At 43.7% G+C, this 144,179-nt stretch overlaps 1 protein-coding gene across 2 annotated transcripts; it reads right to left on the reverse strand.

The window, feature by feature from the left end:
- Positions 1 to 21,948: 21,948 nt before the first annotated feature.
- Positions 21,949 to 74,602, reverse strand: B3GALT5 (beta-1,3-galactosyltransferase 5). Of its 2 annotated transcripts, XM_061167562.1 has the most exons (4): positions 74,454 to 74,515; positions 68,481 to 68,625; positions 35,862 to 36,007; positions 21,949 to 34,944 (listed from the first exon to the last, which is right to left on the reverse strand). In XM_061167562.1, the coding sequence occupies exon 4, from the start codon at positions 34,942 to 34,944 to the stop codon at positions 34,009 to 34,011; it is 936 nt and encodes a 311-aa protein (XP_061023545.1). In that variant the 5' UTR covers positions 35,862 to 36,007; positions 68,481 to 68,625; positions 74,454 to 74,515; the 3' UTR covers positions 21,949 to 34,008. The 2 variants fall into 2 exon arrangements, with proteins under 2 accessions (XP_061023545.1, XP_061023544.1); XM_061167561.1 differs by lacking the exon at positions 68,481 to 68,625 and having other exon boundaries at positions 74,454 to 74,602.
- Between the last annotated feature and the right edge of the window lie 69,577 nt (positions 74,603 to 144,179).

Raw genomic sequence — 144,179 nt, forward strand, 5'->3', positions numbered from 1 at the left:
ATGAGCGGTTTCTAGAAGATGAAAGGCAGGAAAAGAGACCCTCTCCTGCAGTTTCCAAGGAGGCATGTGGGTCTGCCCCTCAGGCATCACGGTCTCATCCCAGGCAGGCCCCCGTTGAACTTCTGAGTCTACTGGATTGTAGGAATAAATTTAAGTTGTTTTAAATCGCTGCACTTGTGGTTACTTCTTACCACATTCATAGAAAACTAATACATATATGAAAGTAGAGAGAATAGTAAAAAAAAAAAAAAAAAAAAATGCACCTATTAGCCAGACTTCAATAATCATCCACTCATCTTGCTTCACTGACACACTCACCCACTTCCTCCCAATCACATCAAATAATTTTGAAGCAAATCCCAGACATTTTGTCTCTCGATGCTTAAAAATTTCAGCACGTGTCTGTAAAAGGGAAAAACTTCTCTTTCTTTAACTTTTTATTTTACATTGGAGTATAGTTGGTTAACAATGCTGTAACAGTTCCAGGCAGACAGCAAAGGGACTCAGCCGTACATACACATGTATCCATTCTCCCCCAAACTTCCCTCCGGTCAAGGCTGCCACATAACATTGAGCAGAGTTCCCCGTGCTGAACACAGTAGGACCTTGTTGGTAGACCTCTTCTTTTAAACATAACCGTGATACAACCATCACAACTCAAAATTAATGATAATCCCATGATATTGTCAAACATTCAGCATGAGTTCCTACTTCTTCGTTTTCTCGGCAATGTTTTTCTAGAGTCTCTGTGTTTGAATCAGAAGATGGAAACAGCCATAAATTACAACTGGTCAAAATGCTCCTTTGTTCTCTTTTACTCCATTACACCCTCCCCTTGCCACCATCTTTATTTCTAACAATGTACTTCTATGGAAGAGAGTGGACTGTGTGTCCCAAAGAGCTAGTTTCCACCACACGGGACTTTACTGTGTGCTGTGTCATCGGGCAGGTTCTTCTGTCCCCTGTGTTTCCTGCCCACTGGTAGTTAGATAAAAAGGTTTAATCCCATTAGAGTTGTTTTGTTTTGTTTTGTTTTGTTTTTGCAAGAACACTTCATGGCTGGTTTTGTTCCATTCTATCAGAAAGCCATAACATCTAGCGGTCTCTCTTTTCTCTGAAATAAATGTGCATACATGCATGTACACGTAGTCACTAAGTTGTGTCCGACTCTTTTGCAACTCCATGGTCTGTAGCTTGCCAGGCTCCTCTGTCCATGGGATTTCCCAGGCAAGAATACTGGAACAGATTGCCATTTTCTTCTCTGAAATAAGTAGTCATTTATAATTACTGCTTTGTTCCATCCTTTGTAAACCAAGAGTTGCTAAATGGCGGCACTCTCAGCTTAGGGCTCCTTTACTTCCCATCCATTTCCTTCCCCAGGGGATCTTCCCAACCCAGGGATCAAACCTGAGTCTCCTGCATTGACAGGCACATTCTTTACCACTGAGCCAGCAGGGAAGCCCCAGGCTCTGGGTAGAGATGGTGAAGTTGGAATTTGACAAAGTTTGGAAGGATACAATGGAGCAGCACTATTACACTCTGCAGGCCCTCAGGGTCAGAAGCAGTGACAGACAGACAGATATCCTGGAGCATCCCAGCTTGTCCCACCCCTCCTGAGCCTCTCATCCAGCTCCTCCCTGCTGACCGTTCGCTCCAAGGCACACGGTCAAGCATCCATCTTCCCGACCAGCCCCCCTCAGAGAAAAAAATTTGCTACAAATGGTCTTTGTGATTTTTCAAGGTTTGGGGTTGAAACAGCCTATGTTCCGAACCCTACCTGAGCCACCCACCACCTGGGTGCCCTCTGACAATGGTAAATTCCTCCATTCTCAACATGAAGGGACACTATTTAGAGCCTAGTGGCAAGTTGCCAGGGCACATGGTAACAGATGGATGTGGTTCTGGCCACACTCCCTGGTCAGCCCTCAATCTGTTTTCAGAAGAAGTAATGGCAAGGGACAGGAAGTACTTTGGTCAACTCTTCCCACAGTGCACAGAGGCCTTGGTGGGTAGTACTGTGGTTATACCTTCAGTGGACGACAAACTCATTTATCCAGGTGCAGACAAGATTTTTGCAAAGCACTGGCATTGAGTTGCATTTTAAATATGTCCAAATAATTCCCAGCAGCTGACCATTCCAAATATATAATAAATAGACAATAGATAGGAAGATAGATCAATCAATAGACAAAGATATAGGGGTAGATAGATAAATTTAGATATAAATGATAGCTATATAAACAAGGGACAGAACGATATAAATGATCGATAGACAGACATGATAGATGGATAGATAGAAATAATACAGATATAGATAAACAGATAGAAATAATATAAGATATTATATAGATATATAAGTAGAAAGAGAGAAATAATAGAGATATAGATAGATATAAATAATAGACAGATACAGATATAAATGGGGCTTCCCAGGTGGCATTAGTGGTAAAGAGCCCTCCTGCTAATGCAGGAGACATTAGAGACTCAGGTTCAATCCCTGGGTCAGGAAGATCCCCTCAAGTAGGGCGTGGCAACCCATTCCAGTATTCTTGCCTGGAGAATCCCGCGGACTGAGGAGCCTGGTAAGGTACATCCATAACATCACAAAGAGTTGGACACAACCGAAGCAACTTAACACGCACACACAAAACTAGATAAATGGTAGGTAGAGAGATAGAGCCAGACATCCAAGTGTACAAAGTCAAGTGGGCCTTAGGAAGTATCACTATGAACAATGCTAGTGGAAGTGATGGAATTATAGCCGAGTTATTTCAAATCCTAAAAGATGATGTTGTGAAAGTGCTGCATTCATTATGCCAGCAAATTTTAAAACTCAGCAGTGTTTACAGGACTGGAAAAGATCAGTTTTCATTCCAATCCCAAAGAAGGTCTATGCCAAAGAATGTTCAAAATACTGCACAATTGCACTCATTTCACATGAAAGCAAAGTAATGCTAAAAAAAAAAAAAAAAAAAAAAAAATGTCTCCAAGCTAGGCTTCAAAAGTACTTGAACTGAGAACTTCAAGATATTCAAGCTGGGGGGGGAGGAGCCAAGATGGCGGAGGAGTAGGACGGGGAGACCACTTTCTCTCCTACAAATTCATCAAAAGAATAACTGAACGCAGAGCAAACTTCACAAAACAACTTCTGATCGCTAGCTGAGGTCATCAGGCGCCCAGAAAAGCAGCCCATTGTCTTCGAAAGGAGACTTTTACGATTTTTTTAATTAGGGGGAAAAAAAAAAATTTTTTTTTCTTTCTTTTTTTTTTTTTTCTTTTTCTTTCTTTTTTTTTCTTTCCTTTTTCTCTTCTATTTTCTATTTTTCTTTTTCTCTTATTTCTTTTAAAGTCCTCTAGTACTCCTTTACTACTCCTTAATTTTCATTTTCAACACACTATAACCTTACAAAAAAAAAAAAAGAAGAAGAGAAGCCCTATTTTTAAACCGAAGATTATTCTCTCCCAATCTTGACTCTCTGTTTTCTACCTCAGAACACCTCTATTTCCTCCTTTCCCCTTCTCTTCCCATTCCAATTCTGTGAATCTTTGTAGGTGACTGGGCTACAGAGAACACTCTGGGAACAGACAGCTGCGTAGATCTGTCTCTCTCCTCTTGAGTCCCCCTTTTTCTCCTCCTGTTCATCTCTATCTCCCTCCTCCCTCTCCTCTTCTTCATGTGACTCTGTGAACCTCTCTGGGTGTCCCTAACGGGGGAGAATCTTTTAGCCATTAACCTACAAGTTTTCTTATCAGGGCTGTATAGTTGGAGAAGTCCTGAGACTACAGGAAGAATAAAACTGAAATCCAGAGGCAGGAGACTTAAGCCCAAAACCTGAGAACACCAGAAAACTCCTGACTACAAGGAACTTTAAGTAATAAGTGACTGTCCAAAAGCCTCCATACCTACACTGAAACCAACCACCACACAAGAGTCAATAAGTTTTAGAGCAAGACATACCACGCAAATTCTCTAGCAACGCAGGAACATAGCCCTGAACATCAACATACAGGCTGCCCAAGGTCACACCTAACACATAGACCCATCTCAAAACTCATTACTGGGCACTCCATTGCTCTCCAAAGAGAAGAAATCAAGTTCCACGCACCAGAACACTGACACAAGCTTCCCTAACCAGGAAATCTCGACAAGCCAATCGTCTAACCCCACCCACTGGGTTAATCCTCCACAACAAAAAGGAACCACAGACCTCCAGAATACAGAAAGCCCACTCCAGATACAGCAATCTAAACAAGATGAAAAGGCAAAGAAATACCCAACAGGTAAAGGAACATGAAAAATGCCCACCAAGTCAAACAAAAGAGGAGGATAGGGAATCTACCTGAAAAAGAATTTAGAATAATGATAATAAAAATGATCCAAAATCTTGAAAACAAAATGGAGTTACAGATAAATAGCCTGGAAACAAAGATTCAAAAGATTCAAGAACTGTTTAATAAAGACCTAGAAGAAATAAAAAAGAGTCAATTACAAATGAATAATGCAATGAATGAGATCAAAAACACTTTGGAGGGAACCAAGAGTAGAATAACGGAGGCAGAAGATAGGATAAGTGAGGTAGAAGATAAAATGGTGGAAATAAATGAAGCAGAGAGGAAAAAAGAAAAAAGGATCAAAAGAAATGAGGACAACCTCAGGGACCTTTGGGACACTGTGAAACGCCCCAACATTCGAATCATAGGAGTTCCAGAAGAAGAAGACAAAAAGAAAGGCCATGAGAAAATACTCGAGGAGATAATAGCTGAAAACTTCCCTAAAATGGGGAAGGAAATAGCCACCCAAATCCAAGAAACCCAGAGAGTCCCAAACAGGATAAACCCAAGGCGAAACACCCCAAGACACATATTAATCAAATTAACAAAGATCAAACACAAAGAACAAATATTAAAAGCAGCAAGGGAAAAACAACAAATAACACACAAAGGGATTCCCATAAGGATAACAGCTGATCTATCAATAGAAACCCTCCAGGCCAGAAGGGAATGGCAGGACATACTGAAAGTAATGAAAGAGAATAACCTACAACCTAGATTACTGTATCCAGCAACGATCTCATTCAGATATGAAGGAGAATTCAAAAGCTTTACAGATAAGCAAAAGCTGAGAGAATTCAGCACCACCAAACCAGCTCTTCAACAAATGCTAAAGGATCTTCTCTAGACAGGAAATGCAGAAAGGTTGTATAAACGTGAACCCAAAACAACAAAGTAAATGGCAACGGGACCACACCTATCAATAATTACCCTAAATGTAAATGGGTTGAATGCCCCAACCAAAAGACAAAGATTGGCTGAATGGATACAAAAACAAGACCCCTATATATGCTGTCTACAAGAGACCCACCTCAAAACAAGAGACACATACAGACTAAAAGTGAAGGGCTGGAAAAAAATATTTCATGCAAACGGAGACCAAAAGAAAGCAGGAGTCGCAATACTCATATCAGATAAAATAGACTTTCAAATAAAGGAAGTGAAAAGAGACAAAGAAGGACACTACATAATGATCAAAGGATCAATCCGAGAAGAAGATACAACAATTATAAATATATATGCACCCAACATAGGAGCACCACAATATGTACGGCAAACACTAACGAGTATGAAAGAGGAAATTAATAGTAACACAATAATAGTGGGAGACTTTAATACCCCACTCACAACTATGGATAGATCAACCAAACAGAAAATTAACAAGGAAACACAAACCTTAAATGACACAATGGACCAGCTAGACCTAATTGATATCTATAGGACATTTCACCCCAAAACTATCAACTTCACCTTTTTCTCAAGTGCACACGGAACATTCTCCAGAATAGATCACATCCTGGGCCATAAATCTGGTCTTGGAAAATTCAAAAAAATTGAAATCATTCCAGTCATCTTTTCTGATCACAGTGCAGTAAGATTAGATCTCAATTACAGGGAAAAAATTGTTAAAACTTCAAACATATGGAGGCTAAATAACACGCTTCTGAATAACCAACAAATCATAGAAGAAATCAAAAAAGAAATCAAAATATGTATAGAAATGAATGAAAATGAAAACACAACAACCCAAAACCTATGGGACACTGTAAAAGCAGTGCTAAGGGGAAGGTTCATAGCATTACAGGCTTACATCAAGAAACAGGAAAAAAACCAATTAAATAACCTAACTCTACACCTAAAGCAATTAGAGAAGGAAGAAATGAAGAACCCCAGAGTTAGCAGAAGGAAAGAAATCTTAAAAATCAGGGCAGAAATAAATGCAAAAGAAACTAAAGAGACCATAGCAAAAATCAACAAAGCTAAAAGCTGGTTTTTTGAAAAAATAAACAAAATTGACAAACCATTAGCAAGACTCATTAAGAAACAAAGAGAGAAGAACCAAATTAACAAAATTAGAAATGAAAATGGAGAGATCACAACAGACAACACTGAAATACAAAGGATCATAAGAGACTACTACCAGCAGCTCTATGCCAATAAAATGGACAACTTGGATGAAATGGACAAATTCTTAGAAAAGTATAACTTTCCAAAACTGAACCAGGAAGAAATAGAAGATCTTAACAGACCCATCACAAGCAAGGAAATCGAAACTGTCATCAAAAATCTTCCAGCAAACAAAAGCCCAGGACCAGATGGCTTCACAGCTGAATTCTACCAAAAATTTAGAGAAGAGCTAACACCTATCTTACTCAAACTCTTCCAGAAAATTGCAGAAGAAGGTAAGCTTCCAAACTCATTCTATGAGGCCACCATCACCCTAATTCCAAAACCAGACAAAGATGCCACCAAAAAAGAAAACTACAGGCCAATATCACTGATGAACATAGATGCAAAAATCCTTAACAAAATTCTAGCAAACAGAATCCAACAACATATTAAAAAAATCATACACCATGACCAAGTGGGCTTTATCCCAGGAATGCAAGGATTCTTTAATATCCGCAAATCAATCAATGTAATACACCACATTAACAAATTGAAAGATAAAAACCATATGATTATCTCAATAGATGCAGAGAAAGCCTTTGACAAAATTCAACATTCATTTATGATTAAAACTCTCCAAAAAGCAGGAATAGAAGGAACATACCTCAACATAATAAAAGCTATATATGACAAACCCACAGCAAGCATCACCCTCAATGGTGAAAAATTGAAGGCATTTCCCCTGAAATCAGGAACAAGACAAGGGTGCCCACTCTCACCACTACTATTCAACATAGTGTTGGAAGTTCTGGCCACAGCAATCAGAGCAGAAAAAGAAGTAAAAGGAATCCAGATAGGAAAAGAAGAAGTAAAACTCTCACTGTTTGCAGATGACATGATCCTCTACATAGAAAACCCTAAAGACTCTACCAGAAAATTACTAGAGCTAATCAATGAATATAGTAAAGTTGCAGGATATAAAATTAACACACAGAAATCCCTTGCATTCCTATATACTAACAATGAAAAAACAGACAGAGAAATTAAGGAAACAATACCATTCACCATTGCAACAAAAAGAATAAAATACTTAGGAGTGTATCTACCTAAAGAAACAAAAGACCTATACATAGAAAACTATAAAACACTGATGAAAGAAATCAAAGAGGACACAAACAGATGGAGAAACATACCGTGTTCATGGATTGGAAGAATTAATATTGTCAAAATGGCTATTCTACCCAAAGCAGTCTATAGATTCAATGCAATCCCTATCAAGCTACCAACGGTATTTTTCACAGAACTAGACCAAAGAATTTCACAATTTGTATGGAAATACAAAAAACCTCGAATAGCCAAAGTAATCTTGAGAAAGAAGAATGGAGCTGGAGGAATCAACCTGCCTGACTTCAGACTCTACTACAAAGCCACAGTCATCAAGACAGTATGGTACTGGCACAAAGACAGAAATATAGATCAATGGAACAGAATAGAAAGCCCAGAGATAAATCCACGAACCTATGGACACCTTATCTTTGACAAAGGAGGCAAGGATATACAATGGAAAAAAGACAACCTCTTTAACAAGTGGTGCTGGGAAAACTGGTCAACCACTTGTAAAAGAATGAAACTAGAACACTTTCTAACACCATACACAAAAATAAACTCAAAATGGATTAAAGATCTAAATGTAAGACCAGAAACTATAAAACTCCTAGAGGAGAACATAGGCAAAACACTCTCCGACATAAATCACAGCAAGATCCTCTATGACCCACCTCCCAGAATATTGGAAATAAAAGCAAAACTAAACAAATGGGACCTAATGAAACTTAAAAGCTTTTGCACTACAAAGGAAACTATAAGTAAGGTGAAAAGACAGCCCTCAGATTGGGAGAAAATAATAGCAAATGAAGAAACAGACAAAGGATTAATCTCAAAAATATACAAGCAACTCCTGCAGCTCAATTCCAGAAAAATAAATGACCCAATCAAAAAATGGGCCAAAGAACTAAACAGACATTTCTCCAAAGAAGACATACAGATGGCTAACAAACACATGAAAAGATGCTCAACATCACTCATTATTAGAGAAATGCAAATCAAAACCACAATGAGGTACCATTACACGCCAGTCAGGATGGCTGCTATCCAAAAGTCCACAAGCAATAAATGCTGGAGAGGGTGTGGAGAAAAGGGAACCCTCTTACACTGTTGGTGGGAATGCAAACTAGTACAGCCGCTATGGAAAACAGTGTGGAGATTCCTTAAAAAACTGGAAATAGAACTGCCATATGACCCAGCAATCCCACTTCTGGGCATACACACTGAGGAAACCAGATCTGAAAGAGACACGTGCACCCCAATGTTCATCGCAGCACTGTTTATAATAGCCAGGACATGGAAGCAACCTAGATGCCCATCAGCAGATGAATGGATAAGGAAGCTGTGGTACATATACACCATGGAATATTACTCAGCCATTAAAAAGAATTCATTTGAACCAGTCCTAATGAGATGGATGAAGCTGGAGCCCCTTATACAGAGTGAAGTAAGCCAGAAAGATAAAGAACATTACAGCATACTGACACATGTATATGGAATTTAGAAAGGTGATAACGATAACCCTATATGCAGAACAGAAAAAGAGACACAGAAATACAGAACAGACTTTTGAACTTTGTGGGAGAATGTGAGGGTGGGATATTTCAAAAGAACAGCATGTATACTATCTATGGTGAAACAGATCACCAGCCCAGGTGGGATGCACGAGACAAGTGCTCCGGCCTGGTGCACTGGGAAGACCCAGAGGAATCGGGTGGAGAGGGAGGTGGGAGGGGGGATCGGGATTGGGAATACATGTAAATCCATGGCTGATTCATATCAATGTATGACAAAACCCACTGGAAAAAAAAAATAATAATAATTAAAAAAAAAGAAAAAAGAAATAAATAAAAACTAAAAAAAAAAAAAAAATATTCAAGCTGGATTTAGAAAAGGCTGAGAAACCATAGATCAAATTGCCAACATCCGTTGGATCGTTGAAAAAGCAAGAGAATTCCAGAAAAACACCTACTTCTACTTCATTGATTAGCCTAAAGCCTTCACCTGTGTGGATCACAACAAACTGTGGAAAATTCTGAAAGAGATGGGAATAACAGACCACCTTACCTGTCTCCTGAGAAATCTGTGTGCAGGTCAAGAAGCAACAGTTGGAAACGGACATGACAGTGTACTGACTCCAAATTGGGCAAGGAGTACATCAAGGCTGTATATTGTCACCCTGCTTATTTAACTTATATGCAGAGGACATCATGAAAAATGCTGGACTGGATGAAGCACAGGCTGGAATCACGGTTGCCAGAAGTATCAATAAATATATAGATGACACCATCCTTACGGTAGAAAGCGAAGAGGAACTAAAGAACATCTTGATGAAGGTGAAAGAGGAAAGTGAAAGGGCTGGTTTAAAACTCAACATTCAAAAAGCAAAGATCACAGCATCCTATCCAATCACTTCATGGCACTGAGCCATGGGGAAACAATGGAAACAGTGACAGAATTTGTTTTCTTGGGCTCTAAAATCACTACAGATGGTGACTGCAGCCATGAAATTAAAAGATGCTTGCTTCTTGGAAGAAAAACTATGACAAACCTAGACAGGATATTAAGAAGCAGAAACATTACTTTGCTGACAAAGATCCATATAGTCAAAGCTGTGGTTTTTCCAGTAGTCATGTATAGATGTGAGTTGGACCATAAAGAAGGCTGAGCCCTGAAGAATTGATGCTTTCCAACTGTGGTGCTGAAGAAGACTCTTGAGAGTCCCCTGGACTGGAAGGATATCAAACCAGTCAGTCTTAAAGGAAATCAGCCCAGAATATTCATTGGAAGGACTGATGCCGAAGTGGAAACTCCAATACCTTGGTCACCTGACTCATTGGAAAAGACCCTGATTCTGGGGAAGATTGAAGGCAGGAGGAGAAGGGGATGACAGAGGATGAGATGGTTGGATGGCATCACCAACTCAATGGACATGAGTTTGAGCAAGCTCTGGGTGATGTTTAAGGACAGGGAGACCTGGCCTGCTGCCATCCATGAAGTCACAAAGAGTTGGACACAACTGAGCAGTTGAACAATAACAATGCACAAAATATATGCTGTGGATATTATATTCCAATAAAATTGCTGATAAAAAAGAAAAAGAAAGAATCACAGATTGAAGGGAAGCCAAGGTCAGAGTGAGTGGGAACATGGAATTATTTCTGTCAGAATGGGACAGGTTTGCCCACACTGTACCACATGATGTCAAGTGGACTGTGTGCATATTGGGGGCAGTGGGGTGGGGGTGGAAGAGAAGTGGAACTGTATGTTGAAGAACCACTGGATTAAACAAAATTAAACAGGCTTCTTTACTGCAGGATTTTTGGGAACCTACAAAGTCCATGGGCAGAGTGAACCTCAAGAGAAGATTCACAGGCATGGTTACCAAAATTTCTCTGATCTTTGAACACACCGCCACAGACTAATGAAAAGAATCTAACAGATAAAGAACAGACTGACCAAGTGGTATTACTACCTGGACGGCGTGGGTCAGTAGGACATCAAAGGCCATCAGTTCCTTCTGAGTAACCAATCACATGCAAAATGCCTTTCTGACCTCAGAATTTTTTTCTAACCAATTCAAGTCTCCCACATGATGGCTGGAAGATCAGGTTTTCATTAGCCTGAAAAAACTCCTCTGTTTTACTTAATGGAAAAACAAGTAGAGACTACAGATGATCCAAGAAGGAGCTTCAATTAGGTAAGCATGAAGAGCATGTCAGATGTCAGCAGAATGAGAACCTGGAAGAGTGAGTGTAAGATATTGGATGTTAGTGCCACAACCTAAGTCTAAAATGGGACATGTAGATCTGTAAAAGAGCAGCTCAAGGAAAACTTCACAAACTAAGCATGCAACTTAGTTTATATATATATATATGATGTTCCTCCATGGGAATCAGTTGGTAAACTGACTCTCAGAGTAGAAGCAAAAGCAAGATTTACAAGAGAATGAGGGTAGGGAGAAAAAACTTCAGTCTTGGGGTAATAAATCTTACACTTTATGGGAGTGGGGGGTAAACTGACTAGTTAATAACTAGCAGGGTGGGAATTTGGGCATTTCGTCCTTGAGGAATACAAATAAGTGTATGCAAAAAATCCAATTTCAGTTACTTATGGGTTCTCTAGAAAACTTTGAGAGCTGACTATGCAGCAAGAGCAATTGTGACAGATTGTGTTAATGGAATGTTGACCACCATTGTCCCATTTACACCCACACCTTAGTAAGGCCACACAACTAGACTGACAGAAATTTCACATGAATATAATGGAGTGTTATCTTCAAAATGTTAGAAGGAAATAATTGCTAATCTAGAATTTTATATCCAGTTGAGCTAACATGCAAATGTAAAGCTATAATGAAGACATTTTCAAACACACGAGTAATAATAAAGTTTACCACCTGTGTAGCATCACTAAAACAATCAGGAAGATGTACTAGCCCATATCTACATCATGGGATATGTTGTTCAGTCACTAAGTCATGTCTGACTCTTTCTGACCCTGTGGACTGCAGCACACCAGGCTTCCCTGTCCTTCCCTATCTCCAGAAGTTTGCTCAAGCCCACGTCCATTGAGTCAGTGATGCCATCCAACCATTTCATCCTCTGTGGTCCCCTTCTCCTGCCCTCAATCTTTCCCAGCATCAGGGTCTTTTCCAATGAGTCAGCTGTTTGCATTTATTGGCCAATGTATTGGAGCTTCAGCTTCAGTCCTTCCTGAAAGGTTGTTGCTGAACGATAAGACGCCAGGATTCTTGGCCTCCAGAGGAGACGATTCAATCCGGGGCCAGAGACAAGGCTGGATCACTCAGAGCTTTTGTGTAATAAAGTTTTATTAAAGTATAAAGGAAAAAAAAAATTAAAAAAAAAATAAAGTATAAAGGAGATAGAGAAAGCTTCTGACATAGGCATCAGAAGGGGGCAGAAAGAGTACCCCCTGCTAGTCTTCAGCTGGATGTTATATAGTCACTAGCAGTCTATTAATGAAAAGAAAGGAATGTCTTAAAACTCAGAATGGCACCAGATAATTCATCCCAGGCTATAAAACAATTGACTTGAATCTTGTAGAAGGGCACATTACCATACAAATAGTTTCATTTACATAGATTAGGGGAACAATACCTGAGTAAGTATAACATACTGGTTTGTCAGGTAGGTTCTGAGCCACTTGGCAGAACCGACTTAAAGATAGAGTCTGGGGTAAATGTATAGCACATTAACACAGCTTAAGACAAACATTTCCATAAGAAAAATGTATTGGTTAGCTCAAGGTTTGACAATAGTTAGCTTCAGGTGAAACCATGTGTCATGGCAACACAGTATTTTAAGAGAAACCTCCTTTTAAATTTGTATAGAGAAGGAAAAAAATACCACTAGTTTGTTTCCTCCTGCCGCTTAAGAGAGAGAAAAACATCTGGCACTTGCCGCCTATTTCCTCCATTTGGAGACCCCTGGCCTTCCTACCTGTTACCTTCTCACTTCCAATGAATATTCAGGACTGATTTCCTTTAGGACTGACTGATTTGATCTCCTTGCTGTCCAAGGGACTCTCAAGAGTCTTGTCCAACACCACAGTTCAAAAACATCAATTCTTTGGTGCTCAGCCTCCTTTATGGTCCAACTCTCACATCCATACGTGACCACTGGAAAAACCATAGCTTTGACTGTACAGACTTTTGTGGGCAAAGTAATGTCTCTGCTTTTTAATATGCTATCTAGGTTTGTCATAGCTTTTCTTCCAAGGAGTATTTTTGGAGCCCAAGAAAATAAAGTCTGTCACTGTTTCCATTATTTCCCCATCTATTTGCCATGAAGTGATGGGACCAGATGCCATGATCTTTGTTTTTTCAGTTCTGAGTTTTAAGCTGCTTTTACATTTATCCTTATTGCTTCTAATATACGCTTAATTCCTAGATATAGGTCTCCAGCTCAGATGTTTCTCCTGGGCTCTCAGACCTGTGCAATCTATTACCTCCCAGACAGCACTACTCAAACAGCTCCATCCATTGCAAACTCTCTCTGTGCAAGTCGATAAAATAAAGTGCATATGCTAGGGCAAAACAAGAAAAAAATAACATATAATTCTGTCTGTGTGTCTGTTTGGGCCTCCTCCCTTCCTAATGAGTACTGGGTGTTGGCATTTCACATTAACCAGAGCTGCCAAAGACCAGTGTGACTGCTTGACTGTAAAGATCAATTTCTTTCTTTCTTCTGACTCTAACAGTGTAACTTCTTAAACAATAGCATTCCTTTCCAGCTCTGCAGGAAGGCAAGGTGACTTGCTGCTCCCTCTGTCTGTTCTTATCTGGGTCATGCATGCTTTATGAACTTTATATAAAATATCACTATGTCATTTTGATGTACGATCCTTCATCTCACTTTTTCCATTACAGTCCTTATATCTGTTTTTCATTTGCTTTGTTTTCTAAATTCTTTAGTATAACATTAAATAGAAACAGCAAATTAAGCTTCCTGTCTTGTTTCTTCCTTTAAAGCAGGGTTTCTTCCCTTTGCTGAACTAAGTATCCAAAAAAATTTTAAGGCCTTTGAGGCAATGTAATTCAATGCAAAGGAAGGGCATGATCTGGGTAGATTAACATGAGTGGGTCTTATTTTCCTCATGCATTAATTTGTCAGTTAATTGAGTAATCAATTAGTTAATACTCATTTATTCCACTTTGCTAAACATAAAGTTTTAGAGATGCTAAGCACCCTTTTTTGAAAGTATTTTTTATTGAGGCACTGGTTTATAATATTATATGTTTTCATGAATACAACATTATTTTTTTACTTCAGTGCAAGCTATATAGCATGTTTGCTGCCAAATGTTTAGTTTTAGTGGTCACCCTATAGTTGACCTCCGTTACCCATTTTGCCCTTCCTCCACCTCACTTCCCCTCTGGCTACGACTACTCTGTTCTCTGTATCTTATTTGTTTTGGTTTGGTTTGCTCATTTATTTGATTTATTATTTTTATTATATTTCATATGTGTGCATGCCAATTTGCTTCAGTTCTGTCTGACTGTTTGCAGCTCTATGAACTTCCAGGCAAGAACACTGGAGTGGATTGCCATGCCCTCCTCCAGGGTATCTCCCTGACTCAAAGATCAAACCCACGTCTCTTATGACTCCTGCTTTGGCAGGCAGGTTTTTTACCATTAGCACAACCTGGGCTGCCCTATATTTCATACATGAGTGCAAAAAGAAAAAGAAAGCAGGCAGGGTTTCTCAGGCTCAGCATTATTGACTCTATAGGAGGTATATCAGCATTCCTGGCCTCCATCCACTGGATGGAATAGCCCAGAGCCCGCACCCCAAACACACCCTCTGCCCCTGCAGGTCTTGACAACCAAGAACATCTCCAGACATTACCAGATGTCCCCTGAGGGGCAATATTGCCTCTGTCCCAGTCCAGAAACACCGCTTAATGGTTTGAATTTTGCTCTGAGCTTTCTGTATACACCAATTAGGGTTTAGGGTTACAGACCATAGAAACTGTTTCAGGCTAAACCAATCACAAAAGTCACAACAAAAGAGAGATATCCGGCTTCTAACAAAATCAGTGAGAAGGCTGAGAAAAGCAGGCTTAGAGAATAGGCACGAAACAAGGAGTGATGTGGGAAGCCAGGGCCCAGGAAAATTTCCAAGAACAACCTGGTGAGGGTACTGGCTACAAGCTCCTTCCCTTGCCCACCAGAGACAGCCCCACACCAGGCCCGCTCCTTTGTGAAAACTGTTCCTGATCAAGGTCACTGGTAGAGCATCGTATCCACGAGGCTCAAGTCACAAAGCAGCTAGAGTGGGCAGGGGGTGGGATTTGGACTTTGGGACTTTCTAGAGTGGTAAATGGGACCAGGGTCTCACTGACATTCACAGTTAAGTGGATTTTCCAGATGTAGGAAGGAGATTCAGATGCTGGGCAGCCTAAAAATACGTGCAAATGTTGTTGTTCGGTCACTAAATTGTGTCCAACTCTTTGGGACACCATGGACTGCAGCATGCCAGGCTTCCCCATCCCTCACCATCTCCCAGAGTTTGCTCAAATTCATATCTATTGAATCAGTGATACTATCTAAACTTCTTATCCCCTGCCGTCCCCTTCTCCTTTTGCATGAACATTGAGATGTAAAAGATAATCAGTATGCCTTTATCAGGTTAAGGAAATAGTTTCAAAGCCAATTTTTTATGGGGGGGGCATGAGGGCTAGTTTATGATTTTTACATCTATTTTCTTTTTAACTTGACTTGAATGTGAGTTTTCTATTGCTGTGTAGCAAATTGCCTTGTACCATTTATTCTCTCACAGCTCTGCAGGTGGCAAGTCTGGGTGTGCTGGAGAGGGTTCCGCTAAGGACCTCTCAATGTGCAAGGTGTCAGTCAAGCTGGATCTTTATCTGGAAGCTTGGGGGAAGAATTCACTTCCAGGCTCATCCAGGCTTTTGGCACATTCATTTCCTCGCAGCTGTAAGACTGAAGTCCAGCTTCTGTGTTGGCTGTCAGCTGAAGACGCCCACATTCCCTGACAATGGCTGCCCCTCCCCTAACCCAGCAATAGCATGCTGTTTCCTCAATCTTGGCATCACTGTGACTTTTCCTTCTGCCACCAGCAGGAAAAACTCTGTGTTTTTTTTCCTCTTAATTTTATTTTTGGCTGCACTACAAGACTTATGGGATATTAGTTCCCTGACCAGGGATCAAACTCATGTCCCCTGCATTGGAAGCTTGGAGTCCTAACCACTCGACTGCCAGTCTCCTGGAGAATTCCATGAACAGAGGAGCCTGGCGGGCTACAGTCCAGGGGTTTTCAAAGAGTTGGACACAACTGAACACACACACCCACACACCCACCACCCATATAATAGCTCTTTTCATTAACTCAGAGTCAACTGATTAGTAACCTTAATTACATCTGCAAAATCCCTTAATCCATGTGATACAACATAATCAAGGCTGTGGTGTTTCATCATATTCACAGTTCTGGAAGTTAGGGTGGGAGATCTTGGAGGACCATTTTAGAATTTGGTCCCACCATATCTTATGAAGTTGTTCATTATCTGACTCCAAATTATCTAGTCTTGTCCTTTTCAGCTCAGGCTGCCATAATAAATACAATAAACAGGGCGGTTTAAAGGATAGACGTTTATTTCTTACCATTCTGCAGGCTCGGAGTCCAAGATCAAGGCCCCAGCAGGCTCAGTTCCTATGTGAAAGACATTCTCTCTCTCACATCGCTTCTTATATGGGCATTGATCCCATCACAAGGACTCCATCCTCACAATCTAACCACCTTCACAAGGTCCCACCTCCAAATACCATCACACTGGGGGTAAGAGCTGCAATATATGAATTTGAAGGGGGCAAAGACATTGAGTCCAGAGCAAGTCATCACTTAGTCCTTCCCTTTGGACCGTGACAATATTCCCCCCACCAACTCACCATGCTCCTACTGACATCCAGCCCTTCCACACACACAACTTTTTGTCCCTGAAGCCTTCCACCTCCTCCCACAAGACTGAGTCTCACACAGGTCTCAGGTTAGAGTTCACTTTTTCTGGAGAGCTCTCCTGGTCCTTCAAGAACACATCAGTACCTCTCTATGGGCACACCTCTCTATGCACCCTGCATGTAACTTACCAAAGCCCTTATCACACTGCACTGTGAACACCTGTCTGCAAGTCATTTCCTTTTTATAGAGCGCAAGAACCCTGGCCCACAACAATAAATGTTCAACAAAAATTTGATGAATGAATGCATAGCAGTTGGCAGTCAGTACACTTGGAAATCTAAGCATCTAATTGCCTTAGTATATATGCCTCTGGAGTGAAGTTAAGTCAGAAAGAGAAAAATAAATATCATATACTAATGTATATGTGTATTGAATTTAGAAAAATAGTACTGATGACCCTATTATAGGGAAGACACAGATGTAGAGAACAGACTTGTGGACACAGCAGGGGAAGGAGATGGTAGGAAGAATTGAGATAGTAGCACTGACATATATACACCATCATGTGTAAAATAGATACCTAGTGGGAAAGTGAAAGTGTTAGTCATTCAGTCGTGTCCAGTGCTTTGCAACCCCTTGGACTGTAGCTCACCAGGCTTCTCTGTCCATGGAATTCTCCAGGCAAGAATACTAGAGTAGGTAGCCATTCCTTTCTCCAGGAGATTTTCCCAACCAAGGGATCAAACCCAGGTCTCCAGCATTGCAGGAGGATTCTTTAGCCCAGTTAGACCTAAACATTGATGATATTGACTCCTATTTACCTCACCACCAACCCATCAGAAGAATGTCCATGAGCTGATCATGCCTGCTTTTACTATAAAACTTGTCACTGTCTTCCCCAAGTTGGGACAGTTGGTTTTGAGGGCATTAGCCCACTGTAGTCCCCTTTGCCTGGCAAAGCGATAAATTTCTCCTTTTCTACTTCACCTAAAACTCTGTCTCTGAGACTTGGTTCAACAATGGTGTTCAAAGAAGCTGAGCTTTGGGTATCATGGGTAGCATTGTTTCCTTTGGATAAAGCCTTTGTCTTAATTCATGTGATTCCGATGAGGCTATATCAGTCACCATCTATGATCCTCAAGGCTGCAGGGCCATAAGAATGAACCACAATTCAGATGAGGCCCATCAGAACTCCCTCCCCCTCCACCACCCCTAACCTCTGCAACATGCGCATGGGCCTGTGTCACAAGTAGACCAGTCAGAGGACTTTGAATGAAGGTACAGAAGCTCAAAAGATGCTTTCTCCTTCTGCAGGTATAACTCCCAGGGTCCATGGCTTCTGTCCACTGGCAGAGAACTTGATTCAATAGAAGAAAATAAGGTTATCTAGTCTTTACTTGTAAGGTCTTTAAGGTAAAATAAAGTTGTTAGGGTGGGCTCTGACCCAATATAACTGGGTGTCCTTATAAGACATCAGGATAGAGGGGGGACCACCTGAGGACACAGGGAGAAGGTAGTTGTCTACACAGAGGTTCCCAACCTACAAAATCTGATGTCTAATGATCTGACGTGAAGCTGATGTAATAATAATAGGAATAAAGTGCATGACAATGTGCTTGAATCATCCCAAAGTCATCCCCCTCCCCTGCTCCCTCTTGCCTCTGCCCACCCACCTGCCCCCACCCAACCCCGGGACCAAGTCCCTGGAAAAACTGTCTTCCATGAAACCAGTCCCTGGTGCAAAAATGGTCAGGGACAGCAGGAAGCCAAGAGGCTTCAGAGGGAACCAGCACTGCCAACAATACCTTGATCTAGGACTTTTCACCTCCAGGGCTGACAGCAAATAAATGTCTGTAGTTTAAGTCTCCTGCTCTATGGTATTTTGTTACAGCAGCAGGAACAGACTAGCACATGTGAAAAGAGGTATTTTGATCTTGGGTGGCCTCAGCCTGCAACAACCTGGAGTAGGGCTTGGGTTCCCAGCCCAAGACTGAGGCTGGATCTCATTGGATCCTAGCCACAAGACCAGTGGTCAGTGGCAGGGGCCCTAGCCTTCAGCTCCTACAAAGATGGAAAGTAGTGAAGCAAGTAAAGTATTTGCTAAGAGGAAAAAAGTTCAGTACATGTGAATAGACACACATGTGGGCTCAGAGGCAAAGTCCCTGAGTCTCACCCTCATGGCATTTAAATTACTTTTATGAGCTATTTTTTCTGGGTTTCATTTGGCCAGTCATTCTGATTTGTTCTGGCTCACAGGCCATATTTGGTATATCTCAGGAACCTCCCATGTGTGTGCACACATCTCTTAGCCAAGATGAATCCTACTGAAAAGGCCTGTGGGTAGAACATCCTTGACATGACTCTCCTTTGGCCTCCAGGGGACCTTTTCTGCACATGTGTGGTCAGGGAGGTCTCCTGACTTGGGGAATGAGAAGTATGTGGTCTGTGCAGGGTCCAGCCTCCTCCCTTAATTGCCCTGCTATTCTTGTCTTGGAGTTTCTGTCATCTCCAATTGCTTTACCCTGGGGAGGTGGGGGGCGGGGGGCGGTGGGCAGTGAGGGGGGGGTGGCATCTGCTTCCTGCCTCGATTTGACTCAGAGGGAGTGTCAATGACAGGGAAGAGAAGAGGTCTGCGATCTCATCCTGGAGTCCTCCAACACTGGCTGGCCAGCCTGGGGAGCACACGTGGAACCAGCAGAGGAGACCAGGGAGGAAGAGGCCAAGGCGGAGGAGATGCAGCAGAGCATGTGGTCTCGGACTCGGGGGAGGGGAGCCTGAGGGAGCAGGCTGGGCTCAGCAGGATTACAGGGCGCCGAGGGTTCCAGCAAGACATAGGTGCTGGGCGGGTGGGTCGTGGGTGCCTCCACCAGGATGGACAGAACAGTGGCCAGGTGAGGGAGAACAGGAGCTGAGGAGGGGTGGTGGGAAGGCTGCTCTTTGGAGAGGTGATAATATTAAGGGAAAATAGAGGAAGGGACCGTACTGAGAAAGGAGGGAAGTCTTTGAGTGGCGAGTGAGAGCACCTTTGTGTATCATGGGAATGTTCTAGAAGGGAGGCGTGACTGGCACTGCAGATGGGGGAAGTCACAGTAGTGGGAGTGGAGTCTGTGACGGGAGCATCAGGAGGGGCAGGCCAGGCCTTTCAGGGGACCAAGGACAGCCCCATCTCATCACTGGAGGGAGCGAAATTCTTGGCTGGGTGGTCACCCATCCTTCTGAAACCAAGCAGGACCCTGTGAGGCTCCGGGGCACAGAAGCCTTCCTGGGCCACCCAGTCCTTATTTGTGGAACCGACCTCAGCCTTTATGACCTTCTTTGTGTCCCAAAAGTGAAAGTAAAAGTCAGTCACTCAGTCATGTCTGACTCTTTGGGGCCCCATGAACTGTAGCTGCCAGGCTCCTCTGTCCATGGAATTCTCCAGGCAGGAATACTGGAGTGGGTTGCCATGCCCTTCTCCAGAGGATCCTCCCTGCTGTGGGATCAAACACAGGTCTCCCGCATTCCAGGCAGGTTCTCTACCATTTGAGAAAGCCTCACCAAGTGGAGGCGACCACTTGGGGCCAGGTTAAAGGAGTCCAGGCCCTGCATACACCCTGATCCCATCACCCCCACCCTTGAATCATTACTATAAACTCCTCACCAAATCCTCCCAGGTGAGACACACAGTTTTGAGGACATGAGCCCTCTGTGTCCCCCTTTTCCTGGCAAAGCAATAAAGCTCCTCTTTTCTACTTCACCCCAAATTCTTGTCTCTGTGATTTGATTCAGCACCGGGGCGGGCTTCCCTGGTAACTCAGTTGGTTAAGAATCCACCTGCAATGCAGGTTCAATTCCTGGGTCAAGAAGATCCCCTGGAGAAGGGACAGGCTACCCACTCCAGTATTCTTGACTTCCCCAGTGGCTCAGATGATAAAGAATCCACCTGCAATTCGGGAAACCTGGGTTTGATCCCTGGGTTGGGAAGATCCCCTGGAGGGAGGAATGGTAACCCACTCCAGTATCCCTGCCTGGAGAATCACCACAAACAGAGGAGCCTGGCGGGCTACAGTCCATGGGGTTGCAGAGTCCAACATGGCTGAGATACGAAGCACAGCACAGAGGCATCACTTTGAAGCTGTCCCATTCTCTGCCTGTCTCTAGGCTTCCACACCCCCGACACACACAGCCTGCACCCCCTGCCTGATTCCCCCAACTTCTTTTTTTTTGCCCTTATTTGCATTTATTTTTGCAGTATTTATTCCCAGGCCATAAGTTTTCATACCTTCAGTTTCTTCTGGGCTATCTTTTTCTTCTGTGCCACCTCCTCTTCTGGGTTAGGAGCAATCTGTTCTTTTTCAGTAAGGATCATCTCACCGTGGCAGGGAGAGCCCATGTATGGGTTGATCTGACCATGAGCTCTGTAAGTCCTGCACCGCATCTGGGGGCTTTGTTCACCTGGACGTGCTCAATGACCAGAGAATCTACATCTAAGCCCTTAAGTTCAGCACTACTCTCTGCATTTCTGAGCATGCGTAGTAAAAATTCAGCACTCTTTGGGCCACCAACCCTGGATCCAGCCCCACTACTTGGCCTGTGCACACCTACCAACTCCGCCACTGTAATAATGGAATGGCCCATGTTGCTTCTCAAAGGTGACATCCTTCAGATACATGGTGGCTTTTTGGATATGCATACCCTTAATGGCCTGGGCAGTTTCACAAGTGTTCCCAAAGTAAACACAAAGGTCTGATCCTCTTGATTTGCATGACTTTGTGGGGTTTTCTGGGTCAAGCACACCATCTTTAGAAGTCATGTTTAGAAGTCACAGGTTGCTTACCGGAAAAACTCCCTCCAACTTCTAGCTCGAGTCTGAGATGGGCTGAGGTTGCTGTCTGCAGGAAGCACGTGTGGGTGGTGACCTGCAGGTCTGCGGTACCACAGGTAGTGTGGAAAATACACACTCAAGTCAAAGAAAAATACATCTGTTTTGATCATTTTATTTCCATGTAAATGACACTTTGAAAGGTCAAGGATTTAAGCTCTAGCTCAGAGATGAGTCACCATGAAAATTCTAAAGGTACAGTTGTATCAGTTCACAAGGCTTGAGTTCTTAAACTTAAATGGTAGTTTTAAAAAATAGAAATATACCTGAGAGAAAGAAAATCACAAAGGGTGCCTGCCCCTAAAGCCCCAGGCTTATGAGTCCCGACCGGAGGCCTCATCTCTTGCCTCTCGCCAAACACTGTACCCTCAGGACCCCACGAAAGTTACAGCCCCATGTCTTTGCTTCCAAACCTCAAGGTAAACAAGGAGTCCCCATGTAGTTCAATGATAAGCATGTCAAGGTTGTTCAGCTTATTTTTCTAAACATATAAAATCAAAGTTGAATTTTTAAAGTATTTTTCCCCCAAAAAATATAGAAAACATCAGTGTGGGGGGGGGAGCAGATTGTCCAGTTTAAATCTTACACTGTTGACTTTCTAGAACACAAGTTTATCACATCATCAACAACTGAGAACAAACCAAGTTAAGTGAACTCTGCTATCATAATAGCTTAATTTTATTAAAGATAAATATCATTAATATATAATAAATAAATACATACACCTACTTCCAAAATATGATGACATAAGAGTCTAGTAAATTCTCCTAAAATACAGGGAGACAACATTTTCAGGTTATCAGTCAGTAGTATAGAGTTTTATTTTTACTTCTTGTCTTTTAGGTCCCCAGCCTCCAAGATCTAATGTTTGATCTGAGGTGGAGCTGATGTAGTAGTAATAGAAATAAAGTTCATGATAAATGTAATGTGCTTGAATCATCCCCAAACCATCCCTCCCACCCACAGGTCTATGGAAAAATTGTCTTCCAGGAAACCAGCCCTTGGTGCCAAAGAAGTTGGGGACCTCTGAAACAGGCAAATTTTGTCCACGAACACATCATGTGTTCTCAATAGGCATTAAATAATTTCCAGGCATGCTGGATTTTTCTTGATGTCTTATTTGACCAGGTGGAAAACAGATCAATCCCCACTCCCCACCCTCTGCCATCCGACATTTTCCAGAGCATAATTTAACTAAGGGTATCACTACTTCTTTGGTTCCTCTCTCTCTCTTTTTAATATTTATCTATTTGGCTGTACTGGGTCTTAGTTGCAGCAAGAGAGATCTAATCACCTAATGGGGATCAAACCCCAGCCCCCTACACTGGGAGCACAGTCTTAGCCACTGAACTACAAGGGAATTCCCAGTTTGTCTCTTTGTTTGGGGACTCAAGACCTTGCACGGCCTCCCCCACAGCACGTGTGGCAGGAACTCTGGGCCAGGCTGGGTAAAGGCCACCCCAGCCACCCAAACTGTGTACTCAACCAGAGTACACAGGCAGTGGGACAAACAGATAAGGCAAAACAGCATGCCTCCAAAAACTACACTTGGCTAGGGAATTCATTTTTCTACTTATGCTTAAAGCTGACTGTGTCTGATAAGAGAAGAATTAGGTTTTTAAATTAATTAAAAGCTAATTTTTTTGTCTGTCTCTACTCCAATCGGCAGGCACTGGGACATAGCCTGCTTCCTTGTCCCCTCGGCTTATCCAGCCTTCACAGTTCTTTAACCCATGTTGGGGGAAGGTGGCTTCACTGATCAATTTTTGATCTGAGAGCAACGAGTTCTTCCCTCATAGTCATACTGAAAGAGCAGCAAAATAAAGGAACTCAGGTTCCTAACTTCCCACAAGCTACAAATCCTCCCATCAAATTCAAAACAGAGAATGTCAGTACAATTCACCTCCCAGACACACCATTGGGAGTTTATTTCTAACACACCTCAGCCCAGGCTCACATACAGACTTCCGGATCATATAGAACCAAACAAATAAAAATATGTGTCAATGACAATCTAGAAAAGAGGCTTTAAGAATAATGTTTGAAGGGACCTGCAGTTCACTTCATCTTTTTCTCCAGTCCACCATTCTGCCCAAACATCTAACCCAAAAACTAACCGACAAAGTATCTCCTCCCTACCAGGCAGGGGGCTGAACAGAGAGAAGGTGTCCCTTCTCGGAAACCTGCAAGGAGTTGACCACACCTGGGAAACTGCTAAAATGTCAGTCTCGATATGACAAATACTGAAAAAAATTCTTAAAAAAGAGAGAGAGAGAGAAGAAAATACTCCCCAGTGGGAGATGTGAAGGCGGGGTAAGCATCTCATCTATTTTTAAAATCAGGAGGAACAGCAGCTGCTGTATGAAAGCAGGCTTGTTAATTACTTAATCTCTGGTAAAGCCACAGACTTCTCCCTGGAGAGCCCCAACCTGGTCTCTCCCCTTTAGCCCGTGTATCGGGGCTCAGAGGCACAGACCACTCTAAATAGTAGTGTGTGCACACTACTTCTTGCTTCTGGAGGAATACATGCAAATTCAAGATGCTGTTTGATCTCTTTCACTTTCTTTCACTTTTTCTAAAGATCCTGCTTGAAAAGTGGAGTCCGGAAAATCTCTGAACAAGGCGACTCTAGACCATTCCTGCAGCCTCGATTCCCACCACACCCAGGGCAGCATGAACCTGCTCTGTCATAGAGGACAAAGGGACCTCTCAGACTCTCACTGACGCCCCCAGAGCTGAGAACACTGGGGGCTCCTGCTCTTTACACCCCGCGTGAGCAAACTTCACCTCGCTCCTCTTACTGCCCTTCACAGACTCGAGGAGGTCAAGTAACACACAGATAGTGGCCACCACTGAGCACCTGAGCTTACAGCCTCAGATCACCCCCACAGGCACACACACACACACATGCACATACGCTGATAGACGCTAATGCCTGTAGTGTGGAATCCACACTATTTTGAGGGATAGCTTCTTTGGCAAGGTCTTCGGGTAAACAGAGGTGGAAAGTGGGCTGGGCTGGCCTGGAGGGGTTCATGTTCTGAAGCCAAACACTTGTTCAAACCATCAGATGGAGAGCTGAGTGAGCTCAGGACAGGGCTGGCCAGGACAGGACAGGTCGGAGGACCCAGCTAAAGAGGAGGTTCCTGGGACACCACTGGTGACAAAGGGCCGAATCCCAGAAGGTCACACAGGACAGGGAAGGAGCAGAGATGTTGTCGACACTTGGGAAAGAAATGGTGGTAAGGGGAACAAAGACAAGATGGCAGACCCCTTGGATATCTGGGCCGGGGGCAGAGCTGAGCCTCCTGACAGAATCAGGAGGTTTACCAGTCCCTAAGCACCATGCGAGGGCTCACCTACCATGCGCTGGTGAAAGGGGAGGCACTGAAGGCCAGGGGGTGAGGGAGGGGTGGTCTCCTCACATCTCAGCCTCCCTGTCAAGTCAACGGGTCACTCTGAACCTCAACTCAAAACCAGGGGGTTGTTTATAATGAGAATGGCTGCTGCGAGGAATCGAGACAGCAGGTGTGGAAAAGGTTTATGGCGTCTATCGACAGAGATGGCACTGAACAAACACTGCTTCTTTTGGTTGCCAAGGGAACAGACGCCCCCTCTATCCTCTTGACATCGTGTGTTTGTCCAGCTCTCACTCTGTTTGCAGAACCCATGGCCGTGAACCTCAGCTTGACCCTCATTCCTGGTGTCTTGTAAAAAGCACTGACCATATTTGCCTGAAGAGTGAATAAACAGATGAATGAATGGCTGACATGAGCTTTCTGATGCTGGTTTCTGCTTCTGGAGATGCTGGTAATTGAAGGACTTGGCAAAGTCACTCCACTTTCCTGAGTCTTGGTTTTCTTATCTGGAAAAAGGAGGCTATTTTTTAGACTACAGATAACCTCGAAGGCACCTCCACTCCATTTGTTTATCACCTGCTCAGGCTGTGACCCCTTCTGAATGAACTGAGTCAGGAACACTGTGCTCTGCAATGCTGAAGGACACAACGGATAGAAGAACTTCTTCAGGAGTGCCAGGGAACATCAGAAGGAAAGAAAGGAGCCAGGGCTGAACAAAGTCTTAAAGACTCACCCCAGAGATCTCTTGGTTGGCCTGCAGATCACTATAAAATGCACCAAAATCCAAGTCCAGACACTGACCTTCAGCAGAACCACTCAAGTCATCGATCAATTCACACGCATCATCTTGACTAACACAATAACCCTGCGAGGTGAGAACAACTATTGTCCCATTTTTCAGATGGAAAAAAAAAATAAAACAAACTAAAGTCAAGATAAGTGATTTACTTGTTGAGTGAGAGAGGGAGGTAAATTCAAACCCAAGCAGCCCCATGCCCAGAGTAGCCACATTCAAGAGGATCCAAGAACTCCCATGAAAATTAATTTGTTTTGTTTAAAAAGTGCATATTAGCACTTTATGCCAGCCTTCAGGGGTCAGTGGAACATTGCTAGAGTGCCCGGTAGGAGTTGGGGTCACCAGTCTGATCTCTGAAGCAGCCGGCAGCTCATGGACGGGAGGACAGAATTCCCTGGGGGAAATTGTTCAGCTTCCCTGAGTCTTTGAGTTTCCTAATCAGATCATCTTTTCAAAAAAAAAAAAAAAAAAATTTACTCTGTGTACAGCAAAATGGATGGATCTAGAGAATATTACACCAAGTGAAGTTAAGTCAGAGAAAGAAAATATCACATGATATCACTTATATGTGGAATCTAAAAAAAAAAAAATGATACAAATGAACCTATTTACGAAACAAATAAACTCACAGACTTAGAGAACAAATTCATGGTTACCAAAGGGGAATGTGGGGAGTTAGGGGGGCGGGTAAATTAGGAGTTTGGGATTAGCAGACACACACCACCATAAATAAAATAAACAACAAAGACATACTGTACAGTACAGAGAACTATAGTCAACATTAACCTACGATGGAAAAGAATCTGAAAAAGAAAAAAAAAAAAAAATATATATATATATATATATATATAACTTTGCTATACACCTGAAACTAACACACATAGTAAATCAGTTATACTCCAATAGAGTTTTTTAAATTACTCTGGATGTAAAGTGGAGGAAAGGTTGGAGGGCACCGTGATTAGATCTATGAGATCAGCTAGAAACACGCTGTGTGAGGCCAGCTGTCCCAAGATGGTGGCCTGCACTGAGGCTGCAACGATGGACGTGGAGAAATGGTGTCAAAACCACAGGGATCGGCAACCAACAGGCACAGCAGGGCAGCAGAGAGGCAGAGGGAAGTCACAGAACTGAAAGAGCAGATGGTCGGTGACAACATTCCCTACAACTGGAAACTCTGGGGCAAGACAGGGCTCGGGGGCAGGAGACTGAAGAATGTGTTTTCGATGTGCCTTTTAGATGCACCTGCCGAGTGTCTGGGAGCAGGTGCTACTGGGGAACTCCAGGAGAGGAGGTCTGGTGCGTTTTGTTGGTTTGGAGTTTTCCTTCCTCCCTTTTCTTATAGAGTGCTCTGTTGCTACAATGGTGTGCTTTAAGACAACAGGAATTAAGTACCTAAGAAGGAAAAAAATCAGTACACAACTGTAGGTGTAGCATCAGACTGAGGGTCAGCACCCCTCTGAATGCTGACTTGAAGCTCTAATTCTACAAATCTTGATATTCACACATAAACTAAAGGGATGAGCTCTAAAACCTCTTGAAGTCTGGAAGCACAGTAACTCTACCTTCATCTGAAACTGCCTTTGTACCTTCTGTTCCGGCTGTCACCATTTTTAGAAATGAGGTCTATTTCCTGACAACTTCGTATATTGTTGTCATTCTCCTAGGAGAAAAGTCGGATACAGCTGAGAAAAATAAGTAAATTTCTACAATCAGGAAAACAGAAGGACCTGCCTGGTGGTTCAATAGGTAAAGAATCTGCCTACAACACAGGAAACCCGGTTTCAATCCCTAGATCAGGAAGATCCCCTGGAGAAAAGAATGGTTACCCACTCCAGTATTCTTGCCTGGAAAATCCCATGGACAGAGGAGCCTAGTGGGCTACAGTCCATGGGGTCGCAAGAGTCAGACACGACTAAGCGACTAAACCACCACCAGCAACAGAAGGAGGTTGTAGATGAGATAAGATGGGGTTGGGAGGATGTGGGCAGGCACACAAAGTACATTATAGAATTCTATTTACTTCTCAATGTGAGAGATTTCCTATTCCTTAAAAGGAGAGGCATGAAGTCACGAAGCACTACTATATAGCATTTCTAGGTTTTCAGGTCCTAGTTTTCAGTAAAAATAGGATCTCAGCATCCCATTTACTGAATGATACTGGAACTACATGTTGGATCCATAGTGTTGGTTACATTTCAGAACCCCTTCACCTTTTAGTTGAGGCTCCCTGCTTCCCCTTTAAGATCACCTTAAAATGGCCACACAGGTCATCACATGTCCACTCAGCAAATATTTACTGAGTATAGACTATGTACCAGGAACTGTGCTAAGAATGTAAGGTACATCAGTGGAGAAAACAAAGAACCATTCCTGCACAAAGCTTTTGTTCAACTGGAGCAAGCTATAAACAATAACCAAAATAGATACATGATAATAAATAGATATGCTATCAGTTCAGTTCAGTTCAGTCGCTCAGTCATGTCTGGCTCTTTGCGACCCCATGAATCGCAGCATGCCAGGCCTCCCTGTCGATCACCAACTCCCGGAGCTTACTCAAACTCATGCCCATCGAGTTGGTGATGCCATCCCGCCATCTCATCCTCTGCCGTCCCCTTCTCCTCCTGCCCCCAATCCCTCCCAGCATCAGAGTCTTTTCCAATGAGTCAACTCTTCGCATGAAGTGGCCAAAGTATTGGAGTTTCAGCTTCAGCATCAGTCCTTCCAATGAACACCCAGGACTGATCTCGAACTCTGTTAGAAATTATCAGTGCAATGAAACAATATAACAAGGCCAGGGGGCACCAGGTGGGATGAGTTGCAATTTCATAGAAAGTGACCAGGATGAGGTTCTTAAAGAAGGGATGATGTATGGCCAAAGACATTAAAGAAGCAAAGAAATGGGCCGTGAGACTGTCCGAGGAAAGGGTGACCCTGGCAGAGGCCCTGAGGCCGTTAGCGTGTGCCTGGGACATTTCAGGAAGAGCAAGAAGGCCAGTGCAGCTGGAATAGTACTCCCTTTCAGGGAGGCCAGAAGGGAGGACAGGAAGGGATGAGGTTAGAAAATAACATAGGCAGACAATGATTTAAAAGATGGGACATCATTGGAGGGCTTCCTCAGAGATGGGTTTGGAGCAGAGAAGTGAGATGCTCTGGTCCATATTTTCAAAGGAGCAGTCTGGATGCTGCTTAGGAAACAGATGAAGCGGATGTGATGATGGAGGCCAAAAGCCCAGGTAGGAGCAACTGCAGGGACACAAGTCCCAGATGATGGGGGTGTGGAGTGGGGGCAGGTGGCTGCAGCGATTGGCTTCTGGATATAAAACAAAGGCAGGGCCGATGCATCTCTCTTAAGAGAGGAGTCACAGATGCCTTCAAAGTGTCTGACTTGAGTCTTTTGATGAAGGTGAAAGAGGAGAGTGAAAAAGCTGGCTTAAAACTCAACATTCAAAAAATGAAGATCATGGCATCCGGTCCCATCACTTCATGGTGAATAGATGGGTAAACAATGGAAACAGTGACAGACTTTATTTTCTTGGGCTCCAGAATCACTGCGGATGGTGACTGCAGCCATGAAATTAAAAGACACTTGCTCCTTGGAAGAAAAACTATGACAAACCTAGACAACATATTAAAAAGCAGAGACAACACTTTGCCAATAAAGGTCCATCTAGTCAAAGGTATGCTTTTTCCAGTAGTCATGTATGGATGTGAGAAATGGACCACAATGAAGGCTGAGCACTGAAGCATTGATGCTTTCCAATTGTGGCACTGGAGAAGAGTCTTGAGAGTACCCTGGACTGCAAGGAGATCAAACCAGTCAATCCTAAAAGAAATCAGTCCTGAATATTCACTGGAAGGACTGATGCTGAAGCTGAAGTTCCCATACTTTGGCCACCTGATGGGTAGAGCCAACTCACTGGAAAAGACTCTGATGCTGGGAAAGATTGAGGGCAGGAGGAGAATCAGGGCAGGGATGAGATGATTAGATGGCATCACTGACTCAATGGACACAAGTTCAAGCAAACTCCAGGAGATAGTGAAGGCGAGGGAAGCCTGGAATGCTGCAGTCCAAGGGGTCGCAAGGAGTTGGGCATAACAGTGACTGAACAACAACAATGACTGAAGGATGGAAGGGCCATTACCTGAGGAAGTGAAGGCTGCAGGTGATGTGGATGAGGAGCTGGGGGAGATGGTTCAGGACAAATTCAGTTGCATATTTGCTCACTTTGTGATGTCAAGGAGGTCATGAAATTTATGAGGCTGACGAGCAAGAGAGAGCCCCAGGCTGGAGATAAATGGGCACCCTCAGCACAATAGGATCCAGTCAAGCCTACTACTTTTTAAACAATGGGGCTGGATGAGACCACTGGAGTACAACGAGGGGAAATAAATGAGGCCAGGCAGAGTGAGGAGATGGAACAAGCAAAGAGGGGACCAGCGAGAAGGAGAGTCCAGAGCATCCAGTGCCCCAGAAGCAGGCAAGACCAGCAGTGCAGGAGGCCAAATGAGGACAGAGACCTGACCTTGGAACCCACATCTCAGGTCATCAGTGACTTCAGTGAGAACCATCTGGTGGAGCCAAGCACCAGAGTCTGCTAAGAGGGGATTTCAGATGGAACAGGAGACGAATTTAGGAGGACAAATATGGAAAACTGCCTCGGGCAGAACACCCAAAGGAGCAGACATGGGGCAGTGAAGGGAATAGGCTTAATGATGGTTTGGAAGATCAGAAACAACAGCCTGTCTGGGTGTGTGGGGGCTGAGTTGGCAGAAGGGAAACACAGGGAGGGTGGAAGTACAACCTGAGCAAGGGGCTTGCTCTGTAGAGGTTAGAAGAGCTGGGAATCAAGCCCCAAGGTGGAGAGGCTGGACCTATGGGAGCCCCACTGATTTCTTTGTACAGTCTCCAGCCCAGCGGAGGACTTGGGGTTCATGTCCTAAAGGGAGGGGGTGTGTGGTGTGGGAAGTCTGTGGAAGGGCCAGACATGCAGCCTGAGCCCCCAAGGCAGGGGGCACCTGTCTCCCTCTGAACACGGACTGCATCCCTCAGGCCAGCTGACTGCCGAGGGGAGGCAGTGCTAATTGTGACCAACACGTGTGATGCTCCCAAGAACTTGGGTTCACAACCTATTTCTGCTACACTTCAGCTATGTGACCTTGAGCTAGCTGTTCACGCTCTCTCTGCCTCGGTTTCCTCATCTGTAAAGCAAGTTGGATCGCATCACTAACTCAATAGACCTGAGTTTGAGCAAGCTCCAGGGGTTGCTGATGGACAGGGAAGCCTGGCCTGCTGCAGTCCATGAGGTTGCAAAGAGTTGGACACGACAGTGACTGAACTGAACTGAAAAGCAGGAAAACTGGGTAGTCACCTCCTGGGGAGTAGTTGAGAGCATTTAAGGAAGTAATACTTGTGAAGCCCTTATCTCAGTGCCTGGCAATTAGCCTTGGCCATCAGTGTCATGGACTTCCCAGGTGATTCGGTGGTAAAGAACCCACCTGCCCATGCAGGAGACGTAGGAGATGAGAGTTAGATCCCTGGATCAGAAAGTTCCCCTGGAGAAGGTGTGGCAATCCATGTGGCAATCCACGCCAGTATTCTTGCCTGGAGAATTCTGTGGACAGAGGCGTCTGGCAGGCTACAGTTGCTGGGATCACAGAGTCAGACATGACTTAGCAACTGAGCACACACACCTGAGCACACACATTAGCACCGTTCCTCCCTGGAGCTCTGAGTGAAGACGCCAGCCTGGCTCCTCTCCAATCCCATTCTGAAATTCACTCTGGGTGCTACTGCAAAAGCCTCACTTTGCCTCCTAATTTGCACTTGCGCAGTTTCTGACTCTCCCATACAAGCAAGATAGCATCATGGACTACACCTCTGACTGGAACCTGCACTCCATGACAAACAAGCTGGGAAGTCTTGGGCCAGCCTCTGGGTCTCTTTGAGCTTTATTTTCATCCCACGTAAGTGCCGGACCAAATGAGCTCAAGGGTCCCTTCAAGCTCTGTAGTCACAAAACATGTTTTTCCTTAGAGTATAAAAGGTCTTCATTATATAAAGAAATAGAATTGGGGATGGGGGCAAGGGATGTGTTTTGCAGAAAACTGTTTCAGAACAGACAGAGGGTGGAGCCGAGTGTGTACTTATGCTCCTATGGTGAGGCCTTTGGGCAGGTGCAGAGACCAGATCCTGCATGAGATGAACCTCCCCTCCCAGCCCAGTGGCCACAGGGACACGCACACCAGACAAGGTGGACATCTAAGCACAGACGCAGCCCTATTGCCAAAGACTCCTTCACCCTCAAAGCCCAGAGCCCACCGTTATCTCCCGAATCAGAGGCAGTCTGTCCCACGGGACTGAGGACTGGCCCTGCAAAAATCCAGGCTTCAGAAAACAAGCTCAGTCCCTGATTTTCCCACCTGAGAAGGTAGCTTTTCTGAACATCACCCAGCACGTTCAGAGCAGCCGGGATAAGAAAACACATCCGCCAAAAAGCAGCTCCATCCAGAAACGAGAAACACTGTGCAAAATAAGATGCCACTTTGCAGATCAACCCGGCTGTGACCATTCTGCAGCAGACACCTCTTCCCATGTTCAGGTCAGAGATTCATCCAACATTTGTAAGCTTCACAGCCATGGGAGGCCTCCGCTCTGAGTGCTGCTAAAGTTCGGTGCAATAAAGTGGAAAGTTAGAACCAATCCTCCTGGAGATCAGGAGCAAGATGGCTTTGTAGTCATGGGACAGTGGCTGAATGGGCAGATCCTGGCCAAAAAAAAAAAAAAAAGTGCTTTGTTTCCACACAACCCTGCAGAACAGGCTCTTGCAAACCCCCAGGAGATGCATACTAAAGTCCACATCACAAAACGCAGCTGTTCCTTGGGCATCTGAGGAATTTGGTGACGCTGAGCTGGGATTGGGCTTAGGACACGCACCCAGGGAGACGCACCTTGGACCAGGACTCAGTTCAATGTTCAGCATCCCAGGGGCTGCTTGAGAGGGTCTTGAGTTAAATCATTACCAGTTCCCAGAAAAGCTCCCAGCATCCTTCATGGATGATGCATCCAACCACCCCCAGTGCGCAGTTGGAGATCTGAAGTCCCGACCAAGGACAGGTGCAGCCTACAGACCCCTGTCTGTTGGACAGCGGGGAAGAAATGCGGTGCTCTCAGGGATCCCCCACTCAGCAGAAGGGCCAACAGGTCCATACAGCAGGCCATGTTTCACAGTGATTTCTGAGCTGAGTCTGGTTTCTAAAGACTGGTTTCTATCCGGAACTGGGTGTTTCCTGGGGGTGGAGTTGCAGCCACTGCAGCCGTGTCTTTGTAGTGAGTTGAGTGCCAAGCTGCTAACAGGGTCTCAGGCCAGCCAGACTCATCGTGAACACAGGGAACTCGGCACCGGAGGGATGGGGGGGGCTTTGGTTCACCCCAGTCTCTGCAGTATAAAGCACGAGAATGGGACTTGAGGAGGAGGAGGGGACTCTTACAAGGGACTGACGGACGCCAGCAGCAAGGCCCCCCCTTGGAGCCCCCATCACCACCATCCTCTCCCAGGAGGCAGCTCACAAGGGTGGACTGAGACGGAGGCTGCCGCCTGGAATCTGACGGCAGGGGGTTCTCACCCTTGCTCTGGTGTCTGCCGGCTGTCATCCTTGAGACAGATCCCCATCCCTCTCTAAGCTGCTGTCTCCTTGTGTGTGAAGTGGCAACAGTGACACCCACCACTCCATGTGGATGCTCTCCCCTGACATGAGAAGATGCAGGTGCACATCATTAGTGCCACAGGGTAGGTGCTCAAGAGATGGTGTCAGTTATGGCTTGGGTACCAAATGGGGCTTCATCCGTGGTGGCATTTACATTTAGACGGGGAAGGCTGCAAGACCTTGTGTTCTGCCTCTTCCTTCCTCGCTCCCTCCCTAACCTAGGGAGTCTCAGCCACACCATCAAAGATCTTTCAAAAGCCATCACCGTGGTGGTCCACAGGCACTTCTAGGTTCCCCTCAGTTATCTGGACACTCTTCTTGCAGAGAACCTTCCAGAGCCTGCCAATACTTCAGAACATCTCGCGGCCTGATGTGATGGGAGGCCACAATCTTCTTATAACGGCAGGTGCTGAATGGTAACCCTTCGGGGAAGAAAGTCTGCTCGGAGTGAAGTTCCTCCAGGCTGATCTTCAGTCTTTTCAGGCAGAGCCCCACAAAGACATCTTCCAGTTTAATGAAGGGCACGCTACTGGCAACACGATACACCTCACCCGCCACGTCGCTAGAGAAAACGTAGCCAGTGCCGGAGCAGAAGGGCGGGTACTTGTCCCATGGATATTCGTACTTACTGACAAACCATTTATTGAACCGTCTCCTGATGGGATACTCATTCAGTTTTAGGAAGCCGGTGAAAAATCGAGTTGTTCTGTTTTTCTTCAGGAGCAGTTCGGTCAGATAGTAGATATTGACAAACATGTCAGAGTCAGTTTTCATCACGAAAGTCGTCTGTGGACAAAAGCGGTAGATCCAATGCATCCCCATCATGGTCTTCAGAGTCAGATTGAAATAAACATCCGTGAAGTCCTTCTGGATAATATCACGAAACTTCTGGCTCTCCTTGGCCACTTCTCTTGAGAGGTCTTTACTGGGAGAGGTTCCCAGGAGAAAGAATGTTTTTATCCGCTTTCCCTTTATGATCTTTTCTCTTCCCCACGTGCTCCGGATGACCAAGCGGACAAACCGCTGCTCATGAGATGAAGCCACCAGCAAAACAAGAAAGGGGGGATCCTGCCCGCAATCTATATCTGGGAGCTGAAGGAAGTCCCCAAGTTCATTCTTGAAAATCACTGGTTCTCCTTTAAAAGGATTCAGATCCTCCAGGTTATAATACAGACAAAAAACTCCCAGGATCACCAGGGAAATATATACCCATCTCATCTTCATGTAAGCCATCTGAAAGGAAAACAATCAAATTGTTAGACCTCAAAAAGCAGGAGTATGGCTTTGCCCTGGGTGGTTGAGATGGGGGACGAGATGAGACCCATGCTTCATGGCTCAAGTTTTAGAAACTCAGGAGTTTTGTTGCAGACACAAGTGGAGTAATGAGATTCCACAGGGAGGCAGAGATGAGTGACACTGTCTCTCACTCCCTGGTGGAAGATTGGGACCACAGGAATCAGGCAGTGGTCCTGGCTCCTTCATGGTGGGAGTCTCGGATCCCTGATCTAGAAGGACATGGAACCACATGGCTCACTAGGTCTGTCCTTCCAGTTCTGCCCTTCCCTGACTCCATAATGACATCTAGCTAGAGAACCTGAAAGGCTGGAAAGCACATGTCCTAGACCCAAATGTACAGACTCCTGGCACTCTTCTCTGACTGATTTGAGTACCATTTCACCACTCCCAGAAAGAAGCAAGACCAGTCTTCAATGTGCACAACTACCTTGGAATTCCATCCATGCAAAGCAGTGGCTTTTTTTTAATTTGGTTTCTTTTTTTTTAAGGTTACTTTTTAAATCTCCTATTCTTTCATTGGGCTGCCCAGGTGGCACTAGTGGTAAAGAACCCAACTCCTGCCAGTGGTAAACAACTCCTGCCAATGCAGGAGATGTAAGAGACATGGGTTCGATCCCTGGGTGGGGAAGATCCCCTGGAAGAGGGCATGGCAACCCATTCCAGTATTCTTGCCTGGAGAATCCCATGGACAGAGAACTCTGGTGGGCTAAAATCCATATGGTCTCACAGAGTCAGACATGACTAAAGCGACTATACATGCACACATGTTCTTTTGCTCACCTATCTCTTTTATTCTCCACAAACTCAGGATCATCCATGTCAGCATTATAACATTAAGAAAGCAAATAACTCACCCTTTTCCTGGGTAAGATGAACCTCTTGTTTGAAAGCTAAGCCAAAGGGTAGATTCCAAGAGCTGCCAGCATATGACATTCAGCACAATTAGGTCTTGGGCTTGGTTTGTTTGCCAGAAAATGATGATTCTCTGCCTCGGCAAGCCCTATGAGGAAAAAACCAAGAACAGCGTCATTCAAATTACTCATGCCTCAGCAGCAGTTCTTTACTATTTGCTGTGCTGAAGCATTTGCCGTAGTGCCAATGCATTACTCATCGGTAGGACATTATTCCCCAGCCTCACTTTTCTCATCTGTAAAATGGGTCCAATCAAGACACATCCCACCACATGTTTGCTCTGTTGACAATAATAAGAGCATGCAAAAATCTGAAAATCCTTTTAGCCTAATGGGTTAGGACAACATTCCAGAACTTTTTGAGGAGACACAGCAGACAACTAAGTCAGTTACAGTCACATAATAGAGTCCATGGCTGATGTTTAAAGGCTTAACACAGGGAGGAAACACATCAATTCTCAACTCAGTGTCTGTGTTTTCAGAATATCATGCTGGATAAGAGGGGGAAAGGGCAAGAAAAGAAACCCACTGTGTGAAACAAAGGAAGGGTTGGTTATTTTGACAGCAAAAGAGCACTTTGAAATTTCATTAAAGAAAAATCTGTTCCAAATACATTCCCCATAAAAGAAATGGAACAGCTAGCTGACTCTCTGGAGGTCAACTTAATCCAGCTCCTGTTCTCCTGGGTCCCCCATCAGCTGAAGCCCCCACCGACTTCAGAGAAATCACCCCAGGAGGCAAATGGACTTTGAGAATGATACTGAGCTGGTGCTGTAAGAGGCTAAGAAGTCTGTCCCTTTCTTCGTGAGACTGTACTTGCAGGGCTAGGATGTGTAGTCTATTTTGCCAGGGGAAGGGGGAAGGGAAGCCAAATTGCATTTTCTCCTGCCGTGTGCTTTAGAAAGAAACATAAAAGCCAATGCAGGCAAAAGATGCTCTTTCTCAATTTTGCTAACTTTCTCGGACAAGTCTGCTCTTCCTCAGCGGTTGTCTCAATAGTAACCCTTGGTTCTCATCCTCCATCCTGTGCCCTTTACTGGGATCCCCCATATGAATCTCAGTCCCCAGGAAGGGGTGCTCAGCATCCAGGGGGCAGGATGAGCGCCACGCCTGACCATCCGATGGCCAAAGCTTGCAGGGGCTGTTTGTTTTCCTGTGCAGTTGGAAGAATCTTCCGGCCTACAGTGCAGAGACCAAGAAGCATGCTCTCCAAACGTTCCACTCTGCACCCCCAATTACATCTGCATCTCTGATTGAGTATACGGCGTGTCACCAGGACCCAGAATCCAACCCTCCACTGGAGGACCCGAGGTTACGGTGCCTGGAGACAAAGGCATCAGAAGTCAGGGCTGGGAAGCCAAGGGGACCATCTGGAAAGTTAAGTTTAAGGGGGCTGATGGGAGGACCACCTGCTGAAGGGAAAGATCTGGAATGGACAGCAGTGATCCACTTGAGGCCAGAGACAGTGCCTGGGGCTGAAGCACACAACCAAGGGGCCTGTGACCGCGAAGGAAAGAGAACTATCCAGCCTGCTGGATAGGCCATGTGGAAGATGTGGTAGTCAAGCTCATCCTTGAAGGGCAGGTGTGATGTGACAGGTGCGAACAGGGATGGGAATCCCAGCCCCAGGACTCCCAGAGGACAGTAGCAGTCCAGAGGGCTGGGTTTCACCTTCAGCACACCTGCTCCAGAGCCGTCGTCCTCATACATCTGAGAAGACTCGCCCTCCCCCAGGCCACTGGACAGCAGAAGGGCAGTGCGGGGAAAACAGAAAGAACAAGCCTGGACAACCCAGAGGCTCTCAAACTCAGTGGGTATAAGCATCTCCCAAGAGACTGGTTAAAAATGCAAGATCAAAGCTTCCATTCCTTTAAAAAAATGAAATAATGCCATTTACACTGGTATCGATGGACCTAGAGGTGAAGTGAAGTAAATCAGGAAGAGAAAGACAAATATCATCCAATATCACTTTTGTCTGGAATGTAAAATATGACACAAGTGAACTTATCTATGACACAGCAACAGACTCATGGATGTAGAGAACAGACACAGAGTTCCCAAAGGGAAAGGGGTATAGGGGAAGGACAGACTGGAGTTTGGGACAAGCAGATGCTAACTATTATAGGAGTAGCAACCCCACATCCAAGGAGCTGCGGCTGCACGGGCGCATGAGGGCCGAGAGGAGCTACTCCACGTTCAAGGTCAGAAGGGGCGGCCGTGAGAAGATAGCCCTCGTCCAAGGTAAGGAGCAGCGGCTGCACTTTGCTGGAGCAGCCGTGAAGAGATACCCCACGTACAAGGTAAGAGAAACCCAAGTAAGACAGTAGGTGTTGTGAGAGGGCATCAGAGGGCAGACAGATTGAAACCATAATCACAGAAAACTGGCCAGTCTCATCACAGGACCACAGTCTTGTCTAACTCAATGAAACTAAGCCATGCCATGTGGGGTCACCCAAGACAGTCAGGTCATGGTGGAGAGGTCTGACAGAATATGGTCCACTGGAGAAGGGAATGGCAAACCACTTCAGTATTCTTGCCTTGAGAACCCCATGAACAGTATGAAAAGGCAAAATGGTAGGATACTGAACGGTGAACTCCTCAGGTCAGTAGGTGCCCACTATGCTTCTGGAGATCAGTGAAGAAATAACTCCAGAAAGAATGAAGGGATGGAGCCAAAGCTAAAACAATACCCAGTTGTGGATGTGACTGGTGAAAGAAGCAAGGTCTGATGCTGTAAAGGGCAATATTGTGTAGGAACCTGGAATGTTAGGTCCATGAATCAAGGCAAATTGGAAGTGGTCAAACAGGAGATGGCAAGAGTGAACATCGACATTCTAGGAATCAGCGAACTAAGATGGACTGGAATGGGTGAATTTAACTCAGATGACCATTATATCCACTACTGTGGGCAGGAATCCCTTAGAAGAAATGGAGTAGCCATCATGGTCAACAAAAGAGTCTGAAATGCAGTACTTGGATGCAATCTCAAAAACGACAGAATGATCTCTGTTCATTTCCAAGGCAACCATTCAATATCATGGTAATGCCAAAGAATGCTCAAACTACTGCACAACTGCACTCACCTCACACGCTAGTAAAGTAATGCTCAAAATTCTCCAAGTCAGGCTTCAGCAATACATGAACCATGAACTTCCAGATGTTCAAGCTGGTTTTATAAAAGGCAGAGGAACCAGAGATCAAATTGCCAACATCCACTGGATCATCGAAAAAGCAAGAGAGTTCTAGAAAAACATCTATTTCTGCTTTACTGACTACGCCAAAGCCTTTGACTGTGTGGATCACAATAAACTGTGGAAAATTCTGAAAGAGATGGGAATACCAGACCATCTGACCTGTCTCTTGAGAAACCTGTATGCAGGTCAGGAAGCAACAGTTAGAACTGGATATGGAACAAGAGACTGGTTTCAAATAGGAAAAGGAGTATGTCAAGGCTGTATATTGTCATCGTGCTTATTTAACTTCTATGCAGAGTACATCATGAGAAACACTGGGCTGGAAGAAGCACAAGCAGGAATCAAGATTGCCGGGAGAAATATCAATAACCTCAAATATGCAGATGACATCACCCTTATGGCAGAAAGTGAAGAGGAACTAAACGGCCTCTTGATGAAAGTGAAAGAGGAGAGTGAAAAAGTTGGCTTAAAGCTCAATATTCAGAAAACTAAGATCATGGCATCTGGTCCCATCACTTCATGGCAAATAGATGGGGAGACAGTGGAAACAGTGAGAGACTTTATTTTGGGGGGGCTCCAAAATTACTGCAGATGGCATTGCAGCCATGAAATTAAAAGACGATTACTCCTTGGAAAGAAAGTTATGACCAACGTAGATAGCATATTTAAAAGCAGAGGCATTACTTTGTCAACAAAGGTCCGTCTAGTCAAGGCTATCGTTTTTTCAGTAGTCATGTATGGATGTGAGAGTTGGACGGTGAAGAAAGCTGAGCGCCGAAGAATTGATGCTTTTGAACTGTGGTGTTACCGCTTCTCGGCCTTTTGGCTAAGATCAAGTGTGAACTGTGGTGTTGGAGAAGACTCTTGAGAGTCCCTTGGACTACAAGAAGATCCAACCAATCCATCCTAAAGGAGATCAGTCCTGGGTGTTCATTGGAAGGACTGATATTGAAGTTGAAACTCCAATACTTTGGCCACCTCATGTGAATAGTTGACTCATTGGAAAAGACCCTAATGTTGGGAAGGATTGGGGGCAGGAAGAGAAGGGGATGACAGAGGATGAGATGGCTGGATGGCATCACTGACTCGATGGACATGGGTTTGGGTAGACTCTGGGAGTTGATGATGGAGAGGGAGACCTGGTGTGCTGCGATTCATGGGGTCACAAAGAGTCGGACATGACTGAGCGACTGAACTGAACTGAATTGAACTGAACTATTATATACAGAATGGATAAACAACAAGGTCCTACTGTATGGCACAGGGAACTATATCCAATATCCTGTGATAAACTGTAACGGAAAAGAATACAAAAAAGAATGTATATACAGGTAAAGCTGAATCACTTCAATGGACAGTGGAAATTAACACAACATTGTAAATCAACTATATAAAACTATATTTATTTCAATAAAATAAATTGTTTTTAAAAAAAGGTTCCATCCCACACAGGCTCATATAAAGCAGGTCTGGGACCCAGACCATACTACTCTGCATTTTAGTATGTCCCAGGTGATTCCACTCTAGGCTGGCCCCTTTGAAAACACCAGTGGGCACCACTTGGATAAAGCTGTATGAATGAGGCTCTGTACAACTGCCCCAAGCCCACGCTAGGCCACAGCTCTCAGTTCCCAGCCAGAGTCCAGCCTCGGCCCATTGGAGGAGAGCCGGGAGTCAGCATCTGAAGCTACGGGAGCAACACAGTTCTTGCAGGGCAATGACTGTGTGTCAGCTTGCCTGAGCCATGAGTTGCCTGAACATCTGGCCAGACATGCTGGTTGTGTCTGTGATGTTGTTTTTTGGATGATATGAATATTTGAATCAGGAGTCTGGATAAAGCAGACTGCCCTCCCTAATGTGGATGGAACCCCTCCACCCATCTCACCATACAGTGGAAGCTCAGAGTCTGAACCACTGGACTGCCAGGGAAGTCCCTTGAAAGGTTTTCTATGTATTATGATGCTTTTTTAATGTCAAAACACCATATTAGAGAGAAAATTAAAAACAGGATTAACACAACCCCAGGAAGTCTGGGCTTTACTTTTTCTGCAAACTCTGAAGACTGGACGGCTGCTGGCCTGGAAGGCTGCTGTAACGCACCAGTTGGCCAGACATGAAAGGCAGGCTTCCAAATCAAAGTGTGTGGTTGCTATGATGATGCTACAATATTTCATTAATTGCCAAATCAGTATGCACTCCATTTTCCGTTTTAGATCAGTTTAAGCCGCTGCAGAGCAGATTCTTAAAAGTCCTCTTTTGTTAACTTCAGGCAGCCTGCTGGGATGGAAAATGGAGGAATTTGGAAACAAAAGATCTTGTTCACATCAGGCTAGATCACAAGAGTGTTATTTGAGACAAAGTATTTAAATACTCCCCACTTGCGTCTATGTCTCCAACTGGGGAGAACTATGCCTGCCTCTCAATATGGTGGGAAACCATTAGATGTCTGGTGGCAATTACTTCTGTCATGACTTTTTGGGGGCTTATGGCAGCTCACTCCAAAATGTTTCAATGGCACATGGATTATTTTGAATTCAGTTATTTAAGAAGCAGCCGTTGCAAGGGACACTTTGACCCTCCTTCCTGTCCCCCCAAAATCAAAAAATCTCTCATGTGAAAGGTGCCCTCTCTGAATTTGGAAGTAGAAATAAAGAATCTGGGGCAGAAAAGCTGATATAAACAAACCTTATTACTTTAATTTACTACTCTTGCCCAGATGCTGTTTAGATTCTTCACTAAGGTAGCACCCAAAACTTGAGTTTCTTTATCTTGTCAACATCCCACAAGTCTATTATTTCTTTGTCTCAAAAGTTTAAAGGCTGCCTGCTTTGACCTCTTCTCAAGTCCCAATTCTATGAGATTTCCGTACATAGGGAGCAAAATTGTCTCTTTTTCTCCTATTCATCTGCCGGGGTCCAGTTTTGCTAAGAGTACAACCACAAGAGCTCCAGATGGGTGGAGAGGGACATGTCAGCCTCCTGACTTCTAACTGAAGCAGGATGGGGACACTCCACACTGTCACCTCAGTCCTCCCCTTTCCAGTCTGCCTTGCAAGGGGATTCTGTCACAACAAGCAGAGGGTGCCTATCCAGGGATGACCCCAGCCCGGAGGAGTGTGGGAAGAGTGGTCCAGGGATGCCCCAGAGCTCCACCCCTGGCTGGATGCGCACATCACAGCACAGGCCACAGCCCTGGAGGGTCTGAGAGCACCAGAGAGAAAACACAGCCTGGTGGGTTCAGAGGACAGTGGCCACCTCTTGGAGGGCCAGTGAGAGGAAGAGAACTGGGCCTCCTAACAGTTCTCTGTGGAAGTGAGTTCTTCCTGAAGCCAGCGGGAGCCACAAACATTTTTATATCATGGAAACTTTCAAGGCAGTTCATAAAACAAAAGATACAAGATAACCAAGGAAAACAAGTACATTGAAATAAATGTATCAAAATACTTTTTAAAGTGTACCAAAACAATACTCAGGCTTCCCTGAGGGCTCAATGATAAAGAATATGCCTGCATAGCAGGAGACACAGAAGATGTGGGTTCAAACCCTGGATAAGGAAGACCCAGCACAGCCAAAAATAAAATAAATAAATAAATAAAATTTTAAAAGAAATTTGGACACAGATAGGCGCACTGGAAGAACACCAAGTGAAGAAGAAGAAGAAGATGGTGGTGATATGTCTACAGACAGGGATCATCAAGGATTACCAGCAAGCAGCCGGGGTCAGACTCTCCCCACAGCCTCAGAAGGAACCAACCCTGCCCACACCTGATTGCAAATTTCCAGCCGCCAGCCCCATGAGAAGACAAGCATCTGTCGACAGCCACACCATCCTGTCTCCTCGGATCCTGAGCCCTCGGTTTGCGGTACTTTGTTACCACAGCCCTAGGAACCTAACATAGCGCCATATTCATGATGGAAGGAAGTGCGAAGTTTCAGTGAAAGGCTCATGAAAAAAAGAAATTTTTTTTCCCTTTCAAGGTGCTGGACCTGCTCCGGTGCTCAGGGTCTTCTGTCACCACTGGTAGACAGGTTGTCACACCCAAACTGAGGGATGGTCATGCTTCAAAACCGCGATGGCCATGATCCCAGGAGAGGGAAGATGCGTGCATGCTCAGTCATGTCCAAATTTTGCGATCCCACAGACTGAAGTCTGCCAGCCTCCTCTGTCCATGGGATTCCGCAGGCAAGAATACTAGAGTGGGTTGTGACTTCCTTCTCCAGGGGATCTTCCCGATCCAGGGATCGAACCTGAGTTTTCTGCATTGCAGGCAGATTCTTTACCACTGAGGCACCAGGGAAACAGGAGGAAAGATAGCAGTCGTAGCTATTTGAAGCACCGGGTGACATCACCCCCACATTTCCAGTCCCTCTAAGAAGGTTTTAATACTTGTTTTTATCTGACCTCCCTCAAGGGCCTGGGCGCCAGGGCTGAGGTTGGGTGAAGTGGAAGCTTTGCACATTTTTACCACTTTGGGGGGTAAAATATATTTTTCAGTTTCATGGGTGGGGGGAAGGGTGATGGTGGCTGACCGTTTTAAAATTTTTTTCTACTTAACAAAATAAACCATCAACTCTATTTCAACCCCTCTCCCATTTCAGAAATGTTCAAAACCATCTGCTCTGGCTCCCTGTGCCAGCTCCGTGGAGGCCCCCCTCCCTTCCCCTGGGAGGCGTCCTTGGACTGTGGCCACGCACACCAGCTGCCTGTGATGCTGTGGGTCATCACCAGGCCAGTGGCCAGAGTCTGGGCACAGAGGTGTTCAGAGGGCATCTGGGGCCTCCTCTTTGGGAGAAGTGAATTTGAAAATCCAGACCCATGACAAATGGTTTCTTTCTCTGCCTTTCCCATCACCTCACGACCTCAACCAAGGACCGTGAACAAAAATCCCATTCACCATTCACCACTCCTGTTGCTGGGATGCAGGAAATTATATTGGTGAAGTGTCCCCACTGACACAGCTCGTCCTCTATGGCTAACCAGCTAGGGCAGGAACACTTCCTACCTGAAGAACTTTCATGAGGGGGCTAGCCCGGGGCCCTCACACCCTGGATGCTTTCACTGCCTCAGAAAACCTCTTTTGAGGGTCTCCTCTGTGGAGGAGGGGCAGGGTCCAGAGACCTGGAGCTCAAGGATAAAGAAAGTAAACTTCTGAGGTGCTCACAGCCCTCAGGATAAGCATAGCTATAATGGACATGACACAACAAGGAGAACCTGCCTGTGAACCTGAAAGACCATCCTTGACAGAACTTCCATCAGCCTTCTCCGAACCCCCGTCTCAGCAACACCTCAGCCTTGGACTCCCATGCCATCTTTGAGTCACCCAGCTTCATCAGGCATCCTGCTAAGTGGGTTTACCCAGAATCCCTCACCCTCAATATCTGGTCAAGGGCGTTCCCTGGTGGTCCAGTGGTTAAGAATCCACCTTGCAAGGCAGGGGACACGGGTTCAATCCCCAGTCGGGGAACTAAGAACCCACATGCCTCGGGACAACTAAGCCTGGTTGCCACAACTACTGAGACCACGCACGGCCACGAGAGACCCCACATGACCTAATGAAGATTCCACATGCCGCAACTGAGACCCAACACAAATAAATAAGTTTTTTATTATTATCTGATCAAATTCCCTTTCCCCAAACTCGGGGCCCACCTTCGGCAATCATCCTGTCAAATTCAGTTTGGCCAGAATTCCTTGACCCCTAGTGTTTCCTCACATTAATTCCCCAGCCACGAACCCACTCCACCCCTCCAACCTCCTCCTTGGCTGTAAATCCCCAGTTGTCGAGGCCGTGCCCAGAGTTGAGCTCAGCTCTGTGGCAAGGTCAAGTTTCCCCTCCGACAGTACTTCTGGAATACAATCTGTTCTTGCTGTTTTATCTGCATCCCACTCTGGCTTTGTTTTCACAGCACAGAGGAGAGAAGTCCTACCTGAGGATGCTCAGGATTACTGCTCCAAGGAGGCCCACGGGCAGAGGCAGGAATCGAGGAAGGACAAAGGGGAAGCTTGGAAGTGAGGCTGGAGACCAGCAAGGCCTTGAGGAGTCTGACCTTTCTGAGGACATCAGGGAGCTGGTCCAGAGCTTCTCTAGGCTTTATGAACTGCTGAGTCTGGGGTCCCGGAGTGGGGGGACCTCTCTCCCCATCCATAATATGACACAGAAGCCTCCCGCTTACTTTGAACATGGCAGCTCCAACCACCCCAAGTGGCTGAATCTCTGAGCCCAGAGATTCACACCAATGATTTCTGGTCTCAGAACCAGCAGAGGCTGAGCTTTGAGAACACATTTGGTCTCCAGTTCTGTTTTACAGTATTTAACTATTATCCCAGAAAAGAAATGGCCAGAAGAAAGCCATGATTGTTAGTAAGTTAGCACTTAGCAACTTAAAATACACCAAGGCAGGATAATTTCACTGGTTAATAATAATGCATTATATGAATTGCCTGGCTAGAAAACTCACAGGCAAAATTGGAATCAAGACTGGAATCAAGATTGCCAGAAAAAACATCAGCTACATCAGATATGCAGATAATATCACTTTAATGGCAGAAAGTGAAGAGGAACTAAAGAGCTTCTTGATGAAGGTGAAAGAGGAGAGTGAAAAAGCTGGCTAAAAAATCAACATTCAAAAAATGAAGATTATGGCATTTGGTCCCATCACTCCATGGCAAATAGATGGGGAAAAAGTGGAAACAGTGACAGATTTTATGATTTGGGGCTCCAAAAAGCACTGCAGATGGTGACCACAGCCATGAAATTAAAAGACACTTGCTCCTTGGAAGAAAAGCTATGACAAACCTAGACAGCAAAGTCTGTATAGTCCCAGCTATGTTTTTTCCCACTGGTCACGTACAGATGTGAGAGCTGGATCATAAAGAAGGCTGAGCGCTGAAGAATTAATGCTTTCCGACTATGGTGCTGGAGAAGACTCTTAAAAAGTGAAATAAGGTAAGTCTACGATCACGTCAACTTCCTAAAAATAAAAACAAGTGCTCGGGCCTGGTGCACTGGGAAGACCCAGAGGAATCGGGTGGAGAGGGAGGTGGGAGGGGGGATCGGGATGGGGAATACGTGTAAATCTATGGCTGATTCATATCAATGTATGACAAAACCCACTGAAATGTTGTGAAGTAATTAGCTTCCAACTAATAAAAAAAAAAAAAAAAAAAAAGTCCCCTGAACTGCAAGGAGATCAAACCATCAGTCTTAAAGGAAATCAACTCTGAATATTCATTGGAAGGACTGATGCTGAAGCTGAAGTTCCCATACTTTGGCCATCTGATGTGATGAGCCGACTCACTGGAAAAGACCCTGATGCTGGGAAAGATTGAGGGTAGGAAGAGAAGGGGGTGACAGAGTATGAGATGGTTGGATGGCATCACTGATTCAATGGACATGAGTCTGAGCAAACTCCAGGAGATGGTGAAGGACAGAGAAGCCTGGGGTGCTGCAGTTCACGGGGTCGCAATGAGTCGGACACGACCGAACAACTGAACAGCAGCTATAATAATGCACATGTTGTATCTATTTGAACTTCTAATGGAACAAAAGGAGAAAAAATAAAGGTAATGAAGCCTGTTGCTGTTGGAATTTAAGTTGTTCAAAATAAATAGAATTCTATATGGTACTCCAGAAATAATGCTCTAATGGTAATTCCACCCCTCTCCCAACCCATATTGAGACAGAAGAAAAAAACAAGCTAGTTATTTCATATGTAGACTTTGAATATTAAAAGCACTAACAATTATGATGTTCTGAGGATATTATTAGGACATGGATGAAATCCTAATGAAGAGTCGAGTGTGTTATTTCATTTAGGTAAAAGTGAACAAATAAGTTTAGGCAATGCAGCTAGTTTAAAAACAAAGGGGAAGTGATATTTTATGAATTCATTCAATGTGTGAAAATTCAATGAAACTTGTAGTTATGGTACATTTTTTTTTTTCTGTATGCATATTGTTCTTTAAGGAAAAGTTATCTCTGAATTTTTTTTAAGGCATTTTAGGGCAGTCAGGCTGCCTTAATAGAACACCATTGACATGGAGGTTTAAACCACGGACATTTATTTTCTCACAGATCCCGCGGCTGGAGTCTGAGATCAGGCTGGCAGTAGGGCTGGGTTGCAGCAAAAGCCCTCTTCCTGGCTTGTGATGGCCAGTTTCTCCTTCTGTCCTCACGTGGCAGCGGTGAGAAAAGAGGGAGGAACGGAGGAGGGGGAGAGAGAGAGGCAGAGAGAATGCACCAAGTCTAAACCTAGTCACCTCCCAAGAGCCCCAACTCCAAACATTACCATATCATCACAGTAAGCGAAGTAAGTCAGAAAGAGAAAGACAAACAGTCTATGATACCACTTACATGTGGAACCTAAACTATGACACAAACAAACCCGCCTGTGAAACAGAATCAGGGACCTAAAGAACGGACTGGTGGCTGCCAAGTGGGAGGTGGGTAGGAGACGGGAGGAGTGGGAGGTAGGGATTAGCAGATGTGAACTTGTATTTATAGGATGAGTAAACAAGGTCCTACCATGGAGCACAGGGAACCATATCCAACATCCTGTGATAAATCATAATGGAAAAGACTATGAAAAAGAATATATCTGTGTGTATAACTGGGTCACTTTGCTACAGAGCAATAATTAACACAACATTGTAAATCAGCCATATTTCAATAAAAGAGAGACAGAGAAAAGATTGTCTTCATTTAGAGAATAGAGCACACACAGTAATTGCTGTTGTTGTTCAGTCGCTCAGTTGTGTCTTTGCGACCCCATAGACACCAGACTTCCCTGTTCTTCACTGTCTCCCAGAGTTTGCTCAAATTCATGTCCATTGAGTTGGTGATACCATCCAACCATCTCATCCTCTGTTGCCCCCTTCTCCTCCTACCCTCAATCTTTCCCAGCATCAGGGTCTTTTCCAATAAGTCGGCTCCTCCTCCAATGGCATCAGGTGGCCAAAGGATGGTAGCTTCAGCCTCAGTCCTTTCAATGAATATTCTGGGCTGATTTTCTTTAAGATTGACTGGTTTGATCTCCTTGCTATACAAGGGATGCTTAAGAGTTTTCTCCAGCAGCACAGCTCAAAAGCATCAATTCTTTGGCACTCAGCCTTCTTTATGGCCCAACTCTCACATTCATACATGACTACTGGAAAAACCTTAGCTTTGACTATACAGACCTCTGTTGGCAAAGTGACGTCTCTGCTTTTTAATACGCTGTCTAGGTTTGTCATAGCTTTTCTTCCAAGGAGCAAGTGTCTTTTAATTTCGTGGCTGCAGACATACATAATAAACCATTGCTGTCCAGAGGCAACATTCAAAAGCCTAGGTCACTTGTCAATATAGCAGAGTGACTTTTTTCAGAAGCAGATAAATCTCTGGCAGAACAGCGTCTTGACTTACAGACCTGCCCCTCCACAGCACAAGCAGATAACCCTCAACCAGAAACTTCCTTTCAGTGTGAGCTGACTTTCTCACCATGGATTTCATCACTCAGCAGCTCATTCTCAAGCATGACAGCCAACAACCAAAGAAATCTACAAGCAGACTGGGGAAAACTGAATCCAAACACAGGCAATCGCATCTACACAGGCAGGCCCACTCAGCTCATGTTACTTATGATTATCACCATCTGTCTTCCGCTGAAATGTCCTTTGAACTGTGGGCTATTTCAGGCCCTAGGCGTCACTGCAAGAAGTGTGGTAGGACAATCTGATTTCACAGTGGATGCTCTTATAACAAGTGCATGATGTCTACCCAAGATGACCAATACTTCTTTAACTCCATCATCTTTTCCTCTACAGTAATCATATAGCTTCCTCCAGCCTGTTGTTACTCACTCACTGCTTGTCTTTAAGGAAGTGGGTAGATTCTACTGATGACCTGTGGCTAGGAAAGGAGCTCTGTTTTTCTAGCAAACATACAGAAAATCTCGTGACCTCTGCGAGGCTTCCCTAGTGGCTCAGTGGCAAAGAATCTGTCTGCCAATGTAGGAGACACGGGTTCAATCCCTGGGTCAGGAAGATCTCCTGGAGAAGAGAACAGCAATCCACTCCAGTATTCTTGCCTGGGAAATCCCATGGAGAGAAAGCCTGGCAGGCTACTTCAGTCCATGGGGTCACAAAGAGTTGGACGTGACTTAGTGACTAAATGGGCTTCCCTGATAGCTCATTGGTAAAAAAGATCTGCCTGCAATGTGGGAGACCCCAGTTCAATTCCTGGGTCAGGAAGATCCCCTGGAGAAGGGAAAGGCTATCCACTTCAGCATTCTGACCTGGAGAATTTCATGGACTTTATAGTCCATGGGGTTGCAAAGAGTCAGACAGGACTGAGCAATTTTCACTTTCTTTCCTCTTTTCTTTAGTAACTAAACAGCAGTAGAAATAGCATGACTTCTGCCCATTGAGTTCAAGATCATTTGGCCTGGCCTGAAGCAGACCCTGTCCCCAGGGTCTAGACAAAACGTTGAAGCCATGACACTTGGCCAAGAAATTCACTGATGGGGGAGAGTTAAGATCCCCTTTTTTTAATTCAAACACTGACCTACACAGTTGCCAAGAGACTTCATTCAAACGCCCAGATTTTCATTTACAAAAATCATCGTGAAGAGTAAACAGTAAACATTTGTGGAGAATTAGCAACTAGGAGGAAAGACTGAGCAAACATCTCTGCAGTCTTCTCAAGAAAGCAAATTTCCACATGACATGCTAGATACAAGTTTCCCAACTGCCACATGTATATAAATATTGTGCTGGTTATGAACATTCCTACTCAGACCCTAGTTCAGACCTTGTCAAGACCCTTCCATAGCAATATCTGTTAACCATCCTGTATTTCCAGGCCTTATAGAGTGCAGAAGCAAAGAAAATGAATGCCACTGCACAATATTCACTAATTTAAACTTGACCTTTCCTTACATTTTTAAACTTGGGATCACCTACCATAGTGGTGACAGGTATGCTGACAGGTATCACACATACTTTTTGGGAGTCCATTATTACCAAAGGACTTCCCTGGTGGCTCAGACAGTAAAGTGTGTGCCTACAATGCAGGATACCTGGGTTCGATACCTGGGTTGGGAAGATCCTCTGGAGAAGGAAATGGCAACCCACTCCAGTACTCTTGCCTGGAAAATCCAATGGACAGAGGAGCCTGGTAGGCTACAGTCCATGGGGTCGCAAAGAGTCAGACATGACTGAGCAACTTCACTAATTATTACCAAGGGGCCCAGGTATAAATACAGCTAGTCCTGTGATGGATGGAGCCACCTGTCTACATCTGCCTCCCCAAATACAGCAATCATGCAACCATTCCCCTGTTTACAGACTTAAAGGACTCAGTCTTTTAATAGAAGAATTCAATAGCCAGTTCCCATTGGGAATTTTGGGGTTAGGAAAAAAAATTAGCAAGGGAATGATGGGATATTCTGTCCACCTGCTACACTCCCTGGAACCCCAAAGAACAGCACAATTGGAAGGGAATGGTGGGAGATGCACAAATATTTGTTGAATAAATCATCTGGGGGAAGTCTATGATCATAAAACAAAGGACACTTTTTTCCCTGCATCATTCCCTATCACTCTCCTCATTCCTTCCCCTCAAGGTGGACTCCCATTCACAGCTCACCCTATTCTCATAATGTTTAAACATCTCTAAGTAGAAAGTGGGGCTTCCCAGGTGGTTTGAGGGGAAAAGAACTCACCTACCAATGCAGGAGACACAAGAGACGTGGGTTCAGTCCCCGGGTCAGGAAGATCTCCTGGAGACAGGAATGGCTACCCACTTCACTATTCATGCATGGAGAAATCTATGGACAGAGGAGCCTGGAGGGTTACAGTCCATGGGGTCTCAAAGAGTCAGACACAACCGAGCACACACACACAGTAGAAAATGTTCCTGTTCTGGGATCCAGGTTTCTGGCTGGGGACGGGGAAGGATATTGTGAATTTCTTCCTCATCAGTTCCAATGACAATACATATTGATAACAAGGAACACAAATGGTATTGTTTCTTTCTCTTAAGATAACAGCCACTACCTACATGAATTTCTGCTTTAAGTATGGTTGCAAAACAAAACTTCATTCCTCCCCCCAAAAAATGATTAAGGGACCTTATCTAAGTAACCTGACATCTTCTAGTGAGCCTCTTATTTTCAAGCTTCTGGAATAAATAGTCTCCACTCACCACTGTGGACAGTCTTATCCACCAATGAATTAATCTTCAGCACACTGTAATCTGCTTCTGCTCCTGTTGCTTATCTAAAAGCATTCTAGCAAAAGTCACCATTAACCTGCTTTGGGTTCGCAAACAGTTAACAGAGGAATACTGACAGGCTATTCCTCTGACCCACTCTGCCAAGAATGCTGCCATTACCAACATGTTCCTTGAATGGAATTAAGGTCACAGTTCAGTTCAGTTCAGTTGCTCAGTCTTGTCCGACTCTTTGCAACCCCATGAACCGCAGCACACCAGGCCTCCCTGTCCATCACCAACTCCCAGAGTCCACCCAAACTCATGTCCATTGAGTCGGTGATGCCATCCAACCATCTCATCCTCTGTCGGCCCCTTCTCCTCCTGCCCTCAATGTTTCCCAGCATCAGAGTCTTTTCCAATGAGTCAACTATTCACATGAGGTGGCCAAAGTATTGGAGTTTCAGCTTCAACATCAATCCTTCCAATGAATACCCAGGACTAATCTCCTTTAGGATGGACTGGTTGGATCTCCTTGTAGTCCAAGGGACTCTCAAGAGTCTTCTCCAACACCATGATTCAAAAGCATCAATTCTTTGGCACTCAGCTTTCTTTATAGTCCAACTCTCACATCCATACATGACTACTGGAAAAACAATAGCCTTGACGAGACGGACCTTTGTTGACAAAGTAACGTCTCTGTTTTTTAATATGCTGTCTAGGTTGGTCATCACTTTCCTTCCAAGGAGTAAGTGTCTCTTAATTTCATGGCTGCTATCACCATCTGCAGTGATTTTGGAGCCCGCCCCCCCCCCCCAAAAAATAAAGTCTCTCATTGTTTCCATTGTTTCCCCATCTATTTGCCATGAAGTGATGGGACCAGATGCCACGATCTTAGTTTTCTGAATGTTGAGCTTTAAGACAACTTTTTCACTCTCCTCTTTCACTTTCATCAAGAGGCTCTTTAGTTCTTATTTACTTTCTGCCATAAGGATGGTGTAATCTGCATATCTGTGGTTATTGATATTTCTCCCGGCAATCTTGATTCCAGCTTGTGTTTCATCCAGCCCAGCATTTCTCATGGTGTACTCTGCATAAGTTAAATAAACACAGTGACAATATACAGCCTTGATGTACTCCTTTCCCGATTTGGAACCAGTCTGTTGTTCCATGTCCAGTTCTAACTGTTGCTTCCTGACCTGCATACAGGTTTCTCAAGAGGCAGGTCAGGTGGTCTGGTATTCCCATCTCTTTCAGAATTTTCTACAGTTTATTGTGATCCACACAGTCGAAGGTTTTGGCATAGTCAATGAAGCAGATATAGATGCTTTCCTAGAACTCTCTTGTTTTTTCGATGATCCAGCAGATGTTGGCAATATGATCTCTGGTCCCTCTGCCTCTTCTAAATTCAGCTTGAACATCTGGAAGTACACAGTTCACGTATTGCTGCCTGGCTTGGAGAATTTTGAGCATTACTTTACTAGCGTGTGAGATGAGTGCAATTGTGCAGTAGTTTGAGCATTCTTTGGGATTGCCTTTCTTTGGGACTGGAGTGATAACTGACCTTATCCAGTCCTGTGGCCACTGCTGAGTTTTCCAAATTTGCTGGCATATTGAGTGCAGCACTTTCACAGCATCATATTTTAAGATTTGAAATAGCTCAACTGGAATTCCATCACCTCCACTAGCTTTGTTTGTAGTGATGCTTCCTAAGGCCCACTTGACCTCACATTCCAGGATGTCTGGGTCTAGGTCACACCATCGTGATTTTCTGGGTCGTGAAGGTCTTTTTTGTACAGTTCTTCTGTCTATTCTTGCCACCTCTTCTTAATATCTTCTGCTTCTATCAGGTCCATACCATTTCTGTCCTTTATGAGCCACAGATGACGGAAGAATTGAGAAATACTGAAAAAGGTAGAGAGCTGCCAGAACAGAAGAAAATCAACATGGAAGATAAGAGGTGCCAGGATCAAAGAAAGGGGCAGGGAGGGTTGCAGACACAATGGAGGATTTAGAGACCCAGAACCACAGCTACTGAGCCATCATGCTACAACTACTGAGGTTCAGGCACCTAGAGCCTGAGCTCTGCAACAAAAGAAACCATGCAACTAAAGAAAGCCTGCATTCAGCAACAAAGACCCAACGCAGACAAAAATAAATAAATAAAAGGTTTCAGTAAAGCTTCTAAATGCCTTTTGGCTATCAAACTGCTGATATTTTCATATATATCAGATGAGACTATAAAAGATATAGTGTCAAGACTGAGTCACCGGAATTTCCCTGGTGGTCAAGTGGCTAAGACTCTGCTCCCAGTGCAAGGGGCCTGGCTTCAATCCCTGGTCAGGGAATTAGATCTCACATGCTGCATCTGAGAGTTGCTCATCTGTTTCTTCTCTCAGCACTCTGAGTTTTCATTCTGACTCTCCTTTGTTAGGTCCTGTCCTCATCTTGCCCTTAAAATTGAGGTGTGCTCTTGACCCTCTCTTCTTACTTAACACAATCTCACTTATCCACTTCACTGGTTATACACAAAATCAACCCTCAATCCATATTGTCCTTTCACACTTTTCGATACATGCTCACTCAGTCACTAAGCTGTGTCAGACTCTTTTGCAACCCCATGGACTATAGCCCATCAGGCTCCTCTGTCCATGGGATATCCCAGGCAAGAATATTGGAGTGGATTGCCACTTCCTTCCCCAGAGGGCCTTCCCGACCCAGGGATCAAACCCAAGTCTCTCGCATTTTCCACATTGGCAGGCAGATTCTTTACCACTGTGACATCCGGGAAGCCTGTTCCATACTCCAAATCAAAAAGTCTATGAACATCCATAGACGTATCAAATCCCACTCCTTTTTCCAGGCTTAAGGGTCTTTGAATCTGCCCACAAGAAGCAAACTCAAAACCATTTTCACTGCTTTATCTCACCAACACTAGACTTAATCGCCTCCACTCCAGCCTCTATGTTGCATGACTCTGAAGTTTTCAAAACCACAAGTCCAACAGCATCATTCCAGCACCTAAAACTTTCCAGTGTCAATGGAATAGCACTCACCCTTTTAAAAAGAATGCAATATTGCCATTTGCAGCAACAAGGATGGACCCAGAGACTGCCATAATGAGTGAGGCAAGTCAGACAGAGAAGAACAAATGTCATATGATATCACTTACATGCAGAATCTAAAAAAAAAATAATAATACACATGAACTTATTTACAAAACAGAAACAGACTCACAGACTTAGAAAACAAACTTATGGCTACCAAACTAAACATTCACTGCGTGTATAAACAAATATTACTATTAATGGTTTGAATTGTCTTTCCCCTAATCCATATGAAATTCTAACCCTCAGGACCCCAGAAAGTGGCTTGATGTGGAAATAGGGTCCCTGCAGATGTAACTACTTAAGATGAGCTCATACTGGAGCAGGGTGGTCCCTGGTCCAATATGACTGGGGTCCTTAGTGAACAGAAAGGTGGACAAAGATGAGCACACACACACAGAGAACATCGAGTGACAGTGAAGATAGAGATCAGGGCGACGCTTCCATAAGCCAAGGAACATCAAAAGCTGTCATCAAAGCACCTGGAGCCCGTTATACAGGGTGAAGCAAGTCAGAAAGCAAGAAACAAGTACTGCGTATTCACACATATACATGAAATCTAGAGAAATGGTACTGATGGTATTTGCAGGGCAGGAATAGAGACACAGACATAGAGAAAGGGCTTGTTCACAGGTGGAGAAAAGGGCAAGTGAGATGAACTGAGACAGCAGTACTGACATGTATACACTACCAGTGACACACATGACTGCCACAGACAGACACACACTGCCACTGACACACACACACACCCACAGACAGACATACACTGCCATTGACACACATACACTACCACAGACACACACACACCCACAGACAGACATACACTGCCATTGACACACATACACTACCACAGACACACACACACCCACAGACAGGCATACACTGCCATTGACACACATACATGACCACTGACACACACACACCCACAGACAGACATACACTACCATTGACACACACACACACCCACTGACACACACATACTACCACAGATATACATACACTAACATTGACACACATACACTACCATTGACACACATACACTACCACAGACACACACACACCCACAGACAGACATACACTGCCATTGACACACATACACTACCACTGACACACACACACCCACAGACAGACATACACTACCATTGACACACATACACTACCACTGACACACACACACATCCACAGACACACACACACTACCATTGACACACACATACTACCACGGATACACATACACTACCACTGACACACATACACTACCATTGACACATATACACTACCACAGACACACACACACCCACAGACATACACTACCATTGACACACACACCCACAGACACACATACACTACCACTGACACACACACACATCCACAGACACACACATACTACCACGGATACACATACACTAACACTGACATACTTACACTACCATGTGTAAAATTTGATACCTGACTCCTCTGCCTTTTCTACAAGAACCAGAGATCAAATTGCCAGCATCCGTTGGATCATAGAAAAAGCAAGGGAATTCCAAAACAACATCTACTTCTGCTTCATTGACTATGCTAAAGCCTTTGATTATGTGGACCACAACCAACTGTGGAAAATTCTTCAAGAGATGGGAGTACCAGACCACCTTACCTGCCTCCAGAGAAATTTGCATGCAGGCCAAGAAGCAACAGTTAGAACCGGACATAGAACAACGGACTAGTTCAAAATTGGGAAAGGAGTGCATCAAGGATGTATATTGTCACCTTGCTTGTTTAACTTCTATGCAGAGTGAAAATGAAAGTGTTAGTCACACTGTCATTTCTGACTCTTTGCAACCCATGAACTGTAGCCTGCCAGGCTCCTCTGTCCATGGGATTCTCCAACCAAGAATACTATACCACAGTGGGTTGCCATTCCCTTCTCCAGGGGATCTTCCCAACTCAAGGATTGAACTCGGATCTCCTGCATTGTAGGTGGATTCTTTACCATCTGAACCTCATATGAAATGCCAGGCTGGATGAATCACAAGCTGAAACCAAGATTTCTAAGAGAAATATCAACAACCTCAGATATGTAGATGATACCACCCTGATGGCAGAAATTGAAGAAGAACTAGAGAGCCTCTTTCTTGATGAGGGTGAAAGAGGAGAGTGAAAAACCTGGCTTAAAACTCAACGTTCAAAAAACAAAGATCATGGCATCCGGTCCCATCACTTCATGGTAAACAGATGGAGAAAAAGTGGAAACAGAGACAGATTTTATTTTCTTGGGCTCCAAATCACTGCAGACAGAGACTGCAGACACAAAATTAAAAGACACTTCTTGGAAGAAAACCTATGACAAATCTAAACAGCATGTTAAAAAGCAGAGACATCACTTTGCCAACAAAGGTCCATATAAGTCAAAGCTATGGTTTTTCCAATAGTCACATATGGATATGAGAGTTGGACCCTATATAAAGAAGACTGAGCACCAAAGAATGGATGCTTTCAAATTGTGGTGCTGGAGAAGACTCTTGAGAGTACCTTGGATGGCAAGGAGATCAAGCCAGTATATCCTAAAGGAAATCAACCCTGAATATTCATTGGAAGGACTGATGCTGAAGTTGAAGCTCCAATACTTTGGCCACCTAATACGAAGAGCCGACTCATTGGAAAAGACACTGATGCTGGGAAAGACTGAGGACAGAAAGAGAAAGAGGTGACAGAGGATGAGACGGTTGGATGTCATCACTGACTCAGTGGACATGAGTTTGAGCAAACTCTAGGAAATAATGAAAGACAGGGAAGCCTGGCGTGCTGCAGTTCATGGGGTCGCAAAGAGACACACCACTTAGCAACTGAACGCTATGTAAAACAGACGGCTAGTGGGAAGCTGCTATATAAGACAGGGAGCCCAGCTCTGTGCTCTGTGATGACCTAGAAGGGTGTGATGGGGAATGGTGGGAGGGAAGCTCAAGAGGAAGAGGACCTATGTATACTCATAGCTGATTTACTTTGTTCTACAGCAGAAACCACCACAACATTGTAAATCAATTCTCCTCCAATCAAAAAAAATTTTTAAGGAAAAATGAAAGGAGAGGCCTGGAGCAGGTTTCCCCCTCACAGGTCTCAAAACCAGTCCTGCAGACACCTTGACCTCAGACTTCCAGCCTCCAAAGCTGTGAGACAAGCAATTTCTATTCTTTAAGACCCTCACTTCTGGTCCCTTGATATGTCAGCCCTAGAACACTTCAGCATTTACTAAGTGAATAAATGAATAAAATTACTCAAAGCAGTAATTGCCTGAATATCAGCAATGCACCTGTGCAAGCTTTGCTAAGCTGCAAACACAATAGCAGGGTACTGAGCAGAATTCCACCCATAAGCCATACTGCATTTAGATCTGTCAGGGTAGACTTCCTCCTCTCTCTATGAATATTTTGAAAGGAAAACAGTTTTTTCCATAATTTTTACCCACTAGGTTTTTTATTTCTGTTTAAAGAAAGCTCGAAAGGCAGGAACTGTAATTGAAGAGCAGACAGATGGTTACAACATTCAAGAGTCGAAAACAGATGGGAGTACTTCCATTCAGCTGTGTCCCCTCCTTTCTTAGTTTTTCCTGCCACATCTTACCTCTCCAGAACTGCCCCCCTTTCCTGAGAAATGGAGTATTTCCTGCTGTATCAATAAACAAGATTGTCACAGCCATCAGCAACTCTGGCCCTCCAAATGTGAATTTCTGAGCCGCGAGGGCACCCAGGAAGAACCATACCTATGATCTGGCAGCCCACCCACTCCCTAAGGCAGTATTGAGGAGCTATGGGGGGAGGGACACTCACACACACACACACACACACACACACACAAAACAGGATACAGTCCCTTAAACAGCAAGGAGATTAAACCAGTCCATCCTAGAGGAAATCATCCCTGAATATTCATTGGAAGGACTGATGCTGAAGCTGAAAGTCCAATACTTTGGCCACCTGATACGAAGAGCCGACTCATTGGAAAAGAGACTGACGCTGGGAAAGGTTGAGGGCAGGAGGAGTAGGGGGTGATGGTTGGATGGCATCACTGACTCAATGGACATGTGTTTGAGCACACTCCGGGAGATAGAAAAGGAAGCCTGGCATGCTGCAATCCATGGGGCTGCAGTCAGACTGACTGAGTTACAGAACAACAACTGGCCGCAGACAGCTAAGATGCATATGAAAGGAAATGATTTCAGTGAGCCCAGACTCTTGCATCTTCCCGTACAGAGAAAAGTGCTAAATTCCTTGAGATATCTGCTTTTCCTTAACTAACGATAATCTTTCGATGTTCAGACTACCTGCCCTTTGCTGCAAAACTTCTATATAACCTGGCTCCCCTCTTCACTTCCTTGGAACAGTGCTCTCAGAATCACTTGAAATGTTGTCTCCCAGGCTTGAAGTCCTAAAAACTCCCACCAAATAAAATGTAACTCTCACTTTCTAAGTTGTGACTATTTTTTTTAAGTTGACATTCCTCTGCCACCTCTAGGTCATCATAGCTTGTCAGTAAATCTACATAAACCACCTTTCCTGAAATGAAAAAGAAAATACTAACATGCAAACATCATCTCCTGGATCAAATGCCAGTCATTTCCTTGTGTCTTTCACGGTTTCTCCCTTGGAAACCCAGCGCAGACACCGTGAATCAGTGGAAGAAGGAGAAATATGTGAGAGAGACATTTCACTGACCTAACTTACCGATTCCCAAGTAGTCCTGAATGACTCACTGCCTTGGGACATCGGGGAATGTGGCTAAGATTGCCCCGAAGGAATGAATAGAACCGAGTCCCACATGCTCAGGAAATTTCCCCTCAGACACTTGGGTTTCTAATGGATTCTGCTTCCAGCTCACTCACATTCACTTTGATCCAAATCTGGCTGAAAGTACACAGCTTCATTAAATATAACATTGGCAGGAAGACCATAGATTTTAATGTGAAATGATTCAAAGTGAAAACATGACACTTTGGAAAAGCTCATTAAAATTGTTAAACGCTGATCGGTTTGTCAGCCAGTCCTACTGTTCAACTTAACAACAGCGCTTCATTTTTTCACTCTGTGCTGGTTGTTACAGAACAGGCTGGAACCATTTTCCTATAAAAACCAAAGCTAGAAATGTGCCCTAAGAATTCTATTGAGAATATATATTTTATTTTAATAATAAAAGAAACAAAGCACAACAGTTGGAGATACAAGAACTCAAAATTTATATTAAAGTAAGTGAATTATAGGAGAAGGCAATGGCACCCCACTCCAGCACTCTTGCCTGGAAAATCCCATGGACGGAGGAGCCTGGTAGGCTGCAGTCCATGGGGTCACTAAGAGTTGAACGCGACTGAGTGACTGACTTCACTTTCACTTTTCACTTGCAGGCATTAGAGAAGGAAATGGCAACCCACTCCAGTGTTCTTGCCTGGAGAATCCCAGGGACGGGGGAGCCTGGTGGGCTGCCGTTTATGGGGTCGCACAGAGTCGGACACGACCGAAGTGACTTAGCAGCAGCAGCAGCAGCAGCAAGTGAATTATAAGCACTGTTTTCAAATCCTGCTCATTTTCATTTCAAACCAGCATTTCCATAATTATAACTACGCATATTTCTAAATAGCAATATAACTGTATGCAGACTTAAGAGGAAAACAATGGACCATCATTGCAGCAATAAACTAAAACCAAGAAGTAACATTAAGTTTAACAAGAAGAGAATTGCTACCCACTTCAGTATTCTTGCCTGGAAAATTGCATGGACAGGAGCCTGGCAGACTACAGTCCATGGGGTCACAAAGAGTCAGATATGACTGAGCGACCAACATTTTTTAACAAGATCATCAAATCCCAGTCACTTAGAAATAAAGAAAATTAACTATGAGGTGAAAAGGAGATATTAAAGATGTAATGACAGATTACTTATAAAACAAAAAAGAACACTAGATAAGATCCTTTAGAACGTGTTCTAAGTTGCTTTCAGAGGCAAATGTTATTAGCCTTAAGTATTTCCATTATTAAAGAAAAGAAGGAAAGAAAAGGACTCAGCTCATAAAAGAATTTAGACAACAAATGAAAATCACAGAAAAGAGTGAGAATAAAACTAAAAGCAGGATTGAATTCATTCAAACATTAAAATGAGATATTATTGATAAATCACACACATCATCTCTTTGAAAGGAACTAAGCTCTAGCGTATCTAAGAAATATAGGAAGGGGGGCAGAGAAGAATAAAATGAGAAATGGAAAATGGGAAATGATACATATAAAAGACAATCAAGATGTTAAGAGTTCTGTGTTTGGAACCCAAGGAACTGGGTCAAATCTTAAGTCAGTTACTTGCTAGTTATGAGACTCTAGGCATATCTACTTTCTTAAGCCTATTTTCTCTATAAATGAGAAATGGAAAATTTCTAAAAAGAGAAGATAATACTACATCCCTCCTAAAGTTTTTGCAAAAGTCAATAAAGTACCTCACAGTATAGGAACTAGTAAGCACCAGGCTCTATTCTAGACCATTCCTAAGACTTCCATGACATTAATTTGCTTGATTTGTAAAGCCCCACCATCCCTTCTGACATTCGCTCAGAATATAATCACTTAACATGGTCCTGTTTGGTGCATGGTGCAGGGTGACGCTTGTGATTTCATCTTCAAAATAACGCCATTCAGGGACTGTCCTGGCAGTCCAGTAGTTAAGACTTTATCTTCCAATGCAGAGGGTGCAGATTTGATCTCCGGTCAGGTAGCTAAGATTCCACATGTCTCATGGCCACAAAAATAAAAAAAAAATAATAAAAAAGCAATATTGTAACAAATTCAACAAAGGCTTTATAAAGAAAGGCCTACATCAAAAACATCTCAAAAATTAAAAAAATGCAATTTATGGAAATAAGTGAAAGATCAAATTTGTTCAGGCTTTAAGTGGAACTGACATGGCTATGTATGAGATGGTGAGGGGGCAGCTGACATGGAGTGTTTTGACAAGGATCAAAATGTCCTCCCCAAAATACATCTATACAGCAGTTTCATGCTACAAGAAGTCTCCTTTTAAAAGGTAGAGAGGTGACCTGGTGAGAATCTGCCTGCATAAAGGTGGACATTGAAATGACAAGAGCAAGACAATGTCTAGGAAAAGAACAATGAGAAGCAAAGAACAGAATTTAGTAAACAAGAGTCAGGAGGGGAACAAACAGAGATGAAAAGGGATTAACTGGACACACAAGGGGAAAATCAATTACATTCACCCCTCCATGTCTACGGGAGGCTGGGTCTAGCACCCCTGAGGACACCAAAATTCAAGGAAGCTCAAGTCTCTTATAAAATGGCAAAGTATTTACACATAATCTATGTACATCCTCCTGTATACTTTAAATCATCTAGAGATGATACATCTCTAATACAATCCAAATGCTACATCAACACTGGCAGGTATAAGGCAACCTCAAGATTTGCTTTTAGATACTTTTCATATTTTCTCTTCCTGAATATTTTCTATCCACAGTTGGTTAAATTCAAGGATACAGAGCCCCTGATAAAGAGGACCAACTGAAATGTCCCAGTAGTGGCTAAAAATTAACACTTCCTGTGTGTGAACTACTGTGTCAAAGCAGGTTTCATGTGATACTCATTCTGTGCTCATCACACATCTCCAAGGTGGATGTTAATGATCTCCTTCACTGAAGAGAATTCCACAGAATGAAGTCACCAGCCTGGGTCCGAGAGCGAGTTCATGATCAAAGCTGGCACCTGCACCCAGGCAAAGGCCCATAGTTCTAAACCCCACTGCTCACTCCCTTCACAGAGAAGTGTCCCAGGGACCAAAGGAGCCTCAAGAAGGAAGAAATCATCATTAGTGTCAATCCTACAAAAAAAAAAAAAAAATGTGGAGTCAGAAGCTCCTGGACGTCCCATATGCAAATTCAGTAGAGGAATTGTGGCTAAAATCAGAAAGCATATGACAATCCTTAGGAAGAAAAAGAAAGCAACATGAGACAGCTGGCTTAAGTAAAACTCTCCATCCAAGGAACCAACGGTTAAAAAGACAAGAGTCCAAACAAGGAATGTGGGAAGGGAAGAGAAGGAATGGATCTGTTGGGTCAACTCTGAGAACAGGACAAACTAGGACAGCAATAAATAATAAGTGAAGGGGAACTATGATGGAGAGAGAAAAGCAGAAAATAAAGTGCCAGTCAATATCTTTCCCCAAAGTAAAGTTCATGACAGTAAAAATATCTTCAGTTCAGTTCATTTCACTCAGTCGTGTCCGACTCTTTGCGACCCCATGAATCGCAGCACACCAGGCCTCCCTGTCCATCACAAAATCCCAGAGTTTACTCAAACTCATGTCCACCGAGTCGGTGATGACATCCAGCCATCTCATCCTCTGTTGTCCTCTTCTCCTCCTGCCCCCAATCCCTCCCAGCATCAGGGTCTTTTCCAATGAGTCAACTCTTCACATGAGGTGGCCAAAGTATTGAAGTTTCAGCTTCAGCATCAGTCCTTCCAATGAACACTGAGGACTTATCTCCTTCAGGATGGACTGGTTGGAGCTCCTTGAAGTCCAAGGGACTCTCAAAGAGTCTTCTCCAACACCACAGTTCAAAAGCATCAATTTTTTGGCACTCAGCTTTCTTCACAGTCCAACTCTCACATCCATACATGACCACTGGAAAAACCATAGCCTTGACCAGACGGACCTTTGTTGCCAAAGTAATGTCTCTGCTTTTCAATATGCTATCTAGGTTGGTCATAACTTTCCTTCCAAGGAGTAAGCGTCTTTTAATTTCATGGCTGCAGTCACCATCCGCAGTGATTTTGGAGTCCAAAAAAATAAAGTCTGACACTGTTTCCACTGTCTCCCCATCTATTTCCCATGAGGTGATGGGACCAGATGCCATGATCTTAGTTTTCTGAATGTTGAGCTTTAAGCCAACTTTTTCACTCTCCTCTTTCACTTCATCAAGAGGCTTTTTAGTTCCTCTTCACTCTTCCTCTTTCATTTAAAAAGTATGCCTTAGTTATGTCGAGAATTTGTCAATACTGAATAACCCAGTTTCATATTTTTTCAAATCAGGTACATTGAAAGTTTAAATCATTTTATTTTTGTCAAGGTTTTTTTTTTCTTTTTTTCTGTTTATTTATATTAGTTGGAGGCTAATTGCTTTACAATATTGTAGCAGTTTTTGCCATACATTGACATGAATCAGCCATGGATTTACATGTGTTCCCCATCCTGATCCCCCCTCCCTCCTCCTTCTTGAATGTTGAGTTTTAAGCCAGCTTTTTCACTCTCCTCTTTCACCTTTATCAATATGGGAAACAAAAATGGCACAGAAATGGACCAAATATGTGATTAAATTTAATTAATTTATATCCATGTAAAGAACTAATTTTTCATGTCTGAAAAGTTATAACCAAACTCTAGAAACAGTTGAAAAATAAAGGAGAGCAGTTGTTTGATAATTAAAGTGTGCTAAGGTCCTCGTCATGATAGAGAAATTGATAAAAAATGCTGAAAAACTTTAAATTATATATGGTTAAAATGCTTCACTGAAAAGACCCTGATGCTGGGAAACATTGAGGGCAGGAGGAGAAGGGGGTGACAAAAAATGAGATAGTTGGATGGCATCACCTACTTGATGGATGTGAGTGTGAGCAAATTCCAGGAGATAGTGAAGGACAGGAAAACCTGGGGTGCTACAGTCCATGGAATCACAAAGAGTCAGACACGACTGAGCGACTAAACAACAAAAATGGACCCAACTGTTTCCTCCCACAAACAGCTCTAACCCCAGTTTGACTGGGGCTTTTAGAAGGTCATTAAGAATAAATGAGGTCATAGGGTGGGATTCTAATTCAACAGGATAATCTTTTGAGAAGAGGAAGGGCAAGATCTCACTCTCTTGTGAGGACACAGCCACAAGTCTGCCATCTGAAAGCTAGGAAGAGGGTTCTCATGAGAACCCAACTCTGCTGACACCATGATATCCCACTTCCAGCCTCCAGAACTGTGAGAAAATACATTTCTGTTGTTTAAGGCACCCAGTCTATGGCATTTTTGCTATGGCAGCCTGAGCAGATCAAAATAACCAATAAAAGAGAAGAGACAGCCTGGAAATCTACATGCATACACAGAGAAATGGTATCATAAATCACCAAGGAAAGGACTTGACTACTGAATGAATGATCTGGGGCTAGTGATAATTCAAATGGAAAACTTAAATTTGAAACCCTAGCTCACAACATACTGTCAACTACAAATTGCCACTCGCCAAGGGCATTTGCCATCTGCCTCTGAAGAGATTGAATCCACGCTGCTGCAGCTGTTGGCCTTCAATAGGTCCTGAAGGGAGTTCAGGGTGGAGAACGAGGCACTTTGTGCTCCAGGAAAACTGGTGGAACAGATTTTTAGATAGATATTTTCAGGACCTGATTTCATGGCCCCAATCCCTGTACCTCCTCATATCTAGAAAAGCACTAAATCCCTTCATGGTGACATCAGCTACTCAAGACTAACAGAAAACCTTTTGTAAGATAAGTGCTTTAATGCATCGAATTTCCCCTTCACCAAAATCACGTATACTGACCTTCCACCACTACCTTTTTGGAGCAGTTTCTCAGCTCTCTGAGGGGCTGTCTCCCAGGCTGCAGTCCTCATTTCTGCCCCCAAATAAAACTTAACCCCCAACTCTTACGTAGTGTATCTTTTTTAAGTCGACAACAGCAAAAGTTAATTCAAGAAGAATTAAAAATCTGAATATGAAAAGCAAGAAGTAAAGATGATTAGAAGAAAATATACAAGGCTATTGGTAAAAAGTGGGGAAAATTTTAAGACAGAACAAAAAAAAAGCACAAACCATAAATGAAAATTAGCAAATTAAAAATGAAAAAATATAAGCCATAGGCTAGTAGTAGATATTTACAATGTATATTACTGACATGAAGGATCTAGAATGTGTGAAAAAGACTTCTTTAGATCAAAAAGATACTCCCACATGAAAAATGAGCAAAAGACATAAACAGACCATCCATAGACGAGTCATTACATATATATGTATACATACACATTTTTATTATTACATATATATATATACACACACACATATATATATGAAAAGATGCTCTACTAGAATCAGGCAAATGCACATTAAAACAGAGATGTTATTTAGATAGCCAGTGGGAATTTGCTGCATGCTCAGGGAACTCAAACCCAGGCTCTGTCACAACCTACAGGGGTAGGAAGTGGGAGGGAAGTTCAAGAGGGAGGGGACATATGTATACCTATGGCTGATTCAAGTGGACAGATGGCAGAAACCAACACAATACTGTAAAGCAAGTATCCTTCAATTAAAACTAATGTTTTTAAATCAGCATAAAAAAAACTATACTATTTCACACCCATCAAATTAACAAAAATTTTAAAGTCCATGATTCAGCAATTCCACTCCTGGGCATATATCTAGACTAAACTATAATTCAAAGATACATGCATCTCATATGTTCATAAAAGTCCAATAATTCTAAGCAATGAGGAGGCTACAGAGAAACAGAAACTGTACACTGAGTCGGTGGGGGCATAAATTAGTACAACCACCTTAGAAAGATGGAGTTAACATGCCTTTTTATCCATTTGCTATCCATTGCTAGAAATGTACTCTAAAGGGAACACACCTGTGTGCAAAAGGAGACACAAACATACAAGAATGCTGTTGTTATATTGTGAATTTCCAAGAACTTTCCAAGAAACTTTGAATAAAATGACAGGAAAAACAGATACTAAATCCACCAATCATAACATCATGATTAGTCACAACTCCAGCTACACCATTAAAAAATAACTAAGCTCGTAGAATCCGGTCCCATCACTTCATGGCAGATATAAAGGGAAAAAGTAAAAGCAGTGACAGATTTTCTTTTCTTGGGCTCCAAAATCACTGCAGATGGTGACTGTAACCAGGAAATTAGACGATGCCTGCTTCTTGGAAAGAAAGGCATGACAAACCGAGACAGCATATTAAAAAGCAAAGACATCACTTGCTGACAAAGGTTCATATAGTCAAAGCTATTGTTTTTCCAGTAGTCATGTATGGATGTGAGAGTTGGACCATAAAGAAGGCTGAGTGCCAAGGAACTGATGCTTTTGAATTATGGTACTGGAGAAGACTCTTGAGAGTCCCTTGGACTGCAAGATCAAACTGGTCAATCCTAAAGAATCAACACTGAATATTCATTGGAGGGACTGATGCTAAAGCTGAAGCTCCAACACTTTGGTCGCCTAATGTGAAGAGTCAACTCACTAGAAAAAACTCCTAAGTTGGGAAAGACTGAAGGTCAAAGGAGAAGAGAATGACAGAGGATGAGATGGTTAGTAACATCACCAACTCAATGGACATGAACTTGAGCAAACCCTGGGAGGCAGTGAAGGACAGGGAAGCCTGGCGTGATTCAGTCCATGGGGTCGCAAAGAGTCGGACACGACTTATGCCTCAACAACAACAACCAGCTAGACCTTCTCCTCCTTCATCTCCTCAGGCAACAGAAAAGCAGATAAAGCATGATGTCCAGGATGCAAACTGAAGCTCAGACAAGAAAACACTTCTCACACAAGGACAGAAGCCATCAAGGACAAGTGACAAGGACAGCTGAACCTGCCCTTCTTAAATATACTTGACATAAAAAGAAATGGCAGAACAAATACACACCACTATGACAAAAGTAAAGAAGGAAAACCAAGTGCAGAAGCCAGCCTGGAAGGAAATATCCTCCCAGAAATGGGTGAGAAGTTCTCACACAGGTCCTGGTGATAGCCAACACAAGAGAAGTGCCTCTGGGTGGCTATTTCTCCACCTTTGGTTCCATCTCTAGATCAAGCATTTTTTGCCTTAAGCCTGATTTGGAATATTTCATTAGAAACTGGAATGATTAGTACTTTTCAACTCTTTTAAAGCTGTCTGTGGAACATCCCTGGTCCAGTGGTTAAGGCTCTGCACTCTCAATGCAGGGGGCATGGGTTCAATCCCTGGTCAAGGAACTAAGACCCTGTATGACTCAAGGTGTGGCCAAAACATTTTAAAAAATTAAGCTATCTCTGTCCTACCACTCACTTCAAGCTTTAAAAGTGTTGACCACACTCTAAGCTACAAAAAGAAAAAAGTTCTTCCAATAAATGATCCGCTATGAAAAATTAAGAACATAAAATCAGCAAAACAAGAAAGAAAACATGAGAGGACAAGGCAGAGAAAGGAGATTACAAAGGGAAACTACAGAATTCAGGAAACATCCTGAGAGCAAAACACCTCTACAAAACTCATAAATAAATTAGAAGTGGTGAGAAATAGCATAGACAGAGTTGAAAACTTAAATAGTAATGCCCAGGAATGGCTTGAAATAATTACAGAGAGTCAGAAGTTAAATTAAAGGGTTTAGAGACAAAAACTGAGACATCAAATTAAATACTACAGCCCTGACATTAGTTATTTTATTCCAGAAATTTCTACCACTGCTCAAAATAGTTTGGGCACCTTTGGGGGACAATTGCTTTTAAAACCAAGGTGGTTTTTTTTTTTTTAATTTAATAAAAGAAAACTAGCTTTGTTACTTTATTTTCATTTCTCATTCTTGACCCTCAACAATTGTATACAACATGGTTAAAGGCTTGGCCCATAAAAGGCAAATAACAGTAATAGCTGTAACTTCTATAACACGTATTACATAATGGCACTATTGTAAAACTTTACACCTATGAAACCATTTAATCTCATAACCATCCCCCAAGGAAATAAATACCATTATTATCTCCCATCTCAATAGAGTAAAGTGCAAGCGTTAGTTGCTCAGACGTGTCCGATTCTTTGTGACTCCATGGACTGTAGCTCGCCAGGCTACTCTGTCCAGGGTATTCTCCAGGCAAGAATACTGGAGCGGGTAGCCACTCCCTTCTCCAGGGGATCTTCCCAACCCAGGGATGGAACCCAGGTCTCCTGCATTGCAGGCAGAATCTTTACCATCTGAGCCAGCAGGGAAGCCACTGAGGAAAGTGAGCAGAAAGAAATGAAGTAACTTGCCCAAGATCACTAAACAAGTACCTGATGCAGCTGGGATGTGAACTCAGGCACCTGGGTCCAGCATTCAAAATCTTTCTCCCTCCACGAATGTGTGAATAAATGGCCGGCTGCTTCCTTTACCTGGCTTTGTCCCACTCCACTTCTTACTCTCTTTCTTCTACTGAGGCTATGGGAAACCATTCAAAATCAGCTATAAAAATTCTGGTTGATGTCTTCTTTCAAGTGCATCTCATTCCACAATACCCATATCTCCTAATCTGGTTTTCTTTTTTTTTTTTTTTTTTTCATTTATTTTTATTAGTTGGAGGCTAATTACTTTACAATATTGTAGTGGTTTTTGTCATACATTGACATGAATCAGTCATGGATTTACATGTATTCCCCATCCCGATCCCCCTCCCACCTCCCTCTTTACCTGATCCCTCTGGGTCTTCCCAGTGCACCAGGCCAGAGCACTTGTCTCATGCATCCAACCTGGGCTGGTGATCTGTTTCACCCAAGGAAGGTCACACTTGTTGTCAAAATGTCTAGAAGCCACTTTACCCATCCCTTCCCCTTGCCTCTTCAGACACAGGTTCAGTTCCTTAATAAGTGAGGTCTTGTCAAAACCCACAAGGGGCCAGTCACAGAAGCAAGCTCAGGCCAAGAGCAAAGGAGAAGAGTCTAGGAAGGCTGAAAGAAGCCCCTACCCATTCAGGGGGTTTTCCTGGAGGTGGGGAGCAGTCACAGAGGAGGCCAACAGAGCACCAAGGAGGTAACACACCAGGCATCACCCAAAAGCACCAGTCGGGGGTGGGGTGGCAGTAGACCAAAACAAGGATTCTACACAACAAAGTCAGTGCGCTCCTGACTGGTACTGACAGTTATATTCAGAGGGGTGGGAATGAGGTAGTTCAAAGTCTCCAGGTTCATCTTAGGCAGCCTCCCAGGCATCTGGGGAGAGAGGCTGACCAGGGTCAAGCCGAGTTTCAAGGCCATTGGAACCTAGATCCGCGACAAGGATCTACCTTCTGGCAGAGAACCAAGTGAAAATTTGATCGGAAGCCGGGTCAAAATAGACAAGCATCCTGAGAAACAAAGGACTCTCCTGGGACACCAGCACCTGGCTTGAAGTCCAAGTCCAAGTCCATGCCCAGGTAGGCAGCAGCGGAGCCCCTGACTCCCTTCCAGAATTGGTCTGAACTGACCTGAGTCTGCACTTGTCCACTGCCTGCAGATGAGCAAGCAGGACTGAGGAAGGAGGGTTGCACACTGGTCCGTTCATGAAAGGATGAACCTGTCACCCCCACAAGGAAGCCTGGGACAGGCATGTAGCCTCTCAGAAAATCAGACATAAATTGTGATCCTTGTTTATTCAAAAGAAGAGAGTGAAAAAGTTGGCTTAAAGCTCAACATTCAGAAAACTAAGATCATGGCATCTGGTCCCATCACTTCATGGGAAATAGATGGGGAAACAGTGGAAACAGTAGCTGACTTTATTTGTCTGGGCTCCAAAATCATTGCAGATGGTGATTGCAGCCATGAAATTAAAAGACGCTGACTCCTTGGAAGGAAAGTTATGGCCAACTTAGACAGCATATTAAAAAGCAGAGACATTACTTTACCAACAAAGGTCCATCTAGTTAAGGCTATGGTTTTTCCAGTAGTCATGTGAGAGTTGGACTATAAAGAAAGCTGAGCACAGAAGAATTGACGCTTTTGAACTTTGTGTTGGAGAAGACTCTTGAGAGTCCCTTGGACTGCAAGGAGCTCCAACCAGTCCATCCTAAAGGAGATCAGTCCTGGGTGTTCATTGGAAGGACTGATGTTGAAGCTGAAACTCCAATACTTTGGCCACCTGATGCGAAGAGCTGACTCATTGGAAAAGACCGTGATGCTGGGAAAGATTGAGGGCAGGAGGAGAAGTGGACAACAGAGGATGAGATGGTTGGATGGCATCACCGACCCAATGGACATGGGTTTGGGTGGACTCTGGGAGTTGGTGATAGACAGGGAGGCCTAGCATACTGCAGTTCATGGGGTCGCAAAGAGTCGGACATGACTGAGTGACTGAACTGAACTGTTTATTCAAAACATCTACTGAGGAATCCTACAGAAGAAAGGGTGCCCGTGTGTGGAAGACTCTTTCCAAAGACAGCATTGTCCTTGTCAATTTTTTAAGGTAACAATTTAGTGAAATATCTTTATACTCGAGTTGCATTTGTAGGAGTTCTTTGTCAATGGACCTCATATTGAAATCCTCTTTGCACATATCAGAGCTTAATTTTACCTAACAAAGGAACAACTTAAGATGAACTGACTTGAGAAGAGAGAAAAAATGAAAAGACATAGAAAAGAGATCTTAATAGATTATGCACCCATTCCTTAAAAGGAAGATTTGGGAGAGAGATTTATTTTTCCCTTGTATTGATAACATTCTCAGGACGTATTTCTCTTATAACCTTGTAACTTTTGAGCATCTTCACTCATTCTGCCTAACACCCCTCTACCCCAATAGTAGGAATTCCTAATAATGTACTTTCACAACCTCGAGAAATTCCACCGAAATAGCACCTGCAAAAATGGTGTATATTAAGAAACTGTGTTAATGATTATCTTTCATGCTTTTCTTAGAATAATTGCCTTGTTACAAACCCCAAGGCCAGACCCAGAAGGGATCATGACTGGGATCATGAAAGCATGGACCTTGGAACACCGGGTCCGCAACAGGCATGAACACTGCCTACGCACTTGCTGACTGTTCCTGAGACTAGCCCGGAAGGGAATGGCCTCGGGTAAAAACAAGGAGATCTGGACCATGTCAGCATACCGTCTTGAGAAAGATAAGATCAAAGAAAGTCTTGTAGCCTGCAATTAGGGATAAAAGCTGGACTCAGAGTGGCCTCTGCGCCTCAGTCCAATAGAGGCTGCAGGTCCCCTGACCCACTGCACCAGATTTCATGTTCTGTCTTCATTCTTATCGCTCGCTCCCGGAACATTAGGGCAACGCCCCCCAACCCCACCTCCACCCCCTACTCTCGCAGCCTCTGATCACTGCCATCTGTTCTCTATATCTCTGGTTTTTCAGTTTGGGGGAGGTTTTTGTTTGTTTGTTTTGGATTCCACACATAAGTAAGATCATACAGTGTTTGTCTTTGTCTGACTTATTTCACTTAAAGGAAAATACAAAATGCTCTCCTTGGAAACAATTTGCCTCTTACATGTAGCTGTTTAAGAAGAAACACCAGGGCTTCCCTGGTGGCTGGGTGGTCACCTGTCAATACAGGAGACACAGGTTTGATCCCTGGTCAGGGAAGATCCCACATGCCCCAAGTAAGCCTGTACGGCAGTATGCCATAACGACTGAGCTTGTGCTCTAGGGCCTGGGAGCTACAACTACTGAAGGCTGTGTGCCTAGAGTCCGTGCTCCGAAACAAGAGAAGCCACAGCAACGAGAAGCCTGCACACCACAGAGAAGAGGAGTCCCTGCCACAACTAGAGAAAGCCCACCCGCAGAAACAAAGACCTAGCAGAGCCAAAAATAAATAGATAATTCGCTAAAATACAAAAATAAAAACCCATCCGTTTATAAAAAAAAAAAAAAGAGGAGGAAACGCCATAAAAGATGGCCATCTACCATACTCTGTAACTTAATTGAAATATTCTGTTACATGTAAGGATGGTCAGAACCAGCATGCATTTAACGATAAATGTGACTCTAAGAATTTCCTGTCTATAAGACACTCTACACAGTAGCCGTGCCCCACCACCAGTGCTCACTAGAATATGACACTTTCCCCAGATCCCTATCTTCATTAAATTCTACTCCTCCAACTCAAGATGCAGGGCCAGAAACAGTAAATGAGGGAGACAAGGTGATGGGAGGTACTACTAATTATTCACAAAAGGCAAATACATAACAAAGATATTTTTTTAAGTTTGTCACGCTAATATAAAGAGAAAGCGAAAAATAACTTCACACTATCTGATTACTGGTGATTTGGAAAGGGTTTTGGAAGCTTTATTTATCCCCAACATGTCAGATACCAAAACAAACAAAGAAAGTGAAACTGAAATAGGATTCTTTAAAAAGTTAGGCGCAATGTTTACCATGCATAACACACACACACACACACACACACACACACACACACACATGACTAGCAGAGATATTACTAAAATGTTGATTATAAAATTGTAAGGCATTTACACACACACACACACACACACACACACACATGACTAGCAGAGATATTACTAAAATGTTGATTATAAAATTGTAAGGCATTTAGGAATGAGCTAAAGAGACTCAAAATCAAAACCCTACAGGCACTCAGTGAAAAGACTTTTCACTCTTTTCACCACATCGCCTGCCTGTCAGCACCCCCACAATGCCCACACTCTGCAGGAGCTGTCTGGGCCCAGTGCTAAGGAATTGATTTTTTTTTTTTTTTCTTAGATTGGCTTATTCATTTTAACTGTGAGACTTTCTATCCAGTGTTAATTCCCTAGTCTTCTGCTTGCACTGTGTCCAGTCAGTAACCCAACTTCCTGGGCATGTAATGAGTAGAGATAACACTTCAGAAATCAATACATTGTTATCAATAGCATGCATGCACGCTCAGTCGCTCAGTCGAATCCGACTCTTTGCGACCCCATGCACTGTAACCCACCAGGCTCCTCTGTCCATGGGACTCTGCAGGCAAGAATACTGGAGTGGGTTGCCATTTCCTCCTCCAGTTATCAATAACAAGAAATAAACAAAGCATCCAATTTAAACATGGGCAAAAGGCAAGGAATCTTTCTTCCCAAGAAGACATACTTATGGCCAACAGGTACGTGAAAATGTGCTCAAAAACTGTAATCATCAGGGGAATGCAAATCAAAACCACAGTGAGACATCACCTCACACCTGTTAGGATGCTTATTATCAAAAGAACAAGAGAGAACAACGTCCCCCAGCATGTGGAGAAAAAAGTAACAGAACACGTGTACTGTTCATGGAAATGCAAACTGGTGCAGCCACTGTGGAAAACAGTATGGAGGTTCCTTAAAAAATCAGAACTACCATAGGATCCAGCAATTCCGTCTCTGAGTATAAAACCTAAAGGAAACGAAAACATCATCTCAAAGAGCTAACTGTACTCCCATGCTCACTGCTGCATTATTCACAAGAGCCAAGGTACAGACACAGTCTTAGTGTGGCCAGGCAAACAGATAAAGGAAATGCTATATGTATGTATATATATGGATATAGATAAAGATATACAGACATTCCATGCGTTCAGCCTTAAAAGGAGAGGGAAAAATTCTGCCCTCTGTAACACCATGGATGACCCAAGAGGGCATTATGCTAAGTGAAGTAAGCCACAGAAAGACAAGCGTTGCCAATATTACCTGGTATCACTTATATGTGGAATCTTAATTTTTAAAAAAACAAAGTGGAAATCAGAGAAACAGTAGAATGGTTGCCTGGAGCTAGAGTGGTGAAAGAACTAGTGCTTCTGACAACCTAATGTTTATAGCAAGGTGACTATAGCGACCCCATGGACTGTAGCACCCCAGGTTCCTCTGTCGTGGAATTCTCCTGGCAAGAATACTGGAGTAGGTTGCCATTTCCTTCTCCAGGGGATCTTCCGGACCCAGGGATCGAACCTGAGTCTCCTACATTGCAGGCAGACTACCGTCTGGGCCACCGGGATCGACAGTTGATAACACTATGTTGTATAACAGAAATCTGCTAAAAGGTTAGAACTTCTCAACAACAAAACAACAACAACAACAAAAAAGGTAAAATTTTTAAATGAGTGCACGGTTACAGACCAAGTTTGGTCAAATCTGGTCTTGTAACCATTTCCTTAATTCACAAAGCAGAAAGAGAGAAGTCAAGCCCGCAGTAGGCTAGGCGATCCTCAGAAGTGCACCGGGCCCGCGCCCCCGCCTCCGGGTCCCGCGGGGCCTCACCTCTCGCGCCCCCGCACCGCCCGCGCCACGCGCCGCGCCGCCGGGCCTCACCGTGCGCCCCGCACCGCCTGCGCGGAGCCGTGCCGCTGCCCGAGCTCAGAGCCGCATTGCGCCGTCCCTGGAGAAGCCGGGTCCTGACGGAGCGCGGCGGTCCCCCGCGCTGGCCTTTAGGAGGTGGGAGGAGCGGCGCGCGGTGCGCACAGGAAATCTGATAGGTGAGGAGCCGGCGGGCGGGCGGGGTCTCGGGGCGCTGCTGCCGGGGATGGCTGGGCCCCCCGAGTCCCAGCAGCGCCCCACGCGGGGCTCCGGGAGGTAACTGGACCCCAACGCCCAGCGCCAAGGGAGGCGGCAGGCACCATCTGCGCTGTTCCGCTTTGGTGGCCCCCCAGCGGAAGAGCATCTTTCGCGCAGCACCGGACATTCTCGGCGGCGGAGTTTGCTCAAATTCCCCTTGTTGTTGTTGTTTAGTCGCTCAGTCGTGTCCAACTCCTTGGGACCCCAGGGACTGTAGCCCGCCAGGCTCTTCTGTCCATGGGATTTCCCAGGCAAGAATACACACACACACACACACACACACACACACACACCCCTTACACACACACACACACACACACACACACCCCTTGGGGGGCGGGGGGTGCTTTGAGTGTCTCTCCCTGCCCACCATGGTAACGGTCCCGAAGTTAACTTCGAAAAAACCAAAATGCCCTCTGTGCTGGAAGGCCCCGCGGCCCCGCACTTCCTCAAACCCCAGATGCCTCGAGAAGGAGCGCCTCCGCTCTTTCAGAAAAGAGATGCCATTTTCAGATCCGTTTGGTGATGGGCAGATTCGAGGTCAGATAACAGAAGGGCAAATTACGGGGACTGTTTAATCCTTAGGACCACCGAGTGAAGTAGGCCCTGTTCCCACTTAACAGATGAGGAAACTGAGGCGCGGGGGAGTTAGGGAGCGTGAACACGGTCAGATGGATGAGAAGGTGCCTGGGAGACCCCAGCTCTCTCTGGCAGGGAAAATATAGACAGATAGATACTCATGTAGGCTTGCCAGGTGGCTTGGTGGTAGAGTCCACCTGCCAATGCAGGAGCTGCAGGTTCAATCCCTGGGTCAGGAAAATCCGCTGGAGGAGGGCATGGTAACCCACTCCAGTATCCTTGCCTGGAGAATCCCATGGACAGAGTCTGGCAGGAGTGTGAAGGGGGTCAGATGAATGAGAAGGTGCCTAGAGGACCCCAACTGTCTCTAGCAGAGAAAATATAGACAGATAGATATTCATGTACAAAGATATACATGTATGTTCCCTGGTGGCTCAGCTGGTAAAGAATCCGCCTGCAATGCAGGAGACCTGGGTTCGATCCCTGGGTTGGGAAGATTCCCTGGAGAATGGAAAGACTACCGACTCCCGTATTCTGACCTGGAGAATTCCATGGACTATACAGTCCATGGGGTCGCAAAGAGTCGGACACGACTGAGGGACTTTGGCTTCTCTTTCGCTCTTTTATTTTTATTTTTTTAAAGAGCGGGGGACTTGTCCATGATCATCTAATTCAGGGATTGTCAACCCTGGCCGCACAGTAAAATTGCGTGGGGAAGTTTTATAATTCCCGATGCTCAGGCCCTACCCCAGGCCAAATGAACTGACTGCTTTTCCTTAAGCTCGTATCTGCCATAACCTCGCAAGACTGTCAGGCCTTAATTTCGCCACTGTTAGCACGTGATCGTTCTGGCGCAAAGATGAAGTGCGCTCTCTTGGGGGGAAAGGGAGGAAGAAGACCCCAAATATTTAGTGAGCTGCAGCGCCAAAGCCTAAGAGGCGCAGAACCGCCCTTGTGGGCTTGCAGAGAAAGGAAGTGGCTCCCGGGACCCAGTGGGCGGGGCTATGGGTGGCGGGCGGACCCCCGGGGGAGAGGCTGATCTGATGGGAGTCAGCACTAGTGTCAGGGTAGCGCGATCACCCGCCTCCCCCGCGCTCCTGCGCAGCCCTCGGTGCATACCGCATGTTCCCTGGGGTAACCAAACGGCCTCACAGCTGAGAGCTTATCAACCAGGGACCAGCGGTTAGGTGGAGCCGGCAGAGCGCAGCGGTTGAGCGGATAAGCGAGGTGCAGCCTGGTCTCCCCAGGGACCCCTCTCCTCCCTCCCTCCCTCTCCCTCTTCCTCTCCCACCCTCTCTCCCTCTCTCTCCCTCTCTCTCCCTCTCTCTCTCTCCCTCCCTCAGACAAGTGCCTCCCAATCTCGCGCTCCTTTTTCTGAACGTGGGTACCAAGTCACAGACACCTCAGCTCCGTGGACTCAGGGCTTCGCTTCTGGGATCCCTAGGGACCGTGACATGGAGTAGATGTATTTTAATCTTGAGGGAGTGGGGAGGGGGTGTGCGGCGGAGCAAGGGGAGTCCAGGACCTAGAGAAAAGAGCCTGGGGACATGGGACCCGGGGTGGAGGCCAGTGTCCCCCTGAGATGAGAATGCTGAAAAGGCAGAGGGAAGGCTGAGACTGGAATTTGCCTCTCGGCGGCTCAGCACTACCGCGTGCTGACTGTGGTGGGTGTGCACAAATCACGTAGCGTTGGACACACCTGTCCGGAAAGGGGAAGTGCCATCTTCTGGATCCCAGGCTCTGACGCTGGCTGGTGCTTGCTGAGCTCCAGGACCGGCGGGGGGAGGGGGTAATTCTGGCTGCTATGCCTGTCACCGTGGGGTGGATCCCCCTCTGCCCCCTCCCCCAGCCCGCCCTAAGTTCTGTGCACTGAGCTCCCCTTGAAGAAAGGGTTTTGCTGAAGCAGAGGCATCTCTGGCTCTGTGTCCACCGCCCCCCGCACCCCCCAACCCCCCCCCCCCCCACCTCCACTCCTCTCTGCACCAGGAACGTGACTGCCAGTCCCACGCCATCCGGACCCAGACCAGAGTGCCCAGCCTCAGCACACTGAATACTTTGGCTCAGAGAACTCTGCTGCGGGGACCATCCTGTGTGTTGTGGGGTATTTAGCAGGAAACCTGGCCTCTCCCCACTAGATGCCAGGCATGCTGGTGTGTGTGCAAATACACACACACACACACACACACACACACACCTGTCTCCAGACATTGCTTCGTGTCCCAACGGAAGCAAAGTTGCCCCTAATTGAAAAGCACTGCTCTAATAGGAAGGTAGGGGACCCAGCACCCCACAGATCCTACAGAACACATCTTTATCAGTGATGGCCCCATGGAAAAGGGCCGTTTCTCAGATTGGAAGGCTTCACTACATGTAGAGTGGGGACTCTGGCCAAAGTCCACTTCCTGTGGTCACAGCCGACTTCCTATGTCTCCTGATCAGGTCGGGCTCACTCCCATGGCAGAGTCTGGGCCCCTCCTCATCCCTCTGGAATGTTCCTCCTACAGATATCCCTGGGACGCTCCCTGGCTTTACTCAGATCCTGCTTGGGTACCACCTCCCAGACAGGCCTCCCCTGAACACCACTAGTGCCCTCCCTATCGTGGAGCACCACGAGTGCTCCACCCTCGTCACTCCCTATCACATGACTCTACCCTTCTGCCCTCTGGCCCTGCCAAGACCATCTGCTCCCTTGTATGTGCTTGTCACACATCCCCAGCACAAGTTCGCCCTGGCACACAGTGGATGCTTGAACCATACTTGCTGGATAGACAGGTCCGAGGCAGGACCAAGGGCAGAGAGTGCACAGGGGCGCCGGAGGGGTGGAGAAAGCTCCCGTTATGCCATTGGGTTGGGTCTCAGGTGTTGTGGGAGGCAGGGTGAGATCCTTCCCCTCATTGGTGATCACAGGAAGTGGGAGTGTTGCCTACTTCTCACTTGTGTTAGAGAGGAGAGAACAGCTGCCAGCGAGGAATCCTGCACATCTAGTTCAGGAAGCTGGTGGAACCAGCACCCGTGGGACGGCCCCCGGGCCCTCATGCAAATTAGAGAGCTGATCAGAGGTTCCTTGAAGCTTGAAAAATGGTGCTCCTGGGGAATTCACTACCAATTAGAATGACTGGGCCAGTGAGGTTTTTCAGACCATCGGCAGTTTGCTGAAGCCTTAAATAAGATTCTCATGGACCAAGGTGAAGGGTTTGGGAACTGATATCCTGAGCTCAGAGGAAGTGGCTGAAATTAGCTCAGGGTTTGGTTATGTGGGCTCCCCAGGTGGAACTAGTGGTAAAGAACCCACCTGCCAATACAGGAGTCAGTGAGGAGATTCTGGCTAGAGCCAGGTTGGCCCATGTGGTCCTAACAAGAGAAAGTCATGCCCTACCGATTGGAATAAGGGTGGCTGCTCATTCCTCTAACTAGATAGGATCACACCTTCCCAGATAATAAAGAGCTTCACATTCTGAGGGGCACCAGAGAGACAATCTTTCAACTAGAGAGGGTTAGAGTTAGCTAGGTCAGGTTAGGGAGGAGGGCTGAGTTTAGATGACCCCAGCCACCTCAGAAAAAAATAGAGTGCTTCAGCCCTCAGGGCTTGGCCAGAGTGTATATAAACCTGCATCAGTACATTCTGTATTTTGTACTTTCATGTAAGTATTTTATTGGGGGGATTATTCCAGAATAATGCAGTTTTATGGCACATAAGAAACCCACAGACTCTTAGAAAATGACCCCTCTGACTTTCAGCTGTTGCGAGTCAGCTCTAACTTCTAACTTCTCTGCATAGTACACATTATTATGCTGTATACTGGGCTACCATGGTGTCTTAGATGGTGAAGAATCTGCCTGCAATGCAAGAGACTGGGGTTCAATTCCTAGGTCGGGAAGATCCCCTGGAGAAGGGAATGGCTACCCACTCCAGTATTCTTGCCTGGAGAATCCCCATGGACAGAGAAGCCTGGTGGGTAACAATCCATAGTGTTGCAAAGAGTCAGACAGGACAGAGCAACTAACACTTTACTTTCATGCTGTATGCTAACTTCTGACCATACTGACTCTTAACTTCTCAACATAGTATACATCTTTCACACAGGGACATGCTCCCCTGGACATCTCCAGTGAATGCTGGAACATCTAAACCTAACCAGATTCTGAAGTCTACAAAGAGATGTTCGCCTTGCATCTTAAGGATAGAAGTTCCAAGTCAGGGAGGTGACAGAAAGGTGGGGTCACTGAGAGTCTGGTCATTCTGATTCTGCAAGATGCTGGCTTTGGAAGTTGGCTGCTCCAGTATCCTCATCTGAACAGTGGGCAACAGGATGGAGGGTTATATGAGAGTGCCCAACACTTACGTCAGCATTGCCTTCAGAAGAATTTGCCCTCCTCTCAAGAAAGTCATTCTTTGGAGGTATGCACATCAATGTCAGAGACGCTGTCTACCTACCTCGAAACTATTTTTAGGGGTGTTGAAATCAACTTCACACTCAAATATTCTTTTACGATTGAGACTCATACATGCCCTGAGTTTTGCTCCTAAAGAGTCACTGTAGAGAATCGACTCCTGAGGGTCATTTGCAAGAGCAGACTTTCATTTCAAAAGTATAAACTCTGGAGCGTTGTCTTTACACATTGCTCATCCTTTGAGGAAGGCACAGAAGAAAATAAAAGTCATTATCTCTCTCCTTCAGGAGCCCCAGTGGCAGAAGAGAGACCAACCCATCAGTAACTGTTCATTTCAAGAGTTGAATCTGGATATGAATGAAGTTTAACAGAATGTGATGGGAGGATGAGGAAGAATCACTTCATTCTAAGTGGGGGGATGAGGAAGAACTTGTATCCAGTATATGTGAAGAATTTTCAAAACTCAATAGAGGACTTCCCTGGTGGCTCATTGGTGAAGAATCCACCTGCTAATGCAGGGGACAGAGGTTCTATCCCTAGTTTGGGAAGATTCTACATGCTGCAGAGCAAATAATAAGCCAGTGCACCACAACTGCTGGGCCTGCACTTTGGAGCCTGGGGGCCCCAACTACTGATCCCACTCACTGCAACTACTAGAGCCTGCGTGCCTAGAGTCCATGCTCTGCAGTAAGAAAAGCTGCCACAGTGAGAAGCCTGTGCACCACAACTAGAAGAGTAGCCGCTGCTCTCTGCAATTAGAGAAAAGCCCGTGCAGCAACGAAGACCCAAAAATAAATAAATATTTTTTTTTAAAACTCAATAGAGAGTGTCTGTCACTGCATGTGCTATGCTGTGCTGAGTCGCTAAGCCATGTCTGACTCTTTGCGACCCCATGACTGTAGTCTGCCAGGCTCTGTCCATGGGAATTCTCCAGGCAAGAATACTGGAGTGGATTGCCATTCCCTCCTCCAGAGGATCTTCTCAACCCAGGGATCGAACCCAGGTCTCCCACATTGCAGGTGGATTCATTACCAGCTGAGCCACCAGGGAAGCCCGTGAATACTGGAGTGGCTAGCCTATTCCTTCTCCAGAGGATCTTCCCAACCCAGGAATCAAACCAGAGTCTCCTGCCTTGCAGGTATATTCTTTACCAGCTGAGCCACCAGGGAAACCCGTTAGTTACTGCATGTGTGGTTTCTTTGGAAATGAAGAAAATGTTATACAGTTAGTGGCAATGGATGCAGAATTCCATGAATATACTGAAAACTTCTGAATTGCATACAATAAAAGGTGAAATTTAAAAAAACAAAGAACTTTCAAAACTCAATAGTAAGAAAACAAACAACTGAACATAAATATGTACAAAAGACTTAAACAGTCAATTCCCCAAAGAAGGTGTATGAACAGCTAGTAAACTCGTAACAGTCACCCAGCATCATTCACCATTGAGAGCCAAGACTTCATCGTTTAGACTTCATCCTTGTTTTCCATATTTTTTTAATATGAGAAGGGGCTTCCCTGGTGACCCAGATGATAAAGAATCTGTCTGCAATGCAGGAGACCCATGTTCAATCCCTTGACCAGGAAGATCCCCTGGAGGAGGCCATGGCACACCACTCCAGTATTCCTGCCTGGAGAATCCCATTGACAGAGGAGGCTTGTGGGCTACAGACTATGGTATCGAAAAAGAGTTGAACATGAATGAGCGACTAACACTTTAACATTAGACACTCGCTTTACAAATGGAGTATGTGTGGACCTCCAATACCCCAAAACGAGCAGGGTCAGATGTTGTTCTGTAGGAGGTTAGGGGGCCCCCAGCCCACTCAACACCCCCTTCCTTCCTTCCATTGTCCCAGAGATCCAATCTTACACCCCTAGAACTTTGCCCAAGCACTCAGGTTCTCTATACCTGAACACAGAGATGTTTTCTTCCAATTATAAACATCATGTTGGTTAGGGGAGTGATGTACAGAACAGGGAGGGGGTTAAGGAATTGAGGACACAGCTTGCTTCCAAAGCTGTAAGCTGGGGCCCCCTGCTTCCCCTCCAGCTCGACCTTTCAAACAATACTTCCCTTTAGCCCCTGGTGGGTGTGCTGGGGTGGGTCAAGGAAAACCAGAGTTAATCAGCGGTGTGCCAGCTCCCTTTTGCGGAGTGGAAAAAAGTAAGATCACTTTAGAGGTCCAGGACCAGCCCTGCAGTCCATTACCCATGGTTTTTCAAATCTTCTTCCTCTTTTTTGAACTTAAGAACATGACATTTAAAGTCTTTGTGGCTTGTGTATGCTAGGGCAGCATTTGCCCAAGTCTGTCCCCTGGGCATTAAAAATGTATTTAAACATATTTAAAACAGTGTCTGGAGTCTCAGGTACTAACAACTTTGGGAGACCTAGTCCATAAGGTTTTTTAGTGCAGGCCTTCTCAGAGCCTATATTGTGAATGATCAAGAGGGGCGTGAGGACGACAGTCTTTTCCAAACATGTCCAATAATGTAGCCTAGTGGCTCTGATGCTAAAGAATGTCTGCAATGCAGGAGACCCAGGCTCAATCCCTGGGTTGGGTAGATGCCCTGGAGAAGGGAAAGGCAACCCACTCCAGTATTCTTGCCTGGAGAATTTCGTGGATAGAGCAGCCTGTCAAGCTACAGTCAATAGGATCTCAAAGAGTCAGACATGACTGAGCAACTAACACACACACGCAATCCACTTTTCAAAGAACGTGCTGTAGGACTGTTGTTTCAAGGTCCTCACTTTGGAGAATGATGTTCTGAAGCAGAATAAATCAAAGGACATGAATAATGGAGTGATATGTCTGTTATTTCTGCTATTACATGATATCCATTTGGTAACATGACATCTAAGTTCATGAACACAGATGAAAGGAAGCTTGTTGAGGCACTTGAGGCATGGACTTGATTTTTGACATTCATGCATGGATGGCACTATCCCCAAAGTCCACAGGCAGAAAACAGTGGCTACTCTTGGAAATAGGGTTGTTGAGTATTATGCAAGCCAAGTGGGTGTGTAAGTTTTTCCCAAGCACTGGATCCTTCTCTCTGTGGAACCAGGAGGACATGCTTTTCTCAGCACTTTCTGCCTTGCGCTCCCCACCTCCCCCAGTGCAGCCAAGGACTCATGGAGCTCCTGTATGCTTTGTCCTAGAAAAAAAGCAAGTGATAAAACAGGAAGCCCCAGACCCACCCATTTGGATGAGACCCAGTCCCTCATCAGTGGACAGGCTCCCATTATAGAATACCCAGGCATGAAAACGCCACCTCAAGCCAAAATCATGCCACCAACAGACATCTGTGGGCAGGCTCCTCCCCGCCATAGTGTACCTCCCTCTGCTAGGTCTCTTCAGAGACTGGGCATGCTGGGAAGGGCTGGGACCCTGGCTCCATCTCTCCATAAGATTCCACCGTGTCTCTGTGCTGTGACAATTGCCCAGGCTCTCGGGACTGAGAAGTAGGCACAGCAGGGGTGAGAGGCAGAGGGTAGACCAATACCTTGGAGAGCCTCTCCATCTGAGAGGGAAGGACCCGTCAGAGCAGACGTCATTACAGAGCTCACAAGCTTCCCCACCAGCCAGCAGCACCTGCGGCCTCTTCCTGGATGTACAGTGTCATCATCCAGCTCAACACCCCAGTGGGATGCCCGAGGCCCCTCCTCTCACCCCTCACAAAATCCAATCCAGCTGGTCTTTTCCCCCCTTTTTAATTTTTTTATTTTTTAGTTTAATTTTTATTTCACACTGGAATATAGTTGATTTGCACTCTTGTGTTAGTTTCAGATGTACAGCAAAGTGAATAAGTTATACATATACATATATCCATTCTTTTTCAGATTCTTTTACCATATAGGTTATTACAGAGTAGAGTTCCCTGTGCTGTACAGTAAGTCCTTATTGGCTATCTATTTTATAGTAGTATGTATATGTTAATGGGCTTCCCTGATGGTTCAGTTGATAAAGAATCCACCTACAACGCAGGAGACCACCTGCCATTCAGGAGACCCAGTTTCGATCCCTGGGTTGGGAAGATCCCTTGAAGAAGGAAATAGCAATCTACTCCAGTATTCTTGCCTGAAAAATCCCATGGACAGAGGGGCCTGCTGGGCTTCAGGGGTCACAAAGACTTGGACATAATTTAATTCAGTAAACCACCACCATCGTATGTTAATATCAAACTCCTCATTTATCCCTCACCCTCCTTTGGTGCTGCTTCTGCTGCTAAGTCACTTCAGTCGTGTCCGACTCCATAGACAGCAGCCCACCAGGCTCTGCCGTCCCTGGAATTCTCCAGGCAAGAACACTGGAGTGGGTTGCCATTTCCTTCTCCAATGCGTGAAAGTGAAGTCACTCAGTCGTGTCCGACTCTTCCCGACCTCATGGACTGCAGTCTACCAGGCTCCTCTGCCCACGGGATTTTCCAGGCAAGAGTACTGGAGTAGGTTGCCATTGCCTTCTCCCACCCTCCTTTACCCTTGGTTAATTATGTTTGTTTTTTAAGTCTTGTGAGTCTGTTTCTGTTTTGTAAATAAATTCATTTGTCATATTTTAGATTCCACATATAAGTGATATCATACGATATTTGTTTTTGTCTGAGAGTTGGACAGTGAAGAAAGCTGAGCGCCGAAGCATTGATGCTTTTGAACTGTGGTGTTGGAGAAGACTCTTGAGAGTTCCTTGGACTGCAAGGAGATCCAACCAGTCCATCCTAAAGGTGATGAGTCCTGGGTGTTCATTGGAAGGACTGATGTTGAAGCTGAAACTCCAATACTTTGGCCAGCTCATGCAAAGAGTTGATTCATTGGAAAAGACCCTAATGCTGGGAAGGATTGGGGGCAGTAGGAGAAGGGGATGACAGAGGATGAGATGGCTGGATGGCATCATCGACTCGATGGACATGGGTTTGGGTAGACTCCGGGAGTTGGTGATGAACAGGGAGGCCTGTCATGCTGCAATTCAAGGGGCCGCAAAGAGCCAGACACGACTGAGCGACTGAACTGAACTGAATTGACTTAGTCCACATACTATGATAACCTCCAGGTCCATCCATGTTGCCTATGCTCGTCTCTTGATTCCACCCCAGTCTAGGCCTCCTCATCTCTAGCTGGTGTTTACAACCACTCAATGCTTGGCCTCCCCTTGAGCTCCACTGTTGGAAGAATCCTACCTAATTAATCAGGCCTTTGATTGAAAACAGTGCTTGCTTCCAGCCAGGTGCATGCCCACATTGAAAGACCATTGGTTAAAAAAAAAAAAAAAACCATTCATAATTTGACCCCAACTGCCCAGCCAGCCTCAATACAAGCCAGGCACTGCCCAGTCCCTCTTACCAACTGAGTTGACCATCTGCCACTATGACATAACATTCTGGCATTCCTTATTACTTTCCTGCCCACTCTTCCCTTCCCTGGATCCCTATAAAACTCCTATTTAGCCATCAAAACCCACATCAAATGCCCCCTTCTCTTCTTGACTCAGAGTTAGTGATTCAAGCCTCTTGCCACGTTTGTCCCTGTCTCTGCAGCACCACTTGCCACACTGCTCTGCTGGGGCTGTTGGCTCTTAGCTCCCATGTTTGTCACCTCGTCACTTGGGAACAGAGACTTCATATCATTTGTTTTAAAGCCTCCAAAGCTCACGTGGTGTTGCCATGTTAGTGTTAAATCATGCACCTGTAGACCCTAAGGATACCCCTGCCTGCCTTGCTGTGACCTACATGAAGCGTACCAATGGCATCATGCAGACCAAAGAGGAGGAAGAGGTGGCATCTCTTTGTTCTTGGTTTCTCATCCCTCATCACTGGATACAGCCAGTTATCAGTTATTCAGGCTAAAATATGGAAGATCTATGCTGCAAAGAAAAGTGTTGTTTGCAGAAGGGGCAGCACATTAGGCCGTGTAGTAGGACTCCAGGCAGGTACACGTCAATAGGAGACTGGTGCTCAAGCCACGCCTGGCACTATGGGGGACGACAGCCTTGGCCATGGTGAAGTCCCTGGGGTGTCTGGGGCCACTGGGCTGGGACAGCAGAGGGAAGGGAATGTCAGTGATAGGGGCCCAGCAGAGACATCTTTCTTCATCATTTTGACTCTGGTCATGGTCCATATTCACGGAATGATGTTTTTGTTCATCTTGCCACGTACTTTAAGCCCTGGTCACACCAAAAGGACTTCTGGATATTATTTGATCCTATGAACTATTCCTTTCTGCTCATCTGCTCAAAAGCAATAGAATTGTACAATTAATACTTCAACTTTGCATCCTATTGGAAGCTGCATACCAACTAATCAGAGCACCTCATATTGGCCAAGTTCTATCTACAGACCTATAAATAGGGTATTTTCTTGTGTTCCTATCAATAGCATTACTGCCAACCATAAAAGAACCTCCTCATGCAAGAAAGTGCAGTGTCATGCCATTAGTGAATAAAATTCTGGAATGAATTGAACCACTGGAATTAAATCAACAAATTTAGACAACTTAGAAAACTGTATAATCAATTTTATTTTATTTATTTAAACAAAGGGATAGTAGAATTTGCAGTGGACAGGGACCATCTGTCATGGACAGAGACATTAAAGTAATTCAGCTGGGGCTCACAATAGGGATGGTAACCAGTATTTTTCCACATATAAGGTTTTAATCTTAGGGAAAAAAAATCATTAAAAAAGCACATCATTAATCTTCTTTTATAGTGTAAGAAAATGATTTAAGTGTTTGATACCTAGATTTTCCAGCCTCAAAAGGAAGCACTATAAATTTCATGACATCTATATTTTTAGAGATAATAATAGCTGTTCTGAAATTGGTAAAAGTCCCCCATTGGTGAAAGAAGTTGCTGTTTGATAATTTACAGAGCCAGTTCCTCCTGGTAGAGTTCCACAGGACAAACAAGGACAGAACCATCCTTCTCACAGTCTTTGCACTTGACCTTCCTCAGGAGCTCCTAAAAACATTGGAAGCAAGAACATCTTTGTCAGCCATCCTCAGCAATCACCTTCAACTCCCACAGACAACAAGGCCATGTTATAGAACCTCAGAAGACCCTCCCTCAGGTGTAAATCACCACCTCTTTCCTCCTGGGAGTGTAATAATAATGGAGGCAATGTGGGGTCCCTCTAGGAGCTAAATGTGTCTTCATACAGGAGCCAGGGGCCCTGACACCCTCCTGAGCTCTCTTTGGGGCTGGCTTGCTGCTCTCTAAAGGGAAGAACTTTCCCAGATGCTCTACCAGATTGTCTGAAGCCAACATCTTAGGTCTGGAGCGTTCACCCTTCTCAGGGCTTCCCTGTAGCCAGAAAGAAGCTGAGCATCTGGGGTGGAGAGACCCTGGGCACAGTAAGGCTGAAGGACTCTATGTCTGAGATAGCGCTCTGCTTAAGACTCACATCAAAGCTTCCTGTTACCCGTTACAATAATGAAGCAACTTCTGCAAGGCCCCAAAGTGAGCATCCGGTCCCACACCAGCCCAGCAGGCAGTGTGCAGACAGGAGGAAGGCTCACTGGTGCATGCATGTGGCTGCTGTGACACAGAGACCCAGCCAAGCCTGCTTCCTTGGGGCTGTGGCTTCCTGTTCCCAGAATGCACTGGTTCAGTCCACCTGGCAAATGTTGCTGGGCCCTGACTGTGTGTAGCCTGCAAGCTCCACGAGGACAGGGCTCAGGCTTGCTATACGCATCACTGTATCTGCCCGACACAACATAGTCCCTCAATAATATCTGATTGACAGACTGTCAGCCACTAGACTAAGGACTCTTGCCTACCCCATGGACTGTAGGCTGCCAGCCTCCTCTGTCCATGGGATTCTCCCAGCAAGAATACTGGAGTGGGTTGTCATTTCCTTCTCCAGGGGTTCTTCCCAACCCAGGGATCAAACCTGGGTTTCCTGCACTGAAGACAGACTCTTTACCATCTGAGCCACCAGGAAAGCCCAGGGACAAGGGCACCAGTCATTAAAAGTCAGAGGGGGCAAGGAGTGGCCATCAGCAAATAAGTGACTGTGTGTACTGGACCAAGGCAGGAGCCGAGTTTTATGGCACAAAAATGAAGATGTGAATGACTGTTCCGCCAGTGGGATGAGGGAAGTGCCGCTGAGAGGAACGGCCAGGAAAACTGGACTTCCCCACCGTTTCCCACCCCCACACCCCCCCCACCCCCCCACCTCAGGACATAGAAGTCATACAAAGTGGAGAAATAGGTAAAATCTATTCCTGGCAGCAGTGTAAGCGCCAGCAAAGGCCCACACATGCAGAAACGGATAGGGTATGATTTTCTATTGCAACTAAAACAAATCACTACAATCTCAGGGTCCTCACATTACACACATTTATTATCCTGCAGGTCAGAAGTCCAGTGGGCTCATCTGGTTTCTTTGCTTTGAGTTTCTTAAGGCCAAAATCTAAGTGTAGCCAGAACTGAGCCCTGGGGGTGAATCCATGTTCAGGCTCGCTCAGGCTGTTGGCAGAATCAGTTAGAGGTGTGAAGTCCTTGTTTCTGTCCAAGGCTAACATCAGCATGCCAAGCGGAGAGAGTAGAAAGTCTTCAATTTCTTTGATATTTATTTTTGCCTTCCTTTGGACCTAGTCTTCTTTTCCTGGTGTGGCGATTTTTATGGCTTGAATCTTAAAGGAAAACTTGGACGTAATTTTTATTGAGAATTAATGGAGATCAGTCCTGGGTGTTCATTGGAAGGACTGACTTTGAAGCTGAAACTCCAATACTTTGGCCACCTCATGAGAAGAGTTGACTCATTGGAAAAGACCCTGAGGCTAGGAGGGATTTGGGGCAGGAGGAGAAGGGGACGACAGAGGATGAGATGGCTGGATGGCATCACCGACTCAAAGGACATGAGTTTGAGTAAACTCCGGGAGTTGGTGATGGACAGGGAGGCCTGGCCTGCTGCGATTCATGGGGTCGCAAAGAGTGGGACGCGACTGAGTGAATGAACTGAACTGAACTGACTGAATGTATGCTAGGTGCTGGGTTTCAAACATATATAAAGAAGATCTTCCCACTTTATAGCAGTGGTTGGTAAGTAAACACTTATAAAGTAGATGTTGTTTCATCTCAACTGGTTCCAATGAGCTGAAGGGACCTGAGATGTCAGAACCCATTGGGCTTAATTGAAAATGAGCAGTGGGACTTCTTTTGACCATCTGTGTACAGAGCTATGGGGCTTCCCAGGTGACGCTAGCAGTAAAAGAACCTGCCTGCAAATGCAGGAGGCATAAGAGATGGCTTCTACCCTAGGTTGGAAAGATCCCCTGGAGAAGGGCATGACAACCCACTCCAGTATTCTTGCCTGGAGAATCCCTTGGACAGAGGAGTCTGGTGGACTATAGTTCATGGCGCTGCAAAGAGTTAGACACGACTGAAGCGACTTAGCGCACACACACACATACATACAGAGCTATGGAGTCATTTCAGCCTTTCCAGAAGACAAGATTCATTAGCATAATCACCATGATCTTCCTCTTCCTGGCCTTAAAAGACCTTGGAATTTTCCCTTCAAGCAACTACTTGTATTGGCCGGGGTTCTCTAAAGGAACAGAATCAGTAGGAAGTGGACAGAGAGAAAGAGAAAGAAAATCTCAAGGAATTGTTTCACACAGTTGTAAGGGCTGGAAGTCCAAAATCTGCAGGATGGGCTGGCGGTTCATTAACTGATTAAATGAGGCCCACCCACTTTACGAAGGGAAATCAGCCTCACTCAGAGTTTACTGATTTAACTGTTAGTCCCATATAAAAATACATACACAGTTACCGTTGAGTTTTGAGAATTATTTATACATGTGTATGTATATGTATATCATTTACTAGTATGCTCAGTGCTCAGTCATGTCTGACTCTTTGCTGTCCCCTGGTCTGTAGCCTTCCAGGCTCTTCTGTCCATGGAATTTTCCAGGCAAGAATACTGGAGTGAGTTTCCATTTCCTTTTCCAGGGGATCTTCCCGACACAGGGATCGAACTGGTGTCTCCTGTGTCGGTTGAATTGGCGGGTGTATTCTTTATCATCATGCCAACTAATTTACTAGCATTTTTGTTTTATATACACTAGTCCTTTGTCGGATGTGTGGTTTGAAAATATTCTCTCCCTGTCTGTAGTTTGTCTTTTCATCCTCTTAACAGGGTCTCTCATGGAGCTAAAGTTTTCCATTTCAATGAAGTCCAGTCTGTCAGTTCTTCCTCTTAGGGATTCTGCTTTTGATGCAGTCTAAGAACTCTTTGCCTTGGCCTAGATCCCAAAGGCTTTCTCCTGTATTTCTTTCTAAAAGTTGTATACTTTTACATGTAAGTACAGGATCCCTTTTGAGTTCCTTTTTTTATAATGTGGGAGACTTTTGAAGAATTGCTTTTTTGCCTATGAATGTACAATTGTCCCTGAACCATTTCCTGAAAAAGGCTACCTTTCTTCCATTGAATTGCTCTGCCTTTCGGCAGAGCAGTCAGGCTTAACTTGTGTGAGTCTATTTCCAGGTTCTGTTCTGTACAATTTATCTATGGGCCCACCCCTCTGCTAGTACCAAGTAGTAGCTATATAATAAATCTTGAAATGGGGTAAATTGTCTCTTTCCACTTTTTTTTTTTTTTTCAAAATTGTCTTAGATATCTAGGTCTTTTGCCTTTTCATATAAATTTTAGAATAATCTAAATTATTTTTTACATGTACTTTTGAAGGAGGAAACAGAACAGGCTCCATCTTGAAAGCAAGACTCCCTCTTGGGATGGACCGTGGACTTTGAGCTGTATGCCCAGTATCTATGGAAACGACATACCAATTGGAAAACCAGGCCCAGTGGATGGAAGAGCCCCAGGGCTCATACCTAGACTCTCTGTTGCCTAAAAGAACACCCTAATTATCTGTGTAACCAAATAGAATCATAAATTCTACTATGCTTATTGGTGTATGACCACAGGCCTATTGATAACTGTCCACTGTTAACTACCTAGGCTTAAGGCATATGAATCACGGGTTAACTTTGATTGTATCATTCTTTTCCTTTGTTCAGACTAGTTTCAGGGAATTTGGGGAGGTGGGTTTGGGCACGAACACTTAGGGTATATAAGGTTTTCAGAAAAACTGGTCAGGGTCCTTGTCTAAGAGGAGACTCTGCCTTGGGCCTCCAGTGTAATAAACTGCACTCCATTATCTGCATTGTCCTTCTGAGTGAGTTTGTTTCCCAGAACGCGTGGCTACAACATTTGGTGCGTTGGCCGGGAAACTCCTCACTTTGAGGAGACAAGTCCCATTTGGGACTACTCCAAGGCCTTGCGTCTCGAATCTTCTAGAGGGGGGAAGGCGCCTCGCCCTTCTGGAAGGATTCTGCTTCTCAATGCCCGGACCTTTCACGTTAGCAGGTAGTGGACGGCAGCGGGGGAACTGAGCGCTCAGGTGAGGAGGAACCCGCCTGACAGGGTGGAAGAGGGGGCCTGATCACCCCCCTGGGAGGGATTAGAAGCGGGGCACAGACCCACAGGAGCCTGGAATAGGCAGGTGGCAACGATTGCTTGGTACACAGGTTGACGAGCGTGTTAGGGCTTAGGAAGGAAATTTGTGAAGGTCATTTAGGAGGTGGTGTCCACGCCGTCTTGGGGAAAATTATTACCAAGCAATTGCCAGGGAATTTTTAGGAGAAGAAACTTGGTTTTTGTGTGCTCGTATTCTGCCCTCCCCAAGGAGGTGTCCCATCTGCTATGAAATTCTTGACCCCCTCGGAATTGTCAGACTAGAAGGAGGGTGATACATAAGTGAGTACGAATTGGCTTTTCTGGAGACAGCCTGGGACATGGGATGTTTAACCCATCTGTGTTTTCATCCGCACCTGATCAAGCCCACCAAGGCAGAATGGACTTTAAAAGTTAAGGGAGAAACAGTCTTGGACCACGTGGTGTTCTGGTTTGGCTGTGCTGACCGGCAGGTGAAGACACGCTGATCCCCCTTCTCCCTCTGGGACCTGGCAGGTAAGACTCTTCTCACCCCGATTAAGAAGGAGGCAGAATGGCAATTTAAGTGTCATTGAGTGGAAATATCAGAAGTACATAGGGTACTGAGAACTTCATAGACAGAACGAAAAGGAAAAAGAGAAGAAGGTCTGAGAAAGTAAGCAAAGTGGGGTGGAGTGAATCTAAGGCAACTGTACTGGAGTGCATGATTAAAAATTTAAAGAAAGGAATTTGGAGGAGACTATGGGGTGAGGATGAAGCCTAACTGCCTCCACATACTCTGTGAGGTCGAATGGCCCCCTATGGGAGTAGGATGGCCACCAGAGAACACCATGAAATTAAAAATAGTGGAAACAGTCTATGCAATAGGCACAGGACAGCCAGGACACCTGGATCAATATCCATATATTGACTCATGGCTAGGGTTAGCTCAAGACCCTCCTACTTGGACAAGGTTCTGTATCCAGAAGGGAAAGGGAAAAATATTAATGGCACAAAAAATGACTGACTGATGATAAAAAGGGAAATTCTACAGGATTTGGACAGGGATGACCTGACCCCTCCCCCTTACTGGATAATGACGCGCCTGCCTCCCAGTGCTCCACCAGGACCGGAGGCCGCCTTAATGCCCAATCCAGGGCCAGGTGAAGTTCCTGCAGCAGCTGCTGCTCTTCCACCAGCTCTCCCGGAGTTCGTAGAGCTGCTGTTTCAGCAGGCTCCGATCCCAGCAATGGAGACCTCTGGTCAGTGCCCCCAGAATTCCACCTCAGCTGGACCTCCTAGACTGTATCCACCTCTCCCGGTGAGTACTGATGGGAAGGGGGAAGAAAACACAGCAATTAGACAGAGGCTGTGCTCCGTCAAGGAACAGGGGGAAAGAACCCCACTACAGGTGCCCCTCAGAGAGCTACAATAGCCGCCAGTTCAGGACGCATGGAGCACTACCATCAGCCCCCTGTAGCCTATTATTACCAGCCGTTTTCATCTACTGATATATTAAACTGGCAGAGACACGCTCCACTGTACTCGGGGGAGCCACAAGCCATGATTAGGCTAATGGAGACTATTTTTCGAACCCACCGCCCTACATGGGATGACATAATCCAACTACTAGTCTCCCTTTTCAGCACTGAAGGAAGACACAGGATCCTAACTGAGGCCAGAAAATGGTTAAGAGAAATGGCACCTGAGGGCACTGCAAACCCGCGGCGGTGGAAGAACCAGCCACCCCCGATGAGAGACCCGACTGGGACTGTGACCCAGAGGAAAGGAGGGGCCTCCTGGAGAGACATCGTGTGACCGTTTTACAAGGTCTCAAGATGGGGGGCCGAAAAGCTATGAGTATCGCAAAACCCTCCGAAGTGATTCACAGGGAAAGCGAATCACCCTCTGAGTTCTACGAAAAACTGTGCGAGGCCTATAGACTTTATACGCCAATAGACCCAGCCAGAAGCTGCTGGGTCTCAGATGGTGATAAATGCAGCCTTTGTGTCTCTAGCCTACCCTGAAAATGTCAGATAAGGGGACACCAACTGACTCATGAATTTTTATACATCCCTGAACGCCCAGTATCTTTGTTAGAAAGAGACTTGCTGTCTAAATTGGGGGCAGAAGTGACCTTTCCCCCCAAGAAAGACCCACTGTTTGAGTGGGCTCAACCACGTATTTACTCTTACTCTCAGTAACCCCTCAAGATGAATGGAGGTTGCACAGTGTCCCAGAAGGGAAACCGGACGGGCTAAACAGTTGAGAGACAGAGTTAACTCAACAATTCCCTGAGGTCTGGGTGGAAGACAACCCCCACAGGCTTGCAAAACAAGTCCCACTGGTAATAGAACTCAAACCTGGTACAATTACATCGGCATCCGCCTTGGGCCTGCCAGACCTTGCTAAGCCATTTACTCTTTATGTGACTGAAAAGGACAAGGAGTGTTGTCCCTGATTCTGGAGACATGGGACATACCGGTGACTTATCTCTCAAATCAGCTGGACAATGTGGCCACTGGGTGGCTGGGATGCTTACGGGCAGTTGCTGCAGTTACCTTACTGGTCCGGGAGGCAAACAAGCTGACTTTGGGCCAAGATTTGTTCATAAAAGTCCCACATGAGGTCAACATTTTCCTGCGAGGGGACCCCCATAAATGGCTGTCAACATCCCAGATTACTCAATACCAGGGACTGTTATGTGAGAACCCCCATGTTACTACTGAGCCTTGTCAGGCCCTAAATGTGGCCACTCTCTTTCTTGTGGGAGAAGGTGGGACCTCACATGATTGCAAGGAAATATGCCAGCAGACCTGACTTGAGAGACCAGCCAATCCCGGACCCAGATTTGGTCCTGTACACCAATGGCACCAGCCTGGTGAAATAAGGACAGTGACCATCGGGATGTGCAGAGTCATGAAAGAAACCATCGTTGAGGCTAGCTCTCTGCCATCACACTGGTCCGCCCAACAGGCCGAACTATATGCTCTAATCCAGGCCCTCCAGCTGTCAAAAGGCAAGAAGACAAACATTTACACAGACTCCAGGTATGCTTTGGCCACACTACAGGGCTCTGTATAAGGAGAGAGGCCTTTGACAGCTAGTGAAAAAGATACTAAAAATAAGGAAGAAATTAAGACCCTATTAGATGCTGCCTGGGAACCAGAAAGGATTGCAGTCATACACTGCTGAGGACATCAAAAAGAGGATACCCCCTGGGCTCAGGGAACAGACTGGCAGATAAGACCTCTATACAAGCAACCAAGGGCTTGGGGGTGACAAGTGAAGCCCCTATTAAAGCTCTCATATTGGCGGAGCTACCTGAGCTAACGCTGGACTCTCCAAAACACCCTGAAGCCCAAAACCAACTAGCCAAAGCAGAAGGGGCCATCAAGACTGAAAAGGGATGGTGGGAATCTCCAAGTGGCAAATTATTGGTACCGGAGGAGCTGGCACCCACTCTGGTAAGCCAAACACACCAAGCGACCTATCTAGGCCATGATAAACTGGAAGAGCTAATTTGAAAATATTTCTTCTCCACCTCTCTTCCCTATGCAGGACAAAATCTCAGAACTGCACTGCCTGCTCACAGGTCAGTGCTGCCTCTCGGCACAGACAGAAACCTCCAGGGATTCAGCCAAAAGGCACACTGCCCTTTGAACACCTGGAAGTGGACTTCACCGAAATGAAACCTCACTGACACTACCATTACCTGCTGGTCATAATAGTATGTTCTCGGGATGGGTAGAAGCTTTTCCTACCTGGACTGAAAGACCATCAAAAGTAGCCTGGTGCCTGCTTAGGGAGATACTCCCCAGATTTGGATTTCCTACCAGCATTGGATCGGACAATGGCCTGGCTTTCATAGCTGATTTAGTATAACAAGTAAGCAAAACTTTAAACATCAAGTGGAAATTACATACAGCATATAGCCCCCAGAGTTATGAGATGGTGGAATGAACCAACCAGACACTTAAAGAGACTCTCCAAGTGGAACATAGAGACTGACTGTTCCTGGGTGGACTTGTTTCTGACGGCTCTGCTCAGACCCAGGATGACCCCAAGGCCCAATGGCTCTTCTCTGTACAAAATTGCATATGGGAGGCCCTCCCATAATAAAACAGGTGTCAACAAATTTGCCTCAGGTAAGGGGAGATGAGATTTCACAGCAGATGGAACAACTGGGTAAGGTCATAAATCAGGGAACTAAGTTTGCACAAGAAAGGGTGCCGTTCCCCCTTGGGGAACAGATTCATGAATTTGTGCCCAGAGATCAGGTGTGGTCAAGGACTGGAAACACGACTCCTTGGCCCCACATTGGAAGGGTCCATATACTGCTGTTCTAACCAGTCCTACTGCAGTTAAAGTTGCAGGTTCCACTCTCTGGATCCATGAGGGTGAAGGGCGCATACCATGCAAACCTGGAGGACGCCGAGTGGACTACACAAAGGACCCCACTGATCCCTGGGAAACCAAGATCATCTTAAAGAAGAAAAAGAGATGAAGCTCTCCAATCAACTGCTGCTACAAGGACTTGTTGGTATCATCTTGAGACTAACCATAGTTTCAGTACAAAGAGAGACCTGTGCTCTAATTTAAATTGAATGTTGTGTATATATTCCTGATTTATCTGGCCATATATCAGCCACCCTAGATGACATGAAAGGTCAAGTAAAAGTTATGTCTGATGATTATCTTCCTGAACTTCAGTCCTATCTTGGGTGAAGCGTGATTGGTGGAAAACTATATTTACCATTGTTATAGTTGCCTTGATAGTTCTGCTTTGTGGACCCTTTATTTTACAACGTATTGTGAACTTGGTAACCCAAAGGTTGATGTCGCTCTCCCAAATTGGAGGTCGGAGAGTCAGGGTGTAATATATCCTTATGAATGATGCTCATACTATGAGTTAAGAGCATCAAGAGGGGGGAATGAAGGAGGAAACAGACAGAACAGGCTCCATCTTGAAAGCAGGACTCCATCTTAGGCCAGACTGTGGACTTTGAGCTATATGCCCAGTATCTATGAAATGACATACCAACTAGAAAACCAAGCCCCCTGGATGGAAGAGCCCCAGGGCTCATACCTAGACTCTCTGTTGCCTAAAAGAATACCCTAATTATCTGTGTAACCAAATAGAATCATAAGTTTTATTATGCTTATTGGGGTATGACCACAGGCCTATTGATAATTGTCCACTGTTAACTACCTAGGTTTAAGGCATATGAATCTCGGGTTAACTTTGATTGTATCATTCTTTTCCTTTGTTCAGACTAGTTTCAGGGAATTTGGGGAGGTGGATTTGGGCATGTACATTTAGGGTATATAGGGTTTTCAGAAAAACTGGTCAGGGTCCTTGTCTAAGAGGAGACTCTGCCTTGGGCCCGCCAGTGTAATAAACTGCACTCCACTATCTGCATTGTCCTTCTGAGTGAGTTTGTGAATGCGTGGCTACAACACTTTTAGCCTTGTTTAGTTTCTTAAGGTGGAAGCTTAAATTATTTAATTGAGAACTCTTTATTCCTATTAAAAGCATTAAATTTTGTACTATGTAATTCCAGAGAAGTTCCTCCATGCAGTGTTAGCTGAATTTCACCAGTTTAGATAGATCGTATTTTCCTTTTCTCTCAGCTCTAAGTATGCTCTAATTTTCCTTGTCACTTCAGTAAGTCCTGTGGATTACTTATAATTTCCAAGTATTTGGGAGTTTTCCAAATATCTTTTTATTATTGATTTTTAGTTTATTTCTATTACAAAGAGAGGACATACTTTTAATTATTTCAATTTGTTTAAATGTATTAAGGTTTGTTCCGTCCCTCAGAATGTGGTATATCTTGGTCAGTGTTCTGTGTGCATTTAAAAACAGTGTGTATTTTGGTGGAATGTTCTATAAATTATGTCAAATTGGTTCACAGTGTTTTTCAGATCCTCTATATCCTTGCTGATTCATTTGTCCTATCACTGAGAAAAGAATGTTGAAGTGTCCGAGTATAACTATGAATTTATCTACCTATACTTTTTATTCTTTTCAATTTTACCTCATATATTTCAAGTTTAGATGTATACACATTTGTTCTTGCTGTTCAGTAGCTCACGTCTGACATGAGTACTACATAGTACTTACTACACAGTAATCGTGTCTAACTCTGCAACCCCATGGACTGCAGCACCCAACCATCTCATCCTCTGTTGTCCTCTTCTCCTCCTGCCTTAAATCTTTCCCAGCATCAGGGTCTATTCCAACAAGCTGGCTCTTTGTAGCAGGTGGCCAAATACACATGAGGATTGTTATTATTCTTGGTGATGGACCATTTATCAATGTGCATGTGTGTGTGTTCTCTCATTGAGTCAGTCCAACCCTTTGCAACCCCGAGGACTGTAGCACCCCAGGCTCCTCTGTCCATGGAGTTCTCCTGGCAAGAATACTGAAGTGCGTTGCCATTTCCTTCTCCATTATCAATGTATAATGCCCCTCTTTATCCCTGGTAAGCTTCTTTGCTCTAAAGTCTACTTTGTGTGATATCAGTACATCCATTCCAGATTTCTCTTGATTAGAATTTTTATGATATAGCTTTTTCATCTTTTTTACTTATGTCATTATATTTAAAAATTGGTTTTCTAAGACAGATATCATATGATATCACTTACATGTGGAATCTAAAATATGGCACAAATGAACTTATCTACTAAACAGAAACAGACTTACAGACATAGAGAACAGACTGGTGATTGCCAAGGGGAAGCGGGGGTGGGGACGGGATGGATTGAGAGGTTGGGATTAGCAGATGCATACTATTATATATAAAATGGATAAACAACAAAGTCCTACTGTGTAGCACAGGGAAATATATTCAGTATCCCATGATAAACCATAATGGAAAAGAATATGAAAAAGAAATATGTATAGGTATATAACTGAATTTTTGCTATACAGCAGAAATTAACACAACTTTGTAAATCAACAATAGTTCAATTTTTTTTTTAAAGATTGGCTTTTTGTGGCCAGCATACAGTTAGGTTTTATTAGCCAATCGGACATCTCTAACTTTTAACTGGTATTTTTAGAACATTTACATTTCATATAATTATTAATATGTTTAGATGTCATTTTATTAAGTATTTTTTAATCCCTTTATTATTCCAGTTTTTCCCCTTCTAGTCTTTTTCTGGATTATTTCAACCATTTTTTGTTTCCATTTCACTTTATCTATCAACTTTTGGGCTATATTAGATATATATATATATATATATATATAATATTTTTTGGTTGCTCCAGGGATTATAATATGAAATATATATATATATATTGCATATATATTCTAATATATATTCTGAATGTTTTTTATTTTAGATAACAGATTTTTTCAGTTCTAAAGTTTTCATATTACTTTTTATACTTTCTATTTCTCTACTGAGAATTTCTAACTTTCCATTCATTCAAAGATAGTTTATCCTTATATCATGAAGTACAATTAAAATAGCTGTTTTTAATGGCTTTGTCTGATAATTCCAACATTTGGATAATCTTGGACTTGGCCTCTGTTGGTTGTGTTTTCCCTTGAGAATTGTTCACATTTTCCTGGTTCTTGCTATGTTGAGTAAATATGCAGTACATCCTGGATGGTTTGAATATTCTCCTTGGAGACTCTATGTTAAAATCTGGAGATGGCTTCCAAAGTCAGAATTATCTCTACTTTCTCCAGCTTCTGGTGACTCCTTTCCTGTTCTTTGGTTCAGAAAAATTAATTTCTGAAAGAGTTTTGTTGCTGCCGTTGCTGTTCTATACAGTTGGATTCCTACTCAGGACAAAGCAGTGAGAAAACAGAGAGGAAAAAGTTAACTGTTTGGAACGTAAGAGCTTCTTTCTCCAATTCCTCCTGCCTGCCAGAAAGATGGGGTTTCTGTCTCAACTTAAGCTGCCCATGTAATCCTCAGACAGTTCTATACTAGGGCAGTTACTTGGGACATGGGCAAGCAGGGAGGCATATGGAGAGGTCTCTGCAAACCACACTCTCAGCTTTGAAGGAAGCTCTTTTCCGGGCACTCCGGCCAGGGGGGGAAAAAAGCGGGGAAGGGCTTATCTTCAATCTTTTGCTATTTGCACAACTAAGACAACCCACAGGTCAGAGTGGAATGAGGAAAAGATTAAAAAAATAATAATAATAAGGAAAATTCACCTTACATGAATCACTCCCTCAAGCTCTGACACTTCTCTGAATCTGCCTGCTAGCTTTACTTTTCAAAGTCAATAGGGCATTGCTATCTGTGTTTTGTCTAGAGATTTTCACTTTGATCTGTGGTACAGAAAAGCTTATTCCATGTTCCAGCTCCAGAGCAGGAATCTAAGGCCATTTTAGTTTATTTTTAAACAGAGTTCTGGTATAAATCTTCTGGTGAAAAAAAAAAAAGCAATGTAAAACTTTTAAAATGTATTAATATTTAAAAAAATAGATTTCTGGGTTTTTTTAATATTTATTTATTTATTTATTTATTTATTTGGCTGCACTGGAGTTTAGCTATCACATGCAATATCTTCAGTTGCCTCACAGGATCTAGTTCCCTGACCAAGGATCAGATCCAGGCCACCTGCATTGGGAGTGTAGAGGCTTAGCCACTGGACCACCAGGGAAGTTCCTTAGGCCATTTTAAATAAAGCAGTACAAATCCTTCCTTAGTAAGAATTAATATTCTTGATAATTTTTATGTTAGCTTCTGTGGTGTTCATTTTAAATGTGATATTTTCACTTTTTCTCTTAAGGATACCACAAGAACAACCATTTCCTGTTCTGTGACCAGTCTCTTCTGACATCTCATTTTAATATTGTTTCCCCAAATTCAGGCCCCAAATTTAGAAACATGAAGCTGTTAAGACATCCTTGACCCCTAAAATATCTTTTGGGTTTCTTGGACAGCCACTAAGTAAACATGAATGTTGACCCTTTCACCTTGCAAAATAAGAAATAACAAAAATAGTTGAGTTTGTTTGGTGTCCTCCAGATTTTAATTCATTCAAAATTCCCATGAGAACTGTTAATTAAACCTGGTACATAAGAAAAATCTACAAAATTAAAAGAAAATTTGGCTTCCCAAGCTTGTTTTTCTGAATGTTGAGTTTTAAGCCAGCTTTTTCACTGTCCTCTTTAACTTTCATCAAGAGGCTCGTTAGTTCCTCTTCACTTTCTCTCATAAGGGTGGTGTCATCTGCATATCTGAGTTTATTGATATTTCTCCCAGCAATCTTGTATTTCATCCAGCCTGGAATTTCACATGATGTACTCTGTATATAAGTTAAATAAGCAGGGCAACAATATACAGCCTTGACATACTCCTTTCCCAATTTGGAACCAGTCTGTTGTTCCATGTCCAGTTCTAACTGTTGCTTCTTGACCTGCATACAGATGTCTCAGGAGGCAGGTCAGGTGGTCTGGTATTTCCATCTCTTTAAGAATTTTCCAGTTTGTTGTGATCCATACAGTTAAAGGCTTTGGCGTAGTCAACAAAGCAGAAGTAGATGTTTCTCTGGAACTCTCTTGCTTTTTCAACAATCCAACAGATGTTGGCAATTTAATCTCTGGTTCTTCTGAATTTTCTAAATCCAGCTTGAACATCTGGAAGTTCACAGTTCACATACTGTTGAAGCTTCACTTGGAGAATTTTGAGCATTATTTTGCTAGCATGTAAATAAGTGCAATGTGCAGTAGTTTGAACATTCTTTGACATTGCCTTTCTTTGGGATTGGAATAAAAACTGACTTTTTCCAACCCTGTGGCCAAATATGCTGGCATATTGAGTGCAGCACATTAACAGCATCATCTTTTAGTATTTGAAATAGCTCAACTGGAATTCCATCACCTCCACTAGCTTTGTTTGTAGTGATGCTTCCTAAGGCCCACTTGACTTCACATTCCAGGATGTCTGGCTCTAGGTGAGTGATCACAACATCATGGTTATCTGGGTCATGAAGATATTTTTTGTACAGTTCTTCTGTCTATTCTTGCCACCTCTTCTTAATATCTTCTGCTTCTGTTAGGTCCATACCATTTCTGTCCTTTTTGTGCCCATCTTTGCATGAAATATTCCTTTGGTATCTCTAATTTCTTGAAGAGATCTCTAGTCTTTTCCATTCCATTGTTTTCCTCTATTTCTTTGCATTGATCACTGAGGAAGGTTTCCTTATCTCACCTTGCTATTCTTTGGAACTCTGCATTCAAATAGGTATATCTTTCCTTTTCTCCTTTACCTTTCACTTCTCTTCTTTTCTCAGCTATTTGTAAGGCCTCCTCAGACAAACATTTTGCATTTTTGCATTTCTTTTTCTTGGGGATGGCCTTGATCACTGCCTCCTGACCAATGTCACAAACCTGCATCAATAATTCTTCAGGCACTTTGTCTATCAGATCTAATCCCTTGAATCTATTTGTCACTTCCACTGTATAATCATAAGGGATTTGATTTAGATCACACCCGAATAGTCCACTGGTTTTCCCTAATTTCTTCAATTTAAGTATGAATTTGGCAATAAGGTGTTCATGATCTGAGCCACAGTCAGCCCCCTGTCTTGTTTTTGCCGACTGGAAAAACAGCCCTAATATTTATTGATTTATAAGAAAAGCAACCCTAAATATTGGAAGGACTGATGCTGAGGCTGAATTTTCAGTAATTTTGGCCACCTGATGCAAAGAGCTGACTCATTGGAAAAGAGCATGATGCTGGGAAAGATTGAAGGCAGGAGGAGAAGGGGACAACAGAGGGTGAGATGGTTGGATGTCATCACCAATTCAATGGACATGAGTTTGAGCAAGTTCTGGGAGATGGTGAAGGACAGGGAGGCCTGGCGTGCTGCAGTCCATGGGGTCACAGAGAGTCAGACACGACTGAGCAAGTGAACAAGAACAACAAAAGCTTGTTTTTATAGAAATAAAAGTTTGTTGTTAATGTGAGCCGTGTCTTAGTTATTACATACTTTTCATATTGAGAAGTAGGATATTCATGTTTGTGTATAAAAACTGACATAACTGTCTACCAGTTGATTTATTTTGGAAAATATTTTGTTCCTACCTATATTTTAATAACCTTTTCAGTTGCGGATAATCATAATACACTTTCTGTTTTAGAATAAAGTGCTGGAAATCTGTCAATACCCTTGCTATCTGTAATATGTTCCTACCCTAGGGTAATTATTGAAAATATCCTTATAAATTTATGTACATATATATTATGCCTTAAAGAATAATATCTTCTTTTGCTCTGATATTATTATTATAATAATTATAAGTAGGCACGACTTACATTTAATTTGTTCACCTAGTTATGAAGTTTCTCTAACTTTTTTGACCACTCCCCCTCAATCTATGACAAGCTGAAACCAAGATGATAGTGGACATCCAAAAGTGTGGTAATTTGCCTTCCCTTGTGTGGTCTTACTATCATCTCAGAAAGTAAGAGGACCAGAAGGAGGGATTATAAAGGATCCATCCCACTTGTAGACTCTCTTGTCTAGGAATTGTCAAAATCAGCTCTTGTTTCCTAACCTTCTTCTGACACTGAGTACACACTTATGGGCTCATCTCATCCTATCTAGAGGGCAACTTTCATACTTAACTATGAACTGAACTCCTTTTTAGCAGTTAAAAATTCCTCACTTTCCCACCTGCAAAGAGTAGACTCTCTTTTGTAACGCTTTACTTTGGTGGTTTATTTATTTATTTATTTATTTATTTATTTATTATGGGTCAGGAAGATCCCTTGAAGAAGGGCATGGCAACCCACTCCAGTATTCTGGCCCGGAAAATCCCATGCACAGAGGAGCCTGGTGGGCCACAGTCCATGGGGTCGCAAAGAGTCAAACATGACTGAGTGACTAACACTTCACTTCTTCACTCTCTGATATGTACGTTTCCCATTTAGCTCACATAAAAACTGTGGACTAAAGAAAATATAACCTTCATGCAAACCTAACCTATGACATTGTTCTGGGGGGCCCTCCAGCTTGTGCATAAGGGCCCCATTCGTCCATTGACAGGTCTTGGTAAGGACCTTGGTCAACTGGCTAATACACTAAGAGACCAGCAGGGGCAGCAGCACCAAACATCTCTGCCAGCACCTTCCAAGAGGTGGGTCCCAATCCCTAGGCGCACCTACCCGTTTGCTTTTAGGCTGTCATTGAAAAGAAAGGCCAGAAGGAAAGGCAGAGCTTATTGTTGGTGGTGGTTTAGTCGCTAAGTCATGTCCAACTCTTGTGAACCCATGGACTGTAGCCTAGTTATCTTTCCAGACCTAGCATGACCCTCTATCCTCAAGGACTTCCTTACAGCTATGTCTTGCCAGGGCTAGAAGCCAGCCTGAGCCCTCCATCCCCCCACATTGGTGGGGTCTGGGCACCCCACCTGCCCCCAGCCCTGACTGACTTAATCCACGTAGTTCTTGGCCAGAAACAGAGTGGATCACGTTGCCTCTGGGGAAAAAAGAAAAAGTTACAGAAAAGCCACATAAGTTACAATTATGCCACTCCTCTGATAAAGTACAGGAAATACTGGATAAACAGCGGTTTAGATAAAGATTTATTGAGTAGATAAAGGAGATTAAATAGAAATATGTGCAAATAAAATGAGACAGCCCTGTATAAGGAAGCTAAAGGCAAGGTCCTTCCCTGTACAAGCTCATAACTTAGGGTGAGTCACTTACACATTGTCAGACCTCAGGGCTGTTCAGATTCAGAAAGAAGGGGGCCTGGAACCCAGTGACCCCCAGCAAGTGATGGATGAATAAGTGAGTAAGTGAATGAATAATTGAGTGTATGTTGGGCTGAGATTCAGAGCAAAAGGGTTTTTTAAAATAGGTAAACTTTTATTTAATTGCTTCCCAGGTGGTTCAGTGGTTAAAAAAAAAAAAAAAATCCACCTGTCAATGCAGGAGATGCAGGTTTGATCTCTGGGTCAGAAAGATCCCCTGGAGGAGGAAATGGCAACCCACTCCAGTATTCTTGCCTGGGAAATCCCATGGACAGAGGAACCTGGCAGGCTACCATCTATGGGGTCACAAAAGAGTCAGACACAATTGAACAGTTAAACATAACAAAATTTTATTTAAATCTTTTACTGCTAACAAAAATCATGTGAAGATTGACCATGGTCTGTGGTTGTCATTGTTCAGTAACTCAGTCATGTCCAACTCTTTGCGATCCCATGGACTGCAGCATACCAGGCTTCCCTGTCCTTCACCATCTCCGGGAGTTTGCTCAAACTCATGTCCACTGAGTCAGTCATACCATCCAACCATCTCATTCTCTGTTGCCCCCTTCTCCTCCTGCCCTCAATCTTTCCCAGCATCAGGGTCTTTTCCAAAGAGTCAGTTCTTCGCATCAGGTGGCCAAAGTATGGGAGTTTCAGCTTTAGCATCAATCATTCCAATGAATATTCCGAGTTGATTTCCTTTAGGATTGACTGGTTTGATCTCCTTGCAGTCCAAGGGACTCTCAAGAGTATTCTCCAGCCCCACAGTTTGAAAGCATCAATTCTTCAGTGCTCAGCCTTCTTTATGATCCAACTACAATCACAGAAAGCTAACCAAAATGGCCTGCAGAGTTAAACCAGAGGGAGGACATGTTTTCTGGCAGGAAAGTAGTGAAGTCTCCACATCCCTGAAAACAAGATCAACAAGGATGTGGAATGCTCCCATTATGGTGCAGTGTGCTGAGGTCTTGGTACATCTTGCATAGAAAGTTGAGTTCAGAAATTCTCACACATTTAGTAAGAGAACTGCATGCTTCTCTTTTGTTCCTTCTCATTTCTTTTCCTTCTTGACATAAAAAAATGATATCCTGTGTTCCACCCTAACTTCTGTTGCAGAAAGTAAACACTGTTGAAAAGCCTCATAAATTTTCAATGACTTTGTTCCCTCTGTTTCACAAGTGCCTCTACACCTATTTGAACAACTGAGAACACGCAGGAGCAAAACTCCCTATCCCAGCCATGCATGATGCTAAGTGTACACACACAGGCTGAACACCGCTTTACAAAGCTCCCTGCTCCTCAGGAGTTTGGAAACCTTAATGAGGGTAAAATATCCTGGCCTCTGCATCACAGTGATGTGTTTAAAGTTATATTGCTGTTATTTAGTCATTCAGTTGTGTCTGATTCTTTGCAATGCCATAGACTGTAGCCCATTAGGCTCCTCTTGTTGTAGCCACACGTTCTGGGAAACAAACTCACTCAGAAGGACAATGCAGATAGTGGAGTGCAGTTTATTACACCGGTGGGCCCAAGGCAGAGTCTCCTCTTAGCCAAGGACCCCGACCAGCATTTGTGAAAATCTTTTATACCCCATGTGTATGTGTCCGAACCCATCACCCCAAATTCCTTGAGACTTACATAAACTAAGGAAGGGTAAATACAATCCCAATAACCCCATCACTCTTGTGTCATGTGCTCAGACAGTTAAACATTTAGCCAATAATCAATAAGCACGAGGTTACATTCCGACAGGTACAGAAAAATTTATGGCCCATCTGGAGAAAGGGGTGATTAGTGTATGTGTTCTCTTAGGCTAGGAGTAACCTGGATACGACCTTCAAGATTCCCCTGTCCGGAGGGGATCTTATCCTTCTGTTGTCGTTTCCATAGACACTAAACAGAGTTCAGAGTCCATTGGAGAGGTGGCCGAGCATGATCAGCATGAACAGGCCTAAGACGGAGTCCAGGCCCTATGAATTCCTTCTTCACTCTGTCCATGGGATCTCTGGAATACTGGAGTGGGTTGCCATTTACTTCTTCAAGGGAATCTTTCCAGTCCAAGGATCAAACCCGAATCACCTGCAAATTGGCAGGGGATTCTTTACCACTGGGCCACCTGGGAAGCCCCCTTTAAAATTATATCCTGCCTTAAAAAGCTGTGTGATCATGAACATGTTACAAAACCTCTTTGAGCGAGCCTTGGCTTCTGTATCTGGAAATGGGGGTAATACTCATCCCCTTGTAGGTGTCCTTTTACAATGAACTCAAACAACGTAAGGCAAACAGCTGGCATACAGCAGGCACTCACCAATGGTCTGTGTCCTTTCTCTCAACAGAGGACTCGCCTTTAAACTCGCATCCAATAATAAAACACAAGCGAAGAGGATCAACATGTTTTTTAATATTTCGTATCAAAGTAGTTATTTGATAAATCGAGTTTTTTGTCTATACAATTGGAAGTTATGCTTTCCCTTTCTATTCTTTAGGTACATGGCTGTGTGTGTGCATCCTAAGTCGCTTCAGTCATGTCTGACTCTGCAACCCCATGGACTGTAGCCAGGTCCTCGGTCCATGGGATTCTCCAGGCAAGAATACTAGAGTGGGTTACCATACCCTCCTCCAGGGGATCTTCCTGACCCACGGATTGAACCTACATCTCTTACATCTCCTGTATTTGTGATCTTTACCACGTTACTGCTGCTGTTAAGAAGATGATGTTGTCTCACTTTTGTTCTGTTTTTAGCAACCTGGAATTTGCTCCCTGTTTCCATACAGGATATTTGTTTTAGGTGTTTTGCAATTTTGTTCCCATGTATCTAGCTGTTGTTTATTTTTATTTATTTAGGCCTCCCCGAGCTTCCTGAATCTAAGACCTTGTTTTCTTCCTTGAGATTGGAAAATTCTCAGCCATTATTTCTTTGAATGTTGCCTCTATCTCTTGCAAGCTCAATCTTGCACTTGGAAGGATCTTTTTGATGTCACCCAGTATTCCTAGAGTTTTCTTTAGTAGTAGTGAATGTGGGCCTCCCCATTAACAGAAATAAAAGTCCTAATCTGTGCATTTTTAAACTTCTCTGAATTTAGCATTAAATTCAAATGTAATACAAAGAACTCTTTAGAGCCCCAAATTACTTATTTAAGTCATAAAATTTGAATACGCTGCATACAATGACATTATTCTTATAACAATGTTAAGCTGAACAATGAAAGCAGGGGAATGTTTGAACTTAAATTTCCTGACTGACAGTCAAAGGATGCTCTAAAACACTACTGAGTCAACATCTTTCCTCCCGAAACTTGCCTGCCTGCAGACACCCTTTACCATGGCCAAACAGTGCAAGAAGCCACACCATGTGTTTCTTTTTTAAAATCACCAAACTACCAATCACTATTCTCTTGTCTGTGGGCTAATTAAGCATCATGATTTCATTCCATTAAATATATCAACACTAAATTTGCTGTTGTCATTTTGTCACTAGGTCATGTCTGACTCTTTGGGACCCTACGGACTGTAGCCCACCAGTCTCCTCTGTTCATGGGATTTCCCAGACAAGATTACTGGAGTGGGTTGCCATTTCCTTCTCAACACTAAGTTTATATTTTTTTCAGAATACTTGATAGCATTTTATATACTTGCCAGCTTTTTTTTTTTTTTTCTTTTTGCCTAAATTCACCTTCAAAATCAAATATCCCTGTTTCTTTTCTGTGTTCTTCAAACACAACAACTGTTTGCAGGGACCCTGCACTCTCACAGGCGTATCTGCTAAGTTTTCATTTGTATGACTAACAACAAAGGCCACCCCAGGGCAGGGACCTCTAGACCACGCCCTCAGTCAACACTATTTGAAGACAGTCCTTCATCAGGGTAGAATCCACCTCCTGGAACCTCAACCCACATTTCCTCATTTCTTCGCCGTATCCAAGAACATTTCTATGAGAAACTTCATGAAGTATTTTTAATGAGATGAAAACATTCAGGCAGTATTCCTAAGCCCACTAATTAAAACAAGAAGAAATGGAGCTGATCGGTGACGGATTTGTTTGTCAGGAACCTCAGCTGGCACCCAGTGTTCATTATTTCCTCTTGTAAATGTTCCGACACCATCCGCTTCATGCGGCATTCCTGAGGCTACCAGGAACTGACTTGAAGTTCATCAGTCCTGAGTCTTTATTTTCCCCCTTTTTCTGAAAGGAACTCACACAAGTCCAGTGTCTATTGCCCCTCCCCAGGACTCCTCAAAGGTGCCTGGCAGGAGCTCTGAGAAATACTCTGGAATGTGACTGGTCTGGAGCTGAAGGGTCCACTTGCCAAATGCCTGACCAGTTTTCTGACTCTCCTTTCACCTCTCCTGAGTCTTTGTTGCTGTTGTTCAATCACTAAGTTGTATCCGACTCTTTGTGACCCCATAGACTGCAGCACACCAGGCTCCTCTGTCCTCTGCTATCTCCTAGAGTTTGCTCAAATTCATGTCCATTGAGCAGGTGGGGCTGAAGGAGGAAACAGACAGAACAGGCTCCATCTTGAAAGCAGGACTCCATCTTGGGCCGGACTGTGGACATTGAGCTCTATGCCCAGTATCTGTGAAACGACATACCAACTGGAAAACCAGGCCCCTGAAAGGAAGAGCCCCAAGGGCTCATACCTAGACTCTCCATCACCTAAAGAATACCCAAATTATCTGTGAAACCAAATAGAATCATAAATTCTACTGTGCTTATTGGGGTATGACCACAGGCCTATTGATAGTTGTCCACTGTTAACTACCTAGGCTTAAGGCATACGAATCACAGGTTAACTTTGATTGTATCTTTCTTTTCCTTTGTTCAGACTAGTTTCAAAGAATTTGGGGAGGTGGGTTTGAGCACATACACTTAGGGTATATAAGGTTTTCACAAAAACTGGTTGGGGTCCTTGGCTAAGAGGAGACTCTGCCTTGGGCCCGCCAGTGTAATAAACTGCACTCCACTATGTGCATTGTCCTTCTGAGTGAGTTTGTTTCCTGGAACGCATGGCTACAACAATGCCATCTAACCATCTCATCCTGTGTTGTCCCCTTCTCCTGCCTCCAATCTTTCCCGGCACCAGGGTCTTTTCCAATGAGTTGGCTCTTCCCATCAGGCCCTCAGTCTACCTCTCTTTATATATTATTTTAATTTTTCAAACCAGAAGACCCTCTTTGGAGGACCATAATGAGTCTGTTGGCTTCCCTCTATCTCAGGCACAAAAGCATCTTTCTGAAGGAAAGATTCTTACATTTCTCAGTCACCTGATCCTCTTCTTATAGGTCGCTACCAAAGAATTTTATTCTATTTATATAGAGCCCCTCCCTCTCCATCTTTTTACATTATTTCGTAAAGCCCAAAGATCTTTTTATGTAGCTTTCCATCCTCTCTAGATGCCTTTTCCTTTAGTATTATTTGTGAATTCTAAGTCATCTTATTTTTTCAAAGCTTCTATTCTCATGGGTAAATATCCCTTTTGAGATTCTGTATCAGATCATTGACACAAAGATCATGGCATCCAGTCCCATCACTTCATGGCAAATAGATGGGGAAATGTGCAAGCATTGACAGATTTTTATTTTCTTGGGCTCCAAAATCACTGTAGGCAGTGAGTGCAACCATGGGATTAAAAGACACTTGCTCCTTGGAAGGAAAGCTGTGACAAATCTAGACAGCATATTAAAAAGCAAAGACATAATTTTGCCAATAAAGATCTAAATAGTCAAAGCTATGGCTTTTCCAGTAGTCATGTACAGATGTGAGAGTTGGATCATGCAGAAGGCTGAGCACTGAAGAATTGGTGCTTTTCAATTGTGGTGGTGGAGAAGACTCTTGAGAGTCCCTTGGACTGCAAGGAGATCAAACCTGTCAATCCTAAAGAAAATCAACCCTTTAGGGGTTGATTATTCATTGGAAGGACTGATGCTGAAGCTGAAGCTCCAATACTTTGGCCACCCGATACATAGAATCGACTCATTGGAAAAGATCCTGATGCTGGGAAAGATTGAAGGCAAAAGAAGAGGGTGGCAGAGAATGAGATGGTTAGATAGCTAGCATCACTGACTCAATGAACATGAGTTTGAGCAAACCCCAAGAGATGGTGAAGGACAGGGAAGCCTGGCGTGCTGCAGTCCATGGAATTGCAAAGAGTTGAATGCGACTTAGCCACTGAATAACATCAGACTGCTGAACTTTAACATCTTTTTAAAATAAAAAGAATAGAAAGATTCAGGAAGGAGGGGAAGTTGTGTAGAAGCAAGAGATTGAGTACAGAAGATGCCAAGAAAATATTTAGAGAAGTTTGTAGCCAATGAAAAGAGATTACTTTCAAAATTTCCAATATAGGAATGTCAAAAGTAGAAAGGCACCTCCATTATAGAAATATAAAGGGAATACTTGGGAATGGAAGCAAAGAAGCACATGATTTTTCCCATACTTACACTACAAATGTCAAGAGTACACACACTTGCCATGGAAAAATCCAACTTCCCCAGGTTCAACGAGGGCCATGACCACTGCCCAGAGGCAAACCACAGTGAACAATGCTGTATGTCTCTTCCTAAGGCGTGAGGATTTCTTTGAGACAGGCTTTATTGAATCGAAGATTCAAATGGAGTTTCACTGCACAGAGATCAGAAGCATCAGACTTGGTAATGCTTGGCAAACAGGATGTTCTAAACCAGACTTGACAGAATCCTTTCTAAGTAAGTCGTTCAGCCTTCAGGGCACCCACCCAAGGTGAAGTTCTAAAGCAGCCACTCCTAACATTGCCTCAGAACTCCCCCTTCCTGGAAGACAGAGGCTGGAGCTGAGCCCCCAGCCAAATACATCTACTGAGGGGCTTGCATATTTTACCATTTAAAAGGATGCTCCATTCCTCATACATAAGTAAAATGAGGCTATATAAATGTTTATGTGTATATATCTGCATATCTATTGCCATTGTTGCTTTACTTAGACTCTTTGCCTGCCAGGCCCCTTTGTCCCTGGGATTTCCCCCGGCAAGAATACTGGAGTGGGTTGTCATTTCTTTCTCCAGGGGATCTTCCCAAACCAGGGATTGAACTCATATCTCCTGCTTTGTCAAGCAGGTTCTTCACAAGTGTGCCACCTGGGAAGCCCCATGTCTATATACTTGTATATATTATAGATATGTATATATACATATACATATTTTATACATATAAATGGGCTTCCCAGGTGGTTCTAGGGGTAAAGAACCTGCCTGCCAATGCTTGAGCCACAGGAGATATCGGTTCAGTCTCCGGGTAGGGACGAGCCCCTGGAGGAGGGCGTGACAACCCACTCCAATATTCTTGCATGAAGAATCCCATGAACAGAGGAGCCTGGCAGGCTACAGTCCGTAGGTCACAAAGAGTCAGACATGACTGAAGTGACTTAGCACCGCAGATATACATACATAAATGAAAGTATGAAAGTGTTCATCAAGAATACTGCAGTGGACTGCAGTTCCTTTCTCCCAAGGATCTTCCCGACCCGGGAATCAAACCAGGGTTTCCTGCATTTCAAGTGAATTCTTTATGTCTGAGCCAATATACGTACATACACATTCTTATTTCTTGCCATCATACTTGTTTTGACCACGAGTTTTCCTCACTAGTCCTGAATCTGCCAGTCCCCCTGTTTCAATGTTCTTGGGCTACTGTAACAAGGTATCCCAGACTGGGTGGCTTATCCAGCAGAAATGCGTTGTCATTTCTGGAGACGAGGGATATGAAATCAATGTGTTTGCTAGCAAGGCTGTTTCCCTCTGAGGGCTGTGAGGAAAAGATCTGTTCCAAGCCCTCTCCTTGGCTTGTCCACAGATCTGTTCATGCTTTCATGGTCCTATCCCCATGTGCAAGTCTGTCTCCAAATTTACCCCTTTTATAAGTACTCCAGCCGTATTGGCTTAGGGGCCACCATAATAACCTCATTTTAACTTGGTAGAAACTCATCTCCAAAAACAGCCTCTCTGCAGCATTAGGGATCAGGGTAACACCATATGACTTAGAGGGTTACATAATTCACCCCATAATGCAACCCCACCTCCAGCCTCTGCCCCATAAGTCACTTTATTCTGAAAGAAGCAGCACTCTTTAACATCAAACAACAAAATCAGCTGAGAAGAACCAAGACTCAAAAGTCTATGTCCAGTTCTTGTAGAAATCTGTGTTCCAGCTAGTTGAGCATCTATGGAAAAACAGCGTTTCCCAGGAGAGTAAGAAACATAGGAAGGGACTTCCCTGGAGGTCCAGTATTTAAGAATCTGCCTTGCAATGCAGGGGACAATTCCTCATCTAGGAACTAATATCCCACAACCCACAACTACTGAGCCCCATGTGCCACAACTAGAGAGTCCCTGCACCACAATGGAAGATCCCACATGATGCAAGGAGGATTCTCCCACAGGCCACAACTAAGATTCAATGCAGCCAAATAAATAAATATTTAAAAGAAAAAAAGAAAGAAACAAACACAGGAGTTATAAGAAGGAAAAAAAAAATAAAAAGAAAGGAAAAGCACAGCAAAGTTCCCTAAGCTGGGTGAAGGTTGCAGAGGGAGCTGTTGAGTGTCTGTTTGTTTAGCCCACCCATGCAGTTCCACTCTGGAAAAGTCAGTCACGCCCATGGTTGGAAGCCCAGGGCCCTGACAGCAGACAAGAGGAAGTCTGCACGTGGGCCAACCAGATCTGTTCAGGCACCCAGGATGTTTAGATTCCACGATTCACACCTGCAAGGTCACAGATGTACCTTACCTACTAGATTGTTGTGTAGGTCATTCACTGTCACTGAGATCCCTTCCATACTATAGGTGTGGGTGAGGGTGTCCCATGATACAGGAATGAGGCTACATGGAACCCAACATTTGCCCACTGTGTGTCACGATATATTTATTGCATTCCTTACTCTGGGCAGGGCACTGTGCTAAATATTGTACTTCAATGTAGCTGAGAGTGTAAGTGGAGATCGAGTGCATATGGGGTGTAGGACTGTGGTTCCTTCCATTCTACTCAAGCATCCATTTTCATAAGCTTATGGGGGTGAGTGGGGAGTAGCATTGGAGTTAAAGGAGGAAATAAGAGACGGTGCCTGCGGGCTGGGGAAGAGGCTTGCAGGGAACCAAGGAACTTTGTAGGAGGATGTGGGGGACCCAGCCCCTCCCCAGAGTCTCCCTCAGTTGTAAGTCAAAGGCAAAGGGAATGTTTTGATTAAGACTTTCTGACTTTGGGCTCAAGTTTTTCCTGGTTCCTGTATGGACCCTGTAGCCTCGTCCAGTGGCAGCTTTAGAAGGTCAGCAGATCAGCCCTGCTCTTCCCTTAGGATCTTCTAAAATTGCAAATACTCCCAGACTTGGGTCAATGATTTATTTTGCAGTATTTTCTGGACTAGTTTTTCTTTTCTATCCCCAAAGTGTTTTGTTTCTGAGAACAGAGTTCTGAGACTTGTAAATAATTGCTCATGTTTTGATTTAACAAACCATGAATGATTGAATCACATCATTACTGAGGTAGCATTAACAAAAGAAGCATCTCCATGCTGAGTCAGGCCACTGGGAGAGTTTTTCAGTGACGCCATTCGAAAGTGTATAACCACATCTCTTTAGGAAGAAACCGCTAAATTATAAAAGAAAGCATATTAAATGCTGTTTTAGTATTAATATTCACAATAATGTTTTAGAGTTTGCCTCACCACATTTTAAAAATCCATTTCCATCCCACTTAAATAGTCATGATCAACTCTGAGCTTGCAACCTGCAAGGGTATTCCAGGCTTAAAAACACCCTATTGTCTTCTGTGCATTATTCCAATAAGGTTACTAATTGTTTAATTTTGCTTTTTTCTCCAAGAAAAAGACTATTTCACAAAGTATAATTTCTCAAGCAGTAGTTTATGGTTCTCTTTATTCTGCCAGCATATAAAAGCTTCTGTTATGATTTGTATAAACTTGCCAAGTGAATTAAATCAATATACAAAATGCATATGTTACCATGCAAATGTAGAAACCTGTCTGAGTGTGAGGGAAACCCACCCACCGTCATGCCAACAAGAGCCAAGGAGCTGCCCAAATATAGAGAAGCCTGGCTCAGGGCATAAAGCCTGGCAGTCATTTTATAATTCATTTACTGGGTTCCAGAACTGTTCATAATTCAGTTTCCTGTAGTTCCAACTCAGGGCTTTTTTTGTTAATGGACTGATGCTCTGTGCAGATGGGCCAGCCACTCGCCCAAGGACTATTTCTATGTGCTTCCAGCTAAGAACCCTGGAGAGTTTTTCTGACCTTCCACCCAGAAATTAAAATAAACATGGCCATCAACTGGTTTTAAAACCTGTGTAGGAGGACTTCCCTGGTGGTCTAGTGTTTTAAGAATCTGCCTATCAATGCAGGGGACACAAGTTCAACCTCTAGTCCAGAAGATTCCACATGCTGTGGGGTAACTAAGCCCATGCACCATAACTACTGAAGCCCAGGTGCCCTAGAGCCCATGATCCACAGCAAGAGAAGCCCACACCACAAATAGAGAGTACCCCCACTGCTCATCACAACTAGGGAAAGTCCACTCACAGTTAGAAAGACCCAGCACAGTCAAAAATAAATAAATATGTGTCTTTGTTGTTGTTCAGTTGCCAAGTCATGTCCGACCCTTTGCGACCCCATGGACTGCAGCATGCCAGGCTTTCCTGTCCTTTACTATCTCCAGGAATTTGCTCAAACTCATGTCCATTGAGTCAGTGATTCCATCCAACCATCTCATCCTTTGTCACCCCCTTCTCCTCTTGCCCTCAATCTTTCCCAGCATTACAGTCTTTTCCCTTTTTATATTTATAACTATATACAAGGCTTCCCTGACAGCTCAGTTGGTAAAGAATTTGCCTGCAATGCAGGACACCCCCGTTTGATTCCTGGGTCAGGAAGATCCGCTGGAAAAGGGATAGGTCACCCACCCCAGTATTCTTGGGTTTCCCTTGTGGCTCAGCTGGTAAAGAATCCACCTGCAATGTGGGAGACCTGGGTTAGACCCCTGGGTTGGGAAGGGAAAGGCTAGTATTCTGAAGGAAAGGGACAATATCCTGGCCTGGAGAATTCCAAGGACTATATAGTCCATGGGGTTGCAAAGAGCTGGACACAACTTTCACTCACTTTCACTCACTCACTCATAACTATATAAATAAATAAAATTGTTTTTTAAGCCTGTACATATTTTTAGGATATACTTAGAAACAATAAATATAAAACATACTTCAAACAGTTGTAAATTTAGCCAAAGTCACCATTCCTTTATTTTTCACAATATATTTTTCCCAAAATATTTTACAAAATATTTCACAAAAATTTTAAATATTTTTCACAATATTTAGGTTTCTTCTACCCATCTGCTTCTCTCTCACTCCACCTCGCACCTCTTCATCGTCTCCACCTGGCCTGCAGCATATCCAGGATAGAAATAGAGAGCAAAGAAGTGGTGCTGGGAGGAGAGGTAAGTTATCTGCTTTAGCTCCTCTCCCTACAGAGTGTGCACCTATGGTACCCAGCTTTGGAGGGACTCTGAAAGAATGAAATTGCTTGAAAGGAAATTGAAGCAATCCACTCAAAGAGCATTTTCCCTGCTTATCTTCGTCTTTTGTCAAATTCCGAGTGCACTCTTTTTCTCGGAATCCCTAATTAGAGCTGTGAAATGTTCTCCGTAAGGAAAATGCATTTATTCTTTCTATGGTTTCCTTAGTGTTTTTTTTTTTTTTTTTTTCTCTTCCAGCTTTATGGAGATATAACCATGAACTTCCAGATGTTCAAGCTGGTTTTAGAAAAGGCAGAGGAACCAGAGATCAAATTGCCAACATCCACTGGATCATCGAAAAAGCAAGAGAGTTCCAGAAAAACATCTATTTCTGCTGTGTTGACTACTCCAAAGCCTTAGACTGTGTGGATCACAATAAACTGTGGAAAATTCTTCAAGAGATGGGCATACCAGACCACCTGACCTGCCTCTTGAGAAACCTGTATGCAGGTCAGGAAGCAACAGTTAGAACTGAACATGGAACAAGAGACTGGTTCCAAATTGGGAAAGGAGTGCGTCAAGGCTGTGTATTGTCACCCTGCTTATTTAACTTATATGCAGAGTACATCATGGGAAATGCTGGGCTGGAGGAAGCATAAGCTGGAATCAAGATTGCCAGAAGAAATATTAATAACCTCAGATATGCAGATGACATCAACCTTATGGCAGTGAGTGAAGAGGAACTAAAAAGCCTCTTGATGAAAGTGAAAGAGGAGAGTGAAAAAGTTGGCTTAAAGCTTAACATTCAGAAAACTAAGACCATAGCATCTGGTCCCATCACTTCATGGGAAATAGATGGGGAGACAGTGGAAACAGTGTCAGACTTTATTTTTGGGGGCTCCAAAATCACTGCAGATGGTGACTGCAGCCATGAAATTAAAAGATGCTTATTCCTTGGAAGGAAAATTATGACCAATCTAGACAGCATATTAAAAAGCAGAGACATTACTTTGCCAACAAAGGTCCGTCTGGTCAAGGCTATGGTTTTTCCAGTGGTCATATATGGATGTGAGAGTTGGACTGTGAAGAAAGCTGAGCGCCAAAAAATTGATGCTTTTGAACTGTGGTGTTGGAGAAGACTCTTGAGAGTCCCTTGGACTGCGAGGAGATCCAACCAGTCCATCCTAAAAGAGATAAGTCCTCAGTGTTCATTGGAAGGACTGATGCTGAAGCTGAAACTCCAGTACTTTGGCCACCCATGTGAAGAGTTGACTTATTGGAAAAGACCCTGATGCTGGGAGGGATATGGGGCAGGAGGAGAAGGGGACGACAGAGGATGAGATGGCTGGATGTCATCACCGACTCAATGGACATGAGCTTGAGTAAACTCCGGGAGCTGGTGATGGACAGGGAGGCCTGGCGTGCTGCGATTCATGGGGTCGCAAAGAGTCGGACACCACTGAGCAACTGAACTGAACTGAACTGACTGAACTTACATACAGCACTGTATAAATTTAAGGTGTATAACATAATGATTTGACTTACATACATCATGAAATGATGATCACAGTAAGTTTAGTGAAGATTTATCCTCTCATATGGATGCAAAATTAAAGAAACAGAAATTTTTTCCTTGTGTGAGAATTCTTGGGATTTACTCTCTAAACAACGTTTGTATGTAACATGCAGCAGTGTTGGTCATATTTATCACGTTGGACATTACACCCCTAGTACTTACTTATAACTCAAAGTTTGTAGCTTTTGACCACCTTCAACCAATTCTCCCCGCTCCAACCCATCCCTGCCTCTAATAACTACAACCTGATCTCTTTTTCTACGCGTTTGTTTTTAAAGTATAATTAACCTACAACACTATGTTAATTCCTGTTATGCGACACAGTGATTTGATATTTTTATGCACATTTGGGGATTCCCAGGTGGCCCTACTGGTAAAGAACCAGCCTGTCAATGCACAAGGCTTAAGAGATGCAGGTTTGATCCCTGGGTCAGGAAGATCACCTAGAGAAGGAAATGGCAACCCACTCCAGTTTTCTTTCCTGGAGAATTCCATGGACAGAGGAGGTTGGCGAGCTATGGTCCATAGGGTCACAAAAAATCAAACACAACTGATGTGACTTCATACACTTGTACGCATACACATTTAAAAACGATTACTGCAATAAGTCTAGTTACCATACATCACCATACAAACGTATTACACAAGGATTGACTGCTTTTTCCATACTATACATTTCATGCTTGTGATTCATTTATTTACTTTGTACCTATTAATCTCCAGCACCTATTTCTCTTCTCATCCCACCCCTACCTCTGGCAACCACCTGTTTGTTCCCTGTATCTGTAACTCTGTTCTGTGACATTTGTTCACTTGTTTTGCTTGTTATGTTATGTTCATGTGTTATGTTTGTTCTTTTATTTCTAGATTCCCAATACAAGTAAAATCACACAGTACTTGTCCACCTCTGACTTATCTAAGTGAGGTAAGATAATACACTCTAAATACATCCATGTTGCTGCAAATGTCGAGTTCATTTTTATGGCATATGTATATATATATATATATGCATCTATCACATCTTTATCCATTCATCTATTGGTGGGCATTTAGGTTGCTTCCATATCTTACCAGTATAAATAATGTTGCAATGAACATAGTGGTGCATAAATCTTTTTGAATTAGTGTTTTCATTTATTTTTTTGGATAAATACCCAAGAGTGGAATTGCTGGATCATATGAGAGTTTTATGTTTTATTTTTTGAAGAGTTGCCATACTGTTTTCCATAGTACGTTTCCAATTTACGTTACCATCAAAGTGCACAAGGATTCCCTTTTCTTTCCCTTTTTTTTAAAGATTTTTTGATGTGGACCATTTTTAAAGTCTTTCTTAAATGTGTTACAATATCACTTCTGCTTTATGTTTCGGTTTCTCAGCCCTGAGGCATGTAGGATCTTAGTTCCCTGACCAGGGGTTGAACCCGCACTCCCTGCATTGGAAGGCAAAGTCCTAACCACTGGACCACCATGGAAGGCCCAAGCAATCCCTTTTCTACACATCCTTGCCAACAATTGTTATTGATAACACTGTTATTGATTTGTCTTCTTGATAATAGCCATTCTGGTCTTGATTTGCATTTCCCTGATGGTTAGTGACATTGAGCATATTTTGATGTGCCTATTACCAAAATCTGAAAATTATTTAGTTCCAAGGAGCAAAATTGTATATACTGCTGTTGTAAAACTTGGTAGTGCTTAGGAAATTGAGCACTTAGGAAACTGAAACAGATTTAAGCAATGAAGGTCCATACCGCTAGAGGAATGAACTATCTACAACAACACGCAGAAATGTAAATGAAACCTCACAAACATAGTGTTAAGAAAAGCGAGACAGCAAAGACAACCTACAGTAAGTTCTAATGATACAAAATTCAAAAACAGGCAATATTAATCTCCAGTGTTAGAGGTCAGGAGAGTGGTCATCCTGGGGGCATGAGAGTGAATGGAAGGGGTCTTAGGGGAACACCTGGGGTTTTGGTTATGTTCTGAATCTTAATCTGAGTTCTCATACATAGGTGTGCTCTATGAAAACACGTTGAGCTGGGTACACAGAAAAGTGCTCTTTTCTGAAGTACTTTCAGTTCAGTTCAGTTCAGTTCAGTCACTCAGTCGTGTCCAAATCTTTGTGACCCCATGGACTGCAGCATGCCAGGCCTCCCTGTCCATCACCAACTCCCGAGTTTACTCAAACTCATGTCCATTGAGTCAGTGATGCCATCGAACCATCTCATCCTCTGTCGTCCCCTTCTCCTCCAACCTTCAATTTTTCCCAGCATCAGGGTCTTTTCAAATGAGTCAGCTCTTCACATCAGTTGGCCAGAGTACTGGAGTTTCAGCTTCAGCATCAGTCCTTCCAATGAATATTCAGGACTGGTTTCCTTTAGGATGGACTGGTTGGATCTCCTTGCAGTCCAAGGGACTCTCAAGAGTCTTCTGCAACACCACAGTTAAAATGCATCAATTCTTTGGTGTTCAGCTTTCTTTATAGTCCAATTCTCACATCCGTACATGACTTTGGGAAAAACCAAAGTTTTTACTAGATGGACCTTTGCTAGCAAAGTAATGTCTCTGTTTTTTAATATGCTGTCTAGGTTGGTCATAGCTTTTCTTCCAAGGAGCAAGTGTCTATTAATTTCATGGCTGCAGACACCATCTGCAGTGATTTGGGAGCCCCAAAAAATAAAGTCTCTCACTGTTTCCATTGTTTCCCCATCTATTTGCCTTGAAGTGATGGGACCAGATGCCATGATCTTAGTTTTCTGAATGTTGAGCTTTAAGCCAACTTTTCCACTCTCCTCTTTCACTTTCATCGAGAGGCTTTTTAATTCCTCTTCACTCACTGCCATAAGGGTGGTGTCATCTGCATATCTGAGGTTATTGATATTTCTCCCAGTAATCTTGATTCCAGTTTGTGCTTCATCCAGCCCAGCATTTCTCATTATGTACTCTGCATATAAGTTAAATAAGCAGGGTGATAATACACAGCCTTGATGTACTCCTTTCCCATTTTGGAACCAGTCTCTTGTTCCATGTCCAGTTCTAACTGTTGCTTCTTGACCTGCATACAGATTTCTCAGGAGAGAGATAATGTGGTCTGATAGTCCCATCTCTTGAAAATTTTTCCACAGTTTGTTGTGATCCACACAGTCAAAGGCTTTGGCATAGTCAATAAAGCAGAAGTCGATGTTTTTTTGGAACTCTCTTGCTTTTTCTATGATCCAGCAGATGTTGGCAATTTGATCTCTGGTTCCTCTACCTTTTCTAAATCCAGCTTGATAATCTGGAAGCTCTTGGTTCACGTACTGTTGAAACCTGGCTTGTAGAATTTTGAGCATTACTTTGCTAGTGTGTGAGATGAGCGCAATTGTGCAGTAGTTTGAGCATTCTTTGGCATTGCCTTTCTTTGGGATTGGAATGAAAACTGACCTAAATATGTCAGTAAGTTTTTTTAATGTGTGCCTTTGTTGGTTCATTTCCTACTTTGACCCTCACTAACGCTTTTTTCCCTCACATTTGAACTACAGCAGAGTATTCTTGCCTAGAGAATCCCATGGACAGAGGAGCTTCATGGGCTACAGGCCATAAGGTAGCACAGAGTTGGACACACACAGACACACAGTTTTAGAGACAGAATCCTTGTGTTCAGACAAGACCCACTCTACCATGAATATAGTATCAGTATTTGTGCAACTTCATTGACTGACTGCTAAGCTGCCTAGATGGAGAGGTGAGCCCCAGGAAGCTGGGCTTTAAAACAAAACCAAAAAAAAATTTTTTTTTGGAAAGTATATTCAATAGCAGCTGGATACCACAGGGTGGGGGGGGCCAGGAGTTGATTTGCGGAGTTAGACCAAATAAGTCCTAAACAAAGAAACAAGGAAAAAAGACCAATAAAAGCGTTTAGGGAGAAAATCAGAATTCAGAGTTGATACAATATACAATCTCAGAAGTCAAGTTTTCAACACAAAATCTCAAAAAGTTAATAAAACAGTGACCCATACTCCAGAAGAAAAATATTTAATAAAAACTGCCACTGATGATGTTGCTAGTCACTCAGTAGTGTCCAGCTCTTTGCGACCCAATGGATTGTAGCCCATCAGGCTCCTCTTTCCTCGGAATTCTCCAGGCAAGAATACTGAAGTGGGTAGCCATTCCCTTTTCCAGGGGATCTTCCTGACCCAGGGATCAAACCCAGGTGTCCCACATTGCAGGCAGGTTCTTAACCATCTGAGCCACCAGGGAAGCCCAAAGAATTAAATGCTCTATCACTCTTTTGTTTTTTGATTCCAAGGGACTTGATCTGTTGTATTTTTTTGTTTTTTATAGCTACTCGTTAGTGGTGATGGTGGCCATGTTTAGCTGACAGACTCAAACACAGCTATTATAAATACATTCAAGGAACTAAAGAAAACCAGGTGTAAAAGTTTAAAGGAAATTATGACAATGAATCAACAAATGGATATTTTCAATAAGAAGTAGAAATTATAAATAAAAAACAACAAAGACGTTCTGGAGGTGAAAAATCTGATAACCAAAATGAAACTTTCACCGAGAGGACTCAATAACAGATTTGAGATGGAAGAAAAAGTTTCTGTGGACTTGAAGATAGAGGAATAGAAATTTCCAATCTGAAGAATAGAGAGAAAAAAGATTAAGTAAAAATTATCAGAGCCTCAGAGACTTGTGAGTAACATCAAGCATAACATCTACACTCAATGAGAACAACAGAAATGGTAAAAAAAAAAAAAAAAAAAAAAAGCAGAAAAAAATTGAAGGAACAATGACCAAAATTTTCCAGAATTTATGAGAAAAGCATTAATCTACCATCTTAATTCAGTGCACTGAAGCAATTACCATGAACTGGGCAACTTATTATCCTGCATTTGTTTTTCACAATTCTGGAACATGGCATCCAAATCAGGGTGCCAGCACCACTGGGTTCTGATTGATAAAACTTCCTGTTGTATCCTCAGGTGGCAGAAAAAGGGAAAGCTAGTGCTCTGGCCTCTTCTAGTGAAGGCACCAATCACCTAATTACCTCCCAAAGGCCCCACCTCCAAATACCACCACATAGGAAATTAGATTTCAATATCCTGGGTTCGATTCCTGGGCTGGGAGATCCCCTGGAGAAGGAAATGGCAATCCACTCCAATATCCTTGCCTGGAAAATCCCATGGACAGAGGAGCCTGGCAGGCTACAGTTCACGGGGTCACAAGAGTCGGACACGACTTAGCAACTAAAGCACCAAAACCACCACCACCATATGAATTCAGTCAATATTCAAGAAATATTCTGTCAATAACATCTACATATCCAAGAAGTCCGATGTATACTAAGTAGGATAAATTCAAACACTTCATAGTCGAATTGTAGAAAGGCAAAGAGAAAATCTTGAAAGTATCAAGAGAGGACATCTCTGGTAGTTCAGTGGATAGAAATCCACCTGCCAGTCAGGGGACACGGATTCAATGCCAGGTCTGGGAAGAATCCATTTGCCACGGAGCAATTAAGTCCGTGTGCCAAACCACTGAGCCTGTATGCCACAACTGCTGAAGCCCATGCACCCTAGAGCCACACAGCAAAACTACTGAGTCCCTGGGCTGCAATTTCTGAAGCCAGAGCACCTAGAAACTGTGCTCAGTAACAAAAGAAGCCCATGCACCACAATGAAGAGTAACTCCTGCATGCTGCAACTAGAGAAAACCCCAGCACAGCAAGGAAGACCCGGTGCAAGAATAAATAAATTAAAGAAAATAATTTAAAAAAAGAGAGAGAGAGAGAGAGAAATAATTCATGAACAGAAGAGCATCAACATGATTGATGGGCATCGTCATCTAACAAGAGAAAGCCAGAAAACTGGAGAATGACATATTCAATGTGCTTAAAACCGGGAAAAAAAAAAAAAAACTTATCAATCAAGAATTCTAACTATTGTGATAACCACTTTGCAATATATACATACAAGTCAGCATGTACACCTAAAACTAATACAACTCTTAGATGTGAACTGTATCTCAGTAAAACTGGTGAGGGGAAAAAGAATTCTATATCCAACAAATCACTTCTTTGAAAATGAAAGTAAAATAAAGATATTTCCAGATGAACAAAGAATAAAGGAATCCACTGCTAGCACATTACATTACAGGAAATACTAAAGGAAGTTCTTCAGGCTGAAAGAAAATGCCACCAGTTGGTAAACAATCCAGAGAAAGAAATTAGTAGCTCACAAAATGGTAAACATGGAGCTTAAAGTCTATAAACATATTTTTTCTCATTTAGCCTCTTAGCTTCTTCAATAGACACAGATTCTACAAAACCATTACTAACATTGTATTGTTGGATTTCTAACATCTATGAATTTAATATATTAAGACAACAACAGTACAATTGGAAGTGAAAGTGAAGTCACTCAGTCATGTCCGACTCTTTGTGACCCCATGGATCATAGCCCACCAGGCTCCTCTGTCCATGGAAATTCCCAGGCAAGAATACTGGAGTGGGTTGCCATTTCCTTCTCCAGAGGATCTTCCCAACCCAGGGATCAAACCCGGGTCTCCCACATTGCAGGCAGACACTTTACCATCTGAGACAATTGGAAGAGGGATTTAAAAAAAGGAGGCAGGGACACGCACAGGGCCTGGGTTCAGTCTCTGGTCAGGAAACTAGATCCTGCATGAAGGACCTAAAGCTCCCTGTGTGTCTGTGTGTGTGTGTCTGTGTGTGTGTGTGTTCAGTCATGTCCAACTCTTTGCGACACCAGGAACCATAGCCCTCTAGGCTCCTCTGTCCATGGAATTTCCCAGGCTAGAATACTGGAGTGGATTGCCACTTTCTTCTCCAGTGTATCTTCCCAACCAAGGAATTAAACCCACATCTCCTATAGCTCCTGCATTGGCAGGCAGATTCTTTACCACTGAGTCACCTAGGAAACCTCTATGAAGATCAAAGTCCCACTTGCTACAACTAAGGCCCAGTGCAGACAAAAAAATTTTTTAAAGGAGAAGGGGACAAATTTCTACATTTTACCAGAATTAAGTTAATATTAGTCTGAGGTGGCTTATGATAAATTAAGTCATATTATGATCCCTAGCTCAATCAAAGAAATAAACTCAAAAGAGATACATCTTTTTAAATCAGCAGGAATGTATGTTTAAGAATACTTAACATAAAAGAAGTTAGCTTTTAAAAGGAATAGAACATTTACATTCATTTTATGATTCTAAGCATTGTAAACAGAATTTATTGGTTTCAGAGTTTTGTTTTGTTTTGTTTTGTTTTGTTTTGTTTTGCTTGTGCTGGGCAGGACCAAGGTTTGGTTGGAAGGAACATCAGATCCAGTGAAAAAATGGATTAGGAATGTGACTGGGCATCTCAGGAGCTGAGGAGTTGTCAGGAGCCACTCCCTTTCTGCAGCTCCAGGGATTCTGGCCTATGCTCCTTTCCTCACTTTGCTCCCCAGCCTCAGTGTTGGTTTCCCACCACACACAGAGCTCCCAACAGTTACCAGCCTGGGCCTACTCAACCTTGCAGATATGGCCTCACCTCTGTCTGACCAGATGTGTTCTTTTTCTTCAGTCTCAAGAGAGGCTGTCATTGGATGCTGGTAGCCTGGCAGGCACCTGTCATCTCTCCTGATCGCCTTTCCCTTTTGGTCTTGGAAGAGGCTGAGAAGAAGAACCTCAACAAGGGCTGGGAAGGGGCAAGCAAAGTGACTCAGGTGACTGCACTACTTTCTTTCCTGAAAAAAGGAACATCACTTTGCTTTTTTCCATGTACACTGGCATGTCTGGTGGACACGTTTAGTACCGTACATTCATTTTTAGTCTGAAATCTTGACAAGCACCCCGAATCTAAAGAGAATTTTTTGGTCTCAGCAGTGGTCAGGGACCAGAACAGGGGCCTTCCCTGGGAGCAGTGGTTGAGCTGAGTGGGTCAGGCCCCCTAGGAACCGGGAGGAGGGGAGACTCTGGCCTGAGATGCACAGCAGAAGTACCACGGGAGGTGTCCGTACCAGGAGATGCCGGGGCTGCAGCCAAGAAGGACTGACTGGAAATCTCTGGGGGTAGGGGGGTGGTCCCAGGGGACTGAAATGTGGTCCTGACCCTGAGAATCACTTATATAAAGGAAAATCTTGGCAAAATAGTGACATCCAGAAATTTTAAATACTCTCAGAAAAACTCAGGTGTTATGGGGAGGAGTGTGTGAAAATAGAGCTGAGGAAATAAACTCCAGAGGATTGTGTGTTGGGACTTCCCTAGTGGTCCCGTGGTTGAGAGTCTACCCTGTGATACAGCGGACAGAGATGAGTTCAATCCTCGGTTAGAGAACTAAAATCTCACTTGCCAGAGGGCATCTAAACCCATACACCACAACTATTGAGCCCAAGAACCTCAACTAGAGAGTCTATGAGGTGCAATGAAAGATCCTGCATGATGCAGGGAGGATCCCGCTTGCCACAACTAAGATCTGATGCAGCCAGATAAATAAATATTAAAAACAAGCAAAGGACTGTGTATGATATCCTGGACATTGTTAGCCTTGTGTTTTGGAGACTGAGTCCTCTGACGGATGTGAACGGCTGTCTGTGGAGTAGGTAATCCATGTCTTTGGACTCAGACTGCACTCTGTCTCCGACAGATGCTAATTTCCTCTGCTGATGTCCTTTCCCTTAGCTGGGCTCTATCCCTCTCTGCTCCGTTCAGGGGTCAGGCAGGATGGTGAAGCTTCCGCTGAGAACTGGGGACCCCCTCCCTCTGATCCCTTCCTTCCCAAGATCACCCATCACTCTCCAGTGTCTGTGGTTTCACCTGCCTCTGTCCTCTGACTATTCAGGAAAGAAGCAATCAAGGTTTTTACAGGAGTTGTGTCTTTTCCATGGGTCTTGGCATGCTGGCAGGCTCAAGGCCATGAAAACAGCTAACTCTTTCCAGGCTAGTCTCATTTTTCAAGGGTCATCGCTGAATCACCTGCTTTTCCTCATTCTCCTGTGTTGTTTGTGTGGTTTTGGTCCAGGGTCTTACTTGTCTTCTGTAGGGTGCTTGGAATGAGGGAGACAGGAATGACTTGGGGTTCCAAGGCACCTGGTGGTGACTGACATCAGTGAGCTGAGAGACATATGGAGATGAGTCTCAGGGAACAGAGACCAGTATGTGCTGAACCTGAGGGTGAAAGAGGAACAGGATTCAAGTCCCCTCCCCCTGAAACCGAGCAGGGTCCTGTGGGGCTCCCAGGCAAGTAGTATCTTTTTTGTTCCTCATTTCCTTTGGCAAGACTCCAGCCTCCATGACCTTCCCTGAGTTCCAAAGGGTAGATTTAAACAGTTGAGGCTCCAATACTTTGACTACTTGATGTGAAGAGCTGACTCACTGGAAAAGACCCTGAGCCTGGGAAAGATTAAGGGCAGGAGGAGAAGGGGGCAACAGAAGATGAGATGGTTGGATAGCATCACTGACTCATTGGACATGGATGTGCGCAAACTCCAGGAGCTAGTGAAGGATGGGGAGCAGGGCTTGCTGCAGTCCATGGAGTTTCAGAGTTGGACATGACATAGTGACTGAACAGCAACAACAATCAAGGGAGGAGCAGCCAAGAAAGCATCTGAGGTGAGATTAAAGAAACCACAGAACTCGTCAAGATTAGGACACCAACCGCCTGAGACCCTGTTCATAGTCTAATCTTAGCCACCCCACATTTGAATCTTTGTTATAAAACCCTTCATCAGATACTCCCAGGTTGGGACACATAGTTTTTTGGGACAGAAGCCCACTGTCTTGCCCTTGGTCTGCCAAAGTAATCAGTTCAGTTCAGTTCAGTTGCTCAGTCGTGTCCAAGCATTAGGGTCTTTTCTAACAAGTCATCTTTTCACATCAGGTGGCCAAAGTATTGGAGCTTCAGCTTCAGCATCAGTCCTTCCAATGAATATTCAGGACTGATCTCCTTTAGGATTGACTGGTTGGATCTCCTTGCAGTCTAAGGGACTCTCAAGAATCTTCTCCAACACCACAGTTCAAAGGCATCAATTCTTTGGTGCTCAGTTTTATTCATGATCCAACTCTCACATCTACACACGACTACTGGAAAAACCATAGCTTTGACTAGACAGACCTTGGTCAGCAAAGTAATATCTCTGCTTTTTAATATGCTCTCTAGATTCTCCTTTTCTACTACACCCAAAACTTTGTCTCCAAGAATTTGATTCAACACTAATGTATAGAAAAGCGATCTTTCTGTAACATACCTCCAACTCCCACCTCCCTCAGATGGAGGCAGGGATCCTGGGAGAAAACAGCATCCAAATTTCACATCGGGGCCTCTTGAAACCCATTCTGATGGATTATTCAGACCAAGAGAGCCATGCTCCCTTCTGGGGCAGGAACACCCTCAGTCTTCACTCTTATCACTGCATGTGAAAGGATCAAGAAGCCATGAAAAATAACTTAGATGGGAAAACACTAGGGTGGGGAAAGTGTCTTTCTCCTTGTCTTAACCTGTAAATGCAGTGCAAAGTGAATGAAAATTCCAGCCAGGTGTTTGAAGAACTCAACAACCATTTGAAGATTTATATGGAGGAAGAAAGGTTTGTAAATGCTAAATCAACTTTGAAAAAGTTAGTAAAATAGTGGGCTTGGCCAAGTAGATACAAAGACATGCCTCAAAGTTAGAGCAATAAAAAAGTGTATGATAGGCACCCAAGATGGATGGGTCATGGTGGAGAGTTCTGACAAGCTATGGTCGGTCCACTGGAGAAGGGAATGGCAAACCACTTCAGTATCCTTGCCTTGAGAACCCCATGAACAGTATGGAAAGGCAAACAGGACACTGAAAGATGAAATCCTCAGGTCAGTAGGTGCCCAATATGCCACTGGAGAAGAGTGGAGAAATAAATCCAGAAAGAATGAAGAGGCGGAGCCAAAGCAAAAACAACAGTCAACTGTGGGTGTGACCGGTGATGGAAGTAAAGTCCAATGCTGTAAAGAACAATATTGCATAGGAACCTGGAATGTTAGGTCCATGAATCAAGGTAAATTGGAAGTGGCCAAACAGGAGAGGGCAAGAGTGAACATCCACATTCTAGGAATCAGTGAACTGAAATGGACTGGAATGGGTGAATTTAACTCAGATGACCATTATATCTACTAGTGTGGGCAAGAATCCTTTAGAAGAAATGGAGTAGCCATCATAGTCAACAAGAGAGTCTGAAATGCAGTACTTGGGTGCAGTCTCAAAAATGACAGGATGATCTCTGTTTGTTTCCAAGGCAAGCCATTCAATATCACAGTAATCCAATTCTATGCCCTAACCACAAATGCCAAAGAAGCTGAAGTTGAATGGTTCTATGATGACCTACAAGACCTTCTAGAACTAATACCATCATAGGGGACCAGAATGCAAAAGCAGGAAGTCAAGAGATACCTGGAGTAACAGGCAAGTTTGGTCTCGTGGTACAAAATAGTTTTACTAAGAGAACACACTGGTCATAGCAAACACTCTCTCCCAATAACACAAGAGACAACTCTACACATGTGCATCACCAGATGGTCAAAACCAAAAGCAGATTGATTTCATTCTTTGCAGCTGAAGATGGAGAGGATCCACACAATCAGCAAAAACAAGACTGGGAGCTGACTGTGGTTCAGTGAACTCCTTATTGCCAAATTCAGACTTAAATTGAAGAAATTAGGGAAAATCACCATGCCATTCAGGTATGACCTAAATCAAATCCCTTACATCATAAGAGGAAGTGACAAATAGATTCAAAGGATTAGATCTGATAGAGTGCCTGAAGAACTATGGCCTGAGGTTCATGACATTGTACAGGAGGCAGTGATCCCCAAGAAAAAGAAATGCAAAAAGGCAAAATGGTTGTCTGAGGAGGCCTTACAAATAGCTGAGAAAAGAAGAGAAGCTAAAGGCAAAGGAGAAAAGGAAAGATATACCAATCTGAATGCAGAGTGCCAAAGACTAGCAAGGAGAGATTTCATGCAAAGATGGGCACAATAATGGACAGAAACAGTATGGACCTAACAGAAGCTGAAGATATTAAGAAGGGGTAGCAAGAATACACAGAAGAACTATACAAAAAAGATGTTAATGACCCAAATAACCACGATGGTGTGATTGCTCACCTAGAGCCAGACATCCTGGAAGGTGAAGTCAAGTGGGCCTTAGGAAGCATCACTATGAACAAAGCTAGTGGAGGCAATGGAATTCAAGTTGAGCTCTTTCAAATCCTGGAAGATGATGCTGTGAAAGTGCTGCACTCGATAGACCAGCAAATTTGGAAAACTCAGCAGTGGCCACAGGACTGGAAAAGGTCAGTTTTCATTCCAATCCCAAAGAAAGGCAATGCCAAAGAATGTTCAGACTACTACAAATTGCACTCATCTCACACGCTAACAAACTAATGCTCAAAATTCTTCAAGTAAGGCTTCAAAAATACATGAACCAAGAAGTTCCAGATGTTCAAGCTGAATTTAGAAAAGGCAGAGTAACCAGAGATCAAACTGCCAGTATCTGCTGAATCATCGAAAAAGCAAGAGAGTTCCAGGAAAACATCGACTTCTGCTTTATTGACCATGCAAAAGCTGTTTGGATCACAACAAATTGTGGAAAATTCTTCAAGGGATGGGAATACCAAAAAAAGAGAGAGAGAGAGAGAGATGGGAATACCAGACCACCTTATCTCCCTCCTGAGAAATCTGTATGCAGGTCGAGAAGCAACAGTTAGAACTGGACATGGAACAACGGACTGGTTCAAAATCGGGGAAGGAGTACATCAAGGCTGTATATTGTCACCCTGCTTATTTAACTTATACGCAGAGTACATCATGAGAAATGCTGGGCTGGATGAAACACAAGTTGGAATCAAGATTGGGGGAGAAATATCAGTAACCTCAGATACACAGATGACACCACCCTTATGGCAGAAAGTGAAGAGGAACTAAAGAGGCTCTCGATGAAAGTGAAAGAGGAGAGTGGAAAAGTTGACTTAAAACTCAACACTCAAAAAACTGAGATCATGGCATCTGGTCCCATCACTTCATGGCAAATAGATGGGGAAACAATGGAAACAGTGACAGACTTTATTTTCCTGGTCTTCAAAATCACTGCAGATGGTGACTGCAGCCATGAAGTTAAAGGACGCTTGCCTCTAGAAAAGCTATGACCAGAAAGCAAAGATATCACTTTGCTGATGTCAAAGCTAATGTTTTTTCCAGTAGTCATGTATGGATGTGACAGTTGGACCCTAAAGAAAGCTGAGTGCCACAGAACTGATGATTTTGACCTATGGTGCTGGAGAAGATTCTTGAGAGTCCCTTGGACTGCAAGGAGATCAAATCAGTCAATCCTAAAGGAAATCAGTCCTGAATGTTCATTGGAAGGACTGATGCTGAAGCTGAAGCTCCAATACTTTGGCCACCTGATGTGAAGAGCTAACATTCTTTTCTAGGAAAGACTGAAGGCAGGAGGAAAGGGGGACGGCAGAGGATGGGATAGTTGGATGACATCACCAACTTGATGGACATGAGTTTAAACAAGCTCCAGGAGCTGGTGATGGACAGGCAAGCCTGCTGCAGTCCATGGGGTTGCAAAGAATCAGACACAACTGAGTGACTGAATTGAACTGAACTGAAGCACAAAAGTAGAAAATGAATCAAAAGGACAGAATAGAGAGCCCAGAGTAAAACCTCGGTCTATATGGGAATTCTTTTTTTTTTTTTTTTTTTTTTTTCTTTTGCTGTGTGTGCTCAGTCCCCGTGGTAGAGAAAACCAATTAAGAAAGAACAGATTGTTTAGTTGATAGTACTGTGGAAATTGTAAGTGTATCAAGCAAAATAAAATCACATTTCCATCTAATATACAAATAATGGTGAGCTCTAGATTGATTTAACACTGACATGAGAAAGGCAAAACTATGAAGTTAGTAGAGAAAGATAAGAGAGTATCTGAATGATTGACCCGCAAGGTAGGACTTCTTAAGCAGAACTTCGGGTGCACAGAAAAGCTGGTAAGTTTGATGACATGAAAATGAAGGACTTTGGGGACTTCCCTGTTGGTCCAGTGGTTAGGATTTTGCATTTCCACTGCAAGCGGCATGAATTTGATCCGTGGTCAAGGAGTTGAGATCCCATAAGCCAAATGTCACAGCCATAAAAGAAGAAAGAAAATGAAATACTTTTCCTCAAGAAAGATCATCATAGACTAAGAAAATAGGTAACAAAGTGAGAGAAGATTTTGAAAGAAATAAATCAACAAGGTATCAAAAATGTGGAACAAGAAATATCTGCAAGCAAAAGAAAAATCTTAACAACCCTGATAGAAAAAGGGTTAAAAACAACTTACAGGCAGGAAGCTGTGGAAATCCACCTGCACTCGAAGGGGTGCTCAAAATCCTTAGTAGGCAGAGAAATGCAAATTAATACCACTGAAAATAACTTTACACCTCTCAGCCTGGAATTAATTCAAAAGCTGAATGATACCAAGAAATGGCAAGGGCGTGGGGCTCCCTGGACCACGTGCTGGCTCTGCTGGTGGCAGTAATGGCAGGGGCACTTTCTGGAGCACAGGCTGTCCCTGGTTTAGGCAAATTAAGCCAAATCACTCCATTGTTGTTTAGGTCCTAAGTTGTGTCGGACTCTTTGCCACTCCATGGACTAGTAGTCCGCCAGGCTCCTCTGTCTGTGGGATTCTCCAGGCAAGAATACTGGAGTAGGTTGCCATTTCCCCCTCCAGAGGATCTTCCTGACCCAGGGATTGAACCCAAGTCTCCTGTGTCTTATGCGTTGCAGGTGAGTTTTTTAATCACCCCAATGACCCAGCAATTCTAATGCCAGGTGTGGGAATGCTTACCCAGTCCATGGTGGAGAAGTGTTTTAAAATGTTTACTGCAATAAGCTCACAAAAGGATAAATACTACTTGATCCCACTTCTATATGGTACCTAGAGCAATCAATTTCATCTAGACAGGAAGTAGAAGGGTGGTTGCCCAGGAGCTGGGGTAGGAGAAATGGAGAGTCAGTATTGATCTTGATCTCTGAAGCCAGGTCAGTAAGGTTTTAGAACAATACAGTGCAGGGTTGGTAGAAATGTGAAGAGGGGGGTGGGAGGGAGCAAGATGTCATCAAGGTAGACAGCCCCTAACACTGTGGACCAGATCAAGGAAGCAGGTGGACACCAGGCTCACAACCTGCACCCCTTTCCTTCTTCTTGTAGCTCCACCCCTTTTCCGCCCCCAGGTTCTAGTATTGCAGGTGAATTTGAGGTTCTTCATTGAGAAAGAATTCAGAAATGAAGCCAAGAGGTTGAGAAAGTAAAGTGAAAGCTTATTTGAACAAAGATACACTCTCAGGGCTTCTTTAGGTGGCTCAGTGGTAAAGAACCTGCCTGCCAATGCAGGAGACACAGGAGACATGGGTTCAATTCCTGGGTTGGGAAGGTCCCCTGGAGAAGGGAATGGCAACCCATTCCAGTATTCTTGCCTGGAGAATTCCAAGGACAGAGGAGCCTGGCAGGCTACAGTCCATGGTGCTGCAAAGAGTCAGACATGACTTAGAGACTGAGCAGGCAAATCTTACTATAATGAGAGCACAGTGAGAAAAAGTTTGCATTTAGACACAGAAGATTCCCATCTTTCCCATACCTTTCCTTTTTTGCTACTTGGACCCTTATCACCCAAAATATGCAGCTTCCTGTCAGTCTGAAGGTTCCTGCTTTCCTCTCTCTGCCCATGGACCCTCACTGTTTACAAGTTGTGTGATTTCCTGCTGCCTGGCCCCAGTCCCCTTTTCTCTGCTCAGACCTAGCTACCTGCCTGCAGTAACACCAGCAGCCTTCCAGCCCCCTAGGGTCTAAGGTGGACACACTGGAGGTGCAGTCTGCCTTCAAAAGGATGGACCCATGGAACTGCCCTGGTGGTCCAGTGGTTAAGACACCACACTTCCACTTCAGGGGGCATGGGTTCAATCCCTGGTCAGGGAACTAAGATCCGGTGTGTCCCATGGCGCAACCCCCCACCCCCCAAAAAAAGAAAGCACTGGGAAAAGAATCAAGAAAGGTGTGTGTGTGTAAGTGTTTTAGTCGCTCAGTCATGGCCAACTCTTTGCTACCCATGGACTGTAGCCCACCAGGCTCCTCTGGGATTCTCAGGCAAGAACACTGGAGTGGGTTACCATTCCCTTCTCCCGGGGATCTTCCTGACCCAGAGGTTGAACCTGGGTCTCCTGTATTGCAGGAAGATTCTTTAGCATCTGAGTCACCTGGAAAGCTAGAAAGGGGTGGATATATCTACATGCGTAACTAATCCACTTTTCTGTGCAGCAGAAGCTAACACAACATTGTAAATCAACTGTACTCCAATAAAAATATTTTTTAAAAAGAGGGTGGATCAAGGAAGAGCTCACACTGAAACTAGAAATGGTCTGGATCACTGGAGTTGAGGAGTGCTCAGTGGTGACACCCCAAACTTCCACAACTCAAGTGTGGAAGTGTTGAATCACTCACCAGCTACCCTGCTTTGCAGAGAGTTCCTGCTGAGCCACCACACCTTCTGAAACACTTGAATAAAGAAATGGGTGGGAATATTGACACTAAACTTACACAGAAAAGAATCAAGTGGTATAGAATCCAAGCCCAGAACAATCCATACTGTAGGTTACTAGGGGCTGAGCAGGGGCTGGAATGCAGGAAGTTGAGATGAACCAGTACTGCCCAGTTACCACCCAGTGAAACAGATACTTCTCAAGGAGCCAGGATTAATTAATCCATTAATCCCTGGATTGCTGAACTCCAGGAAATTACAAGAGGTCACATCCCCAGCAAATGTGATTATTCACATGACAGTAAGCCCAGAGTTGTATCTTTCTGGATGACCCAGGAGAAGCAACAATACTTTGGCCACCTGATGCAAAGAGCTGACTCATTGGGAAAGACCTTGATGCTGGGAAATATTGAAGGTAGGGGGAGAAGAGGTCAATAGGATGAGATGGTTGGATGGCATCACCAACTCAATGAACTTGAGTTTGAGCAAATTCCAGGAGATGGTGAAGGACAGAGAAGCCTGTCCATGGGGTCACAAAGAGTAGGACCCAACTGAGCAACTGAACAACAAGAGAAATACCTCATAAGCAAACAATCTGAATTATATCATACAAAATGATACAAGGTTGGAAAATTTTGTGGAGATTATGGTTTGTTAACCCATCATTTCATATCTGGCAAGAGAGAGTCTGAGTCACTAATTGGAACAATGTCTCTGGATTTGTCTCCATTGGCATCCTTTGGGTTGTCCCCAGAGCTTACAGGGGAAAAGGAAGACATTTTCAGTGCCACACCCTCTACACCTATTCTTTGGGATTTTCACCCAAGCAGCTATCTCAACAGAACACTCAGAAGCTGGGTCAAGAAGAGCTTGCTCTATTAATTGGGACCAAAAGCCCATACCCCATGACATTCAATAAGTCAGGCGGAGCAAGATGTCATTCCCAAAAGAGATACCTACATGGGTGTGCTGCTGCAGTGAGCTGATAACCACAGACCCAGAAGCATTTCTGGGATAAGATGGTGGAGATATTTTGACCAGACTTCTTAAAATTTCCCCAGGGTCAGAAAGTAAGGAAAGAAGTCATTCTTCTATAATAACTCAGCTGCTTTTCCAACCACAAGACTTTCTACACCCACCGCCAAAGCACAAGGTCAACCTCAAGAAAGGGTCTTCCCTGGCTAATCCCAGCAGCCATGAAACATGCTTGTAATTTAGCTCTGTGACCCCTTCCAACTTCTGTGTGAGAAAAAAAAAATCCTAACTAAAGTCAGAAGACAAATGACAAATGATTAAGTTATTCTCCATAAGCATGCTGTATGCACCATTCTAATGGCACTCATCTCACACACTAGTAAAGTAATGCTCAAAATTCTCCAAGCCAGGTTTCAGCAATACATGAACCATGGACTTCCAGATGTTCAAGCTGGTTTTAGAAAAGGCAGAGGAACCAGAGATCAAATTGCCAACATCTGCTGGATCATCGAAAAAGCAAGAGAGTTCCAGAAAAACATCTATTTCTGCTTTATTGACTATGACAAAGCCTTTGTGTGGATCAAAATAAACTGTGGAAAATTCTTCAAGAGATGGGCATACCAGACCACCTGACCTGCCTCTTGAGAAACCTGTATGCAGGTCAGGAAGCAACAGTTAGAACTGAACATGGAACAACAGACTGGTTCCAAATAGGAGAAGAAATACGTCAAGGCTATATATTGTCACCCTGCTTATTTAAGTTACATGCAGAGTATGTCATGAGAAACGCTGGGCTGGAAGAAGCACAAGCTGGAATCAAGATTGCCAGGAGAAATATCAATAATCTCAGATATGCAGATGACACCACCCTTAAGGCAGAAAGTGAAGAGGAACTATGATGAAAGTGAAAGAGGAGAGTGAAAAAGTTGGCTTAAAGCTCAACATTGAGAAAACTAAGATCATGGCATCTGGTCCCATCACTTCATGGGAAATAGATGGGGAAACAGTGGCTGACTTTATTTTTTGGGGCTCCAAAATCACTGCAGATGGTGATTGTAGCCATCAAATTAAAAGACGCTTGCTCCCTGGAAGGAAAGTTACAACCAACCTAGATAGCATATTAAAAAGCAGAGACATTACTTTGCCAACAAAGGTCCATCTAGTCAAGGCTATGGTTTTCCCAGTGTTCATGTATGGATGTGAGAGTTGGACTGTGGAGAAAGCTGAGTGCCAAAAAAACTGATGCTTTTGAACTGTGGTGTTGGAGAAGACTCTTGAGGGTCCCTTGGACTGCAAGGAGATCCAACCAGTCCATCCTAAAGGAGAGTAGTCCTGGGTGTTCATTGGAAGGACTGATGCTGAAGCTGAAACTCCAGTACTTTGGCCACCTCATGTAAAGAGTTGACTCATTGGAAAGACCCTGATGCTGGGAGGGATATGGGGCAGGAGAAGGGGACAACAGAGGATGAGATGGCTGGATGGCATCACTGACTCAATGGGCATGAGTTTGAGTAAACTCCGGGAGTTGGTGATGGACAGGGAGGCCTGGCATGCTGCGATTGAACTGAACTGAATGGCAGGAAATGAAGAGGAAATAAAGAGCCTCTTGATGAGGGTGAAAGAGGACAGTGAAAAGGCTGACTTAAAACTCAACATTCAAACAACTAAGATCATGGCAACCAGTCCCATCACTTCAATGCAAATAGATGGGGATAAAGTAGAAACAGTGCCAGATTTTGTTTTCCTGGGCTCCAAAATCACTGCGGACAGTGACTGCAGCCATGAAATTAAAAGACACTTGCTCCTTGAAAGAAAAGCTATGACAAACCTAAACACAATATTAAAAAGCAAAGATATCACTTTACTGATGTCAAAACTATGGTTTTCCCAGTAGTCATGTATGGATGTGAGACCATAAAGAAGGCTAGCACCAAAGAATTGATGGTTTCCAATTGTGGTACTGGAGAAGACTCTTGAGAGTTCCTTGGACTGAAAGATCAAACTATTCAATCCTAAGGAAAATCTACCCTGAATATTCATTGGAAGGGCGGGTGCTGAAGATGAAGCTCCAATACTTTGGCCACCTGATGGGAAGAGCCAATTCATGGGAAAAGACCCTGATGCTGAGAAAGACTGAAGGCCAAAGGAGAAAGGGGCAACAGAGGATGAGATGGTTGGAAGGCATCACCAACTCAATGGACATGAGTTTGAGCAAACTGGGATACGGTGAAGGACAGGGAAGCCTGGCATGCTACAGTTCATGGGGTCACAAAGTAAGACATGACTTGGTGACTGAACAACAATGTGCACAAGAGCTTATTTTTCACTATAAAAAGAGCTCTTAAAAATCAGTAAGGAACCACCCAATAGTTGGGGGAAAAAACAGGATTTAAATAGGTAGTTGACATCAAAGCATAGGAAAATAGTCTCAAGCTGGCTCATAATTATAGAAACTAAGATAAAAATAATAAAAATGTTTTCTTTTCAATGTTGGCAAAAATTTAAAGTTTAGGTATGAGAAACAAGCATTCTCATACAGCGTGGGCTGCAGTGTAAGTACAATATCTGTGGGAAATTTTGGCAACATATATTTAAAATGTACAAACTAGCACAGTTTAAATTCTTAAAATATTCCTTAAGAATTTATTCTATGCAAAGAAGACATACAGATGGCCAATGGGCACATAAAAAGATGCTCAACATTACTAATCATCAGAGAAATGCAAGTCAAAATGACAGTGAGGTACTGTCTCATACCAGTCAGAATGGCCACCACCAAAAAGTCTACAAATATATTGCTGGAGAGGGTGTGGAGGAAAGGGAACCCTCCTACACTGTTGGTGGGAATGTAAGCAGGTACAGTCACTGTGAAAAGCAGTGTGGAGGTTCCTTAAAAGGCTAAAAATAGAGGATTCCCTGGCAGCCCAGTGAATAAGACTCCTTGCTTCCAATTTAGGGGGGACTGGTTTGATCCCTGGTTGGGAAACTAAGATCTCATATGTCAGGCAGTGCAGCCAAAAATTAAAAAACAAAGAAGTTAAAAGTAGAGTTACCATGTGATCCAACAGCCCCACTCCTCAGTATATATATGGAGAAAAACATGCTACATGAACTCCAATGTTCATTTCAGCACTATTTACAATAGCCAAGACATAGAAGCAATCTAATGCCCATTGACAGATAAATGGATAGAGTATATGTGGTACATACATACAACAGAATATTATTCAACCATAAAAGAACAAAATAATGCCATTTGCAGCAACCATGGATGGACCTAGAGACCATCATTCTAAGTGAAGTAAGTCAGACAGGGAAAGATAAGTATCATATCACTTACATGTGGAATCTAACAAAAAACAAAAACACAAAGAAACCGTATAATTAAACTTATTTACAAAACAGAAATAAAGTCATAGATGTAGAAAACAAGTGTATGCTTACCAGGGGGAAAGAGAAGGAAAGGAAGGATAAATTGGGAAATGGGGATTGACATATACACAATGCTGTATATAAAATAGACAACTAATAAAGACCTACTATAGTAGGGAACTCTACTCAATACTCTGCAATGACCTATATGGAAAAATAATATTTAAACAAAAAAGAGTGGATATATGAATACATACGGACTTCCCTGGTGGCTCACTGAAAAAGAATCTGCCTGCCAATGAAGGAGATACAGGTTTGATCTCTGGGTCTAGAAGATCCTTTGGAGAAGGAAATGATAGCCCACTCCAGTATTCTTAGTTGGGAAATCCTATGGACAGAGGAGCCTGGTGAGCTACAACTCATCGTGTCCCAAAAGAGTGGGACATGACTTGGTGTCTAAACAACAACGATGTGTATATATAACTGATTCACTTTGCCATACACCTGAGATGAACACAACATTGTAAACCAAATATATTCCAATCAAAATTAAAACATAATATAACATAAAATACATAAACAATAAGGTCCTCTGGATAGCACAGGGAACTATATTCAATATCCCATAATAAACCATAATAGAAAAGAATATATGAATAACTGAATCATGGTGCTGTTCACTAGAAACTAGCAGAACATTGTAAATCAACTATATATCAATCAAAATTTTTTAATTAAAATTTTTTTTTAATTTAGCATATAGATATTTGCATAAATACATAAAATGATGGCTCAAAAATGTTTATAGTAGCATTTGTTATAGTAAATAAGTAGAAGCTGCCCCCAAAGTCTACAGCATAAGCCTGGTTAAGTCAGCATAGTAATGATACTATGCTGTTTTTTTCCAAAAAATCTGAAAGATTTATATGTGCTGATATGGAAAGATTGCCTGGATATTTTAAGTAGAAAGAAAAAAAGAGTAGAAAATAAATTCCATACTATACTATATTTACTGCACTATACATAGTCTTTTTAAACATTTTACAATTTGATTTTTCATTTGTACACTTATATATATATATATATATATCTGAATTCCAGAAGAATATACAAAAACTATTTTAATAGTTTTTACTAACTATGAATAAATTACTAATATTAGTCATTATTAAATGGTTACTTCTAAAGACTGGGGAAAGATTTGGCAAGAGAAAGTGAATTTTGACTCTGTCATCTGTTTGAATATTTTGCTTTACCGTGAACATGTATTATATTGATCATTTCTTTAGAGTGACTCTAATGTTGAAGGGACCCATGGTGGAGGGCACCACGTAATAACTCAAGGGCACTTAATGCAAACTTACAGGCTTTGTTCATGTGAGTCCTTGTTTACTGATATTCCAACATAATTTACACCCACACTTTATGGGGACTTTAACCCTTCAAGAAAGTTCTTGACTTTCCATGGATTGATATTACACATGTGCACACTTAACTGGGTCTTCTGCAGGGTGGTACAATTTGCCCCTGCCCCCTGGATTCTATTGCTGCATTACTAAGAGAGGCAGAGACAGATGGAGACAGAGACAACTAAAAGCATCTCTTTATTCCCGTTGATCGTGGAGAAAGCAAAGGAATTCCAGAAAAACATTTACTGCTGTTTCCTTGACTATGCTAAAGCCTTTGACTATGTGGAACACAACAAACTGGAAAATTCTTAGCGAGATGGAAGTACCAGACAACCTTACCTATCTGCTAAGAAATCTATGTGCAGGTCAAGAAGCAACAGTTAGAACTGAACATGGAACAATGGACTGGTTCAAAATTGGGAAAGGAGTATGACAAGGCTGTATATTGTCACCCTGTTTATTTAACTTATGTGCAGAGTATATCATGCAAAATGCTGGGCTGAAGGAATCACAAGCTGGAATCAAGATCAAAACCTCAGATATGCAGATGACACCATTCTAATGGCAGACACTGAAGAGGAACTAAAGAACCTCTTGATGAGGGTGTAAGAGGAGAGTGAAAAAGCTGTCTTAAAATGCAACATTCAAAATACTAAGATCATACCATCTGGTCCCATCACTTCATGACAAATAGAATGGGAAAAAGTGGAAGCAGTGACACATTTTATTTTCTTTGGTTCCAAAATCACTGAGGACTGTGACGGCAGCTATGAAATTAAAAGACACTTGCTCCTTGGAAGGAAAGCTATGACAAACATAGACAGCATATTCAGAAGAAAAGACATCATTTTACCAAAAAAGGTCTGTATAGTCAAAACTGTGGTTGTTCCAGTAGTCATGTACAGATGTGAAAATTGGACTATAAAAAAGGCTTAGCACTGAAGAACTGATGATTTCAAACTGTGGTGCTGGAAAAGACTCTTGAGAGACCCTTGGACAGCAAGGAAATCATACCAGTCAGCCCTAAAGGAAATCAACCCTGAATATTCATTGGAAGGATTGATGCTGAAGCTCCAATACTTTGGTCACCTGATGAAAAGAGCTGGCTCATTGGAAAAGACCCTGATGCTGGGAAAGACTGAAGGCCAAAAAAGAAGGCAGCAGCAGAGGATGAGATGGTTGGAAGGCATCACCAACTCCATGGACATGAATCTGAGCAAATTCCAGGAGTTAGTGTAGGACAACAGAGGAGCCACACAACCACAAAGCAGAAGAGCCAGGAGGCCTGCCCTTTCTACCTCAGAGCCAGATTCATGACCTCATACAGGGGGGCCTAGCAGATCCTTATGACTTTATGACTTGAGGAACCGAAACTCAAGCCATCTACTGGAAGACACAGTCAGACTTCTGCTTTCATGCTTGAATTTAAATGCCACAGGATACTCTGCCATCAGGGATTTGTACTTGCAATTCAAGCCTCCAGAAGTGCAGATGGGCCTGGACCCTGGTCTGTGATCCCCTGTCCTTGGAATTCTTCTTAGTGCTGCAGGTAAGAGCCAATTCTGACTCCATGATGGAGCTGTTTCTTTGACTTTAACCTTTCTTTTTCACTGTTTTTGCTATTATAATCGTAAATAATGACTTGCCTCAGGGAACCCTGTCCCTCAGTTGTTGTTTAGCCACTAAGTCATGTCCCACTCTTTGTGACACCATGGACTGCAAAACACCAGGCTACCCTATCCTGCAATATCCCCCAGAATTTGTTTACATTCATGTCTTTTGAGGCTTTGGTGCTATCCAACCATCTCATCCTCTGTCACCTTCTTCTCCTTTTGCCTTCAGTCTTTCCCAACATCAGGGTCTTTTCCAATAAGTTGACACTATGCATCAGGTGGCCAAAATATTGGAACTTTTAACTTCAGCATCAGTCCTTCCAAAGAATATTCAGGGTTGATTTCCTTGAGGATTGACTAGTTTGATCTCCTTGCTGTCCAAGGGACTCGCAAGAGTCTTCTCCAGCACTACAATTCAAAAGCATCAATTCTTCAGCATTCAGTCTTCTTTATGGTCCAACTCTCATATCCATACATGACTACTGGAAAAACCATAGCTTTGACTATGTGGACCTTTGTCAGCAAAATGCTGTCTCTGCACGTGCACCCCAATGTTCATCACAGCACTGTTTATAATAGCCAGGACATGGAAGCAACCTAGATGCCCATCAGCAGATGAATGGATAAGGAAGCTGTGGTACATATACACCATGGAATATTACTCAGCCGTTAAGAAGAATTCGTTTGAACCAGTTCTAATGAGATGGATGAAACTGGAGCCCATTATACAGAGTGAAGTAAGCCAGAAAGATAAAGAACATTACAGCATACTAACACATATATATGGAATTTAGAAAGATGGTAACGACAACCCTATATGTAAAACAGAAAAAGAGACACAGAAGTACAGAACAGACTTTTGAACTCTGTGGGAGAAGGTGAGGGTGGGATGTTTCAAAAGAACAGCATGTATATTATCTATAGTGAAACAGATCACCAACCCAGGTGGGATGCATGAGACAAGTGCTCGGGCCTGGTGCACTGGGAAGACCCGGAGGAGTCGGGTGGAGAGGGAGGTGGGAGGGGGGATCGGGATGGGGAGTACGTGTGAGTCTGTGGCTGATTCATATCAATGTATGACAAAACCCACTGAAAAAATAAATAAATAAATAAAGGAGGGAAAAAAAAATGATGTCTCTGCTTTTTAATACGCTGTCTAAGTTTGTCACAGCTTTTCTTCCAAGGAGCAAGCATCTTTTAATTTCATGGCTGCAGTCCCATGACTGCAGTGATCCCGGAACCCAAGAAAATAAAGTCTGTTACTGTTTCCACTTTTCCCCCTTCTATTTGCCATAAAGTGATGGGACTGGATGGCATGATCTTAGTTTCTTGAATGTTGAGTTTCAAGTCAGCTTTTTCACTCTCCTCTTTCACCTTCATCAAGAGGCTTTTTAGTTTCTCTTCACTTTCTGCCATTAAAGAGGTATCATCTGCATATCTGAGATTGTTGATATTTCTCCTGGCAATCTTGATTCCAGATTGTGATTCATCAAGCCAGGCATTTCACATGATGTACATTGCATATAATTTAAATAAGCAGGGTGAAAAATACAGCCTTGTCATAGTCCTTTCCCAATTTTGAACCAGTCAGTTTTTCCATGTAAGGTTCTAACTGTTGCTTCTTGACCCTACCTCTCTACCTGAAGAGATTAACACAATCCCTCCCTTAGGTTGGCCATGCCAGGAGATATTTGTAACGTAATGATCTTTACGTCCCCAATCCTTCCCCGTCTCTGTCCTATAAAAGAACCTGGCATCCAGACCCTGCCAAGATGGTTATTTTGAGACATGAGTCCGCCATCTTCTCAGTCAGCCGGCTTTCCAAATACAGTTGTATTCCTTGCCTCAACACTTCATCTCTCAGTTAATTGGCCTGTTATTTGGCAAGCAGACCAAGCTTAGACTCAGTGATATTTGGGTCCCCTTTTCCTTGCTCTAGACCCAAGGTAGGCAGTTGCCCAAGGAGCACTGATTCTCCTCTGCTGGAAAAAGAACTTCCTTCCCATTGCCAGGGCAGGATGCTCTGTAAGGAACAGAATGGTTTTCCAATTCCATAGTGAATCCAATGGTAAGTTGTCAAGTCCAGAGGTTGAAGTTAACATCTTGAATATCTTCTGACCCAAACCACCACGTGTGCCTGCTCAGTCACTTAGTCATGTCTGACTCTTTGCATGAGACCCCATGGACTGTAGCCAGCCCCAATTCTCTGTCCATAGACTTTTCCAGGCAAGAATGTTGGAGTGGGTTGCCATTTCCTTTCTCCAGGGGATCTTCCCAACCCAGGGATCAAGCCTACATCTCCAGCTTCTTTTTCATTGGCAGGCAGATTATTTACCACTGCACCACCTGGGAACATAAGCCAAGAGATAGGCTAACTTTTACTGTACCCTTCCACCACCACATTCTCTACTGAATAATAGTTTCCAAAGAAATGTACATATGATCTGGTGAATGTAGCCACAACTGATCCATTAAGCATGTACCAATTTTAAAAAGCAGTATTGAACCCTTACTGTCACAGAGCTAAACACATCACATAGACTATTTAATTTAATTTAAGGAAATAGCAATCTACTCCAGTGTTCTTGCCTGGAAGATCCCATGGATGGAGGAGCCTGGTGGGCTACAGTCCATGTGGTCACAAAGAGTCGGACACGACCGAGCAACTTCACTAATGTTAACAATATTCTGAAGAGTGGCACCCCCCGTTGTTTTTATCCCCATTTTAGAACTCAAGAATCTAAGGTATATAGAGAACTGATACAATTAAAAAATCATAAAACCAAACAACACAATTTAGAAATGGCCAAAGGATCTGAATAGACATTTTACCAAAGAAGACATACAAATGGTCAATAGGCACATGAAAATGTACTCAACACCACTGATGATTAGATAAATGCATATCAAAACCAAAATGTAGTGTCACCTCACATCAGTCACAGTAATTATCATCAAAAAGACAACAAATAACAAATGTTGGTGAAGATGTGGGTAAAAGGGAACCCTGCACTGTCGCTTAGAATGTAAATTGGTGCAGCCACTATGGAAGCCATTAGGGAGATTACTCAAAAAAATTGGGAATTGAACTGTCTGTTCCTCTTCTGGCAGTATACTCAAAGAAAACAAAAACACTAATTTGAAAAAATATGCACCCCTATGCTCATTGCAGCATTATTTATGGTGACCAAGATCTGGAAACAACCTACAGGTTTACTGATGGACGAATGGGTAAAGAGGATGTGGTATGCATAGTGAAAAATTACACAGCCATAAGAAGGGATAAAATCTTGCCATCTGTCACAACATAGATGGGCCTTGAGGGTATTACATTAAATGAAATATGTGAGCTGAAGAAAGACA

This window comes from Dama dama, chromosome 19 (genome assembly GCF_033118175.1).
Source record: "Dama dama isolate Ldn47 chromosome 19, ASM3311817v1, whole genome shotgun sequence".
Taxonomy (NCBI): Eukaryota; Metazoa; Chordata; class Mammalia; order Artiodactyla; family Cervidae; genus Dama; species Dama dama.

Excerpts from the sequence above, each read along its gene's own strand:
- B3GALT5 (XM_061167561.1), bottom strand. The coding sequence starts at position 34,944 with ATGGCTTACATGAAGATGAGATGGGTATATATTTCCCTGGTGATCCTG.